The sequence below is a fragment of the Polyodon spathula genome, chromosome 5 (assembly GCF_017654505.1).
Source record: "Polyodon spathula isolate WHYD16114869_AA chromosome 5, ASM1765450v1, whole genome shotgun sequence".
NCBI classification, from domain to species: Eukaryota; Metazoa; Chordata; class Actinopteri; order Acipenseriformes; family Polyodontidae; genus Polyodon; species Polyodon spathula.
Window position 1 is genome coordinate 71,789,022 of NC_054538.1, and position 101,051 is coordinate 71,890,072.

At 36.9% G+C, this 101,051-nt stretch overlaps 3 protein-coding genes across 3 annotated transcripts; all 3 read left to right on the plus strand.

Annotated features, from left to right (window-relative positions):
- Window positions 1-34,426: 34,426 nt before the first annotated feature.
- Window positions 34,427-79,196, plus strand: LOC121316275 (prolyl endopeptidase-like). The gene is made up of 15 exons (XM_041251255.1): window positions 34,427-34,612; window positions 35,662-35,736; window positions 37,711-37,844; window positions 39,710-39,840; window positions 45,152-45,361; window positions 45,601-45,722; window positions 48,713-48,818; window positions 51,487-51,678; window positions 56,905-57,102; window positions 59,454-59,557; window positions 70,775-70,911; window positions 71,577-71,671; window positions 73,113-73,244; window positions 75,770-75,926; window positions 77,860-79,196. The coding sequence occupies exons 1-15, from the start codon at window positions 34,571-34,573 to the stop codon at window positions 78,152-78,154; spliced, it is 2,130 nt and encodes a 709-aa protein (XP_041107189.1). The 5' UTR covers window positions 34,427-34,570; the 3' UTR covers window positions 78,155-79,196.
- A 550-nt stretch (window positions 79,197-79,746) lies between these two features.
- On the plus strand, window positions 79,747-82,029 carry LOC121316277 (popeye domain-containing protein 3-like). The gene is made up of 3 exons (XM_041251257.1): window positions 79,747-80,548; window positions 80,775-80,883; window positions 81,130-82,029. The coding sequence occupies exons 1-3, from the start codon at window positions 80,046-80,048 to the stop codon at window positions 81,412-81,414; spliced, it is 897 nt and encodes a 298-aa protein (XP_041107191.1). The 5' UTR covers window positions 79,747-80,045; the 3' UTR covers window positions 81,415-82,029.
- Window positions 82,030-86,761: 4,732 nt separating this feature from the next.
- On the plus strand, window positions 86,762-95,784 carry LOC121316276 (blood vessel epicardial substance-like). Its single transcript, XM_041251256.1, has 8 exons — window positions 86,762-86,928; window positions 88,735-88,981; window positions 89,628-89,752; window positions 89,866-90,053; window positions 90,464-90,572; window positions 91,161-91,328; window positions 91,981-92,119; window positions 93,720-95,784. Exons 2-8 carry the CDS (start codon window positions 88,747-88,749, stop codon window positions 93,857-93,859), a joined length of 1,104 nt encoding a protein of 367 aa, XP_041107190.1. The 5' UTR covers window positions 86,762-86,928; window positions 88,735-88,746; the 3' UTR covers window positions 93,860-95,784.
- The last annotated feature ends 5,267 nt before the right edge of the window (window positions 95,785-101,051 follow it).

Consider the following 101,051-nt stretch of genomic DNA (forward strand, 5'->3'; position numbering starts at 1 on the left):
GAAGATTTTCAAGATTTAGTGTATGAGAATTACAGCTTGGGTGGTTTTCCCTTTGTGGTTTTAGAAACCATTTGTATTACTTTGCTTCCTAACAAAATTAAAAAAAAACAAAAAACAGTTTTGATGTTTACGAAGACACATTCATATTTAAAGGGTGTTCTGCTGTTTACACAAGTGCTATTAAAGTAGAAAATGTTTTCAATCCAACTGAAATACTTTTCACCTATGTTGTGTTGATGAGATATGTTTATTTTCAGATCTTGTAATTTAGCGTGAACAAAAAAAAATCCATCATGTCTCTCAAAAGGCACTTCTTGAACGAAGAACATAAGCACTCTACTGTACAGCTATGGCGAAATGTGTTGCATCACCCTCTATATAGAATGAATGAATTTTGCTTCATAAAGTAGAATGAAGCCTGCTGAATAATGTCATATTAAGATATTGAATTACACAACGCTTTGTAAGGCTACAAATATTATGGCTTCCGTTAGACTTTTATGATATAATTCTTTAATTACATAATGTTAAATAAAATATCAAAATTATGTTCATATAGTTTTGGCTTTTTATTATTATTTTAAAATCATTAAATTCTGGGTGACACAAAACGTTTGGTCATAGCTGTACACAATAATATTGCAGAATGCACCACGTTTTCTCATGATTATTCTTTACATTTTCCAAAATGTAGTTTTCTTTACCATATTTTTTTCTATTTTCATATTGCCAAGCTACCTGCCCCTTGAGCTCACCTGGTGCCTGGTCAGGAGGTTCTGATGTACCACAGTGAGGAGACTCAGACCATCCACCCCCCCTAATTAAAACAAGAAAACGTTAAGTAAAAGTGAAAAGCTATAGACAGCTGGATAACACAGGGAAAAATACGTTATGGTGGTGAGTAAGTAAATTAAATAATCGCTGGATTGAAACACAATTGAAAAAAATGTAGAACTAGGCAAGGTGTCAGCCACAGAACTCACTGTTGAAGGAGGGAGTTGGGCTTTTGTTTTGTTTTATGCTTCCGTGAAATTCAGTTTAAAGACCTCCAAAAGGAGATGATAATATCCTCTGACGCACACATGGAAATGAAAACAAAAGCTGTTGCACTGTCTTCCATGGTGAGATTGTTCTATGAAAATGCAGTTTTGAAGATGTAACATGGTGGATGTTACTGAACCACAGGGTGCTGTTGCCATACCCAGCTGTAATTTCCAAATGATAGCTCTTCTGTTCAGCAATCCCACATTAAACAAACCTAAGTACTGTGCTCTCTGTCTGTGCATTGTCTTTTTGTATGCAGAGACAGCTTGTAGAAAAAGTTACAGTACAATATGTGATAATGAGTGATTCCATGCTTTTCCTTATAGTCTATAAAGTATCATGTATAACATAAAACACTCAGTTTTAATATGTAGGGGTATATCCAATTAATGTTAAAGAGGCAGATCTCAATACTCACTGTTTACATAAATAGAAAAGACAGTTTGTGTATCATGGTTACAACTTCCAACAGTGCATGTGATTCGCTGTAGTGCATTTCTATCAAATGCTTAATAGTGCATGAAAATATTTCTACCTGTAAAAGTATGTAAAATTCAAGGAAGGGTCGTATTTTAACAATTTAAACAGCAACGGTATTTAGATCTGTATTTAGATTCAATCAATTGAACATGACTTATTATTATTTATTTATTTATTTATTTATTTATTTATTAGCAGATGCCCTTATCCAGGGAGACTTACAGTCATTGCAAAGTATCACATTACAAAATATCACATTATAAAGTATCACATTACAAAATATCACGTTACAGAATATCAGCACTTGTAAAGTACAGCAAAATCAGTAGAAAATCAAATCAAATTCAAATAAGAGCAAAATAAAGAATACAATAAATAATTACATTTAAGAGTGAGTTTGACTAAGAGCAGTTAAACCTACAGTAAACAATATGTGCTTATACAAGTAAAGTCCATTAAGAGCACATAGTAAGTACGATAAATGGGTAAGAACAATTTCAAATAAGAGCAATTACAACAAAATGTGAATATGAACACGTCTACCATAGTACTAAAAATACAATTTGTCAAACACTTTAATGATTAGTTTTTATCAATTTCTTATGTATCTAATACTTTTTTTATTATAATGTTTATTATATAAAGGAATGTTATACTTTTTTGTGGAAGAGCTATTGGGACAGATTTTCTCCCATGTTTTGCTCAGAACGCTACTGTTAAACCCCTTTATATCAGCAAACCTTTAATTTCTGCAAGTCATGTGTGGTCTGTGTCTACTGCAATCTAGACTCTGTCTATACTTAGTAGGGTTTAGGATCAGGGGGGCCGTGTGACAGGTATGCATTCAGTGTGCAAGTTAAGATTGTGGTGCTACTTTCTACATTTTAATGTAACAACAAGCTAGCTCCTAATTATTCTGTTAAAGATAGCTAAACCTTCACCCAATAAGCTTTCAGCTCGCATAGGTCAACCACAGCCTTGCAAGCCACAGCAGCAACATTTCTGTTATTATTATCAGCTATGTTGATTCACCAAACTGTTGTTAAATTCCCAGCACCAATGAGCACCAAGTGATGTCACTTCTGACTCAGCGATGCAGAGCACCGATGCATTTAACAACACACCCTCACATATTTGACCATATGGATGCAAGTGCGATAAAGCAAAGTTGAAAAAAGGCATATTTTCTGTAAATTATGCAGGACTGATTTTAATGATGGGACATGGGAGCAAGAATGCTGTTTGTGGTAAGCACGAGAGATCAAAAAAACACCAAAAGCCAGTGACGCTCAGGAATCCAACGCTTCAATAACATTTTGTTGCCAAAGTAAAAGCGCAGATCAAGAACGTTACATATATAGAGACCTTTACATGTTGTGACTAGTTCAGCAAATCAGTAGACATGTTCCCAAAATTTCAAATCATTCTGCAGGAAAGCCTAAAGTCACACAAACAGTGAAAGGAGTTTCTATTACAATTTCAGCATCAACTTGCTGTAGAAATTCAGATTGATTGATAACATGTGTTTCAGTAGTTTGGGACAAACACCAGTCACAAAATGTTTTAGTACAAATATGTATTGAGGAGAATGCAGAGTATGCAATTTTACAGAGAAGTATGTTATAAATATACACATTAATTTGGCATCATACCTAACTTGGTTTGAGGGCCAGCTGCCTGGCCGAGGCGTAGACCCCCAGTAAATAAAACCTACATTTCTAAAAGAGGTGGAGATGGGGAGGTGGTGGTATACGATGAAATCAAAATGCAAATGAGAGGTAAGTGAAGACAGCATTTCTAATGCTAACAATCTTAATTAGCTAATGTGTTAATTGAATGATTCAATTTGGTGACGCGGAGATTGGTGCCTGACCCTCCTCCCGAACTTTATAAACTTAATTTACATACACAGCCACCATAGTGTGTTCATTTAGAGCAGGGCTTCTCAAACTCGGTCCTGGGGACCCCCTGTGGCTGCTGTTTTTCACCAACCAAGCTCTCAATTACTTAACTAGACCCTTAATTGAAAGATAATTAGCTTAATTAGATATTTTTACTTGTTTTCAGCTCTTAAACAGTTGAAGTTCAAGTTATTTATAAAATGTTATAGCTAGCTTGAAATCTGCAACTGTTCAATAGTTGAAAACAAGTAGAAAGGTCTAATTAAGCTAATTATCAGTTCAAGGGTCTCGTTCAGTAATTGAGAGCTCAGCTGGAATGAAAACCAGCAGCCACTGGGGGTCCCCAGGACCGAGTTTGAGAAGCCCTGATTTAGAAGATAGATAATAGTTGACAATTAAATGTTACTGACAGTGGTATTTTTGATCCTCCACATACAATATGTGCAGTTTAATGAATAACTTTGCAATATTGTATATTTTGGCTTGAGGTGAATGTGCAGTACCAAACTCAGCCTTTAGGGTTGCTGTGTGATAAAAACAATAACGCTAACGTGTATACAGTACTTTGCTGTCGTGCAAAATCAACAACATTGGACCACCTGCAACTACAGTACAATAACCACAGGGCCAAGAGAGAATTTGATTGTGAAGCACATCATGATTGTTTTTCTGTTTGATATTTTTCCTTTTTAAAAGCAATTAGAAGGAGTATCATAGTCTGTCATTCTACCAAGTAATACAGTGCAATAGTTGTATGCCTTTCTCTTATGAAGGTATTCACTTCAATTCAGGCCACTATGAGTTCAGTGTACAAACACTCCTTTCTTTTGAAAACTCAACGTTGACTGGTATGGAAAGAGGTGAAGTCAGCGTGAATTGAGCATCCATTTCCAATGTTTTCCGGTGTTTATTGGACATCGATTTTATTTTTTTGTATCTTGGGTGTTTTATATATTTTTTTATCTGTTAAAACCAAAAATTGAAGCCCTAGTCCCCCTTTGCGTATAGAACTGTACAGTTTGAGGCAACATCTAGCTGCTTCATTTATACAGAAGATGTGTATATGTACATTTGAGAAAATCCTATGATTGCCACTGTTGCATGGACATGCATCCTTAGAATGGCCTTGGCCGTTATAATTCCCATTAAGTGTTGAACTGTTATTTAACTGCCAAACCCTGACTAAGCTTGAAATGGGAAGCCATAACTTACTGACATTTTATTCCATGACATAAACAAGATGCTTTCACTGGATGCTTTCATTTGTTATTCAAACCATTGTGGTCTGCAGTAATTAAGACAGGTTGGATAAGTTTCATGGGTGAGTGAAAACAATGAGCTACAGAGCTACACACGTGCTGTATCACATCTACAGTACAGTCTGCTTCAATGACATGCTACTTTACCAATGCCCTGGGCATGCTGAAATGAATAACATCAAATTCCAAATACAACGAAATTCGGTATTGGATTCAGCTTGGTAGATATATCTGTTGTTATTATTATTATAATTATTATTCTTATTATTAGTTGTAAAATAATAAGCTTTTAATTTATATATGATGTATTATTTGATTAACCAGTCGAGTACCACATTTCCAAACAGTTCATAATTCATTGTTGTAGGAAACACCATTGTCTCAAGTTCATAGAGTGGCCAACACACTTATCACACCTGATTTCTAATTCAGATGCAGTACGGAAAACGTTCTGAAAAGTGCTTTATGCTGAATTACGCTGAAGGGGTTGCCGATTTTCTAAGCATGAGATCTATACCTGTAAAAAAAATGCCATGAGAATTATTTCTTTCTTTATTGTGGAGAGTATAGAAAAGCAGGTGAGAAAAAAACATTTTGGAAACTAACTGTAATTTGTATGCTTGACTTTAATGTTGATATTTTAAGAGGTAGAGCCATTCAAATTAGGACAAATAAAAATAAACAGCTGTTGCTAATTCTCTAGGTGCCGATATTTTGTTTTGGAGCTTGACAAGCTATTTAAATCCCAGATCTTTTAAAGTGACATTTAAGCACTTTTCAGGATCTGCATTTAATTTAACTGAGTCAGTCATGTTATGGCAGCACATTCCACAAACCATCAGGAGCTTCCTGTGACATTGCCACACTGTTATTGTTGCACTGGTGTTGTGACTAGAAATTTTTACAGATTTCAGAGCTGTAGGAATAGTCATGGTGGTGTGAATAACAAAGAAACAGTATTTCACATGGAAGCCACAATGAAAAGGCTGTGAGATTCTGTGTTTATAATCACTGTGCTTTTACTAAATGAACATAACAAATGCAAGCTATTGTTCACAGCTAGTGTACCTGAGTTCAGATCGCATGTCTCAGGCAGCCGATTCTGCCATTTCAGTTCACTGTCCTCTTCCTTTGTAATTGTTGTACTCAGTAGTTTTACAGATGGAAACTTGGCCTTTAAAAGCATTCCCTTGTGTTTGCGTGCCAGCACTTGAGTGTGCATGTGACATGTTAACTTAAAGTGGTCACCGTGCATGTAGCAAAGTGAAAAATACAGCCTTTCTGTCCTGCAAACTACAATAAAGGATGCTATAAATAACATCTAAGGCTTCTAAATGTGGAAGAACTTTGTAGTGGCTTTTTGTTATGTCGCACAAAAACCATGTAGACACAAACAACTCTGCAGAAAATAATTAGTCAAACAGCAGACCCTCAACAGACCTAAAAATACAGGACAATGGTAAAGTAATGGTCAGAGTATCAATTAAAAAACTTTCCAATCTAGAAAATAGAGAATCTTCGATAATTATGTGTTACAATGCCCATTTAGAATGATACTTTTTTTTTCTTTTTTTTTTTGTTTAATGGGTATATATTTAGCATGCATTGATTTTTTTATATTTATCGTGCAAAGGTTTATTAAATCTTTCAATATTTTAGTCAATAGCTATATCTTTTTTTTAAAGTGTTTTGAGCTGGATAGCCCAAGCCCTCTTAAGATCAAGTGTCATTTTCCATTATAAAACTGATCATTTTATCAAAAGCCAATGCATCGGCACTGTTACCCTTAGTGATTTACCCTGGGAAACATATTCAGGAGTTAAAACTTGATCAATGAGAATTCCTGATAATGTTTGAAACCCCAAAAAGAAAACTTAAATCAATCTTATTTCAATGTTTGAAAGCATTCTATTCTGACAGGCTTAAGGGGCAAGTTCTGTTTAGTGGAACAGGAATTGTAAGAACAAGACAATATCCCTTGTTCACAACATCTTAACACTTTCACACACACATACTCACATATCCCCATACACTCTTCTCCAGGATGTGAAACTGGAACAATGGCTCATACATTCATGCATAATGGTAACAAACAGGAAAAAAAAAAAAAAAAAAAAGAATCCCACAAGATGGGGTTTCCCTGCAGTATGTGTCAATGATGTTAGCACTTAGGCCTTCCGAGAGAAGGAGTGGATTTTAACTTACTGGAAAACAATTGATTATTGCATAACACATCCTATGATTGTGAGCTGCACATTGTTAGTCATGCTGAATGTGAATGAACAAATCTCTGCTGGACATCTGTTTTGAGTGTTTATTACAGAGGTGCTGCAAACAACATATTGTCTCTCCCAAGTCTACCCTAACAGTTCAATTATTTGAGCACTATTCATCATCTCTGTTGAAGTTTACACCAAAAATGGTACAGAACAGAAGAAATAAATGGGTGATTTATAGTCAAAGAAATGGATACACCTGTGGAAAGGGTGGAGAGGCACGGTGGTGAGCCACTAATTGGACGTGACAATGTGTCTGCAAGGCGCTCAAGTTGTGCTGGGGGGGTACATGACAATTTGTGCTCAAGTTGTGCTGGGGGGGTACATGACAATTTGTGCTCAAGTTGTGCTGGGGGGGTACATGACAATTTGTGCTCAAGTTGTGCTGGGGGGGTACATGACAATTTGTGCTCAAGTTGTGCTGAGGGGGTACATGACAATTTGTGCTTAAGTTGTGCTGGGGGGGTACATGACAATTTGTGCTCAAGTTGTGCTGGGGGGGATACATGACAATTTGTGCTCAAGTTGTGCTGGGGGGGATACATGACAATTTGTGCTCAAGTTGTGCTGGGGGGATACATGACAATTTATGCTCAAGTTGTGCTGGGGGGATACATGACAATTTGTGCTCAAGTTGTGCTGGGGGGGTACATGACAATTTGTGCTCAAGTTGTGCTGGGGGGATACATGACAATTTGTGCTCAAGTTGTGCTGGGGGGGTACATGACAATTTGTGCTCAAGTTGTGCTGGGGGGGTACATGACAATTTGTGCTCAAGTTGTGCTGGGGGGATACATGACAATTTGTGCTCAAGTTGTGCTGGGGGGGTACATGACAATTTGTGCTCAAGTTGTGCTGGGGGGGTACATGACAATTTGTGCTCAAGTTGTGCTGGGGGGATACATGACAATTTGTGCTCAAGTTGTGCTGGGGGGGATACATGACAATTTGTGCTCAAGTTGTGCTGGGGGGGATACATGACAATTTGTGCTCAAGTTGTGCTGGGGGGGATACATGACAATTTGTGCTCAAGTTGTGCTGGGGGGGATACATGACAATTTGTGCTCAAGTTGTGCTGGGGGGGATACATGACAATTTGTGCTCAAGTTGTGCTGGGGGGATACATGACAATTTGTGCTCAAGTTGTGCTGGGGGGATACATGACAATTTGTGCTCAAGTTGTGCTGGGGGGGTACATGACAATTTGTGCTCAAGTTGTGCTGGGGGGGTACATGACAATTTGTGCTCAAGTTGTGCTGGGGGGGTACATGACAATTTATGCTCAAGTTGTGCTGGGGGGGTACATGACAATTTGTGCTCAAGTTGTGCAGGGGGGATAGGTGACAATTTGTGCTCAAGTTGTGCTGGGGGGGTACATGACAATTTATGCTCAAGTTGTGCTGGGGGGGTACATGACAATTTATGCTCAAGTTGTGCTGGGGGGGTACATGACAATTTGTGCTCAAGTTGTGCTGGGGGGGTACATGACAATTTATGCTCAAGTTGTGCTGGGGGGGTACATGACAATTTATGCTCAAGTTGTGCTGGGGGGGTACATGACAATTTGTGCTCAAGTTGTGCTGGGGGGGTACATGACAATTTGTGCTCAAGTTGTGCTGGGGGGGTACATGACAATTTGTGCTCAAGTTGTGCTGGGGGGGTACATGACAATTTGTGCTCAAGTTGTGCTGGGGGGGTACATGACAATTTGTGCTCAAGTTGTGCTGGGGGGTACATGACAATTTGTGCTCAAGTTGTGCTGGGGGGGTACATGACAATTTGTGCTTAAGTTGTGCTGAGGGGGTACATGACAATTTGTGCTCAAGTTGTGCTGGGGGGGTACATGACAATTTGTGCTCAAGTTGTGCTGGGGGGGTACATGACAATTTGTGCTCAAGTTGTGCTGGGGGGGATACATGACAATTTGTGCTCAAGTTGTGCTGGGGGGGTACATGACAATTTGTGCTCAAGTTGTGCTGGGGGGGTACATGACAATTTGTGCTCAAGTTGTGCTGGGGGGGTACATGACAATTTGTGCTCAAGTTGTGCTGGGGGGGTACATGACAATTTGTGCTCAAGTTGTGCTGGGGGGATACATGACAATTTGTGCTCAAGTTGTGCTGGGGGGGTACATGACAATTTGTGCTCAAGTTGTGCTGGGGGGATACATGACAATTTGTGCTCAAGTTGTGCTGGGGGGGTACATGACAATTTGTGCTCAAGTTGTGCTGGGGGGATACATGACAATTTGTGCTCAAGTTGTGCTGGGGGGGTACATGACAATTTGTGCTCAAGTTGTGCTGGGGGGATACATGACAATTTGTGCTCAAGTTGTGCTGGGGGGGGGTACATGACAATTTGTGCTCAAGTTGTGCTGGGGGGGTACATGACAATTTGTGCTCAAGTTGTGCTGGGGGGGATACATGACAATTTGTGCTCAAGTTGTGCTGGGGGGGTACATGACAATTTGTGCTCAAGTTGTGCTGGGGGGGTACATGACAATTTGTGCTCAAGTTGTGCTGGGGGGATACATGACAATTTGTGCTCAAGTTGTGCTGGGGGGATACATGACAATTTGTGCTCAAGTTGTGCTGGGGGGGTACATGACAATTTGTGCTCAAGTTGTGCTGGGGGGGGGATACATGACAATTTATGCTCAAGTTGTGCTGGGGGGATACATGACAATTTGTGCTCAAGTTGTGCTGGGGGGATACATGACAATTTGTGCTCAAGTTGTGCTGGGGGGATACATGACAATTTGTGCTCAAGTTGTGCTGGGGGGGTACATGACAATTTGTGCTCAAGTTGTGCTGGGGGGGTACATGACAATTTGTGCTCAAGTTGTGCTGGGGGGGTACATGACAATTTGTGCTCAAGTTGTGCTGGGGGGGTACATGACAATTTATGCTCAAGTTGTGCTGGGGGGGTACATGACAATTTGTGCTCAAGTTGTGCTGGGGGGATACATGACAATTTGTGCTCAAGTTGTGCTGGGGGGGTACATGACAATTTGTGCTCAAGTTGTGCTGGGGGGATACATGACAATTTGTGCTCAAGTTGTGCTGGGGGGATACATGACAATTTGTGCTCAAGTTGTGCTGGGGGGGTACATGACAATTTGTGCTCAAGTTGTGCTGGGGGGGTACATGACAATTTGTGCTCAAGTTGTGCTGGGGGGGATACATGACAATTTGTGCTCAAGTTGTGCTGGGGGGGTACATGACAATTTGTGCTCAAGTTGTGCTGGGGGGGTACATGACAATTTGTGCTCAAGTTGTGCTGGGGGGGTACATGACAATTTGTGCTCAAGTTGTGCTGGGGGGGTACATGACAATTTGTGCTCAAGTTGTGCTGGGGGGGTACATGACAATTTGTGCTCAAGTTGTGCTGGGGGGGTACATGACAATTTGTGCTCAAGTTGTGCTGGGGGGGTACATGACAATTTGTGCTCAAGTTGTGCTGGGGGGGTACATGACAATTTGTGCTCAAGTTGTTCTGGGGGGGTACATGACAATTTGTGCTCAAGTTTTACCGGGGGGGATACATGACAATTTGTGCTCAAGTTGTGCTGGGGGGGTACATGACAATTTATGCTCAAGTTGTGCTGGGGGGGTACATGACAATTTATGCTCAAGTTGTGCTGGGGGGGTACATGACAATTTATGCTCAAGTTGTGCTGGGGGGGGTACATGACAATTTATGGGGGGGTGGTGGGGGGGGGGTACATGACAATTTGTGCTCAAGTTGTGCTGGGGGGGGGGATGGTGGGGGGGGGGGGGTGGGGGTGGGTGGGGGGGGGGGGGGGGGGTGGGGGTGGTGGGGGGGCGGGTGTCGGCGGGGGGGGTACATGACAATTTGTGCTCAAGTTGTGCTGGGGGGGTACATGACAATTTATGCTCAAGTTGTGCTGGGGGGGTACATGACAGTTTATGCTCAAGTTGTGCTGGGGGGGTACATGACAATTTATGCTCAAGTTGTGCTGGGGGGTACATGACAATTTATGCTCAAGTTGTGCTGGGGGGGTACATGACAATTTATGCTCAAGTTGTGCTGGGGGGGTACATGACAATTTATGCTCAAGTTGTGCTGGGGGGGTACATGACAATTTGTGCTCAAGTTGTTTAGGAGGGATAGGTGACAATTTGTGCTCAAGTTGTTCTGGAGGGATACCTAACAATTCCTCAATGATAGCCACTTTTTTCAGGGACAGAACTGGAAATCTGAAGTATGTTCCAAAATGGCCCATTATAAAAGTTTAAAGAGAAAGGGACCGCTACATCTAGATAGTTATTCTGTTTCACGTGGCGCACAGGGGCACAAAAACAATTAACCGACAAAGAACGACCCACACTTTCCACCAAAAAAAACCAAACTGAAGCACTTAAAAGTACAGTTAATATTCCTTTATTATTTCATTTTTGATTAAAAAATCTTTTATATCCACCCGATTCGGAACGGAGCTGAAGACGTGTTTTGGCAGACTGCCTTTCTCCGTATCTCAAGTATAAAAGTTTAGCACAGTTTTTTTGCACAATATTTTTGCAGTTTTCCAATGCTTTTTGCAAGGTTATACTAATGCAAAGTGCTGGTGGGAATCACACATAATGCTTTGAAGCGCTGCATTTTTGCAGTTGTTTCGTTTGATATCTGATTATGTGCTCTGTGTCTAATTTGCGACTGCTTGTATTGTGAAAGAACCCCCTTCAGAACAAGATCTAAACTAAATCAATGTAGTCCACTTGATGTATTCAACTGGTAGGTTAAGTGAATTTGATCCACTTGTTTGGAGTAAAGTATCATTGCTAATCCCAATTGCAGCGTACCAAAAGTTAATCAGATCATTGGGGCCATCAGTTAAACTACATCAGGAAGAGTGTATATTTGTAATAAACATAAAATGCTTAAAACATGACATGTACGCAGAGCACAATGGGGGTGTGCACATTGTCCAATAAATGTACTTTATTTTACAGCATATGCATTGTATAAATCGGTGGATTCTCATTACCTTTTATATAACAGATAATAATAGTGTAACGTCTGTCGATGTCAAAAATGTACACAGGCTAAACCATGTGATCATGAAAATAATCTAAATAAAAGATGGGGGAAATAATTTGGTCTAATTATATTTGCACCACAGTGCACCTGAAATACTTCTTTGAATCGTTTAACACAGGGGTTTCCAAACTGTAGACTGTGGGAGCAACGGCATTCTATGTATTTTTTATATCTATAATAACGAATTGCAACAATAAAATACTAATAAAAAAAAAAAGATTCAAATTAAAAAAAAAAAAAAAATTAAAAAAAGTAGGCTAGCTCTATTCCAGTCCAGTACAGACATGAACACACCCAACAGTGTTAGCAGTTTTTTCAGCGTTTTCAATCATACATGTATGCTACAGTTTGTTAATTTTGTTGAATAATACTTTGACTATGTTTGTATTGCATAGGATGGAGTTTATTTACAAGGTTAAATAATATATTAATGCATGTTTGATAGCACATTGAAATCTGTTAGTCTGGACAATAGATTGTATTTTAGTATATTTAAATGTAAATATATTGCTATATGTGTGCAATATGTTTGAATAATACATTCACAAATTGTATCTTATGTGCATTTTACTGTACATACACCACCTTGTATCAAGATTTAAACAGAGCTGGTTATTCATCCTATAGAAACATTAAAAGCAATAGCAGTCAGTAGAATATTATTTTGATAGCACCTGCTGCTATCTGGATAATATAAATCCTTTATTTCTTTCATTAGGCAACACTGATGAATTAAATAATGGTGAATATGTGAAACTGAAGCTGGAGAAACAAGCTGGACTCTGAAAATAGCTACATGTGGAAAAAGGAAATCTAATTCTGTCCAAGCCAGGAAGAAGTGTTTGAGCTATATAAACAAATCAGGAAATCCTAGCACTTACAGCTCAGCATTTTGATTTGTTGCGTGTGTGTGGGTGTGGGGGGGGTGACACCTTATCATTTATAAACCCTTAGGTTAAACATAGCACCACTTACTGTATAATTCACAAACCAATGAAAATAAATTACTTCAGTTAGCTCTATAGGTTAGGAGTTCACAATATTTCTCAGTTATTAAAGCTTTTGTACAATCATCCTTTGGGAATATTGGATAATTAGGCCCTGCAAAATTCACGGGGGAATTAAAACAACAAGATTAGCCTGCAATGTAGTCCTAAACCTCCAGGTATCCGTGTAGCCACTCCAGCTAAACTGATCTAATGAACAATTAAAGTATCAACACATTAAATTCTGGATAATTAGAAAATACCCTCTAACTACAAGAGACAATTATGAGCATTCTAGAAACTGATGCATTTAAAGAAAAAGCTCACCTCAACACGTGCTGTTTTAGAAAGAACTGAAACACCAAAAAATCAAAAAGCATTTCTTTGAGAGATCGCACGCAGAAATATGCACCTGTCTCAACTCTCCTTGATTGCAACACATGGTAAAGGACTAGTCTGTATAATAGTTGCAGAACTAATAAATACATACCAAGCACTGGCACAAGAGTTACACAGCACAGATGCAAGTATAAACAGTGTGGTAAAACTTTCCACAGCTTATGAACAACTGACGAGCTACTGCAACCCTGATCAATGCAGAATAAAACCACATTTTATTCAACCAGCTCACAAGTTTCTAAAGGCAGAAAGGATTTTCGCCCCACAACAAGTTTGTAGTTTGGATAAAGAAACCCTCCCATTAGATTGTATTCCAGTGTTTGATGCTAACTGTAAATAAGAAATGGAGGGATACCAGCTATATGCAAAAGGAAATGATACTGGAATTTCTTTGACCAAATTTGAAAGAAATGCATAATAATTATTTCTTAATTTAGCAAGAAAGGCTACAAAATATTTGTCAGTTGTTACCAATTCTGTGAATGCTGAAAGAAGTGTTTCTTCATATGGACACATTTTCACAAACATCAATCCATGAAAGAAGACCGGCGTAGGGCCAGAAAGTGGTACGGGTACCAAAACTTGACTCGTGTAAAATCAGAAAATGGTACGCTGTCAAAAAGTGGTACGTTTGTATTTCAAGTCTTTTAATGCATGTATCAGCTTATGTACCAGTTCTTTTTTCGTGTTTCAATATATACACTGATAGTGTCATAGCCTACAGTACTATGTGAAGCAAGGAAGTATTGAATTGGCTATTGATGTATGCTTGCTTTAAATATATACATTTCAGAATCATTAGTTGTGTTCATAAGTTACTACAAACCTCAAAATTGTGTTAAAACAATATGCACATTTAAGACTGTGGAATCTACATTATTTTAAAATGTTTACATTTGTGTTCCCTCATTCAAACAGATGAATAGAATATATAATAATTGTATTAAATGAGGTGTAGATGCATGCTGCCTGTGTGTACTGTATACCAAGGACTCAGCAATGGATATGTTATGTTGGCTATAGCGAGATAATAAAGTCTGGAGATAAAAGTGTTTGTAGCATACCTATATACTTTATATAGGAATGTTAGCATGTAGACGTAAACTACGTTAATTTGTACAGTTGACCCTGGCTCTAATTGGACAAGTGTAACTTTGTGCAATGAAGTACCATACGTTTTTCATCAGGGAAATCTAGTATATTTCCTGACTCTCCTCACATGAGATTATGTCATAAACGTGACTGAGGAGAGTCATAAAAAATTGACACCAAATCAAATTAACCTCCTTCTTGACCTTTTCAGGATCCTTCACTTTATTTAGCCAAATCAACATTTTGACCGCCCGTCAGTCCAAAATACCAAAACACTACAAAAACAAACATACAATATTTCCATTACACATTCATAATATAAAGTCAAAGGTATATCAGTTGTGAGAATTATTGTAATTGTTCAAGAGTATAGTGCTAATACTGATGCATGAAATGCGTAACAAAAAAACTATACAGAATATTAGAAAGTATACTGTACTGCATCCTTATGATAAATAAACAAAACCACGAGGTTTCCGGGTCCAGTTGAGACTTGCTGGTAACTACGCGACTACATCCGTTTCCAAGAAATAGGCTCATCAAAAAAAAAAAAAAAATCATTCCAGGGACAGATAAAAGGTAATTATTATTACTTTAAATAAAAAATAAATACTAAAATAATAATATTTTTGGCAGATCATTAGTGCCCCCTCCCCTGATCTGACTTACATTTGTAAAATGTAGTTATTTTTCAGTAAAGGTAAAATAAACATCTTTGTTGATACCATCATGCAAGGGTAGAAGTCAAGAAAAATGGCATTCAACATGCATTTATTAACTAGTTAACAGAGTGCTGTAAGCGATCGGCAAAAAAAAAAAAAAAACAGTTATCGTTGTGACCTTAGTATAGCATCATAGCTTTAAAGCCTATTGCACTTAAATAATAATTATAATGATAATACTTTTAAAAAGTTATATTGGCACATTTTAAAATGAGATCTCCAGCCGTTACCGGGCTCTAATCAAGGGTACAATGAATGTGATTAACGACTGCATAAAAACACTAGGAACCAAACTGTAGATGGGCGTTTCCTTGGTTTCTGAGTTAAAATCATTTGCGCATGCCCGGGACAGGACAGTGCACAACGCACCTCTTGTAGCGCTTACAGCAAAACAGTAAAACACCGGCTTAACCAGCTGAAGATTCTTAATAGCAAAATACAACAAGAGCTATTTTTTTTTTTTCTTTCATGCAAACATAAGTAACACTTATAAACAGCCTTTTTTACATTGTATTCAAAGAGCAAAACAAAAAACAAAACTAACTATAATAATAATAATAATAATAATAATAATAATAATAATAATAATAATAAACACAAACATATGTTACAGAATCTGTCAAATGCCCAGATTCCAATACATTGTTATATTAACTATACTGTTCAGTGATCGGGTCCAGAAACAGGAAATCCATTTAAAAAATATCTCCATCTGTTGACGAATTATATCTGTGTCACCAGCCTGGTGAGTCAGATAAAGGAAATGTATTTTTTTTTTTTTTTTCAACAAATGATTTGCGTAGAATTGTAATGGAAAATTAAAACCTATAAATAATGTATTTATACTTATGAGTTTTCTGAAATAATATTGATAACACTTCCCTTAAAAACCCTGTTATACGTATTCACAGGGGTGTAAGGGGTTAAATAAACGGCAGCAGCCATATACAGCGTTTTGTTTATTAATCTGCTAATATGAGTTAGTAATAGCATGAGCAATGAAAATGTTAAAGTAATTTCATAGGGATGATTATTGCTCATTACGTGGCTCACTGTGGAGGCTTTGTCGACATCGTGTGGCTAGAGGACTAAATTGCAGGTTGCAAAAAAAAGTGAAAAACGCAAGGGCCCCATGTATAATAGAAGAATGAAAGGAATACTTTCATTACCATTGAAGTTGCTTTGCTTTATTTACTATACATTGATTCTAACCCTGTACTCGCCTTCTATTAGCAGACTTTGTGATGCTTTTCCCTTTGAAGTGAAGATTACCATATTCTGCTATTCTAGTTTATCATCAGGTGCATTAGTAAAGAGTCTGAATGAGTTGGCAGATCTATTTCTTTGCTGTTTTAGGAATCTGAGTCTTTACATACTGTATTACCTACTGTCGTTTAACTTGAAGAGTAAGTAGTGGGGTTCCGAAAAATATAGAGTTCCACGTCTCCAAGTGTTGCTACACCTGTTTCAATAACGTACCGGTCATTTTTCTTTTCATTGTTAACATCCTGACAACTTTTTTACATTTATAACGTTAAAGTCTGTTTAAAATGGGTGTTCTAGTTCTCTGATAGTGTAAAGATTATTGCCCACATTGTCAAACAGGTATCACAGCAATAACAATCCATGATGTGGTACGGAACAGAAAAGCCAGAGCACTTGTTTCTGCAGTGCTTTAGATGACAGAACTCAAACCCCAGTGTGCAGCACAAAAGGAACATCCACTAGAAAGTGTCCTGAGGGCATCACCTCATTCTTAATGGTTAGGATTAGGGTTAGGTATTGGTTAGGGTTAGGTTTTAGGGCTGGGGTTGCTTAAGGTTAGGGTTGGGGTTGGGTTAGGGTCAGGGTGGGTTGATTTTGTAGAGTTGCCGATCTCTGGAAGTGAAAGGTGGGAATACTTGGCAAATGCCCTTGAATCATCTGGTGTCCTCAGGACACTTTCTGGCAGATATTCCTTTTCGTTGCCCCCAGTGCACTACAGCGGCCATTTTGAAAAGAGCTTTGAAATACTTTAAAGCTGTAAGTGTAAAAAGTTGTCAGGATGTTAACAATGAAAATGAAAGGTACATTATTTAAACAGTTGTAGCAACACGTGGGGACGTATAACACTATATTTCTCGGAACCCCGCTACTTAATCTTTAAGATTACATTTTTTTTAAATACTATTGGGATACAACTGAAAGAATTCCTTGAAAACAGCTTCTGTGCAAATGCTGGTACTGCACTGGATTATCAAAACAGTCCTGCTCTAGCATTCCCTTTTGCTACCATTTCCCCTTGGTACAGAATCCTTCGATTTTTTATTGAGGAGCCAGTACTTTGCCACTGAAGATTTTTAAAACTATGCTGTGCTCATCCTCAACTACCCTGTTTACCATGGTTCGCGGACTAATAATGTCAGTTTGTAAAAGGCCTAGCCCTGGTACACTTGTCACAGTGTTTCTTCTAATCCCAGTTGTATAATTTGCAGTCTGCATGTAAAGGAAACAGCTGCTCCCTCTTCTAAGCATCTGACACCTGCGTACAGTAATTCAGCCAAGTGTCCCATTTTGAACTATACTGTATTTTCCGTCTATAGTTATGAGCTGCTATTGTTTCTCAGTTTTAGGATATTCATTTTCATACACAGCTGAAAAAAAGTGAGTTAATAGAATATGACCTTGTTTGTTTGGCATTGATTACACTGTGTAACAATTTTTTTTTTTTTTTTTTTGTTCCTGGGTAGTAAGTGTTATTTCCTAATTGCTTATGCCTCAAAAGTATAGAAAATGGCTATTATTCCCCACAAACTTTGCTTTTGTGACCAGGACAGTGATATTTAAAAATATCACTATTTCCAATGGGAAAACGGGCAAATGTGTGTCTTTTTGTTCACATAAAGTCAGAAAAAAACAACATATGAATCCAAATTAACATGTATTTATACTAAATACAAAAATGACTACAAAAGATTTAGAAGTGAGTAGTTTTTCGAGATTTACGATTATACTGTATTTACACTATAATCGTAAATCTCAAAAAACTACTCACTTCTAAATCTTTTGTAGTCATTTTTGTATTACTTTAGTATAAATACATTAATTTGGGTTCATATGTTGTTTCTTTCTGACTTTATGTGAATGAAAAGACACACATTTGCCCGTTTTCCCATTGTAAATAGTGATATTTTGAAATTACAAAAAGGATATTGCTGCTCTAGAAAGAGTGCAAGAAAGAGTGCAAAGAAGAGCATCCAGAATAATTGCTTGGTTTAAAAGGCATTTCATATGCAGACAGACTAAAAGAATTTAATCTTTAGTCTCGAACAAAGAAGACCATGCGGCGATCTGATTCAAGCTTTCAAAATTCTAAAAGGTACTGACAGTGTCTTCCCAGGGGACTTTTTCGACCTGAAAAAAGAAACAAGGACCAGAGGTCACAAATGGAGATTAGATAAAGTGGCATTCAGAAAAGAAAATAGGAGGCACTTTTTTACCCAGAGAATTGTGGGAGTCTGGAACCAACTCCCCAGTAATGTTGTTGAAGCTGACACCCTGGGATCCTTCAGGAAGCTGCTTTATGAGATTCTGGGATCAATAAGCTACTAACAACCAAACGAGCAAGATGGGCTGAAAGCCCTACTCTCGTTTGTAACCTTTCTTATGTTCTTAACAATCCCTGTAAACTTTTCTCTACCTTATCCTCCCTCCATGGAACCCTTCGGCACGGCTTGGTTCTCCTTCGACCTCTCCAATCGCATGTACTGGGTGTCCTGACGTGGCTCACCCTCTGCCTCTTGCCCTCTTTCGACAGCTGTCCCACAAGGCTAAGTCCTGGGACCCCTCCTGTTTTCTCTCTACACCTGCTCCATGGGTCCCCTCATCTCCTCCCATGGCTTCTCGTATCATTCCTATGCTGATGATGCCCAGATCTTCCTCTCCTTTCTCCCCTCTGACTGCTACCTGCCTCTCAGCCATCTTCTGCATGCACTCGCATCATCTCAACCTCTCCAAACATCCCCCTCTTCCTCCCCCACAGCTGATCGATCTATCTCAAAGGTGCGCAACCAAACTTTTATCACGGTCCGCACATCCAGAAAACTAGTCTAACCCTAATGTTTATAGCGGGCCGCACATTACTAAAAAATAATAATCCACCACCTGCAGATTAACTGTACCCCTGCTTCCAGAGCCCACTCCTTCTCCACCCTCGCCCCCAGTGGTGGAAGGACCTACCCATGGATATCAGGACTGCTCAGTCCCTGACCACCTTCTGGCACCTCCTCAAGATATATCTGTTCAGACAGCACCTGTAAACCTCACAACTCTCAACTATACTAGACTATATGGCACCCAGTTGTACGAGGACTTTCATCAGCTTGTACTTGCACTGAACTGCTCCATACCTTGCCATATTCTACTGCTCTTAATTATAACTATTTCCTGTATCTTTATACTTGATTTTATTCTTATAAGTATCCATATTCACACTTTTTGTATTTGCTCTTATTTGAAATCATTTTATCTGTTTATCGTACTTACTACATGTTCCTAATGGACGTATAAGCAAATATTTGACTATTAGTCAAACTTGCTCTTAAATGTACTTATTATAGTTTTTATTTTGCTCTTATTTGAATTTGATCTTATTTTCTACTGACTTTACTATACTTTATAACTGCTCTCATCTGTAATGTGATATTTTGTAATGTTATACTTTGTTCTGTGATATTTTGTAACAACTGTTAGAGGCCCTGGATAAGGGTGTATGCTTATAAATAATAATAATAATAATCTGATACCTTATAAAGGGTTCAGTCTATCTCCACATAGGAATGTTTTTTGTTTGTTTGTTTGTTTTTTGTTTATTAACAGGTAGTGTCTGATGTTTTGTCTCACCTGTCTATTTTTTACCCATTACCTAAAACTGTGGTATTAATCCAAACAGCTCCTCAGCTGAACGTTACATCCCTATATGACACATTCAAGTCAAATCGGACCTATACCATTGTGAGCTTGTCTAGACGGTGGATACTGTTTTACCTGCAAATAATCTTAAGGCAGCATAGTGTAACATTTATAATTTGATTACATACTGTAACAAAGCCATTCATTTTCCTACAACATGTTTTAAAAGAGTGTGTTGCTTCATAGCTTGTTTAACCCAAGAAAACCTCTCAAGACATATAGAAAGAAAACAAATATTTTTCTTTGGATTCTATATGCAAATATGAATCGCAGAAGCGGTTTAGACTGACGTAAGTATCTTCCCTTTTATTTATATTAAACTTATTGGTTTTGACACGGTTCTACTGAAATTATGAACTATGAAAATAAACATGAATTATGCAAGCTGTTTTCAAAGTAATTCCTAGCGGTGTTGCTGGAATAACATGAAAAAAAAAAAAAAAAACCTCGACCTAGAATTTCTAATTTAACCCCTTTCTAGAGACAAGCAGATTATTCTACATGTAAAACAGGTATTGAGATAGCGCAGTCCATGATATGACTATGGATCTGTTGACTATTTATTGTACGTTACAGACTGTGTTTTTGTGTCTTGCATGCGCAATCTTTTATGGGGTGTCATGTGTAAAAAAAAAAAAAAAAAAAAAAAAACTAAAATCTTTTTAGTTTAAAAATTTTTTCCCCAGATTTATAAATGTTGTGAAAATAAATACTTTTTTATTTTTTTAACTGTGTACATTCAGATATAATTTATAAATCTAGTTACAAGATTTAACATTTTGCTAAATGTTTAAATATTAAATTTCTAAATATTTAGATTTAAGTTAAATCTGGGAAAAAAGATATTACATAAAATAAAATATGAATGCTTTTTTTTTACACATGCCACTCAGTCATGACAGTCTTTATTGTGCAGTTAGACAACGCTTCCTCCAGTTTCACTTGACGAAAATGCTGCAAAAGCAAAGCAAACAATACCTGCTACTGTAATGTAAAACAGTTAATCATTAAACCGTTTTAGATACTGTGATGTAATTATTTTTTTAAATCTGTGATCTTTAGTTGTTTTTGTGCATTTTCATTTGCAGATGAACTGTGTCAGCCCTATCGAGCACTATATTCTACAATTTTGAATACTAACATTTTTATTTCATTTTGCTGTTGTGTCGTTAATGGGGAATTTTACTTACTGCTGCAATACATACCGGATTTTAAAGTATGTACTGTATTACAGTCCACGTGTCATCTCTTTTGGCAAGTTATATTTTCAGAATAATATAATTCTGAATTAAAATACTTCTGTTGAAAATATGGTACTGTCCCAACAAAACTAACTACAGGACATCTAAATGGAAGCCTACTTATTTTAAAACACGGTCCTTTCCGCTATATATTTTTGACATTGTATCTTTTTTTGTGTGTCCCCTGAAAAACACACAAGGGTTGGAACGGGCCAAAATGACATAATCAGATATGCCTCACACTCTTTTAACTGTCACTGAAGTCTAAAGTTGCTAGGATTGGATTTGTGAGTGCTGACTGTATTTAATTTGTTGTATGTTTGTCCTCATAGTACAGTGACACGTGCTGCTGCAGGTTACACTTGTACTTGTGTGTAGGGGTGACAGTCCCATGGCACACAAACAGGAGGAATGTGATATGTGGGGAAGTCTGAGGTGAGATTAATTTGCTTGAAAAGTAGGAAAAGCTATGGACTGTGTATTTGAAATGTCTCAGCATTTGAAAAAAAAAAAAAAAAAAAAAAGTTTGAAAATGTGTAATTGTCTATCACTCACATCATACAGATAGAAACACTTTTGCTTGTTTTAACTTGCTCCTTGGTATTCCTAATTATTTCCATTGGGTTACCTTTTTTTTAAATAAAGTTCCAAGTTGTGCAATCAGCCCCTGTGAGTTCAGTCATGCATATTTGATTTATTACTGCAAAGTAAATAAAAACCACAAAAATGCAAAACACACTGATTTGCATATTGGAAATAATCATTGTTATGACATATTTTCACCAATGCAATTAAAATACAATACTTGCATTTACTTTATCAAATAGATGCTGGTGTCTGGCCACAAGCTATGTCCCAGCTGGGAGACATTCTCTGAGAATATTAGTAAGGTTACGAATGAGAGGAGGCCCGTCAATGCTTGTCCGTTTCCCTGTGCGAAAGCTAATTGTTCCCAGCCATAACCCATACGGCTGGAGGAGGATCCCAGTAAATCATCAACATAATGAATTGGCAACCAATTCCCTACACCCTCCACTCTACGAGTGAAAAACTGCCTTCTACCCTCTGTCATGAACGTCTCCACTCAACCTCCAAATGTATCCTCGGGTCCTGGTCTCAGCGCTGCTTGAATTAGTGGCTGGGGTTGACTTTGTTGATCCCTTTTATAATTCTCAGTCACTTCTATTTTACAGGCTAAATGGGTTCAGTTCCCTCAAACTCTCCTCCTAACTCATACCCTTTATCCTTGGGAGTGTGCTGTTCTCTGAACTATTTCCAAAACCAGAATGTGAATACTAAAACTGAACACTGTACTCTCACCAGGGTATTATACAACCACATCATAACCTAGATTTCTTTGTTTATATTCTACACATTGGAGTATGTTACCAAGCATTCTGTTAGCCGATTGATTGCCTCCCCACACTGCCTGGGTGCTGACAGCGATGGCTCCTCTACATCGTCAATGTCTTTTTCTTTGTGGGCCTGTTTCAGTTCCATCCTATCCATTTAGTATTTATATCCTACATTTTTGCGGATGTCATGCAATACTTCACATTTGTTAATGCTCCAGCCGGTATCTGTTTTATTTCACAGCAGTGAAAATATTAGTTTTATTTAATTCATCATGGGCAAAAGGTTAAGAGTAATAAAAAAAAGACCTATAGATGTAACTTGCATGCCTTGACCTAAAAGTTTTTTTCCCTCAAATTTCAATAGTGCCTCCAGGCCTGGCTAGGCCCTGCAGGCCTGATGTGCACAGTGGTGTAAACTTTGCTGTATTAAGCATTAGCCGTCAATTAGTTCCAAGTGATTCTGTGATGGAAATGCCCATTAGTCCCCTGACATTTGAGTTAAACGCCTGCCTGTAGGGCGGACATTCCTCCTGTGGGTCATAGTCCATGCTTTTCTTGTATTTGTTTGACCAATAGGAGGGCATAAACTGCAAAATGTCAGCAAACCATTCAGGGGTGTACAACAACAGCACTGAAATGGTCTCTAAGGTTATAAAGTGTATTTTAGTAGTGATTGTTTAATAATGAAGCCTACATCGCAAAACAGCTTGGTAGTACAGAAGCAGGAGAATGTTTAACAAAGCAAAGCAAAGCAAATTAGTCACCGGGAGGTGTCTTGAGGGTATGTAAAAAGGTGGCTGTGAACAAAGACATAGAGGTAAGCGCCCTAAAACTAAAAAAAAAGGAAATTATTTGGGCTGTAAGTGCTTTCTCTGTCTGTTAAGCGTGGTTTTAGTCACCTTGCATTCCTTTTCTGATTAGACAGTGTTGTTGTTTGTTACATTTAACATTTTGGGGGGGTTTTTCTCTTGAAGGAGACAATTTCCAAGGAACTGAGAACTCAGAAAAAAAAGTTTTTGTTGATAGCTTCCATGTCAAAATAATTGGGCACGGCACATGTTTTACAGTTGAGATAATCCACATAATTTTTTTATTTGTCAAGAATCATAAGGTACTTTATCCCAGACACCTACCTGCATGTGTTATTTGGTGTTGTCTTTGCCCTTGCAAAATACCAATGGAAACCATGATAATGTTACCCTGAAAACAAATATTGCACAGCTTTGTTAACACATTGATTCTGATATGGTACCATGGTACTGCATGCCAGTGTGATGCTTCATAACATTGTAATACCACATGGCTCATATCAATGTAGCTGTCCTTGTGCTTCAGAACATGTGTCCAACCTAAGTATCATGATGCAGAAATATTTGCAAATCACAAATTAACATGAAAAACAAGAACAACCAAAAGATTATCAGCACAATACACTAGCACTGATAATTATAAAACTATGAGGTAAGAAAAATAAATTATTTTAAATAATTTTTTTTTTTTTTTTTTTTTAAATAAATATGCCCAATTATTTTATCCCCAAATTAGGATGTCCAATTATTTTTTCTCCTCACCACAGCAATTCCCTACACACAGCTAAGGCAATCCAAAGGTTCAGTGGGCGTCCTCTGATCCCAAAACCAAGCCAGCTTCCTCTTTTAGACCCAGGAACTTGACAGTGGGTGTCAGCGAGCTATAACCGACCTCTGGAGGAGAAAGGCCAGCCCTGCAGGTGTCCACTTTGAGCTCATTGGGTGCCTGGCCAGCAGGGTTCGCTGTAGCGTGATGAGGAGAAGCATTCCCTGCCGGTTTTGCCTCCCTAACTCAAGGGAGCACAAGAGCCAATGAGACGCTTTCTTCGGAATCCCCAGTGAAGCCCGGCGACTTTGCACCATGAAGCTGTGTTTTCACCATGTGCGCCCCTCTGGGATTTTAAACATTGTTTAGCACACCTTCAGTTCCTTTTTTAATGTTATCGAAAACTATTAAAAACATTTTAAAACTTTGTGGTAATTTAGTGATCACATCACAGGTAATACCACATATTTCTTTAAACGATAATGTTGGTTGCTACTTAAAATAAATCATGGTGTTCATCTAAGGGATTTCACAAAAGTGCAGTGTGTGTAAGTAAATATATTGGGTAAATCAACACTTCATAATAAGTAATTTGAATTCCAGTTTAACAGTTACTTCTGTGCTGTTCTACTTGAATTGATTACTTATCTGTGGCCTTTATTAATATTTGTATTTTAAGAAACAGATTAGAAAATAGAAAAATGGATGCAAGTGTTACTCGTATGAAATAAAGTGAGTGTTCTAAACACCTCAGGTTATGATACCTGTCTTTAATACTTAGAACAGGGTTATACTAACAAAGTAAAAGTCATTGTTGTTATGCATTTAACAGTGTATTAATAAATTCTGTGACTACCAATAAAATAAACACCAATACCTCCACCATTACAGTGTGTTCTACTCCAGTGCATGTAACACAACATAGCAATATAAGCATTCAAAGTTTACCATAGTAAATACATAGCAAAATGTAATACGGCATAGTAAAAACATGCTAAGACACAAGTAAGTATTGTAGAGCTGAGAGAGGATAACATATTAGAAAAAAAAAAACATGCTAAACTTTTGGTTAATGTATATAAGCATAAGAAATCTGCAAAATTACCATGCACGTTTGCTGTACTAAACTTTTATAAGGGAACTCTTTTTGGTAACAAATTACAGCTTTGGTATTTATGATTTGGTTCATTAGGACAGCTTTGGCAGTCTGAAAAGTATATAAGGCAGAACATTAAATGTAAATGCATTTCTAATTGGCACACCAAAGAAACTTAGTAACAATTACAAAATTGCCTTGTAAAAACACCCTAATTGGTTTTACACATATACAAAAAAGGACAAAAAACAAACCAAAAAACTTCAGAATATTAACAGACCATTTCTGACACTGAAAAGTCTCACTATTGTGAGTGTTTTCTGTAGAATGAGGAACAAAGCTAGTCTTTTCTGAATGATAAATATATTTAATGATGGAGCTTCCTGATGGCCGTGATAGCCTTGGGAGAGAAGGGTTAGCCAAGGGTATGATACAAAGGACACTGAGGCTTTTGTGATGACAACAGGAAAAGCTACGAAAGAGAGAGAGCTGCTGAAGGATGTAGATCAGGGAGTGGAGAGAAGACTTGAGGGAGGGGCTGCCCCGCCATTGAAATAGATGAAGACAATCTGGAAATGATTGTTGTTTCAAGAGATGACACTGATAGACCTGCAGTAGCAAATAAAGCATGCCCAGTGACCTCTGATTCTCAGAGCAACTGGGATCAGGTTTCTTCACATGTCAGTTACATCTAATAGCTATATTAAAAAGTGTGTGTGGGGGGGTGGGTGACTGGGGGGACCACCACTTATGTAGCTGATAGAGCATGTTTAAGGTATTTATCTACCGGTACATTAATAAGGGTTAATAGTTTATTTTCCATGTGTTCTACCAACTTAGTGGTGAGTTCATGAGACAGACGCTGTACTATGTGAGCAGAACACAAAACAAAATAACCCACTAACACTATTCAGGGAGGTTCAGCTTTTTCTTTTAGAGCCTGTGGAAGCTGAGTCTGTGGGTATTTTTAAGTTTAAACTTAAAACACGTTGGTATAAAATGGCATTTTTATCTTAGTGGTTTTAATGCAACATAATAGCTAGCTTTTAATGATTCTTTTTTTATTATTATTATTTGTATATTAATTATTTTGTTGTATGTGGCTTGTGATACTTCGGTATGAAAGGTGCTATATAAATAAATAAATAAATAATTTATCATGGTGTCACATAATAAGCGAATAGCGCTTAATCTTGTATAACTGGCCCAATGTGAGAAGACTGCTTTCACTCTGCTTTACCAATCTCTGCTATGCTGTACTGCCCAGAAAACATCTATAAGGGTACACACACACACATTTGTATTCCTATATTTGTGGGGACTTCTCATTGACTCTCACTATAATTTTATTTACTATTTCTACTCCAGTCAGACAAAACTCCACACAGGATGAAATTCAACAACAGACTAAATATTTTGGCACTTTTTATTTTTTGAAGGCATGCTTAGTTATTAAAAAGGTGTTTTACAAAGTGGGACGTCCCCACAGCGTCATATTTTCAGGAGTTACTATCCTTGTGGGCACAATTTCTCAAATTTTCACCTAGATTGTTAGTAATACCTGCCCATGCAAGCATGCACACATACATTCATATTCTTCTGTCAAACGTTTCCACTGTTTAAACTGTGTTATCTGGCCATGTATTTGTAAGTGTACCATTTGAATTTTAATCAAAGCTCAACAGGGAATAATAAATCAGTAGATTTACCTAGAGAATCCAACGGAAACCCAAGGTTGTTGTGAAGATGGACATAGCTTTTTGATTGGTGTGAAACAGACTTTAGATGAAAACTAGTCAGACAAACTCAAGTTAGAAACTTGAAATGCAAACCATTACTGGATTTTTATTTATTTATTTTTTATGCTTGAATATTCTTTTGGAATTTAAACTAGTTTTCCAATATTGTTTCGTTTTGAATTAACAGCAATACATCAAGTCACCTGTTAAGAAGAGAAACACTCTTCTGTATAGTAGATTGTGTGTGATTATTTCAGGTGTCATTGAGGCATTACATGCCATTGCATATGTTTTTGTTACAGTAATTTATAAATTCAGCACAGAGAATCTTCTTAAATGAATGGTAGTGAATGAATGATGATGATAGCGATTGCAAGTGCAGATGATTTATGACTGTGAATGCCGCTGAGGGCCCGTGTGAAATACAAATTTGGCCGGAGGTCTCGTTCACGGGTGCCCGACAGCTACCTGCATGAGGCTGGCTGGAATTACATGAACAGATACATGCATCCCAGTGCCGTAGATAAGAAGTGGCTGTAGCCACCTCTCCCTGAAATGACGAGGCCGCCAAACCATGAATGAATAATGAAAATTTGTATGCTCTCCACAGTGGAACTCTGCCACCTAACCCCCAAATATAGAATTTAATGAAAAACAGCAGCTGAGACACGGCCTGTCCCTCAGAGCATGACTGCACCAAGGGAGCGAGCCCAGCCTCTCAAACCCGACCACGCATCCCGCAGAACTACTAAATACGAACCAGAAGGAAAAAAAACCCAGTCTCATATTTTTTTTTTTTAGTGGGAACCTCAGGAAATCCATGACTGAGGGCAGCCCTTCCTCCAGGCTCTAAGCGGTCAACTCCCGTTTCAGCTTCCCAGCGCTTGACTGTGCAGCCGAAAGAAAAAGAAGCGAGAAGAATGAATAGTACACAGAGCTTTTATGCGCTTGCTGATGACGTATGGTTATGGGCGGATTCTCCTTCCAGAAAAACAACCAAGTTTACAATTCTGGTATATGAACCAATACAGCATACTTATTGCTCTAATACTGGAATAGTTCTCTCAGCACAAATGGGAATTATGTCATTGAATGTCAGGAGCGGCTTTGGTTTTGTTTTTTCTTCAAAATTATGATCTACAGGAAACTGGTGAAAAAAGTCGACATTTTTAACATGGTAACAAAAGGAAACCAAAAAAATTAAAAAGAAAATGGGGCACATAATTAAATAATTTACTGCATACATAAAATGACTACTGATGGTACTTCTGTACTGATGGGTATAGAGTAATAGGGCTTGCTCTATGAGGGCTTTTGAAATACTTTGATCTTGTTTTTGGATGCACCAGAAGTGTTTTATGAATTGAAGCAGATATATCTGCCCTCTCAGTTACCCCTTAATTGTGTTTGATGGTATAAATGACCATTTAAAGTCCTGTAAAAAAATTATCATTACAGCTTGTCAGCCCATGTTTCCTTAAAATATTGGTCATGTACCTTTTTTTTTTTTAACCTGGTCAAAAAATGAACGGGCGTTCCATTTGAATGAATTAACCACAACCAACATGTCACTGCAGTTCATCTTTTAGGACAAAAAATTTAAAATCGTCAGGTTGAATTTTGGAGCAAGTTCAGTATTTGTTCCCTATTTTTGTATAAAGGAATAAAATAGCATTAGCACTTAAAACTAGAAAGATGGCAAATTAGTTTATTCTACCTATTTTTTTTTTTTTAACAAATTGTTCATTAGCCAGTACATAAACGCCCGATGAAAATCGACTTTTTGAATAACATCTTTTGTACAGAGATTGTTATTTCAATCCTCCCACTGGGGGGCTGAATAGCTTTTTTGTGATTTGATAGTGACATTATGGTCAAGATTCATTTAAAGGTTTGGGGTAAAATTGTGATTTGGGGTTATGAATAGATACTCCTGGATGTGGGTGTTCCTGGAGCATTTGGCAATAAAATTAAACTGATATGAGTCCCCTTCTTTTAAATTATGTAAATTATGGCTGTATTTAGATCTGATACATCAACTGAATTGACCTTAAATAGGTTTTTAGAACTTGAAATGAAACTGTTGGCAGTAGATAGAAAAGAGGCAAACACCTTCTTCATGTATCTGGCACATTCTACAGGAGGGCCTTTGCTAAACAAGCACTGTCCTTCTGTCTACTTGTCTCTTCACCTTTACAACTTGATGGCTGTTTGCTGTTCAGAACCAAGCAGTAGCAAACACATGAAAAGGACAAGACAGGGTGATTTGTGAGGCACATGACATAAAAAAGGAACATAATAAACTTAATCAACACATTGAAGGGTCAATGGAGTGGAAAATGGACACTGGTCATGAAGTAATCAACCATATTTGTCCAGTAGTTAATGAGTAACACTGGGCACACACATTATATGAGATTTTAATTATCTTAACGGTCTTGTCACCTGGGAAACCCCCAAAAAACACACACGCACATCTTGTATTTCCTTTCAATTTTATTTAATATCTTAGTGCTTATTAACTTTTAAAGAGCTCTGCTTCACTATAAAGTGAGAATGAGATGCTTTTATCAGTGGAACTTCTATTCATACAAACAATTCTGCTTTGATTACCACTTTAAAAGCACCTCTGCAATAGCAAAGTAAGGCGTTTCAATGTCAGTGCATTGAAATGCCACTCCAGTTCATTACAAAATAGAACTGAATTACAAAAAAATATAAAATGAAGCACTCATTGTCGGTTATAAACTGCTGAAATACTGTTTGTTACATTACGTGGGTTGTTTGCAGGGGTTACTAAGTCTCTAGGGGTGTACTTCCCTGACCTCAGCTTTAAAAAATAAAATAAAAACGGTTTCACACTTTTTCCATGTTATATACTGGTATAGATAGCAGTTTATCTGATGGATCCATGACTTCTGAAACACATTTACAGCAGCACACTTTTTCACCAGCAAACCTCTGTAAAAGATACAAATGGCATAAAAGTGAAAAGTGTTTTTTTTTGGTAAATATACAAGTCACAAACACTGATGGGAGACATATAATTTTACTCACATTGGAATGTAAAACCCATCAAAAATGAGACTTACTAGACACTTAATAGCCCAAAGCAGTGCCTAGAACTGAAGAGTTCCTTTTAATTGACTTCTTTCTTATATATATATATATATATATATATATATATATATATATATATATAATTATATATATAGATATATATTATATCTATATATATATAGATATATATATATGAAATATTTTCAATGATTAATATGATGCAAGTTGTCAAACAAAAAAGTTAATGTTTAGTTGTTTGCTTTGCCTCTACGTGCAACGGTGCTTATACTGTCACATTCCCTTGTTTCTTAGTCATTATGGAGTGACCTGTGTCAGGGTCATATGTCCATATAGAACAGATTCGAGAATGCATTAAATCACTGTTTATTACAGTCTAATTGCACAAGCCTCTCAGTAATTTAGAGATACCAGTTTTAAAATGAAAACAGAGATTACGGAGAAGATTTTCTGGTATCTTAACTAAAGTATTTATCTTGTTTGGACCCACACTGCATATCCTTTTCATTTCATTCATCATGTCTGGCTGTCTTTAAAATCAGATGTTTAAATCCCCCCCCCCCCCCCCCAATAGATGTCTCAAACGTACAGTTTTCTGTCCAAGAGTCTGTCTAACCATTAACATGCCACCCTGAAACACTCTATCCCTAGTGAATGTAAGAAATATGTCAATATGTGGTACTGTTTTTATCCACTGGGAGCAGAGTGCTCCAGGGGAACAAGTTAATGGTTACACTTTGGTGTGCAAGCTGCACTGAGAAAGAAGACATGTTTGACAGCACTATGGAGGTGCAAGTGATTGCTGGTGATGAGCGCTGCACAATAAAGCAGGACGCATAAAAAACTCTTTGCAACAACAACTATGTAGAACAATCAGTCTCACTAAACCTAATGTCTGCAAAGCTGAACTACATGTGATACTGAACAGCTTCCTTTTCTTCAGGGTATCAGTTTACTCCAAATATTTTCAAGCATCAATCACAAGGCTGCTTTGCCCTGAACAATAAACTTGGAAAAACAAATAAGCACAGTGGCTGACATGCTTTCAAAGACAAATAAATGAGCTAGCATGTCAAGGTTTAGTTAGTAAAAAAAAAAAAAAAAAAAAAGGACTATAGTCACACCAAGAAAATTACAAATACAGCACCTTTTTCAGAACTACTCCATTTTCAACAACGCTAACCAGAGAATCAGTTCATTGAATGTCTTAACACCTGACTGTGCTTCTGTAGTGATGTGCGTCCAGCTTAGGTCTGCCTTTCGGACAGACCTGGCACTGAGCCACATCTTTAGTTGGCTGTTTTTAGGACAGCTGACAGTAGACTGTGCGCGTTTACACTGCAGAAAAAAGACCTGAGACGGCCCAAAGCGGTCCTAAAAACGGCCCGTGTAAACGCTTCATAAATGACAAGGGTCATGATAGTCTAGCAGTAGCACATAATTAAAAATAGATCATCAGTTTCTGTACCTCAGGTCTTTTCCCTTGCAAAACCTGATACAATTGTTTTTTTTTTTTTTATATAGGTTTTGTGTTTGTTCCCTGGTCTCTTGTGCCATCTGTGTATTTCATAATGAAAAGCTGGCTCTGTTTACTGTCCTGAGCCGAGATTTTTTTTTTTTTTTTTTTTTTTTTTTTTTAGGTAACGGGGTTTTGTTTGAAAGAAATACATGTGATCAATATCTCAGCTAAACCCTCAGAGTAATTGTGACCACACAGACAAAGTTTATTTAGGCAGTGTATGTGCAACCCCCCTTCCCCAAGTGCAATTATCAAACTGGCCCACTGTGCTGAAATTCATGAGGAATCAAAGTCCTTTAGAACATTCAGCTGAGCAAACAAAGGATGAAAAAGTGACAAAAATAAGAAAATGCTGGGAAAAAAAAACAAAAAAACAAAAGGAAATACAGCAACTCAATGTATGCTTTGAATTGTGTGGCTCTAAATGACTGCCGTAACCTTTTCTTTTAAGGATTTGGAATTAGAGATGATAAACAGTCTGAAAAGGAAGCCACCTTGTTTTACACAATAGATGTGTATCTTCATTAGTTTTAGGTCAAGGCCTTCCTGGTTATATTAAATGTTAGTCTGCTGGACTGGTAATTTATTTGAATTGAAGTGCAATTTTGGACTTTCGTTGCAGAGTTATTATTTGTATTTAATGCATTAATCTTGTTCTTTTAAATTAGTTCTTTCACGTGCCACCACTATGAGAAATGTGAAAGAGGTTCTGGGAGCAAGCATCCACCCATCTGCACAAATGGAAACCTAAATATCTTTACTACCATCTAGTGGTAGGATTTGGAACATTTCTCAAATATGATGAGGATGAGTTTTCAAAAACAAATGTAAACAAATTAAACACGAACGACAAATACTACTTATCTCTACAAAATGTCTGTTGGTTTTATAATGAATACAAATGTTTTTTTTGTTTTTTTTGTTTATTATTAAATCATTTATCAACTTTATTTAAAAAAAAAATTAAAAAAAGATTAATGGTTTGAACAGGTTATTGATGAACTCCTGATAAGGTCAACTGTGAATTGAACCTTGTTCTCACTGTGCGAAAAGGCTAGTCTATACAGGTGATAATCATGTGCAGTGAGGAGCAGTTCAGTGATTCCTAGTTTTATACCTTTACATTTATTTCATTTTTTTTTTTTTTTCTTCTGCATAATTCCTTTGGCTTTTGCACTTGCATTTAATAAATAGCCAAAAATCTAAAATACATTCCTCCTCTCATGTGGTCCAGCTTGACTTCTTTTAATAAGCTCATACTTACTGTACTGATATCCTTAACTGCATGCATAATAGATTGTCTCTGTGCTAATAGAAATGACACAATATCACTGCTTACTTTCTCATGTAAACATAATGTTGGAACTGTCTGATGTCAAGGCTATAAATACAATGTCCAATGTGTATTTCACATACACAGTATGCCTTTTCATAGGCACTCCGGTAACTTCCTTTACAGCAATTCATGATCATATACTTATAGCCATGATGTATAATATGAATTATATATGAATTATAGATGAATAATAATAATAATAATAATAATAATAATAATAATAATAATAATAATAATAATAATAATAACCTTGTGTCCTTTGTGTGGTTAAATTTCTTTAATTCAGGGTCTTGTGTCATTAGGCCTCTCTGTCATAATCTCTAATTGTACTTTTTATTCATTTTCATCTCAGAAATGTTTTAACCTTCTTAAAGCAAGGTATAAAACATTATTTTACACCAAAAAAAAAAAAAAAAAAAACACCAAACAAATTAACAGATTTGTTTATAAAGATTAGCCCTGCTGAAGAACATTCCAGTAGCTGTTGGTGAGCTGGTAACACATATTTGTTGGGTTCCTATATTGGTTTACAGTCATTAGATCTATTTAGGCGTGTATAACTTGCAGTACGATTTTAAATGTACTTTAGTTTCTTGAACCAGGTTACTGGTGGCCATATTTGCCAAAAATTGCTAGTGTACCAAGGCCTTTAACCTCATAATAAGCAAGGAAGCTTAAAAAAGCAGCTCTGACCAGGGTGAGGCAGTGCTGGTGATGGCTGCAATTTCCAAACAAGGAGTGGGTTTGTGGGCTTGTGATTTAAATCCAAAGCTACCGTATACGGTAAAGTATTGATCCAAAGCTACCGTAGGTCTCTACCCCATTACAAACTTAAAAAGTAAGTGGCACTCTCTCTCACTCAGAAATAAATAAATAATAAATAAGTTGTTGCTATACAGATAAACATGGTAAACTATATTTATGGGTGGCATTTTAACGGAACTAATATTCTTAATTGGAACAATTTTACTGCACTGCTGGTAAAGATACATGTTGAAAAATGTTAATATTAACATACAGTATTAAAATATTTTAATGCAGTTCACAGTTACCAACAAGAACACAAATTAATAAAGCACATGCAAAAAAAAAAAAAAAAAAAAAAACTTGTTAGATAATATGTGCTATGAATTTAAATACTGGTAGGCTAAGATTATGAAGCAAATCTTACCGATTTATGTGGCCCAGGCCTATGGCCTTCCATACAGTCATGCCCACGGCTAGGGTATGCGCCTGTAGCCACCAGGGGGAGGTGTTAATTTTCTACTCTCAAGTTTTATATGAAGTGCCAGCTTAGCCCACTTCTCTTCTTTTCTCGGCTCCGGTTTCTCATTCATAACGCTGCTGCCTGCTGAACATACAGTTGTCTGTCCCAGTCAATCAGATTGCTTAAGTTATTATACAATTGAAACAGTTGCATTTTGCTTCACTGGTGTACTTCAATTGTAACTGGTTGTAAACATGCACTTCCAATATCCCGAAGCCATACGTGACGAGTCTGTAGTAAGTACGACTACATTATAAATAATGGAGCTCATAGTCTGGCTGCTCCCAATTCTTCTTTGTCTGAGATTTAAAATGATCAAAATGGAATCGTACGTGACGTCTTTGTACAGATTTCGAGGGAAATGTAAAGGCTGCTAATTCTATTCGTGGTTACTGTTAGTCGTATTGAAATTATATGAGTCTCTGTCCAGACAAAATCCGTTTTTAAAAGATCTTTGACTGGCATCGCTAGTTTTTGTATACTAAAAGATTCGTTTTATTGTGCTACATTGATTATAACTTTTTTTCCAAGTTCAAGTAATGTTTACTTACCAGTATATAACCACGACTAGTGATTTAGTTCATTAGTCTGTTTTAATCTCCACGGGTTAAAAATACATTTCATTAGCTATGAGCATAGATCATCGTCTTCACTGCTTACAAAGCAGACATGTATCTTGCGTCAGGATTTGACATAGGCCCTAACTAGTCATTACCAATTACCCTATAGTTATATGCTTTTCATAAGGATCGTCATAATATCTGCAAGTCATAGACAGTAGTAATAATATATTGTTCTAGCTTATCCCATATACCTAGCAAAGAAAGGGTATTTGATTTGACCCACCTACAGTAGCGTGAGCTGTTGAGCTTTGGCAAGTCAGTCTTTTTACTATGTAATTTTATTCTTGTCAACACCTGGGCTGACAAAAAGTGCTAGATTGTTGCTAGACACAGAACTGCCTGTATTCTTGGTGTGGACCATGAGAAATTTGATAATTTGCAGACAAGGCATGTTCTAAGTTCACACCTGATACAATATATATTGGATGATGACTAAAGAGATGATTACATTTATATTTTATGATACCAAAAGGTAGAAATAGAGAACACTGATTTACTCCAAACGGTGTGTGAGTTTTCATGCTTTTGTGATCTAGTTTCTTTAATATTGTAAATTGAAAATCTAGAATGCTAGAAAGTTCTATCAGTGCATTATCATGCTGTTTATAAAGAGGCTGGAACATAAAACCCATTGCTTTTTTTTTTGTTTGGTTGTTTTGCAGGAAGATGACTACCATGGTAATAAAATTCCAGACCCATACAGTTGGCTCGAGGATCCAGACTGTGAGAAAACTGAGGTGAGTTTTCAGTGACCAGTATGATTTCATACCATCAGCAGAAATGTCAGCTTCAATGTACAGTATCTAAAAGTACTGGATTGGTTTCATAAACATAACATACCAGTGTTTTTCTATGTGCTTTATCATGATTTCCCTATTTTTTATTACACTGCTATGTTTTTACTGTGGGAAACTTTTGTAAGGGTAGTCATGGTATTTTGGCAGAAGGCTTAAGTGCGACAAACAGAGCTCATGGTAAAACTTCTCCAGTTGAGTAAGGTAAAGGAATTAATGTATCCACCACTTACCCCGCCCAGGGTTATTGCGGGCAGGCGTTTATATCAGGCAAACAGCATTTGCCATTTGCCGTTCCCATTGATTTCAATAACCAAGACATAGTTCATACCATGTTAACACAGCGTATATTTCGGGCAAACTCAGCTGTTTGGATCACGTTATATGCCATTCACATAGATTTAAATAACAAACACACTGCTTATACTGTAGTAATCACCAGGGATCCTCGAAATCCATTTGCTGTGGAAAAACACAGATTTCTTTGTTTTTGGAGATTTTTTAGTTTTACATTTTTGGGAGGGGCAAAAAACATGCAAGGCTTTTTTGTTTGTTTGATAATAACCAAATCAATACACGTACCATATATAAACAGTAACACAGGCAACTTTTCTTTAAATTTACCTAAACATACCTGTCTGATAAAACTGCTTCCGGTTTTCCAGTTCAGTTTACTTCAGTATTCAGAGTTGTTTAAGATGCTGAAAGCAATAAAAATCACCCCTAAAGATTGGTTCAACAAGTTTAGCAAAGATGAATTTCACGTCAATGGTAATGTGCTGTTTTGTACTTCATGCAGAAAGGCTATAGATTACACTCACAGGCAGACCTTGTAAAACACATGAGAAGCGCTAAACCTAAATTGAATGGAAGGAAACGTAAACAAGACAAGGCCAAAACAGCAGGGTCATCAAACACTGAAACAGACCTTTGTTTCAGATTTTGTCAGAATGTGTGATGGAATTTCTGGTAAGCGTGTAACTTCGAATTTGAAAGTGCAACCATTTTTATTTTTATTTATTTATTTAGCTGGCGCATTTTTCCAAAATGACTTACACATTGCTCTACTAATCCACCAATCAGCTGTTTTCAACTCCTTACCTTGCCATTCACGTGGGTTTCAATACAAAAGGCAGCACTTTACTGTAGTAAAAGCTTGACAGATCGATCAATCAGCTGTTTGCACCTCGTTACTGATCGATTACCCCTGTACTGTACCTTGGCTATTTAATCCCTGTACGCAGTGTCGGGTTTACAGTTTGAAAAAACAACACTGACTGCAACAGCAAGCCTGGCTGGAGAGAGAAAAGTGATGAGCTGCAGCAAGAAAATTGACCCTCTAATGTCAGCTTCCTGATAGAGAGCCAAATTGGGATTTTTTAGAAACCGTGGACAAAGTTTGCTGTCCATACTTGCAAAAAAAGACGGTCCAGATGTGTATCACAGAGTTCTTCGCTGGAAACAGTAATATAGCCTTTACCTGTACTGTGAATTTCTGCACTTGCATTACTTTTTGCACTTTTTATTACATTCATAGGTTATAGTAATTTTTTTTTATTATGTAATGAGTGTCTTAATAAAGATTTTTAACTGCATACATGCTTGTTTGTTATGATTACTGTACTGGTGATTTTGAATGTCAGGTTATTGTGTGGGAGTTTAACCCGTCCATTGCTTACTGAGGGCGAATCACGTTAACACAAACGCACCCGCTCTAAGTGGTGGTAACGTATACAGAACCATTGGAGGATGTCCCTCATTACAGAATAGGTTGAGATAGCTTTTAGATTTTAATTGAGTGTTGGATTACCTTGCCATGTCTTCCTACAGTGGGTGGGTCTTTTAGAAACACCATTAACTACTAATGTTTAGTTCTTGCATTAAAACTGATTTGTTTTTTAATTTAATGCATTTCAGGCTTTTGTGGAAGCTCAAAACAAGCTCACTGTTCCTTTTCTGGAAGGGTCCCTGGTCAGGGATCTGTTCAAAGAAAGGATGACAGAACTCTATGACTATCCTAAGTACAGCTGTCCATTTAAAAGAGGTAACAGGTATGTGGTAAATAGGGTATTGGATGAAGCTGCTTCTGAGTTTTGGCGTCAAGAACTACATTGATGTAAAAGTGCAATTGTTACACCCACTGTAGCGCAGCAAAAAAACATAATGAGCATGTGTGTGTTTTATCCTGTACTTGTGTCCTATATTTATGTCATGTCACTAAGTGTCTGCTTTATAGAGACACACCACACTTATTGTTTTGAGGTTTGGTACACTTTGTATCCTAGTATTCTCTCAGTAAAGTATGATAACCTCTGACTATATCCGACTATATAATGGGAAATTTTGTCTTTATTGGCGGTTTTGATTGGATTGCCAGTAATACTAACACCAGTTAGTGTGGCATACAGTGTGCGATCCTGCCCTCTGACAGACTGGTGGTATGCAGCACAGGTTAAAGAAACGCTGGGCAAGGGAAAGAATGTGTCGGCTGTCAAAGTGAATATGAGAATGGCAGCGAGTGATGAAGCCAATGTGTTTTAAAAAATTAAAAGCAGACCGGACATTTCCATCAGTGGATTTAGGAAATCTGGAATTTATGATGCGCTCTGAAACTCTGAGGTAGAGTAAACTACACCTGTTACTGCTACAGTATCTGTAGGACTGTTCTTTATTAGGTTAAGCAGATTTGTTATTTTTTTACAAGGGATTAATTAAGTACTGTTGCAGCTAAAATAGTTTGTCAAACTTTTTAGAGAGTCTAAGAAAATGGTGCAGATTTGCTTTGGATTGTTATTGTCGATTCATTGTAGCTACTGCTATAAAGACACCCACCACGCAGGTATCGCAACATCCCTAAACAATATGTTCAAATAAATGAGTTCTGTAACATAAAACTGAGCTGTTGTTGCTAGTCTATTAACTAGTTTTAAATTTAAACTGTTTTTGTTTCAGCTTTATTGTTAGTTTTCACACGTGGCAATACTGTCCTACAGTTACGAAATGATATTGTGAGCATTTCGCTGTGTTATTAGTGGACCATAGCTAAGTTTTAAAACTGGTAAGTGTACATAGCTAGTAATCCTTTCCAATTACTACTATCTTACAGTTAAGGGACATATAACAATAAATATTGTAACTCATTTTTAGAAGGCTTTCTTTGTTCTCAAAGTTGCTGCAGTGACATTGTAAATGCTATAACAAATTACTGTAAATGGGATACTGTTTTAACAGACTAAATTCAAAGTAAACATTGTTTGACTGTTGTTGAAATTAAAGGTAGACGTACAAAACTGGCATTTCTTTGTGAACATGCCAAGTAAAAAGACAGCAATTCAAAGTCTTATCAAGGTAGCAAATTTAATACCAGCCATAATTTCCCATTGTATGGTACTACATGCTTTTGTAGCATGTGTAAAGTTGATACACAGCTGTATTCTATGATTCTTTCAGTAAAGTCCCATTACAGGTAACAAAGACATAACTATTTTACATCATGTTTACAAAACATTTGATGATATGCTTACGTTGTTCTTCTACATTATGCCTACATGAGAATGCATTGGTTTTGTTATAAAAAAAGAAAAAAAGAAAGAAATCTTGAGTTCCAGAATCTTTCAGAGACACATAACAGTTCAAAGTTAATGGTTCGTTCTAATTATAAGACAGAGCACAAAGAATGCGGTATCTTTACTCTGGCTCCCGACTGCAGTGTAATAAAGGAAGCAGCAGTGAAAATAAGTGGCAGCATGTTTATCCAGATGTTCACCAATGACTTTAAAACGCTCAATCAGCATGCTAAGGTAAAACTTCTTAATAAGCCCTAGTCGTAACATCTCTTTAACTCAAAGATACAAATTGTATTAACAAATGGATGATGTATTTCCAGTTTCAATGATTCAATGTCATTTCCTTCCAGATACTTCCATTTCTACAACACAGGACTGCAGAACCAGAGCGTAATGTACGTGCAGAATTCCTTGGATGCGGAGGCCACAGTTTTTCTGGACCCAAATACGTTTTCAGAAGATGGCACTGTGGCATTAAGCAGTAGGTAGCATTGTGAGAGAGACACAAGGTTGGATTTTAATGTATCAGTAATTGTGCCTTTAACCTTTTTGCTGCCTTGCTAAAAAAAAAAAAAAACTAAAACGCCACCTCTCTTGCTATGCCATCGTAAAGACATTTCACACCAGATCTGTTCCGTTACTGTTATTTTTAAACGCCCATCTCATTTAATGATATGCTTTCCACATGCCATGCATCGTTCTTGTATGACAATTACAGGCATAGCGTGCAAGGCATAGACATGCTTTAAAGAGGCTGTATTGTTTTTGGAGAGGTTACACAATTTTAAGACTTCTAATTTAACAATATGTTTCTGATATGATGCCTCCTCATTGATAGATTAGGAGAGACAGAATTAGAAGATCTCTTGTCAAATTCACTGAAAAGGTTAGAGGGGGTTAATGAAGCAATTTCAAACATTAGTGAAGCAGGTGGGAATGAGTACATTTGTAAAAAATGATTTCGTCAAAAGTAATTTTGGTGGTGCGCTCCTAAATCTGTGTTTGCAATCTGAACACTGCGACTTGAGTTGAGAAATTAACAAGACTCTTGACCTGGCTATGCTGCTTAAATGAAGTGTTTTGTATTGCTTAACTTATGTTGCAAAACGTCAGTCTGATTTTGTATTTTCAGAGCTTTATTAATTGAGATTCACAAAGCATAATTTACCAAGCTTTGAAAACCAGACCCTTCTGGGCTGTGTATTGTTTACCAGAAGAGGGCAGTGCTCCCTATGTATACTGTACCGATAATGGTTTATATGCCTCGCTAATTATACTTAATGTGCAGTTATAAGATAAAAAATACAATAAACGCAATAAAGCAATAAAAAAGCTATGCTGTATACTGTAACATCTTGGTAATTATTTATTAGACATGTACACAAAGTATTTCAACCACCAGGGTTTTTTTTTTGTTTTATTTTGTTTTTTTAATGCATTGCACCCCATTTGAGATGCTTTGAGTCCTAATAAAATAATGACATTGCACACAAACAGTGATGATTTTTAACACAATGGGCTCCATTCAATCTATGTATTCAGTGGTAGGTCTAAATACTGTTCTTTTAAATCTTTAAAATAAGGGTTGGGCAATGCCTCATTTTTCACTATCGATATGTCGTTTTCCAAAAAAGCCAGTGCATTGATACACTGACGTTATGAAAGGGTAAAAAAAGAAAAAAAACACAGCAGTACATGTGGTGCTGTGGACTACTGTGTAACAAGTAACACTTTAAAAACTGTTCTGCATATTAAATTGATTACATCAGCACATGCATATACAGTAGTAATTAAAAAATATGTATACACACACACACACACACACACACACACACACACACACATGTACAGTGCATGGGGGGAGGCAGTAGCAGGGCTGGTAGGTGACGTAATCACACACAAAGACATAAGCCCGATATACGCTCCTTGCAAATGCGCTTGCCCTCCACCTGTATGTGGATTGCCTCGTCCTGTGTGATGCGCCTGTCTGCGTTAACCGAGATCAGTACAATACAAATGACTTTATTTGTGTTGATTTGTACCAGTTGAGTTTCAAAATGAAATCCAAAAAAAAAAAAGTTTTAAATCCATATCCAGTCAGAGTAACAATAAAGAGCAGTGTGTTTCTAAAACGCAGATGTGAATGACAACATTTCCCCTTTTCATCAGTGTCCAATAATTTTGTTTATATTATGAAGTAGTTCTAATAATGAAATGTGTAAAAATGGTTCAATGCATCCTGTTTAATAAATAAATAATTAAATTAGTCTCAGTATCCCATTTAGTACTGCGCCCGTCCCTGGTAGTGACTCACTAATTTGTATCAGTGCATCTTACCTGTTGACTCAGCCAAGAATTTGGACAAGTAAAACACATTCTCAAAAATCATGGTTTTAAGACCATGGATGAGGCCTGCTGGGTTTTTATTTTTTATTGTTTTTATTGAAAACTAGCAGCAATTGCAGTTACAATACATCTTCTGTACCAGCAGAACAGGGTTTTAGCTGTCAGAACAGAGTGCAGACCAGCAAACACTCTCGTTAACGCGAGGATCATCTAATACAACACGACAATTGTTATTCGGTTGATAGAGTATTTATAATTCTAGCACAACGCTCTTAATTCCTGCACGGATCCAATCCCATCAGTAAACACTCACAGGGGGCGAGGCAGGGGGGAGAAGGGGAGCTCAATTGCTTGCAGAGTCAGTGAATCAAACCTGAGGGGAGCAGTGAAGTTCTGATCTTAGTGCAAAAAATAATGACAGACTCCAAATTTCATTAAAAATATAAGTTTTTCTTTGCTTAAACCCTTTACACAAAAACGATGCACATGCTTGACTATCGATAGTTGTCAAATGGATAGCCTTACTTTAAAATATGACCCTACCTGGTTTTACCTATTTCTACTATTCTGTCATAGAGAACTAAATAAAAAATATTCCTCCCAAGTTATGTCTAAAACAGTAATCACAGGGGAAACTAAAAAGCTATTGCATTAAATAAACTACAAAAGTTTAAGCACACTTTTTTTTAATTCATCCAAAAAATAGACTAGGCAGCAACATAAATCAGTTGTTTTATACTTTTTTTGTGTATTGTTGTTTGCTCTATACCGCAAGAATTGGTTTACTGCTCTTTCTCATCTGCTGTTGACAAGCAAAGGCTGAAAACACTGCTCTGTGTGTGAGGACCCTGGAGAGCCTTTAGAGCAGATACAAAGCATGGAAGACAGGCATTGCATTTCAGTTTCTGAGGAGCTCTGCTCTGGAAAATAATCAGTGCTGTGCATCAGAATGATAATCAGTGGCTTTCTGAAATATGCTTTTCCTATCATGATTTATGGAGTACTGGTAATAGCCTGTTTTAGTCAATCAGTTAGATTTGATTGCTGCATAATCTAGTAACCAGCATGCTAGTTGTGCATGTGTTTCTACGGTTGGCTATGACGCTTGGGTGAAAGTGTATAAAAGCAAGTCCACTGTGGGTACAAACAATGTTATATACTGTATAATCCCTTCATCATTTACAGTATAAATGAACAGTAATATTACTGAGCAGGAGCATGGTGTGCTTTTAATATTAAGTTTGGTTATAAAACTTATTTGGTAGATTTTAAATGCAGGGAATGGCTCGTGTAGGCTAATTCAAAAAGCTAATTACGTGTTTTGTAACTTGGTGCATGAACTATATTTGTAATTGGCAATTTACTACTCAGTTGATCGTTGAATACAGTGATTAACAACAGTTAGCAAAATAAATAAATAAATAAATAAACAAGGTGTTAAATATGAGATGTGAGCGATTGTGAATGAGGGCCTAACAAAGGTTATCCAAGGGTGGGGGGAATGACATTTTAACCTAAATTTTTTCTGATCGCTTTGTTTGTGGTTGTGGTCCCTTACATTAGGCTGATTTTATGATCACAAAAATCAAACTGTGGTGGAAGGGACTGGTATTAATAATCATGTCAATAAATTGCAATACATGGGGTACATCCAGTAAAGGCGCTCTGCGTGGAGTGCAGGATGCTCCCTATAGCCTGGAGGTTGCTAGTTCGCGTCCAGGCTGTTCCACTGCTGACTGTGGACAGGAGTTCTCCAGGGGCGGTGCGCAATTGGCTGAATGCCGTTGCATTACATACTATATTAACTAATAATGCATTGATAAATCATGTTGTGTTATAAATTTGCAATGTGTTAAATGCTAAAAGAAAATGCTTACACATAAATAGATGAACTGAAGAAAGTCCAAAGACACCAATCATCTGACAAGTAAATATACAAATAATCATTGTAGTTTATCAGTGAGCCTCAGTTTGAAAAAAAATTAACAAACAAACAAAAATAGATAATCGCAGGTTAGAGTAGAAAGTTAAAGCACAGTAAACACATAAGCTTATGAAATTAATTTCTCATGTCTCAGCCCAGTTGTTGAAATGTATGCGGTTGGATGATGTTTTTAAATGCCGCCTACAATATGTTAAGCATTTTTCTTCTTTATTTTTTGAGGACTTAGTGTTTTAATGTTATACAATGAAATAATAAAATGTTACTGTCAATTGTTTTTAGATTACGCTTCATAAAAGGTCTACATAAATTTAAATATTTTAAAATCTTTAAAAGTTTTTTTCAGTGACTGCTGTTGAAGTTTTGGGGTGCTTCCAAACAGGAATATATTACGCTACCCACTGAGGGGCTCATGCAACTCCTTGAATAGACAGTATTTCATTTATTTGCATCATGACAGAGCCTTTCGAAAACAGCTATTTTATTTGTCTGTATTCCAGATATTGTTGTTTACTCCAACAATCAACAGAATTAGTATTTGCAGGGGAGTTTCTTTGCTCGTGTCCAGATTGAAGGTCCTGGCTGATGAGAAGTTTGCTGATTTAGCTCAGACTTGGTGCCGACTTTTGTAGGTTTGATGTTTTTGTGTTGTCCAGACCGTTGCAATTGTTACTCTGTGATTGCTCAGTCTTATTGCTTTGGCTGGCCTAGATGGCTCTTTTCGTTTTGACGTCAGCAGCTGATTAGCGGGTAGAAAGCAAATGTTCAAACAGCTTTATAATTAGTTATACAATGAAGGCACTGATGTGTGTGTCAAATGGGAAGGCTTAACTTTCAGCAGTGAAGAGTACAGTAAATAAAGACCGCTTTACACACTCGAAACGGCAGGCTAACAAAATCCCTACACTAAATATTCATAACATTCACATATGCTTTTCATTTTGAAAACATATCAGTATGATTTAACTGCAGGTACAGTGACCTACAGGGAAATGTTTCCGGAGAGCATGACCTGACTTTACTCGCGCTATGCAGGCACTAAAGTCAAACGTTTATATCATTTTTTCCCCCCTAGATTTTTTTATTTTTTATTTTGCCGGTATGCATGCTGACGTATTATAACACCCCACTTTAACAACTGTGTAGAGGAGGGGGGAATCAAGCAAGAAAGGACTTTTCTAAAATAAATAAATAAATAAACATTGATTTTCCAATACTTGAATTTTATTAAATGAAATTCAAGCACAATTCAGGATTTCAGGGACCTGTACTACATATGAAGGGAAAGCATGTGAAAGTAAAAACCAGTAAAATCCAATAGAAGTCACAGACTACAACATAAATAATGAAAAGAGAAAAGAAAATGTATGGTATATGGTACTGTGTGGTTTTATACAGTATCAAAAGTATTTGTCCACCGATATATAAATGCAAATGACACATTGTATATACGCTGTAACATTTTCAAATTTAAAAGTTGTAATTAATAATTCTTGCATTGCAGGTTATGCGTTTACAGAAGACGGGGAATACTTTGCATTTGGTGTTAGTGCTAGTGGTTCTGACTGGGTCGAAATCAAGTTTCTTCAGGTGGATGGTGCTGTGGAACTGAAGGACACCTTGGAGCGAGTTAAATTCAGTTGCATGTCCTGGACACACGATGGGAAGGGACTGTTTTACAACTGCTACCCAACACAAGATGGCAAGAGTGACGGTAAGCTGATTAGGCATAAACGTAGCTTGGGGCAGCCAGTTTTACAGCCATGTGTACCAGTGTCTGTACCATTTTCCATCGTTATTTGATTCTAAATACAAGTACTGAAAGTTGCTTATATGCTAATCGGCAAGACAACTGATTTCAAAGGGCTTGTTAGCACTCGTTGTTTTTCTTTTAATAATGTGAAAATGTAATAACTGTGCAGTTCAGTAGTATTTGACCTCTTCTTATGCTAGGCACTGAAACCTCCACCAACCTGGACCAGAAGCTGTATTATCATGTGCTCGGTACTCCCCAGTCAGAGGATATTCTCTGTGCTGAGTTTCCAGACAATCCAAAGTGGATGGGGGGAGCGGAGGTATGTGTGAACGCTTTCTACAGCATTCAAAATGACTACACTTTGAACTCTCTGGGCAGCGAGTCAAAACATTAGAAGCTTTGGCATAAAATAAATGAAGAACCAATGTAAAAGGCATTCATTCAGCATTAGTAAACGGATGAAGGTCAGGGTTCCACTACACTTATAGGACATTTGGCTGATGTAAGTGGCTGTAGTTTTTTGTAAACAAGGGCTCCGAGTGGGGTAAAAGGGCAACATTTGTCTTTTTCCTCCAGTGGCATGTATTGCTGGGCAATTCGAATTACATTTACAGCAAAATTGTTTCCTGAAATTGCAATGCGGTTGTGTTCAATTACAATTACAGCTACAATTACGCCGCAGTAATTACAATTGGAATTACGATCACGCTAAAAAGTAAGAAATGGCTACACACGTGCACACGTTTACTCTTGTTTATTCTGCCAAGCAGTAACCACAGCAAATAGACACATACTATTAACATTTTTCAAACAAATGGGGTCACTAAAAGTGGCTGAAAATACGAAAAGAATGTTCGCTCAATATAGAACACAACGGAGAATGATTCAGCTTGGAAAGAAGTGTAATTGATCAAGTATATGGGGATTACAATTACGCAAGCGTGCCAAGGTTCAACTACAGTTACAGTTACATTATAGTTACACAATGAATTCATTACAAATTGCACAACTACAATGATAATTTACCCTAGGTTGCCACCAAGACATCCCTCTAGCTTGAAGCTGCACCCTTGCATGCTTGACTGTTTTTTGTTCTTGGCTAAACTGCCATGAAATTGCACACAACATTGTAAGTGACAGCTGAGCTCAAGCAGCGCACGATTGTTGTGATGAATTTGGTCAAGCTGCATCCACAGCCAATAATGCCCGAAGTCATTTGCGATGGGTGTTAATTAAAAAAGGATTTCCAATTAAGTGAGGGAAAGTCTTAAGAATTAGCATCCTGTTTACTTCACAGCTAAAGCCTCTTCGCTCAACCCCCTCATTCATGTTTTAATGTTGCAACCTTTTATGAAGTGTTTTTTTTTTTTACATTTTATTTATTTAACCAAACTACAGTTCTGTATGTTTATTAAGCATAACATGCAGAGTATGGGATCTATTAATCCCAGTCTTGCTGTTTTAGTTTTTGAGGGCTTAATTATTTGTCATTTAAATGCATCACACTGCAGCCAAAGTGTTTTAAGAAAGACTTGAGCAGGTATGGTCTATTGGTCTTAGTACAGGAGTGTGCAATTTGTATCGCCTGACGCCCCAGACAACTTGATTTCCCATTATACTTTGCCCATCAGGCAAATAGTTTTTATTTGCTTGTCCTTTGCTCGTTCTGTTCTTAGAAAGACACTCCGAGTATATTTCTAGAGAGCCACGCAAGTTTCTGAAAACTGAATTGCGGAAGTCTAGCACCTACACACAAACATTTTAAAAATTCTTTAGTCCCACCCCTATCACTTCTGGTTGTTTATCTGTGGGGAAAAGCTGATCTTCTATTGGTTACAAAGAAATCCAGAGATTTATAGCTCACTTTTGAACCGTGAGCACCATCGCTGCCTTTATTATAAATGCTTTCCTGTTAAAAATATACTGACAGTATACATTTGTGTCTTAAACAATAACAGTCTGCATTTTTTTTATTGGTTCACATGCATACCTGTGAACCCCAGTCTGAAAGGCTTTGTCTGACCTGCCTGGCACTCGCAGCATCTGCAACCTCCAACACTGGGGCTTCAAGTTCAGCATCTGCTTCCCTCAAACCCTGTACTCTTTCATCTGTAAATTCAACAGCCATATCGGAGAGCTACGTCGTGTAAAACACATCAAGCCAGGATGATATTGCTAACCTTCTGATATTGCTAACCGCTTCAGTGGATACCCGTTGCCCCCTATCAGCCAGCCTCTCAGACTGTCATCCCACTAAAACGCAGCTGCTACCTGTGAATTAGCGAGGATAAACAAGTCATGAGTTGAGCAACGATAGATTGCAAACACATTTGTGATGTAGTTGTTTGCATCACAGATCACACGCTACTTGCACATTGACAGAGTTGGTACCCTTACGATTTACGTAGAGGTGTCTATTCTGTGTTGGTGCGTGTACCTTAGTGCTACAAGCAAACAGTGTGCTCTCTGCACGTCTCCTTCCAGGTTAGCCTGAAGCAGTTGGCAGATGTCAGTGATGGTTTGTCTGTAGAGGCGAAATTGCTGCATACATAGTGTGTCAGACAGGCTCAGGAAAGACAGATGACTTCTAAACATTTGGGGACGTTTCCTCCTCCACTCTTTGTCTGACCACGTAGAAAAATAAATAAATAAATAATAATAATAATAATGTCTTAGCAGATGCTCTTATCCAGTGCGAGCTTACAATTACAAAATCACAGCACAGAGTATCACATTATAAAATATCACATTAATCCAGTGTGCACTCCTTATTTCTTTTTTTTTTCTCTCTCACTTTGGCTGCTTCTCTGGTAGTTAAAGTATGTTTTACATTTTTGAGGTGAGGTGGGGTCACAGGGAAGCTTTTTTGTATCTTGAAGAATTTAGTGAACCCGTCAAGCTACAAGGCTAGATCTGCCCCTCTTAATCATTGATTGATTGATTGTGTTCACTGTTAAATAAAAAAAAAAATCCTACAGGTTTTACATTCTGCTTTTTTTGTGTGTGTTTTCTTGCGACGTGGAGGCAAGTAGATTTTTCTAGCAAGTTTTTTTTTTTTTTTTTTCCAAAAATTGTACACCCCTGTAGTACAATGGTTGCCTTAGTACTGACCTTTTTCACTGAGCTGGCCCTAAAACAAGGTATAACTGTAGTCTGGTTTCTTTGCTGTGACAGGCCTGATCGTGCTGCAGGATTCAGTAATGATGTGGTGGCATACTGTACAGGATGTTTTAGGCATAGTTGTGGTAACTTTCAAGAATGTCATCTAATATATTCTGCTACATTTCTTGTATTTTTATGTCTATGCAGGTTTCTGATGATGGGAGATATATCTTCCTGTCTATCCGTGAGGGATGTGATCCAGTGAACAGGCTGTGGTACTGTGATCTGCAGAAGGTGCCAGAGGGGATAAAGGGTATGTTTTTTCTAAGCAACTACAACTGGGGACCCTCACTTATTTAAATTAAAATGTGCTAACTCTGTTTATGATTTGTGAAAAAACATTTTCAGTGAAAAGTATATCTAATATCTTCAGATTTTACTTTCATTTTTTATTCCTAATTTTAGAGTGGTTGCATCAGGACGCAATAAACTTTCAAAACAAGTGAAAATCAATGCAAGACCCTCCTAAAAAACTATGCTATTAAAGTGTTTACAGCTTTACTTAAATTGCTACATTTTAAAGTGCATTAATGGAATGGAGCTGTCCAAATCCAGCACTGCAGGAGGATTTATATATTAACAAAAGTTGTAATTGTGTGGATTTAACTGCATTCATCATTTTGCTTCCTATCTTTCAACATCTTAAAGGAATATAGATCCAAAGGTTCATGTGTGACAGGGTGTCTGTCACTTGCATGGGTATGCTGCTGAGTGCGTGCAGAGACACAAAGGATTGTGTTTGTTACACCCCACAGGCGCGCAGGATTTGTTAACACAAAACGGAACAGAAAGTAAACGCAGAACCACATACAATACCAGCGATGGTAAAGTACGGGTGCAGAAATAAAAATACAAAAATAAAATACAGCACCAAAACACTACAAACAAAAGGTGCCATAAAAACGGCTAGCGCTACTCCCTTAAACAGGAGGTCCCGCTGGAATACACTTCTCTCTATATTGCAGGCTTTTTTTTGACTGAAACTGACCTCTGTTGTTACCCTGCCCCGGTATACACACGACCGCCAGTGGTTGCTGGAACGCTGACCCTGGTTGGCAGTCTCCAGTTCTCTCCAGCGGGATTCCAGACCTCCATATCGCAGAGTCTCATGGCCTTGCAACTGCCTAAACCAATCCCGGCTGGATGTTTTTAAGGAAGCGGACAGTCATATTGGATACGCCAACCTACTGGTCAGGGATTAGCAGAACCAATCTGCCATTCCCCTCAACCAAACACAGCAGGCAGAAAGTCCCAATGGAGCGCCCGCTTGCAAATTTTTTTTAATTTAAATATAATTACAAAAAGCACACACACACATTTTCATATGCAGGGGTTCCCTGCGACATCATAATATTAATATTTTCATAATATTTACATTTTTACTGGTTTAGTATAGTGTGCTATTGGTCATTTGGTGTTTCTGCCAAAATTAACTATTACAGCAAAACATGTCCGTTTGGGTGTGAGTTACACCAAAGTATGTGCATCTGCAATTTATTTGCCCCCTCAGCCACGGGTTTCACAAAATGTTACATATTAAACCGTTAATACACCACATGCTGGTGGTGTAAAGTGTCCTATTTAAAGGCAAATACTTGGAATAATAGTTTCTTTAATATACTAAAAGCTGCTGGCTTTCTATCAGTTAGGCTTGTGCCATCTCCAAAGAATGTTCTTGACATTATATATTATTTATATAAATAGCAGGACCCTGTTGCTGCATCAGAACCCCCCAACTGCAGCAACAGTTAAGTCACAAAGGGGAATATGAGATTTGATAATCAAAGAAATATCACAATTGAAAACCAGCTCCTGAGGTTAGACAAGTTAATATTTGGGGATGCACTCTTTCTCTTGAATTACCATGTACACGCAGTTGGTGTCTATCATCTAGAAATCGTCCAAAATTTGATGATGATAGCCAGTACTGAACACTCCACAGTAAAAAAGCAATTGAAAATCCTGCTTTGCTCGAATTTGGAAAGGTGACTGCTGGAGAACTGTTTTGAAGTGCTCAGGAATTCTCAAGCAGCAATTTTTATTTCCCCAAACGTTTCTAACCAAAATTAAGTACCCTGCCTAGTTTTGCATTTCAGATTGTTAAGCTACAAACAAATTACTCTTTTTTCAGGGCAGTGCCTCTACATCGATTTACTCCTATAGTGTCCAAAAAAAAAAACATGTTTTTGTGTTGGAAACCTATCTACATTTAAAAGTGCATGTAACTCTGGGGTGCATATGCAGGATAATTATCAGTCTGTTGGCCTCTTTGTGCTAATGTTGTCAGGAGATAACCATTTTCCTGACCTTGGCAGATGGTGGCAACCAGATTCTAGGAATACCATAATTGGTTTTAAAAAACTAAAATGACAACAAAAATATTACTTCTCACACATGTTGGTCATACAAATCCATATTTGAAAATATCCATTTGCACCCACTGCACTGATCATACAGGTGGGCCATTTTGAACCTCCAGCTACTCAGCTTTGAGCTTGACTCGGTATTGTTACAAAGCGCTGTCAGCGTGCAGATCGTTCTAATCGCCACGTAACGCTCTGGAGTGCTCTGCCTATTGAACGCACCCCTGTTGACACCTGTCTGGATTTATACTCAGAATGTCCTATTTAAACAGCTGAGGAAATCAATTACTCTGATTTACTCCTGTTAATATTGTCTCAGACCAGCAGTTGCCAGGACTGACTGGGATAAAATATCTTTCATTTTAACTGCTGATTTTATATACTGCCTCCCTCCCCTTTTCACTAATCCCTGGTGCTGAAGCTGTACGGTAGAAGAGGCTTCCTTTGGTGTTTTGATATGCAGCTGTTTAGATCAATTGAATAGACCTGCAATCTGGTCCTGTGTTTGGTATTGGGTGTACTTATATGTGTAACAAACAGGGCTCTGTTTTATTTCAGGAATGCTACCCTGGGTGAAGCTCATAGACAACTTTGACGCTGAGTATGAGTACATCACCAATGAGGGAACAGTCTGCACCTTTAAGACCAACTTAAACGCTCCTCGTTATCGCCTGATTAACATCAACTTTGAAGATCCAGATCCTTCGAGATGGAAAGAACTTGTGCCGGAGCATGAGAAGGATGTTATTGGTAAGATACAACATATATAAGTTGATTGGTGTTGAAACTAGAAATGCCAGGAACAGTTTATAGGTCTACTTTTAAATGTCAGTTTAGTTACATGGTTAGGTTACATACAAAGTAAATTGAGTGCTTTCTGCTTTCAGCTTGGTTTAGAAGTAATATTGATTAGCTAAAAAAACGGGGAATAACCAAGTGTGCAATCATATAACCATTGGCAACAATATGCATGTCAGGCAGTACTGTAGATGTAAAACTTACAACTGGTTTCACAGACCGATTAGTCTTACCCTGGACTACTTGATGTTAGTTTGATGTAGCGGTATGTGTACCATAAACAGAGTCATTGCAATTCACATTAAAACAAATGATTTTTTGGGAGCATCTCTATTCAAAAGGTTGTATATATAGAATACCTTTTCAAAAGAGATGCTCCAAAAAATTAAGACTTGTGTTAATCTCACTGATAGATGGGTTGAAAGATCCTCATTCTATAACTCCTCTGTGTATCTTAATAGCTAAAAATGAATTTTGGTTCTCGCTACAATAAATTATAAAAGATAAGTTCAGGCTGAACTAATTGCTCTCAAGTTTATAGTTCATCATAATTCCACTTATTAGTCTGTGGCAGATTTTAATTTTCCTGCCATGGCAGATGTTATAAGTGACTGTCAACTCATTTTTTTTTTTCATTTAGAACTGATAACGAAAATGATGATTAAAGCGAATGCATAATATCCTGTAAATTAGTGTGATTGAGGTGAATTATTTAAAGGCTGAATAGCTGATGTGGTTTAATTAATAAAGCTGATGAAAGCTGCAGGAAATACTTTACTGTACATGCAGAAACTGAAATCAGGCACCATACTGTCTCTTAGGTAATTTGGTTTTAGCAGAAATACTTTTATTGACATTTCATCAAGTGTCTGCTGAAGGATGTTCCTGGTAAAAGTAGTTAAGAAGTGATTACCTGAAATCAACTTTGTTCTGCATAAAGTCCAATATAATCATGTTTGTTTCATGCAAAAATATTTTTAAATTTTACATTTTAATCAATCAGTGTTGCACACCCCAGTAAGTGGAGCTTTTAAACATCCCTCTGTCAAAATCTAATGGTACCCTTTACTTTGATTATCGATATTGTTCAAAACGCTACCTCATGTCTCTACTACCATTTGAGGCAGTGGCTAAACTCTGCATACCGAATGTGTTGGTGACATTGACCTCCTAAAAATATATACGTTTTTAAGTTTCTTCGATATTGCCAGTATAATAGATAAAGAGAATTACATTTATTTATTTATTTATTTTTAAGTAACATGCTTACTTTCAAGATAGTTTCATCTAAACCGTTTGGATTATTCTCTGAGGAACATATTAAACATCCAGGAACAGTGCCAAATTTCAGTTCCCACTGGAATTGTATTTTGTTTAATGATGTTTGTTGCTTTTTGTACAATCTGAGATGGACCTTTTTGTACACCGTTTTGTGCACTGCCTGCTACTGCACAAATCCTAAAGAGACATAACAAATAAAGAGAACAGTCATGATTCTCGATGGGCTGAAAACAAGACAGGAAAACCTGTCGTTTTAATTAGTAAAAGATCAACAAACCCTTTGGGTGGACATTCTTATAAACCATTTTAAAAGGTAATTTTAGCTTGCATTATTATTCAATCATTCATCTACTTAACCCACTTGCCTTCAGCAGATAATCTTAACTAATTTTAAGACGTAATTTTAAAAAGTTATTTTTCAAATTATTAATCAGTCACAGATCACCACTTCTTAGATGTTTTTTGCCCTTTTCTTAGAATTCAATTTAAAAGTGTCATGCCATTTAAGATTTAAAATTGTGCCCCTGTGTTTAGAAGGTTGTTAGTTACTTAGCCTATATTACAAATATCAGTTATGTGTGGCAGTTGTTTACATGTTAAAATGTAAAATTTGGTGAAAAGGACATTCTCTTTTAAATTTTAGTTTTGCTCCCTCTGTGGCAATAAAGGTTTTGTGTCTACAATGTATACTGCTACTATTAGTAATTTGGATCAGATAAGGAGCTAATTAGAATGACTGTAGTAAGACTATAGTTTGTAGACTTGTGTTGTGTGTGTTTTGTGTTTTCTTTACAGCAAATTTTCAAAAATTTACCGTATTGCAGGTAAGGAATAATTAATATCTGAGTGGGCCCCCTCTGGCAAGGTTGTCTGCCCCCATCATACAATTGCATCTCATGCTCTTTCTTCTGAACATGCACTAAAAGGATGTACCTAAATTCACAAGCTTTACCTTATTTCTGTTTTGTTTGAAGTGTAATTAGACTGCTATTTCAGGTAGTTTTGATGGAGCAGTGTTTTGATCTTCATATTTCAAGAGCATGTGTGTTTGTACCTCCCCTCATTATGAGAAGCACAGTTGTGCACTGCTTAGAGTATGTGATGGCTTTGAAGATGGGCTGTCAAACTGAGAATTGTACTGTGACCTTTGTCAAAAAGGGACAGAGATGTTCTCATTTCTTTGCCTGGTTTGGCTGTAAAAAAAATAAATGAATAAAATTCTGTCCTTCAGGGATAAAGGTCTTAAACAGAATGAATGAAAAGGTCAGATGGTAATCTCCTTGACCTTTTTTTAAATTAAGAGTGGTACAGATGGCTGGCCCTCTTTCCTCATTCCTTTTTGTGTTACAAAGCTATTGCGATTTTCATTTCATTTTCTTTTCTCCCATAAGCCAGAACACAGATAAAGCAACCTGATTGTTCCTATTTGAAAGATAAGCACCACATTGATCTGTATTCTGCTTGCAAATGGCGATGGCTTTGTGTCTTAATGCGGGAGCCGTGAAGAAAATGAGAGTGCTAGGTGCAGTGTATGATGGTGTCTTCCAGGATATGTATTTGATAAGCTTTTGATTTTTAAGAATAAATTAGATTTATGAGGCAGTTGTGCAATACTAGCCTTGGGGTGGTTTTAAAGCCCATTATTTTATTTTTATTCTGAGAAATTTACAACAACAAAATAAAGATGGCTACTGGAATTAGTAAAATAGAAAGTATGCTAGCTTTGGCTAGTCTCCTGGTGTTGCCTGCTACATGAACCATTTGAACCACAAGGTCAAGTCTAGCTCTCTTCTCAATTTTGGCATTTGACAATAAACAATGTTGCCAGTTAAAATAAGTACATTCATAAATGTTACCACAATTATTTTTCTTTTTCAATCAGACTTTTTCAGTTGTTGCTGTAGTAGTAAGTAAAGCACCTGAAGACACTTCAAACCTGTCATAATGTTTATAGATGTCACTTGGCTCATGGCATTAAAATAAGCAGGAAAACCTAACAATTATATTACAGCAGTTCAGAAAACAAATGTCCAGCAGAGTTGTGAGAATCATATTTACAGCCTTCCGCTAACACTGTAGTTCAATGACATTATAATAACCAGGATAAAGTTTGAAACGCTGGTAAAGGTGTGTTGACTGACTCGTTGCTCTAAAACAGGTTCACTGCTGTGTATTACCTGATTGTAATTTAAGTAGAGCCCCTATTAATGTAAATGCATAAATCAATTGTTTCATTGCTAATTCTGCTTTATTTGCAAGATTTAACAAGAGGTTTGTCTCCAGACAGAATGTATTTGTGAAAAAAAGTGTGTAGTGTAGTGACCACATCCCTTGCACAGTAAAGCGATCAATATCCTTTTAAAGAATGTATACCTAAAAAAAAAGCCTTGAGCTAATTTCTTCGTCTGAAAGTATAATTCAACATGGTTCTTATTCGTTGGTGCAGACGTCATGTTGAGACGTGTGAGTGAAGTCACATGATGAATAAACTTAACTTGCAAATAGAAAAAATAATTACTCTTTAATTACTATACACTTAAATGTATATATAGAAGTGTGATATTTCTGAAGTGGTCATTTAAAAGGGAAATAAAACAGTGAAAGTGTGGCTTGTGATTTTTATTTGTGTTTACTGGAGTATTTGTACTTCTAAATAATGCAGAAAGGTTATGCTCAATTCAATTATAGACAACTGTAAAGTTCATGAGCAGCACTCGCCATAGAGGCAGAATCGTCAGACATAGGGAAATGAAAGAATCAGCCGCAAGACAGACACGAACAGCTAATCTTAATGCTTTGCAAGAATGCTCTCAAAATGAAATGCTGGAGTCTTGAGTGATATTTATGACAGTAATGTGTGAAAGTTAGTAAACTGGGTCAAAGGTTGTTGCCAGTTAATGTGAAAAATGCGCACATTTTAGCTTTAAAACATAAGAAAGATTACAAACGAGAGGAGGCCATTCGGCCTGTCTTGCTCGTTTTTGGTTGTTTGTAGCATATTGATCCCAGAATCTCATCAGGCAGCTTCTTGAAGGATCCCAGGGTGTCAGCCTCAACAATATTACTAGAGGGAACACTGCTAAGGACATTCTTTAGCAAAGGTTATTGGTTGTATCACAATGTGTGGATAAATAATAGGCTTGCTGTCTGTCTGTTCAACTGTCTGTTTGTATGACATTTTTTCATATTTCTAGAAGCTCTGAATGGACTTAGATATTATGGGTTTCACCCATTTTGATGCAAATTAGTAATGAAGAATTGGGTCCCTTAGATATTGGTATCAACTTGAGGTAGAGGCTTAAAGGACGTGTAACTAAATATATTACAATACAAATGTAACATTTTCAGGGAATTGGGCATCTTCTGCTTGAAGAAATGATGACATCGTTTTAGTGAAATACCATTAAAGGTGTCGACAGCTGATGCCCATGAATTTGATTAATACAATTTGCAGATTTATAAGCCACCACTTGTCAGCTTCTCTAAGCAAAGTGTCAGCAATGATTTGAAAATAAACTGATTCTTGTCGTGCCTCTCGGATCTTAAGGCTGTTCTATGTAGTAGTCCAAGTCCTGATTATACCCCCCCCCCCCCCCCCCCCCCCCCCCCCCCCCCCCCCCCCAATACTGCAATCGTTAATGATGCTTTCTCTGCCCGATTGCACTTTGAGATTGCATTTTTTGGAAGACAACCTAAATTAGAGCCAGATGAATTGACAGTGGAATTAGCACTAGCTTTTGTAGTTTCTAAAGTACCTCAAAGTTTCAGATGCATGGACCCTTCAGTGTAGTCAATTTGCTTACAGACTATGGTGTGACCCAGTAGTTTAAACAGATGCAAAGTCATTTATCCCAGTTTCTGTCATCTAACAATTTTTTTTCCTCTCTTTCTGTTCAGAGTTTTCCTCCTGCGTGCACTCAAAGTGCCTGTTTATATGCTTCCTTCACGATGTGAAGAACGTGTTGAAGATGTATGATTTGGAAACAGGCGCTCACCTGAAGACCTTCCCTCTGGATGTAGGCAGTATAGTGGGGTTTACCGGACGCAAAAAGGATTCTGAGATTTTCTACTACTTCACGTCTTTTCTTTTGCCAGGTGAGATTTTATAGGAATGTTTTGTGATATAAACAGTATTTTAATACCATTGCAGTTTAAGTCATTAAAAACAGACTTACATCAGATGTTAGATGCTTCTTGGTACATAAGAACTTTTTAAAATTTTATTTATTCATTCTTTAATCAGGAAGTTAACCCATTGAGACCAAAGCCTCTTTTTCAAGGGTGTCCTGGCAAGATGACCGCAGAACAGGCAGCAGTAACTACAATGTGCATTTTACAGAATCAAAAACAAATCAGTGTCTACAAGGCATACATCAGCGATTCACATAAAACACAACTTTAAAAATAAAACATCAACAGCATTCAATGAGGCATCAAAAACATTTACCAATTGTTAATTCATGATGTCTACCCTTTAAAATACACAGAACTTTAGCCATTATTCTACATTTATAAATAATATTAAATATATAAACATTTTGGCTACCAATTAGAGGCACAGTCATATCCTTAATGTTTTTTGATTTTCCATAGGCGCACTATAGCTGAAGGCCGTTTGACCAACACAAGACCTTCTCCCCATTACTTGATAATTAAGTGTAAGGCTAGATCTTAAATTATACTTGGCTATATTTGCCTGTATCATCAAACCTAGATACCCTGGTGACAAGCCTATTACAGCTTTACACACCAGTAGTCTCCAGTGAAGCTGTTTTCTATGATCTAATGAAATCCACTTTAAGAATGTAATGAACTGACAGTGTTGAGTCTGAGGATGACACCCTAATACAAATCTGGCTGCTTTATTCATTAGCCGATCCAGCCTTTATAATTATTCAACAGAGGCATTTAAGTACAAAGTTTCACCATAATCAAAGGAAAAATACAGCTCTTAATAACTCGGTTTCTACTTTTAAGCTTTTTTGCTGTCGATAAAGAAACCCAAGTTTTTGTGTTGCCTAAATTACCTAAAAGTATGTAGTATTTAGATCAGCCACTGTAGATTAAACAAATACACACCCTTCACTGATTAACCCTTTGTGTGACTAACATTAAAGGGGACGGTTTTGTTTTTTGGGCTTCATTTCATCTGTTTTATATCCATTTCATCAATCAGAGGTCTATGTGATTCTCAGTATATTGCGTGTATTTTCATATGTAAACAAAAAACGCAGAAAACACCAATCACCAGAATATGTTATTTAGATTGTTTCTAGTGCTATGGTTTTACATTTAAAATATAACAAATTAAATGTAGATCATATATAATTAATTACTAACAAACTGTACTTGCCAGTCGGTTTGGTCCCTTTTTAATATATGACTGCAGTGAAGTAGCTTTAATATTGCTAAATTTTTTGCGTATCAGTTACTAGGTACCAAGTAAATCATATGATGTAATGATTTCTAACATCTGATTGTATTCTCCTCAAAGTGTGATAGTGATTGTGCAGAGATCAGAAATAGAATAACAGTTGAGTTTGGACAAGGAATTGTGATTTTGGCATTGAAATGGCTAAATATTACTAGAGTAGGCTACATGTGGTACGCATTGAGAACTTCAGTCACACTCTTGCATCCTATTCAAGCACACGTGCAGTATGCGTCCAGTTACAAAACCATTGTTGTCAGTCATTTCAGTTTAGAACAAAGACACTGGACTCCTCACTGAAATGTCAAAAGCTATTAATCTGTTTTTGTTGGTGTTTTATAGTTGAATAGAATGGCCAATATACCATTAGGGAGAAGATATTCCTGTTACATGAGAATCTAATAGTCAAGTTACTCAACAAAAACTAAAAACCAACCTTTCCAAATATGCCTGTAGATAAGTTATTCACTGAATTCTTAATTTGCAGAGTGATAATCTGTATGCAGCTGAGGATAGTTATTTGTCAGCAGTCTCTCAAATATTCTGCTGTAGTTGAACTCTCTTGTTGCAGCTATTTCTGGGGCTGGGAGAAAAACTGTAAATTAGCTTGTTATTTCAGTGTCTGGGAAGGGATTTGGGCTGTGAAAGTGCTGTTCTAAAAATCTGCGTTTGTTTGAGTTAATGGTTTTAACGAGTTTAAAGGTGCAGTACTTCCCGAGATCTGGGTTCAGTTGAACATATGAGCCCTGTCCTGTAAGGAGAACTGTTGAATAGGCTGAATAGAGAATGTGTTTGTGTTTCTCTTCTTTTATCACGTCTCTATATGCTGCCCTCTCTGTGCCTGGTATTCAGTCATCACTGTGGTATCTGAATTCAATTCTTTGTATATTAAACCAGTATTGTTTGCTCCCTTATAACGGCTTTTTAGCATCCATTAGAGTGCCCTTCCGAATTACAGTGGTCACATAGTAGCTAGTTTTGTGTACTGACTGTTTCATCTTCCAATCTGTTCCAGCCGTCATATATCATTGTGATCTGACCAAAGAGCCTTTAGAGCCACAGGTTTTCCGGGAGGTCAGTGTGAAAGGATTTGGCCCTTCAGACTACCAGACTACTCAGGTAATCAAGCATCTTCTTGTGACTCTCTTAACAGATTGAAAATTGGTATTTTCATCACTTTTCTTTGCACTCAATCATAAATTCTGACACTGTTGAAGGCCTTAGTCAAATAATTTTTCTACTGGACTCTTCTTCTAATTTCAAAGGATGCTAGTTTTCCACAAAGAACAGATAGAAATTGTCTGGTGTAATTACAAAATTAAAGTGATTTAAAAAAAATGTAGTATTAACATTGAGAATTCCCAGCCACAGTACAGATACCCAAGTCATAAGTAGAAATAGCAAGTAACAGAAAGGCAGCTTTATTGGCTCTTACATAGTATATTTTACTTTTCCAGTGCTGATGAAAGGTATTATAGCGAAGCACTAAAATGAGGAATACGAAGCGGGTTTGCAGTTCAAAACAGCAGCTCTTTTATTAGCAGGTACAGCAGGTTCAGCAAGACAACAACCACACAAGAGCAGACAGGACTAACACTCTCACACTGCCAGCACGCAGGCTGGTCTCCTTCATACCCCACCGCCTTTATAACAGTGTGATTACCTTTGCACTAATCGGTGCTTGTTGTCAGTCCCGCTCCCCTGAATCCCCTGAATTGGCGCTGGTGCACCATAATCCAGCGTTAAGAACCAGTGTCTGCCACAAGGTAGGCGCTCCTGCACATAGAAGCACCTTTGCATCACCCAGTTCTGCAAACAGCATAAGTCCGATTGCAAGCACAGACTCCCACAAACAGCATACCCCGATTGCAAGCACAGACTCCCACAAACAGCATAGCCCAATTGCAAGCACAGACTCCCACAAACGGCATAAGTCCGATTGCAAGCACAGACTCGTACGTAACCAGAAGTTCCAGCAGCTGGCAAAGCGCCAAGCAGGGGAAAAGGTTATACGGTCTACAGCGCGGCAGTAAGTGCACCCCTGGCCCATTACAGTATTATTGGATTTTAATCGCGTCACTTCTGTGGCAATGTGGGAAACCCATTTTTCAGGGTTGTTTGGTCATTAGAGAAGTTACCACTCAAGCATTTTACTCTGTAAACGAAATGTTTTGTTTTAGAATGGGATTATTGCCTTCTAAAGCTTTCCTGTTCAATCCAAATTAACTGGAGTTAGAAATGGAGTGAAGAATTACTGGTAATTGCTTCCAGTGTGTGGTCACAAAGTGCCTGTACCCTTAAGAATGCACTGCAACAGCATGTCAAATTTAGATCATTGATGTCCTTGGTTCAGCATTCCTAGTCTATAGAGTAGTACTAAAGATTTTTTCACAAGAAGTCTTGCTCCTTTTTTTTTTTTTTTTTTTTTTTTTTTTTTTTTTTTTTTTACATACGGTTAGGACACTGATAAATGGTCTACATTTTTGTCGAAATTTATAACCAAGATTATTTTCAAAACAACTGTAAAGTCTAGTTCATGGTTACACAATAATAGCAATACTTGTGATCATTGTTGATTCGTGAACCAATAAACTGCCAGATTTATACATTGGGAAGGGAGGGGCTGCAATACGCGATTTCTGTTTGATTTTCATGAATATGGATGATGTGATTTTAAATATTTTTTGCTTATGCTCATTTCGGCATGTATTTTATAATTTGGTACTCCGTTTAAGTGGAGCAGGGATCTGAAGGAAAATCTCAGTCCAGTCATTTGTTACTCTTGTTTCAGATGTGTTCTTGTACACGTGTTGTTGATAAATGATTAATGCACCTGTTGTGCTGTGATGTCTTTCAGATTAATGGCTTTAGGCTTTGGCCATTTGTCTCCAACCTGGCAAGATTTGTGTTGAAATTGAGGCTTTAAGGGACATGACTTAAAGATATAATGTTCATACATAGATGTGTTTTTTTTTTCTGCTTGCTGTACGGTAGCAACTTATAGTTTTGACACAGAACAGGCTGTGCTCTGTAATACTATAAATCCCCTAGGGATTTTATTGAATCCTGAGCCTAATTCATAATATACTCTGTGTTATTTTGTACTTCAGTGGATAGATCCATGCACTCTGATGGGCTGAGCTAGAGGAATATAATCCCTAGTATATGCCCTTAGAATGTTTGGAACGCATCACAAAAACAAATCTACCAATATCATTCCACCAGTTTTATTTGTAACAAAATATAATTTCAAGAAAATGTAAGCTTTTTTTAATAACATGTCAATTGAAGCATTACGTCTAGTCAAAGCTTTGGAAAATAATGCGAGCGCCTTGGAGATGTCTACCATCGCTGTAAAAGTAGTTCAGAGAGGAGTACTGTCAGACAAACTTGGTATTGCCACCTCTGTGCATGTGCATGCATATTGTAGAAAATTGTTTCTGTGAAAAAGATCCAAAAAGTGTTACACTGGTTTATGGTTTTTAAGCCTGCCATGTTGACTATGTATTCGAGCAGTGATTTTTGCCACCTGACAACGTCTTTTAGTTTGATTGATGAAGCAGCTGTGGCCAAGTGCAAACCTGTCTCCAGAAGAAATCAGCAAAAGTTATTTCCAGATGAATCGGAGGAAATGAGCTCCGGCAGCAGAATGGAATAGTGCCTCTTTGGGGATGTACTTTTAGTCATTAGAGCCCTTAGCGTGGTCCACACGGATCTTCTGTGCAGATTTGCCATTAGGATACAGAAGGCAGCTCAGGCTTACTAAATCACAAGTGGCTTGCCACAAAATACAACACGAATACAGAGACGGGCTGCAATACAGGACTGTGGCATATGACTGTATTTTATTTTATTTTTTATTTTAGTGCACTTTCATCAACTGATGTCCAGTAAAAATGAACTGTCTCGGTGTCACCCAGTTATTCCACATTGCTTGACAGCCAGCCACCATTTATACAGTACCTGTTTTTAAAACTGTCTCTGAAGTAACGTGAATGCAGACCATGTCACAAGTAATTCTTTATAAAAAAAAAAGATATAAAAATATATTTTGATGCTTTGCTAGACAAGAACAGTTAAGTGAAACGTATCAATTTTGTTTTCAAGCTGAACCGAAGAGGCTTCTCTAAACAATGTCTCCATACAGTAATCAATACCCTTTTTTAATGTGCCCTATTTTTTGTATTGATTGGTCAGTAGCCTGAATATACTGAGTACAACCAGAATTGATTTGTAATTGAAGAGAGAGAACACAGAATTTGCACAGAAAGTTACAGAAAGAGGGGACGAAGAAAAGACCAGTGTTCACAGTAAATGAGTTCTCAGATTCATCATTATTACAAATGCCATTTATAAGTGAAGTACATGAGTGAATGACAAGGGGTGCTTAGGTCAGGATTGACTCTAGCGACCAATACTGCATCTGACGGTCACTTCATGCCAATGATGTTGCCCCTCACCTAGACTAAAAAAAGCACTAAATTATAAAATAAGGGGAAAAAAAATAAATAAACTGCCAGCCAAAAGCGTAGTTGTACTAGTGATGCTATCAGCAATGTGTGAAGAAGGGCATAATGCGGCTAGTTGTATATCCATAAATGCAGTGGCTTTTCTAGTCGACGTAGTGTGAATTTAGATACTGGAGCAGAACAAGCCATGGGGAACACAATGAAAAATGTACCATGGATAAGAGGGGGTACTGTCATAGCCTATGTCAACACAGTGCTGAATGAGTTGAGACTCTAATCGAAAGGTGCCTCACCTTTTCGATGCATTTGGTACATTAATTTTGCCGCCTTCAAGACCAGCACACCGCTTGTAGGAGTTGCATTGCACACATGGTTAAATGATTTAATACTTTGGGATGAAAGTGTGGTGTTCAATAGACCCATCAGTTTGTAAGTTTGGTGTTTGTAACTCTGGGGTTCTACTGTATCAAAAATCATCAGGGAGTTGAAATGGGAGACTATCACTTTATTTGCTTACACTAGCTGTAGTGCAACTGCAGTATGTTCCCAGTCAGTGATAGTGGAAGTAAAGAATATAAACTTGACAAGGGCACAGAATACATCCTTCTGAAACCCGGCAATACGTCCTATGCACCCGGGAAATGTCTAATAATAACACACACTGCTGTAATGGACATGCAGACAATTTTCAGACTCGTTTTGAATTAATGTTATCCGTTGGAAACCCTAAAGGGAAAGTCGGAAGCAGCCCAGATTTTCTATTCAAACCTAATTGGAACTTTTCATTAAGAGGTTATGCTAGACGAGTAGAATATTCAGAGGAACAAACCCCGGTGTCATGTTTGACAAATGAACCTGCACTTCATCCTGGGTGGGTTTCCTTTTTTGTTAACCCCAATACAAATTGTATTTTATTTCTTCGTTTGCCTTGCTGGTGCTGCTGCTGCTCTTCAAGGACGTTTCATCCCTCAGGCCTTCTGGACTAGGGTTGCCAGTTCTGTCGGTAAATTAATTAAATACGTTTTCCAGCTGTCAACCAGAGGTAAGGTTGACCTGAAACTGTGCCAAGGGTCAATTGCTATGGAGCGGTGTACAGTGTGCACAGGGGAGCAGGGATGTGTTAAAGGGAAGAGGACTATGTTTGATACAGGGAGGGATGTTCAGTTTTTCAGATGTCTCTTCACATCTGCTTTTCTTATCATGGTATATTTGACCACAATGGACAGAATCTTTGTTAAATACTTTCTCTGAACTGCAGTAAACCAGTTTTTTGGGGGAATACCTTCCCTGCTGTTAGTGATTTAAAGGTACCAGGTAGCAACTGACAATGCTGACTAGCAACCAGACTATAATATTTCTATAAATTATCACATTATTGCAACTTGGCCGTTACTGTAATCCATTTTATTTTATAAATATATATTTCTCCTGTTATCAAAAGGCATCATTTTGAGTCTAGAGTTCTGTAGGGGAAGGTTTTACTGTACATTCCAGTGGACTAATTAAAATGAGCTGTAGTATTGTACATTTTCATTGTAATAGTATAACCTGTTGACATTTTGATGAAATTTGAACGAATTGAACTAGTGCTTCTCTGTTTTTATACAATAGTGCCACTGCAGACAATAGAGTTCAGCTACAGTACTGTAATGGAGATGAATGGGTTCAGCTCACAGTAGATTATCTAGCTCAGGATCTTAGTTCGAAGCAAGTATAAACTAAAAGGACTAAAATCATTGTAATGGTCTAAAACTGTAAAGACACTACTCTGTGTAGTTTGTGGTTATTAAAATGCACCCTCTTTCTCGCTATTTTAAACAGAAAAAAGGTCAACGAAAATGAGGGCTGGTTACTAGGTGGTCAGAAACCTCTAGTGTCTGGAAGGTCCCACTGTAACTTTTAGGTACCTACTAGTAATGTGTAAAATGTAATAATATTGATAATTAAAACAGTTGGTTGTCTCTATACATCTGATTAACAAGCTTTGATGAGAGTTTTAGAGTTGTCATCATGGCTGAAGCGAGAGTCCTTTTTTTTTTTCATTGTTTACAATTTATATAAAAAAATAATTGTATTTCAAATGATATATTTAACTATTCATAATTTGATTTAGAAATAAAAAAACTGTAAAAAATACTTGCGCATGTCATAAATTCTGAATATAAGTATGACCTAAGGTCCTCTCAAATGCCTCTCGTTTAATTTGGACAGCAGTGCCGACTGTACTAACAGTGGCAGCCACATCCTTTTTTGTTCCCCCTTGTAACTAGAATGCAAGTGCTAGTAAATTGGCACTATGGGTCAGATGGAAGCCATGACCACACCACGATATAAAGGGGTGTCTTAAACTAAGGTAACTCTGTCGTTACTCAGCCTCCTGTTTTTGGTGCACAAGTACCCTGTTAATATTTAGCATGTCTAACAATTTGAAATGCCTAATATACACTGCAGCCTAATGAGCATAGCAACAAAAACTGTAACAACAAAACAGTTTTGCTGTATAAATGGAAAACATAATACATGACCTACCTCTTATGTTGACACAAGTAGGACAGAATTAAATGTGTATAAACATTGTTATATTTACTCAAATAAAATATAATTTGGCAGAGAAAGCATGTAGACGTAATGACTCCAATAAATGCTTTTCAAACTAGGACAGTTTGGAAGGATCAATCTTGACACTTCCTGGCACAAATTCGTCTGTATGAAGTGATACATTCATAGCTTTACACATTAAAACCCTAGTAGAGTCTAAGTATATGAACATAATTTAGATATTTTATTTGACATCATGTAATAAAATAAACTACAAAATTATATTGCAAAAGTCTGCCAGAAGCCATAATAGTACTTCAGTATTTGATGTTGAAGTTCGAAATGTCACATTATTCATTTTTTCAGGTTTTTGTTTATATGTAAAACCACAAAGCAGTGTAATTCAATATGTCAATGTAACATCATTCGTTTCTTTCGACTTTATGAAGCAAAATGTGTTAATTCTATAAGATGATGCAAAACATTTTGCCACGGCTGTGAAAAAAAAAAAAAGTTTCAGCTAATGCCTTTAACAAAGATGATTCTGTTCTGGATATGAATTGTTTATACAGCCATTCATTCATTTTATTTGTTAATTTATATATAAAAGTAGAACCTCGGAGTTACAAACTGAACGCTCTACCAAACACCACACTTTAAACAGGAAGTACACAATCACTCACCCATGAGTGCAATGCAACCACATAGGCGCTCCTATAAGCAGCATGCTGGTCACGGAGAAGGCAAAATTACTGTACCAGCAAATCTATCCAGAAAGGTGAGGCAGATCTCAAAACAAGTACAGGCAATTTTACCAGAAACATTTTAGTTTTAAACATAGCACAGGGCCCCCCCCCCAAGCCAAAGGCGACAAGCTGCACAAATGCATTTTGTTTATAACAAATCTGTGGTTTTTACAGTTCCGATTTCAAATTAAATGTAGCATTTTATTCCATTTATAGTACTGTTTTAAAAACTTTAGAACTATAACAATATGAGTATTGTATTACTGTACTGTATCCTTGTATTATTCACCAGATTGATGGTGCAGATAACAGGTGTCCACATTTAATAAAACCATTGAAAATTCAGTTTTCAGAGTTACGAACAACCTTCATTCCCAAGGTGTTCGTAACTGAGGTTCTGCATTGCATTTAGTAGCCATAGTGAATATCCTGCCTTAGTTAGGAATAAACTTAAGTACTGTATATAAACTTGTTGCTAACATACAGCTCAACAGCTTGCTATGTGTTTATAAGCAGTAGACCAGTTACAGTAATGTAGCAGACTTGCTGTCGTCATCTCTAAAATTACACAGAGATGGGCAATGCTGTTGACTATTAATACTGCATATAAAACAGTAGTTGTAGTTTGCTGCATAAGATAGGGGATTGTCTTTAAGAAACAGCTATGTAGACACCCAAGGTAAACGAGTACAAAACTTCAGTAGTAAAATAATTGGGGTCTTATTTTAATAGAACTTCAATCAGTATAGCTGGAGATAACATGCATCACCTCTTAGGTATGTTTGCCATTTTGTCATGCTTGCTTGCATGCATGGTTCCAGATAGTAAGGTTTTACACCAAAATGCAGTGAGCACAACTGAAAGGAAAAGGACAAGGAATGGTGAAGGAAGTTGTTCCACCTTTAAATGGACTACTATGGTGTATATTTGCAGAAATGCACGTCTGCTGCCACAGTATTATTGTTCCATTTGCACCAAATCCTATGTAGTCACACTTGTGCAATTTTGGTAATATTTCCTGCTTTGAAACTATTTTTAAATGTGAGCAGCATCTTGAAATTAATATGATCTTTTAATATTTATCACATCCAAAGATGAACAATATGACTGCGAGCCTATAATCAAAATCCTGAAAGGATCAGGTGCAGGCCAGCGAACCCTGTATGCTTCTAAGGGTTCAAAAGGTTAAGGGTATCAGGACACAAAGGACTCCCATCTTACTTGCCTGTCAACCTGACAAGTGCACATTGTCACCCTAAAAAAAACAGCATTTCTAAGCCCTGTAATCTACAGACCACTTAGTGGTGGAGATCAAGGGCAGGTTTTGAACCTGTAACAAAGCCCAAAGGACTGCGCTCCATACTAAGTCACCAATGCTATTAATAGTTGATGGGTGTTGGATATCCGCTGACTCTAGAGTGTCTTGGCACACCCCAATGTGATGAAATTTTTTATTTTCAGATGTGACAGCTTAAGCCATTGGAGCTGGAAAATAGTTTACACATGTTTAGATTCTAGGAAAGGCTTTTAAGGACTTTAAAAATACATGTGCTTGTGATGACATATGTTTTATAAGTGGTTTAAAAAATACAAAAAGAAAAACATAATACAAAAATAAATCTGAATGAGACTTGAGTTTTCCCAGTGGATAGGGACATTTGTTGTCATTTAAAATCAGATGGCAGCTTATTTATGGTGCCTCTGTCATTCATTTTTATCAGTGGTAAAGAAAATCAGTTCAGTGTTTTATTGACTGGTTATAGACAGTGATCCTGGGTTAAATGCAAGTTTTTCTGTACAGATAATTTGAAGTACTTTAATTTTCCAATCTTGCAAATTGTGTGAAATTCTGGAGATTTTAGATCTGTATTGCCACACGGTATTCATGCTGTGTTTTAAGGTTCATGTTATAAAAGATGCAGGAAGCAAACATATTATCGGTAACCTAGCAACTGTTGAGACCATTAGTGCTTCATTCAGTGACTTTTTTTTTTCTGCTGGAATTACAGCATCCTACCTTTCATTCAGCTAGATATTCACCTTGAGAAAATAGAGAGAAATGAACTAAAAATACACATCCTTAGAATATAGGGCGCAATATGACAGCAGTAGCAAGGGCAACTTAGCAAGCACGTCATCGTAATGATACTGTAGCTGGCTAGTGTGTACAATAAAATAAAATAAAAATTATATAATCACTTCACTCCTGTAAACGAAACAGATAACAGAAAATTACTGATTTAGTATGGTCCGGAATCTGTGTTTTTTCTGATTTTATAAGCAACCATTGGCATTTATTGTTTCTCAATTGTATGTAATTTAGTACATAGATTATGAAATGAATCTTCTGCCAGTAAACTGTACATAAACATCATTGAATGCAGTTAGATCCAATTGAGCTTGGTACTGTACTTTGATGGATTAAGTGTTTCATCCTAATCAAGTTATCTGGGGATTCCCTGAACCTGAATGTGCTACTGTATGAACTACATGTTAATCTCCAAGCAAAATGCATGCACACCCTACCATTGTGTATCAGCTTCTCGCATTGCAACCTTTTTCGATCTGTAGGTATATCCTCACATTGGCACGTTTGCATCAATATGCCACAAGTTAGGAATTCTAGTGGCACCTACACTGTCTGTATGTTTATTTTAGTGTTCGGTATCACTAAACGACGTAAATCGTAGCAGGTACTGTGTTTATGGTCAACGACATCAGAACATTTAAATTAACCTTTTTTGGTGAAAAGATATTCAGTATTGTAGATTTTCATTTTACACATTTATTTACAATACATCACTTTCACTTCATGTGCTGTTTGGTCTGATAAACAAGTAAAAGGAACACCCTGTTTTGTGTAAGCTGTCACAGGGGCACTAAAATTAGCTATGAAATGGCATTTACAACTGTGCTTGAAAGGCATTTCTTTCTCTTCTGGTCTTGTCTCTTTCACTTGACCTTAATCTCTTAGATAGGAGAGCTCTGCATTATCTCCAGTAATGAGTCAACAGCTTGGCGTACTGGCGAGATTATGCAGAAATGTGAGGCTAAAGTTAATAAGTTGTTGAAAGTTGTTGGTTTGATGGACCATAAGCAGTCACAGATCAGCATATTTATTAGATAGCAGCTCTTGTAGAGCCAGTCTGGAAAATTTTAACAGCTCCTTCTCAGAGTGCTCTGGTGGGCTTGTCAGATTTATTAAAATGCAGTCGACAACGGGAGATTCTGCTGCACATTTTGATGTTTCTGCAGGGCTTGTTGAGGCAGCTTTTCCTCTTTTTGAAATGCATGTTGCTGTAACTTGTAGCTATATTTCCGTATAGTAATGTGTTGTATTCCTGTTAGTATCACTGTAGCAATGTGATGGGTTGTGTGCTATACAGATGTGGTCAAGCTGTACTGATAGTTACATCTTGTATTCAAATTTTACAAAAAAAATACTGTACAACCCCCTTCTCCCTTATCGGTTAGAATAATATTTTAACAAAGTGGATTTGTTCTGTTTATGATTTCTTAAAAGTATAATGATTTAGTGAATCCCAATAGTTTTTAAATTAAAATGGTTAGTTGTTGCTCAATACAGCAGATTTCAACAGTACTGATGTGACTGTACTGTATTTTAAAAAAGCCCTGGATTAAGAAGATTTCCTAAATCGGTATTGCAACAAATTGTTAGTCAAGTCAAACGGTGGTCCTCATTTCACAATCCCATGTTTTACACTAAACATTTACAGTGCTCTGCATCCAGTCCGTATACTAACATCAAATCATTTTACAGAATTTCAGTTACTTGAGGATAGCAAGTGTTCAGGTGGTAGCATAGTAATACATTTACATAAGGAGAACCTAGTGACAGTTTGACAATCAAGCCTTATATGCTTTTAGTGTGTAATTATATCTACAGGCTTAAAAGCAGAGGGATTTAACTGTGCTTTCTGCTGGTCCATTTTACAGTATACACTACAATGCAATGTAGGACTGGATTATCTGGGTTTACAAACTGTAATTTATAACTAAAGTCAAACTAAAAACTAAAACTTTTATGCTAGTGCAATCTTCAATTTACTTCGAACTCTAATTCTGAATTCTGTGATTTTCAAGCTACTGGTGTCATGTTTAACTGTAATTTGTATGGGGCTGTCGTGTTGGGCCAGTACCACTGGTGGTTATGCAGTTACATTAAAAACAGACAATTCTACACAGACAATTGTACACCTAAGCAGTCACTTAACAGTCAGTTTAGTTGTAAGCAGGTTCCATTTGAGGTGTTTTTAATGTGTATGATTAGTTTTAGAACTTTTAACACGAATGACCATTCATTTTGAAAAACATGTCTAAATTAATCATTTGAAGTTTCTTTTTAGTAATTCTGAATATCTTGGATGTAAGTGTTCACTGCTTAAACATTAATAACTTGATGATTGCTTTAAAAAAACAAAAACAAATATATAAATAATCTTAAAATAAATACTCAATTCAAAGAAATGAACATTTAAAAAATATTTGGAGAGATGACAACCTATGCAGTCAACAAATTCACAATTGTTTTTTCTTAGACTTTTGTTTACCGTGTTTTTCAGGTTTTCTACCCCAGTAAAGATGGCACTCGAATACCCATGTTTATTGTCCATAAAAAGGGGCTTAAACTGGATGGCTCCCACCCTGCTTTCCTGTATGGTTACGGAGGATTCAATATATCCATTACTCCAAGTTACAGGTAAAAAACAGCAGCTTGGGTTGGCATGTTTGGCTGTGTTCGATTTTCTTAAATGCAGTTTACTAATGTGGGCTACAATGTTAAAACACATAATAGTAAGTAGGCGGGTCTAAATTGACTTGTGCACAAACTCTAGAAAGAAAATATATCTTGGATATTCACTTTTTTCAGCCAAAGTCAACCCTGTTATAACTAAGTCATGCAAGTATCATACAGAGGAATACCATAGACTGGGAACATCTGTAGTGTTGTGTTATTTTTCCTAGTGCACTAGCAGTCTGCTGGTTTGAGTGGAGTTATTTTGCCTAGTCCTCTTTTATACTAGGTATGCAGTGTTGTAAGAGTAAAAAACAGTCTGTCATGAGCATTTCTGTCAGTGTTGTTTAAAATCCTATTTTATTTATTTGTTTATTTTTAAAGATGTCCCTGGACCCTTCAGTGAATTAATTGTTCTACCTATTGTGTTATATTGTGGTTTGGAAATACATATGTGACGCAGAAAATTTGTGCTGGCATCAAAATTGACACTCAAAAGGCAGTTAGCATGCACCTGACTGTCTACCACTCAGATCTGTGCAGAATTAAATTGCTTACATACTGCATGTTTGACGGTTTCAACGTTTTTACTGGGTAGCCACCCTGAATAAATGTTTTTCTTATTTCAGCGTTTCCAGACTCATATTTGTGAGGCATCTCGGTGGTGTGTTAGCAGTTGCTAATATCAGGGGAGGCGGTGAATATGGAGAAACGTGGCATAAAGGTAACCTTTACGAAACTGTTAAGCTAAGACAAGAGAGCTGCCTGTACGTTCAGATCGCAATTCAAGCTAAAAGAAACAAATGTTTCAGTATAACCTTGTTCCCTGCTGTAAACTGATTTTCATTTTACAGTTCTTGGAAAGTACTATAAAATGCACAACTCCACCACCTAAAATGTGTTATGATTTCAGCTTTAAAAAAATAAAAAACTACCAAGAAGGTTCTACAAAAGTAAAACCACATTTAGTTTTTTACTTGTTTATATTTTGTTAATACTTTTGCTATGGCGTTTATGAAAATAAGATGATGTGCACTATACTCTGTGTTGTAAATCTTACTTCTTAAAAATGTGAATAAAAGTACATTTCAAAGAGGAATAAACTTGACACATTTTATCTTTCTACTGGCATGCATTTTTAAATATTTTTATATGAAAATCACCACCCACCACCTGGTGTCTTCCTTGTCTCCTTTTGTAGTGCAGTGAGTGGCCAGTTATCAAGAACTGTCACTAAAGGTGGTCTACTTGTAGGGAGACCCAGCACAGGCATCATATGTACATTGCACGAAGAAGAATCAAACATTTATTGGGTCCTATGAACAAAACATTATCTCCTAGAATGTTTTCTCAAAGTCTGTTTTTATTACTAAAAGAAGTCTTGATAATATGTTCTAGGCTTTTGTTAAAGAAATACATGTTGTGGGTTTATACGTACAACAAACAATTTATTTCTGGGCGAGAGAAGTGCTGAGTGAATGTGCTGTAGGAGAGTGCAGGTTGTTGGTGATACGTGGGAGTATCTATGATTTTGAATAGCATCTGATTAATGGATAATCATTGTCCTGCAGGGGGAATGACTAGCATCTTCTCAGTCTGACAGTAACTTTGTTAGGATTAAGTTAAAGGTTTAGGGTAAAATTTTGATTGAAGGTTAGGATTGGGTTTTTTATGCGTGGATGTTTCTGGAACATTTGGCCCCTGATGAATTAACAACATGTAAACACAATTACTCCTCTGCCACCCAATGCCTCTAAAAACCCTTCATTGCCGTTTTTTTCATATAAAGATGTATATTATTTTTTATATATATATAGGGATGAGCCCTATCTTTTGTTCAAAAAACAAAAGTTTGAGATTTTACCACACGTCGCCTGTCAATTAACAAAGGTAGCACTCCTTACGTTTGCACGTAGAGACATACAGCCCAAAATTTTAGCTTGATTTCAAATCTTCGTAGAAGTAATCGAATGCTCGAGCACTTTATTATATATATGTGTGTGTGTGTGTATATATATATATATATATATATATATATATTTAATATATATATATATAAAATGCCTAGATAGATTTTGCAAATTCATCTCTTATAATATCGAAACATTTAATTTACAAAGATGAAAGCGGATTAAGACTGGCACGCGTTTACTCTCTGATTTCAGCTGGCATGCTGGCCCACAAGCAAAACTGCTTCACTGACTTCCAGACTGCTGCTGAATATCTTATCAAAGAGGGCTACACATCCCCAAGCAAAATTACCATTAATGGAGGCTCCAATGGAGGACTTTTAGTGGGTATGACATTCTTTTATTTGATTTTATGCTGTTTTATTTTCTCTGTGGTAGTTTTTTTTTTTTTTTTTTTTTTTTTGATCCCATATTGTTCCCTCTGTACAATCCAAATGAAACTGAACAAATACAGCTCAGGAAAAATATCCCCATTGTCCTGCAAAGGTGAAATTTCACTGTTGGCAATCACAGTGTATCCTGCCGTTTTTATCTCTCATACTGCGTTCTGTACTTCTGTTTCTCTTACATTTGCAATATCAATACTAGTAACTGTTAAACCATGAATACAGTTTCATCTTTGTGTTTATCTCCCGTTCCGGGATCCTCAAGAAGCAGAATGACCTGGAAGTAAACAATGCTAGGTGTTTGTCATAGTTGGTTAAAACTGAAACTTCATGGAATACCAATAAACTGTCCTGGATATTCTGTTTTCAAAGACAGTCGCTGGGCTGACACTGCTACTTTAATTTCAGATTCAACTTTGGTATACTATTGAGAATGAATCAATATTTCAACAACAGTCTCCATCTATTTTAAGAAAAGGGAAATCAATAATGCAGTAACTTTTGTTGCAAGCTGTAGTTACTCCATTGTTTAATACACCAAGGTTCCAAAACAATATGTACCCAAATTCATTGCCATTAGTCCTCTTAATGGAGACCGGCCACGTGTACAAGAGATGGCTTGACATATTACATCTGTCTAGACAACTGCTTATCCGGTTGTAATGAGTCTAGGTTATGGCACGCTACTGAAAGTATCATATTCTGGGAATATATAAAGCAGCCTTTTTCTCTGTCTGTACATAGTTATTATTATTTATTTCTTAGCAGGCACCCTTATCCAGGGCAACTTACAATTGTTACAAAATATCACAGTACAAAGTATCACATTACAGAATATCACATTACAAAGTGTATACAGATAAGAACAGTTATAAAGTACAATAAAATCAGTAGCAAATAAGATACAATTTAATTAAGAGCAAACTAACAAATACAGTAAATAATTACATTTGAGAGCAAGTTTGACTAAGAGCAGTTATAGTAACAATATTTGCTTATAGAAGTAAAGTCCAGTAAGAGCATCCTAGTAAGTACGATAAATGGATGACAGTGATTTCAAATAAGAACAATTACAAAAAACATGAATACGGATACCTATAAGAGTAAAATTAAGTACAAGATACAGGAAATAATTAAGAGCAGTAGTAGAATACGGCAAGGTATGGAGCAGTTCAGTACGAGTACAAGTTGATGCAAGTACTGGTACAATTGGGTGCTCTATAGTCCAGTGTAGTCGAGAGTTGTGAGGTTTACAGATGCTGTCTGAACAGGTGTGCCTTGAGGAGGCGCCGGAAGGTGGTCAGGGACTAAGCAGTCCTGATATCCTTGGGTAGGTTCTTTCACCACTGAGGGGCAAGGGTGGAGAAGGAGTGGGTTTTGGAAGAAAGGGGGGGCGGGTACAGCTAATTGCTGTGCCGATTGGTGAAGGAGCAAGGGGGTGTAAGGAGAAATGATAACCTGGAGATAGCAGGGAGCAGAAAGAGTTTTTTTAAGATGGCGTTGGTGCAGGCCTGTTTTGAAGGCAGAGGCAGTCACCAAGGGAGCAGAGAGTTGTTGAGAAGCGAGGAAATGAAAGGGAGCAAAGCAGGGGCAGCAGCCTGTAAGACGCGAGTGGGGAGGGTGTCCAGAGCACACATGATGGGTTAATGGCTCTGCAGCAGGGAGTAAAGATCGGAGTCCGAGATGGGTGAGAAGGAGAAGGAGGGTAGAATAGTAGGGTTTGCAGAGGGTGATGGGGGAATGAGTGAGGGGTGAGTGAGGCCAGGGGGTGGGTGGGGAAGGAGGCAAGGTATTGAAGAGTTTGAGGATATCTGATTTTGGAGGAGGAGGCGGCAAAGTCATCAGCCAAGATAGAGGAAGGTGGAAGAGGGCTAAGGAGGGAAGAGAAGCTAAAGAAATTTTATGGGGATTGTTAATGGAAGACTGAAATAAGAGAGTGGTAATAGGAGCATTTAGCAGAGGTGAGTGTGGAAGAGGAGTGAGCGATAGAGATGCAAGGCAGCAAAGAGATTGTTTTTCTTCCATTTCTTTTCAGCAGAGCTCAGTTCAGTACGAGCGTAGTGAAGCACTGAGGAGAGCCAGGGTTGGGGTGAGGAGGGGTGAGGGGGCAAAGGGAGTCAAAGCAGGAGGTGAGGGAGGAGAAGAGGGTGGAGGTAGCCAAGTCTACAGAGAGTTGGGAGGAGTAGTCGATAGAGGGGAGGTGCGAGAGAGCTGTAAAGGAGAAGACCGGGGAAAGGGGGGGTGGGGGTGGCGAAGGAGTGAAGGGGAAAAAATCAAGCAGAGTGGTTAGGGTTGGAGAGGTAGATGTTGAAGTCACCTAAGGGGTGGAGGAGAGGAGAGGAGAGTGCAGTGGATAGAGGTCATGGTGTTCTTTTTAATGATGCTCATAGCTCTGATGTTTTGTTGTTACAGCTCTGGTGGAGGATGTGCATTACTAACGTTTATTTTTCTTCACTCCTCTCACAGCTGCATGTGTGAACCAGAGACCTGACTTGTTTGGTTGTGCTGTGGCTCAGGTTGGGGTCATGGATATGCTGAAGTTTCATAAATTTACTATTGGCCATGCCTGGACCACTGACTTTGGTTGCTCAGATATCAAAGAACAGTACAAATGGTTAATCAAGTAAGTAATCTGTTATGAACCAGTATGCAAAGTGCCCACTGAAAAGGTTACACTTACAGAATTTTTGTACACAAAAAGTTTGACCCTGTTAATACCTAACACGTGAACCAGTACATAAAACTACATTTGGTAATTGTTAGTACAAATCTGCAGGAAAACCAGTTTTTTTTTTTTTTAAATTTAATTTCACAACACAGTTGACGATCCTTTTTTTTGCATGTGTTTGTTGGTATGCCTGAGTTTACAGCATGATGATGCTCCTATGATGAGAAAATAGATCAACCAAAAGACCTGTCTGTGAAAATATACATGATTGCATAGCGTGGTCTGTGTCCATTAAATCGGTTTCCCTTTTATCATTTTATAAGGGGAATCTTTGAAATAGCATTCATTACAAGTATTACAACAGAGCCAGTAAAATCTGATATAACCCTAATGCGCAGAAACCAGGTTTTTAGCAAGAGATTAAGTATACTTACCATATACACGGTTACATATATAAAAACAAGTCCCAGCTGTGTTTTTAAATTAGTTTTTCATTTTGTATGAGTTATCCCCGGGTAATATGAGCCGATTTTAAATAAAAACATGCTACAAAGTTTCAGGTTCAATAACAATGAAAATGTACATTTTAGATTTTCTTGCTGTATATTATGCTAGCATTACGTGGATTACTTATTCCAGGCAATGTGAAATACAAACACTGCCCGTGCACGCATTGGGTATACAGTTAGAAGAAAGTTCTTTTGAAACCTTTCGCTATAACGTCCACCTGTTTCTTAATTACAAGACCATTGTGTGTAATTGTAATTAAAAGTATAAATCTTTTTTAATGTTTGGTTAATTAAACAATGTGTAATCTCTAAAGGTTATACCTAATGAGTTGTGTCCTATGTGGTATGATTGGAGTGGTGGGTATGATGAAATGAGCATTGTGTTGCTGTAGCTTAACCAGAGTGACCTGATGAGACTTTATTTAATTTGACTATTAAACAGGCTTTCCTACTCAATGCCAGTGCCCACTATTTGCAGTGTAATGTTTGATGTCAGATCTGTGCTTGGGAAAAGCATGATCTACAGTAAGCACGAAACACCATTCTGATTGATAGCAAGAGTGGGGCTATTTAGGCAAAGGGATATCTATATTCAATAATGCTGTGTTTATTAAGTAATGGAGAGACTGGGGATTGAGGTTGTAAAGTCATCACAGGTGGAGATGATTACTTATCCATTGGGGGGAAAGACTATCCAGTTGGAAGTCATTCAAGGCTGAGCAAGCATTCTCTGTAGTCCCTGAAACCTAATGAAGGTACACTAATAGATTACAGTGACACCCAATGCATACATATACATGCAGGTTATAACTTTTAATGCCAGGGTCTGTGCTTGATTTGAGAAACTCACACTATTAGATCTTGTTTTTGCCACTCAGGACTTTTTGAAACACAGAATGTTTTCTAGAATCAGTGCAGAAAGTCATTTGAGCCATTATCAGTTCTTTCTTAAACTAGAAATCAATGGTGAAGTGTGAATATGAGCTCTGATTCACTTAATGTCCATTAGCAATTTAAAATGAAACGTGCTTGCTTTTGCTTTGTGCCTAGGGTGGTAACAGCATGCAACTCAACATTGGTTTTAAATGAGCGTCCTAGTGAGTGCAGATCATTTGTAACTTGGACAGCAGTTTGAACCAGAAAATCGAGTACTACTGTGCCATACACATTATAAAGAATATCCAGCATCCTAGAAGACAAGCACTGACCTGGATTACTTTAGAAAGCAGCTGGTAAGAAGCTAATGGGGACCGACATAGGAAGGGTAACGACTGGAGAGAGAAGTTTTAAGAGTGCAGCCACATTTAAGAATCAATAATAAAGTTGCCTAAAATAATGTGTGATGATGATGCACTAACACAACGGCCTTTATGTTGTAGGTATTCTCCTCTTCATAATATCAAGGTGCCGGAGGAGGATGGAGTCCAGTATCCTGCCATGCTGTTGCTCACTGGAGACCACGACGACAGAGTGGTGCCACTGCACTCTTTGAAGTACATCGCAACCTTGCAGCACACTGTTGGCCGGAGTCCTAAACAGACCAACCCCTTGTTCATCCACGTTGATACTAAGTCAGGGCACGGTGCAGGGAAGCCAACCAGCAAAGTCATACAGGAGGTGGCTGACATGTTTGCCTTCATTTCAAGATGCCTTGATCTTCAGTGGATAAAATAGGAAAACTGCAGTTCATGTCTCTCGTAAACTGAAATACAATTAAGGTTATTTACTTACATTTGATAGTTTTAGATACCAATGCTTTTTAGGTTCATTAATCCAGATGTTAATCCAGGTGTTTAAAAATGGGATTGTATTCTCATGTGCTGTAGCTCATGTTGACATACTAAAACAAACAAAAGTTTTTTGTTGTTGGGTTTCTATGCGAGAAATGCTGAAAATTTGTTACATTAAATGTGGTTCTAGAGCACTGCTGTAGAAAGAACCAGTTCTTAATCTTATTGATTAGCACCAGCAGAAACGGAAATAAGAAAAAGTCGATTGCCAAACAATTCTTTAGATTCTGAAAGCATTACAGTGTCTAATTAGAGTCTGCTATTGTCTTTAATGCAGACCCAACCTTCAAACGGATCGTACAATAACTTGCATGATTCATCAGAACGTTCATAGTTACATAGCATAATGGGTTTCATAACTTGACATTCGGCAAGCCGCACAACAAAACCTAACAACAAAACTAAATTATTGGAACCTTCTACTTCAGAAAATGGACCATAAGTAGTCAACTAAAAGAATGTTTAATATATGCATTTTCAATTTAATGTGTTAAATGTAAGTATTGTTCTGCAGTAATAATATCAATGCCATGAAATACAATTGTATGTATTGTATATTTCTTTATAGACCGGTCATGTTTATTCACACATGTTTACAGTAATGGTGGTGCACTTCAACAATACAAGACCAGAGGTTCAAATTCTATGTAAAGCAGATTGATATAGAAAAAAAAAAAACATATTTATTTATCTTTAAAATATTGAGAGCATGTCACTTACTGAAAAAAAAAAACTGTATTTAAGCATTTAACAATATAACACTGCTGATTTTGTTTTCCTCAGTTGATCCTCAGCTATTTGATATCTCAATTGCTTTTTTAGTTCAAATTGAATTTCTACCTCTGGACAAACAGTAACTATGTTCACATTTACCTCTTTTAAATGCATTTCACACCAACAATAAACATTGCATACTGAACAATGAATCTTTGCTTCGAGCCCTGAACCTTTTTGAGTGTCTCATTTTTCCAATACATTGTGGTGCTTATGTATTTCATTTTTCATATATTTGGAGAAATCCTTATCCAATTTTGAGCACATTCAGTACAGAAACTGGCGATATATGGAGGAACCTGTGTGTCACTCTTCTCACATGCATGACAGTGTTCTGTTTCATGTGGCAGGCGGTGTATGTTACTAACATTCTAGTTTACAGGATGTTTGTTTTTGTTATTTCTTTAGAATGCATGCTACTGCTTAAATATAAAAATGGACAATTATACAGAACCTTTATTCTACAAAGACCAGTGATTTCATGCTGTGAGGAATTCATCCTCAAATGGATAATTTCTGGAGTGCCTGAGTTTGTCTGTTAAAGGTTTTAATATTAACAGTTGTAATGCTCTGGTCCTAAAAGTGGTGCAGTTCGGCTTTGCATTTATACCTTGCAAAAACTAGGAGGAGTAAAACTGCCTGTGTTTGGCAGATTGGTTAGACCTACACAGGAGCCATCAGTGGCTTATTAAGACTGTACCGGGCGGGCACATGGACCAAGGGGAAACCACGTTGTCAGACCAGTTCTGATGAGTCTCAGACGTATATTTGAGTATCCAAGATTAACATCTGTGCCTCACCGTAGCATGTAACGCCAGTCTCCCAAAGTCGCGTTTTACGTATTTTGCCATTTTTAACCGCACAAGTGGATTATTGTAATATATATATATATACGGGTATATTTTTAAATATATGTTTTATTATTGTTATTATTATTTATTTATTTATTTAAACTACAAAACTGAAGTGGGCTTTCACACAGCAAGTGTTTGATCAATGAAATGGAGCGAGAGGATCTATTGAGGGAGAACTTAACTTTCTCCTTGCTGAATAGTCAGCCAGTTTGTAGCGAATGGAAGCTGGATGTTCAGGATGCTGTCTACCACCTCGCTAATATTTTGTTAGTTTTAGGTTTCATGGGAGGAAGTGGCTTCTATGGTCTTCTCTACCTGTTCTTTTTCTTGTCATTGGGTTTTCTTTGCACTTCGATATGGGCTTGGATGGATGCTTGTGCTGCCGATATTTTCTCGTGGAATTTTACCCTTCTAGTGATCTGTGCGGTACAGATGGTGCACGTCGCCTACCAGCTCAGGAGTGTCACTTTTGACAGAGAATTCCAGGACCTTTATGGATGCATCTTCCAGCAACTGGGGATTCCCCTTACTGTCTATGGGGAAATAGTTTCTTGTTGCGATGGGCAGGTGACCACTTTGGAAAAAGACCACTGCTACGCAATGGAAGGCAGAACCCCTATCGAGAATCTTGCAATTCTGCTGTCAGGAAGGTGTGCTTGATTTAAAAATAAATAAAAAGTTAAACGTTAAAAAGGCATGCTTTCTGTAATTATTTAAACACATAAATAAGTACTGCTACCGTTGTGTATCGTTCATAACTCTATGCTAGATAGCATGCTTTATATTTAGTGCATAATATGCATAATATTTGGTACACGCAAGTCGCCTGTTGATGTGTTGTCATTTAACGTGACGGGTGTATTTCTGTTTTGGCAGGATCCGCGTGACAGTTAATGGGGAATTCTTACATTATATTTACCCCTATCAATTCCTGGATTCTCCCGAATGGGATTCGCTCAGACCTTCAGAAGAGGGCACTTTTCAGGTAGGCCAGCAAACGCAGTGCGCACTGACCGGTAGAGTAGTCTGTGGTGGTAATACTTAGTACATTTCTTTCAGAATAATATTCACATTTCTTTACCAAAATTGTAATTCACTGTTTTACTAAGTGTATGTGTTGTTCGAATGTTGTAATTTTGTTAAGTTATTATTATTATTATTATTATTATTATTATTATTATTATTATTATTATTATTATTTGAGTTTCTAACAGCTTTTTTCACATACCAGGTGACGTTGAGAGCAGACACAACGTGTCGTTATGTGGGCTGGAGGCGAAAGAAACTGTATTTACTCTTTGCTAAACACCGTTATATCGCCAAACTGTTTTCGGTCCTGATTGGGAATGACATAACTGAGAAACTCTTCTCGCTGAACGACAAAGTTTATGACAGAGATGGAATTCGCTATGATCTCAGATTACCCAGTTTTTGTCACGCGGCGTTGCCAGATTTAGAAAAGAACCCGACTCCGCCGGCGCTGGGCAGCCTTTCAAGAAGACAGCGGCAGAGTTAAAGAAAGTATTCAATATTGGTCGAACTTAATCTGTAATACACACCGAATTGACTGGTATACTTTTTTTTTTTTTTTTTTTAAAGCTAAGGCTAGTTTTTGTAAGTGCAGTGATTTATTAACTTTTGTAAAGGCCTACTGACAGTGATGCACAGGCATATTACACAAGTCTATTATTGCCTATTGATTTTGTGTTGTACATTTACACAAAACAAACTTGTATAACATGATGTGCTACAAACCTTATTATTTTTGTATTTATATTTTACTTTTTTTACAAATATTTTGTTAATAGCATTATTAGCAATTAACTTTTCATTTTTATGATGGTGTTCAGCTGTTTTCTTACATTCTAGCTGTGTTGTATCACCCATGTCAAGAATATGTTTTGTTTATGATGCTTTGTAATTACAAATGCATTCCTAAGAAGTAAATAATAACAAAGGCATACTACAATGAGATTCTTGTTGTCTCTAATTAATCATTAAAAGATTGGGTAACAATTTTGAGTGACATGAATAAGTCATATGCAGTTAAGGATACAGCTTTCAGGATTTTAAGATCATTCTTAACAGGTATGTTACATCTTGTTGGTGAAATCTGGGCCCATTCTGTCTTGCCTGCTTCCTTCAGCTCAGACAGATTGGATACACAATGCTTGGCTGCAGCTTTTTTCAGATCAGTCCAAAGCATTTCTAGTGGATTGAGATCTGGTGATTACAAATGCCATTTCAGAACTTCTGCTAAATCAGCCTACGAGGAGATGGTATCATTGTACTTTGTACAGTGTTTTGATACATGGCTGCATTCATTGGATCTTCAATCACATGAATGTCTCCAGTCCCTGAACGGCTAAAACACCCCCATATCGTTAACCAACTCTCATGTTTAATGAGGTTTTCTTCATTGAAAGCTTTCTTCTTTTTTCTTCAAACATATTGTGGTCCATTTTTGGAGAAAAGTTATATTTTAGTCTCATTGGGCCAGATAATTTTGTTGAAGATTGCTTCAGATTCTCATTTCCTGTTTAGAGTGCATTGTTTTGTATGTTTTTTGAGACTTGTAAAGTTACTAATAGCCTATTCACTCGCCCCGATCACTACAATTTGAAAACATGATTGTGAATGGAAATCCTGCCGTTTAAATATGCATTATTTAGGTAGTGTGGCTAGTTTATACAATAATATCAGTAATACTACATACCAGTCTTTGTATGTCTTTTTTTATTGAAGCAGGAAACTACTGAGTTGCAAAAAACATATTCAACATACATATGAAATATAAGCTCAAATGACAGTCTACATCACATCAGGGGCGTAGCTAGGAATAGATTTTTACTGAGGCAAAAATCTATTTTTTGTCCAAAAAAAAACTAAACACTGCGTATCATGTTCATGAAGCCTGAAGACTATTAGTGCAAACTGCAAAACAATGTAAGTTGCTAGCTCTTTTTACCCAGTGACCCACCTTGGATGATGTTTGAAATTTCATGACACATTTTTTTAAACAAATCTTCCAGCAAAAACACCACCAACCTAATATTCACGCTGTTAGAAATATGTGATATTAAAAATTCAAGAAGAATAGAACTTATAAATATTGATGACACTGATGCTACAACTGGAACTGATAAGATTGGTGCAGCCACTGCAGGGACTGGAAACACTGGTGCTGGCACTGCTGGCACTGGTAAGACTGGACCAGACACTGCAGGGACTGGCAAGACTGGTGCCGACACTGCTGGACTGGTAAGACTGGTGCTGACACTGCTGAGACTGATTTTTACCAGCTGCCTCAATGGGCTCTAGGCCTCTGCACACACATGCAGGGCACACCTATTGACTGTTTATTAACATGTAACTAAAAATGCTTAATTGTATATTAATTTAATACCAAAGATTGCATGTATGAATAAATTGAGCACTTTTTCACTTGTTCCTGCAGTACTACAGTGCCAAATATATAATATGCAAATGAATTCAGATGTTACAGTACTCATTATTTCTTCACAAAACCGGAAAGACAAAAAAAAAAAAAAAAGTTATATTAAAAAAAAAAAAAAGGTTTTTTTGTTTGTTTGTTTTTTTTTTTTTGTTTTTTTTTTTTAATGAAGACAGTGTTTATCCTATTAACACTGAAAAACCCACTTGAGACAACTAATTATTTTATGATCATTATGCATGTTCATTGATCAGTTTACTGTATTACGTTGCAACAGAGGCACGGTACATGTCCTGGGATTCCAACAGTATTTAAGCCCTTCTCAAGATGCGTCAACACATCAAAACTCCAATTCATTTTTCAGGTGGTATGAAAAAGAAACTCCGAGATAAACACATATTTTGGGCCAACTACAAAAGCATGAAAGTGTAAAATTAAACACAGGAACAGTGAATAAATAAACAAAAGCCTTTGCTATGCTCACAGTTTTTTTTTTTTTTTTTTGAAGAAAAACAGGGAGAAAGCTAACAAGAAAAATAGTGTTTCCCTGTCGACGAGACAGTAGATAGTCACGTGTTGATATTACATGACATTGTTATTACTAGACTGTAAAATAATGCATTACTGATTTATTTATTTTTTTTAATCTATAGACGACAGTTTCTGAAGAACTAAAGATACTGTATCACCTTGATGCTTTTACAATACTGCTAAGAACATTAATTCATCTTTTAAATTGGTATCTGTATTGAGTATTACAAAGGTTCATATCTGACCTAGTTTACTGATCTTGTCCCGAAAAACGAATTATTAATCAAGCAAGCAGAATAATGCACGAGAGAGAGAGAGAGAGAGAGAGAGAGAGAGAGAGAGAGAGAGAGAGAGAGAGAGAGAGAGAGAGGACGACCAATTCTTACTGCAAATGTTTTTTTTGTTGTTTTTTTTTAATATAATGAGAGCTCTGTTTGACACAAGTGATAGTTGTAAAGGGAAACAAAGCCAAACCAGGTACCTACAAACCAATAAGCCTGACTTCTATTATATGGAATCTTATGGAAACTATAATAACATCCAAAATGGAAAATTACCTATATGGTAAAAGAATCCTGTGAGACAGCATTGTTTTAGGAAAGGGAGATCATGTCTAAGTAACCTGCTTGACTTTTTGAGGATGCAAGATCGACAATGGATTATTGCAAAGCATATGACATGGTTTATTTAGATTTCCAGAAAGTCTGGCATAAAAGATGAATTCTCAAACTGAATGCAGTAGGGATTCAAAGAGATGCATGCACATAATTAGGGAGTGGTTAACATGTAGAAAACAGAAAGTACTGATTAGAGGAGAAACCTCAGAATGGAGCGAGGTAGCCAGTGGAGTACCACAGGGATCAATATTAGGTCCTCTGATCTTCCTAATCTACATGAATGACTTAGATTCTGCTACACAAACTTGATAAAATGTGCAGATGACACAAACATAAGAGTGGCAAACACATTTGCAGCAGCAAAGGTCATTCAGAATGATCTAGACAGCATTCAGAACTGGGCAGACACAGGACAAATGACATTTAATATAGAACAGTGTAAGATACTGCACGCAGGCAATAAAAATGTGCATTATAATTACCATAAGTTTATGCTGACTCATAAATGTCTTCATCAAGACAATGTGGGGAAGCTATAAAAAAGCCAACAAAATGCTCAGATATATAGTGAAAAGTGTTGAATTTAAATCATGGGAAGTAATGCTAAAACTTTACAATGCATTAGTAAGACCTCATCTAGAATATTGTGTTCAGTTCTGGTCACCTCGCTACAAAAAGGATATTGCTACTGTATAAAGAGTGACCAGAATTATCCCTGGTTTAAAAGACATGTCTTATGCAGAGAGGCTAAAAGGATTGAATCTATTCAGTCTTGAACAAAGAAGACTACGCGGCGATCTGATTCAAGCATTCAAAATTCTAAAAGGTACTGACACTGTCGACCCAGGGGACTTTTTCGACCAGAAAAAAGAAACAATGACCAGGGGTCACAAATGAAGATTAGATAAAAAGACATTCAGAACAGAAAATATGAGGCACTTTTTATACAGAGAATTGTGAGGGTCTGGAACCAACTCCCCAGTAATGTTATTGAAGCTGACATCCTGGGATCCTTCAAGAAGCTGCTTGATGAGATTCTGGGATCAATAAGCTACTAGCAAAGAAACAAGCAAGATGGACTGGATGGCCTCCTCTCGTTTGTAACCTTTCTTGGGTTCTTATCTTCTTATCTCTACAAAGGAACCACAAAATTGAAGTCAGCAAGTACAGCACATGTTGTCTTAAATTCTCTTGTCAAGTGTGTGTACATATCAAACCCCTTCAAGCTGTAATCATGGTAACTGAGCTTTTATGGCATAATAACAGAATGTCAGGAACTTCAGACAGACTGAGTTTTAAATAATCTCCTTACATTTAACTATTTGTGTTATAGTAATAATATTTTATAGATTTCTCTTTTAGTTTTTGGAAAATACATTAAAGGAGCATAAACCAGTGTTTAATAATCAACTTTCCTTTAATTTCTTCATTTCTGTAATGTGAATGTGGAAGTATATTGCCTGAAAATAAACAAAGTGAAAACTGACTGATCTATGCCATTCAAAAGAAGTCTTCTCAAAATATGCACAGTCCTCTATTTGTTAAACATTTTAACGTAAACACGCATTAAAAGAAAAATGACTGGGTGGCAAAATGTACTTACCCACTATTATCTCATTCCCTTGACTTCATGAGGCCCGAGGGGGTACAAACTGGTTCAGCTGAAACGTGTTTGGTGGTCAGCCCCAGTTGCCCTTGGTCAACATGACATAACTGCCAAATAATCTAACACAATTGTATTACAATTAAAGATTATATCCCTTTTTAATTGTTGAGTAAAACACTTAGAACTGAGGAGTATGAGAACTCCAGACTGCTGCTTGCAGGTAGTGTCCTATCTGACCAGCAGAGGATTGTACATGGGGAAAATATCATATCAAACCTGTAAGGGGTATCCCATTTCCCAACAGCTGGTAATTTAAAGAAATCACTTGAACATGTTTACATAATCAACAAGCTTGAATCTCAAAATGTAGCTGATTTACCTTGAGCCAAAACAGATTTCTACATTTTGCCATTAATTAGCTTCTGATAATCGTTTTTGTTTGTGGGCCTATGTATCATATCATAACAAACCAGTTTCAATCATGGACTGCAGCAGTCCATGAAATTCACCACAACCAATCAGCTGGTAGCAAAGATGAAACTACTGGTACATATCTTTGTCTCCCCCTGGTGGAACTGTTGCAACATGCAAGAACAAAGGCGGGCCAGCTGGGCGGTGCTGCCCGCTGTCTCGCACGCGTTTCTTGCCCATTTTAGTCAAAGCCTGCCAGCACAGAGAATATGAGAAGATCTCATTGAACCGAACAAGGCTGACTGGAACGGGTTTCCAGTTAGCCCACATTTTCAACTGTCACAGCTGAGCACTTGCTCTTATTGATTATATTGTTTTATTTGTTGAAATTACAAAGACTACAAGAGACGGGTAAGTGATTTTCTACCGAGGAAAGCTGCATGTTTGAGAGTCGTGATATACTATATTTGAGAAGGTCGTGGATACGCGGCTATAATTGGAACAGAAAGTTAGGAGCTGTGCTTTTTGTATTATTATTATTATTATTATATTATTATTATTATTATTATTATTATTATGGTGTGGGATTAACAAGAAATTCTTGATTTATCAGAAGAACTAAATAGTCTTGCAGGCTGTTTAACCACAGGGACGTCATCTACAAACACGGCTGTCCCCTGCAGTTATGATTGTGACGACATAATAAAATACCTGCTATAATATATATATATATATATATATATATATATATATATATATATATATATATATATATATATATATATATATATATATATATATATATATATATACATAATATAATAATAATAATAATAATAATAATATAATAATAATAATAATAATAATAATAATAATAATAATATTGTTCTGCGGATACTGTACTTGTGTTTTTTCTGTAGTAGGCTACATTTTCGTAAATAACTCCGGACTATACATTTACCAGAATATTTATAAAAACATATTACGATGTGTGTTAAATGTTTTAAGCGACCGCTGAAGTGATTGCGTTGCACAAATTCAGAGCCCATTTGTACAAGAACAGGTTCAACACTTTCTAAAAAAAAAAATTAAAAAATGTTGGGATATATGCTTCGGATATTCTAGAACTCGTTTAGGTATTAAATATGACGAAATGCTCTTTTTCATGTGTTGGACATTCTTGTCAAGTCATTACAACTGAAAAGCAAGACGCACCTAATTTGTTTAAAACAAACAAACAAAAAGTTTGCACTACAAAGTAGCGCTAGAAATTAAATTGCTTATTGCTGTTTAGATGTTAGGTGTTCTTTCCGACTATATAACAGAAACGTGGTCAAGAACGGTGCATGTAGACTGTAAATCAGTTATTGATGCTGAAAATTAAGCAAGGTAGGTCTATACTATATTTAACCCAATGTGTTGTTACTTACAATGAATATATAGACCGCCCTACTGTTCTTCTAAAGGAGTACAATAGAAAGCAAAGTCAAAAGGACTAAACGCCAGTAAGCGACATCATTTCAATAAGAGATTACCTCAGCACCTGTGAGACGCGGGCAGTGAGAAAGCAAAGGCTCTTGAGTGACGAGGAAAACATTCATCTGTACCCCCCCCCCCAAAAAAATAAGCCAATTATGTACTCCACCGTTTAAAATTAATTGTGAACAAATAAACGTGTTTGTACATTTTGTTTAAAATTATGTGTTCCAATGTTATTCTCAACATGTATTCAAAACATGTACACAAACTGTACGTATCCTGACGAGGCTGGGATTCTGTTTCGGGTTTTTGGTGATAATGACCCGAGTGAGCAGGGAAATTCTCGCTCAGTTGCTAACGCACACAATGATCACTCCAGCCAACGTTTTCGTTACTTATGTGACCAGAAACACTCGATAGAATGACAGCCTTATTATGCATATGTGGTTGTACTTTTATTATTATTATTATTATTATTATTATTATTATTATTATTATTATTATTATTATTATTATTATTATTTAAAATATATTAACTTTTTTTTAAAAAAACTTTCACCCGTTGTGCGTTTGTTTGCTTTATCTATGCTGTGGTACCTGAAAAAAAAATCTATAAACCCCAAGCAAATAACCAAAATGTCTTTACTATAAGAAACAAGGTGGCTCAGTACTAATGATATTAGAGCTAATAAGAGGTAAATAAATAGATTTAACCTTGGATTATTTCTCTTTCCGCAGGGATATTCCAGGATGGCTGCCTCTACAGAAATTACATTAGCCACAAGCCTGTATACATCAATCCCTGCTTTCACCCACAGTGTGGTGCAGGACTGGGGTCCTGAGCACAATGGAACAGTCTGTGAGGACTGGAAGGAGGTTCACCATGTGGTCTTTCATACCGCAAATGTCTGTTTTGCCATTGCGCTTATTATTCCAACTACACTAAACCTTCACATGATATTTCTACGCATCATGCTGATGATAGGTAAGTGAAAAAAGGTATTTGTTCTTCGCCTGTATATACCATTTTGAAATCTGCTTTAAAATAGTAGTGTGGTTTATGCATGTGATATATTTTGATTCTAGTAGTGTATGTAACACGTGTCAGGGGTCACTCTTGAAATCAGGACTTGAAGGATGTGCTGCATTAACAATACTTCTGTTAAGAAAGGGGAACAAGACTAAAAGGCTAAAATATGCACAAGAACACAAATTGGACTATGGGACAGTGGTCAAAGGTGCTTTGGACTGTTGATGGATGGACAACGACACTTGTGCCTTCTGCCAGTTCTGTTGTCAATTCAACACTTGTCTTCTGTCTGTTCCTTAAGGATATTATCTTCAAGTGTTGCTCATCCTTGTTAAACAACTTTTTTGAGTCTTCCAGTCGTGGTTTTGTCAATTATGGATGATGTTTCCTCTGTACTTGTTGATTATGCTTTGGACACCACACCTTGAAAATCAAGTGATGTGAGCAATTTTACTTTGAGTAAATTGTTGATACTCATAATGCATCAGAGTAGAAAAATGCAACATGTCTAAGACTTTTGCACAGCAGTGTACATAAACGCTAGAAACACAATGTGAATATCCCATGGTCTTGTAACTATGTTTTCTTTTGTTCCCAACAGGATGCTGTCTTTTCATTGCCTGGGCAACCCTCTACAGATGTGCCTTAGATATTATGATCTGGAACTCAGTGTTCCTTCTTGTCAATTTCATGCATTTTTTCTACCTTGTATACAAAAAGAGACCAGTAAGTAAATCAGCCCAGCCGTGTGAATTGCTTTTCAGTAGTTTGGTACTGGGACTGATCTTCGAAAGCACTAGGTATTCACACCTACCTTTAATGTTTTCATTTTTGTACAGATTAAAATCGATAGGGAGTTAAGTGCTGTCTACAGAAGAATGTTTGAGCCTCTTCATGTTCCTGCAGACATGTTCCAAAGACTGACAGGGCAGTTCTGCACCATCCAGACACTTAAAAAGGACCAGATGTACGCTGCAGAGAACAAGACCTCTGTCGATGGCAGACTCAGCGTTCTGCTAAAGGGAAAGTATGCACTGCTCCCAACTGAAATCACTGAAAAAATTAACTACAGTTACATTTGCTTTGTCCATCCACAACTTCGGAAACACTTACTCAATCCACCTGTTCTGAGATAAGCTACAGCTAGATTTTTAAGAGCATTTTACAAGACCAAGTAAGGCCACTGGATTGCATTAAACTCTTACTTTTAGTGGCAATACTGCAACAGCCACAAACAGGTGAATGACACAATCCAGGGTGATTCCAGTGCTGTAAAATGCTCTAAAAATCCAGCTGTGGCTTATCCTAGTGGGGTGTAGGTTGAACAAATTGACCCTTAAAAAGGTTTAAAAGCGTCTGTTAAAAAAACAAAGCTGACAGGTTTAAATTAAAATGTAACTGAGAAGAGCTGTTGTTTTTATTTCTGTGCCCTAATAGAATGAAGGTCTCATATCGCGGACATTTTCTGCACAACATTTATTGTAATGCCTTCATAGACTCTCCTGAATTCAGATCAACTCAGATGAACCGCGGTGAAAGATTCCAGGTAACAACATTAGCTGTGCAGAGAAATGTAAATATATGATTCTACTAAGTACAAAACTTTCCATTCTGTTTCAAACAAGTTCATTATTAGAAAACATACAATGCAATAAGGGTTTTCATACCAGCTGAAAGGGTTTGGACAAGAAACTGGAAGGCATTTTTTCTAACATTATTACTTTGGATAAGTTGACAATATTAGACTAATAATTTAATACTTCTTAATAAGGATACCACGACAATCTAGGGCGTACCATTTGAAGACTTGTCAATGGAAAACATGAACCTATATACTACTTCCATAAGAATGAGTTTAGGACCACTCATGTTTTGACGAGAAGAGACTGCAAGGTGTTTAAAATGTTCTGGAGGGATGCATGATCATTCTTTAAGGATTACTGTCAACAATTCGCACAGGGTTTTTTGTGTGGACACTTGCATTAAAGTCAGATTCCTTTATGTTTTTAGTGCCAAATCTAAAAAGATAATTCTTAATAGTAAAGATTTGCTGTTGCAGTCTGATGTGTGATGAAACAATGTAGGTTATTGAGAAGTTCGCTGTTCAAGATCTGTTAATAAACTGTCTCTGCAGGTCAGCGTCACAGCGGAAGAGAGCTGCAAGTTCTTGTGCTGGTCTCGAGAAAGGCTAACCTATTTTTTGGAGTCTGAACCTTTCTTAAATGAAGTGTTCAGGTATCTTATCGGCAAAGACATTACCAACAAGCTGTACTCATTAAATGATCCCACATTAAGTGATAAGGTTTGTCCTGCATTTCTAAATTAATATATAGTGATTAGGATGCTGTTCAGAGGCACTGCACTTGTGAACTCTTTATACAGCTGAACATGATGAGAGAGACTTGATATGGAAAAGCTGCACAAACATATGCATCAATCAACTCTAGGTATAACATGGTATACAAAATATTATGGGTTTTTAAAAAAATAAAAAAAATGACATACATGTCTTAGTGACATAGATTTATTTATCCTTTTTATTTTGTAAAAATGTGTTTTCAGGAATAAAAAAAGGTTGATAGTCACAAAACTGTTCTGGACTATTGGTAAAGAACCAAGTCTAGATTTATTAGCACCATCATGTGGTAGAATATTGTAATTATTCTTCTAACTGCTTCTTATTTCCCCTGAAAATTCTGATTGGTTGATGTCAATCACTCTATATTATCTGTCTAAATGATGCAACAATTAGTTTGTTGTTAGCAGTTAGTTGTTACAAGTTAATAAACTAAAAAGCACCACTTGGGAATATTCCTGAGAACCAAGCTGCTCCCAATCATAGAAAAAGTTGGATCGGAGACACCAGCTATGATGTGACAACAGCGGTACAATGAACGCAATGGACAGGTACCGTAGGTTACTTTTAATTAAAGTCTTTAAGTTGATTTTTACAGACAGCCAAAAAGTTGGACCGCCAGCCCGGCCTGTGCTCTCAGCTGTCAGTGATGCAGATGAGGAACAGCATGGCCAGCTCCAGTGAAACCGATGACGTTCTGAACCACTTCCTCCATGGGGGCTCCACGGCCACTCTGCGTAAGTACAGGCTAGACTGCAGTTCTCCACTGTCAATGCGTGTCAGCCCATGCTTCTGAGCCTAAGTAAAACCCCAGCATGGTGTATCATACGCAGCTGTGAAAGAAAATGTTGTTCCAATCTGTGTGTCGTAGCAAATTGCCTTCTGTTTTGCCAGCAATAGACTACTGTGCACTAGGTGGGGCTGGCGCTTATAAATGTAAGGACATTTTGGCTGATAAAGCCCATATTAGGTATCTATGGCAGGCAGCTGGAACAGATGAGTAGCACCAGAACTCATAGTCAAAGCAGCACTTAGAATGACAACAAATATCAGAAAGAGGCAAGGGGATAGTAAAATGATAATGACAAAATATATATCATTTGAAGCTATTAAGCATTGTATGCTGTGTGCTACCCTTAGTAGAGCTTAGTTGAGCTGTTAGTGTTTTGTAGCTGTACAAAGGGTAGTAATTTAAACATCACACAGCTCTTACGTTTTCATTTTACAAATAAGAAATAACTTGTGTTTCTGTAATTAACCCTCTCAGGTACTTCTCAGTAGTTCACACTCCTATGCATGCAACTGTAACTTCAGCGGCCCACACTGCATGCTTGTGACTTGTCGCCCTGCACCCGAAAGGGACGAGCTGTCCTGATAATGAAGCCTGTCAGAAAAGAGATATTAAATTCCATGCCTGCATATTATTTTCAGAAGAGATGTTCAATGTAATTGCTTCCACCATATTAATTAGATTCTTACTCTGTTCCGTTTCATTATTTCTCCTTAACCGTAGACTGTTGGAAGTAACAAGCCTGTTAATAATCTGCATCATTTGTAATCATTTAGACCAGAGTGGTTTAGCACAATTACAATGACAAACAATATTCACAGCTGAATTCACACTGGCATTTATATGAAGGGTGATTAGAAAGTAGGTTTACCACATCAACGCACCCTGCATTACTTTCTAATCACCCTGAAAATTAATCTAAATGTTAGGGTGTATTGTAGATTAAAATGTGTGCAGTTTGTTCTTTGTTATTTAGTAACATATCAAAGGTTTCTAATGTTAAAAATAAGGTGGTGCGCAGAGCTCAGATGGTATAATTCAGTTAGATTATAAGGTCAGTAACACTGGTGCCAAGTACCAGGTTCTTTCATGAAGGAATATCCTTTGAAAAATCAGTTTTTGTTTTTTGGCATTGGTACCACTCTTAGAGGCTCTCCAGTTATATAGTTTATTGAATGCCAAGCAATACAAACACAGCTGTTTTGAAACCAAGCAGGAAACAGAACACCTTGTTTGCTGGCATGATACTGCCCAGGATAATTTACACTTAAAGGTAAAAAAAAAATGAAATGTTTACTTTGGAAATATTTACTTTAATGAAACTAACATGTTTGAAGAAATGATCTTGTCTATTGCAACATTCGTGTGTCGATTCCTATGTAGGCCCTCTTTTGTATTTATTTTCCTACTGCGCATCTATTTTTTAATGTTTTAAACAGTATCATCTTTTTAATATTTATTCTGTCTCATAATGCTAAATGGGATGCTGAAGACTGGAGTTGTTTAATGATTCTAAAAAAAAAATGTTTTCCTATTTTTGTTTGCAGATAACACAAGGCCTTCAACCAAAATGAAGCCTATTGAAGAAACTGTTGAAGATGATGTCTTTGAACTTGCCGCCAGAGCTAAACGATCAGGCCCAAGACAAGAAGCTGGAGGGAGGACCGCAAGGACTGAAGCGGTTTAACCCAATGATGACTACAGCCCCTAGCTGCAAGAATATCACCACTTTAAATGGCTGTACCTCTTCTCTTCTCCAACTGACACCCAGAGCGTTTTGAAGTTGATCCTCTTGAAATGATGGAAAACGAATAAGAAACGGTCCTTTTCTGTGTGTTTGTGTGTTTAGTTATATAGTATTTATCTGTGTGTGTGTCTTTTTATGCTTTTACAGGACAGCGTTGTTCACACATTCCTGAAATAAACTTGCCACTAGCACATTACACCTTTTTGAATCGGTGCCAGCAGGTAAACCGAGTTCTTACTTCAACTTGTTTTTGGAACAGAAGGATATTCCTGTCACAGCACTGTAAATCAATGCCATGATAATAGGTAGGTTGTACATATTTTATTGTACAGAACATAAATACAAGGCTGGACAGCAGGAATATAAACCCTTCCCTAAAATGAACACTTCATGCCAGCGCGCACTCCTGGTTTAATAAAGTGTGGGAACAAGCTGTATACTGACAATAGTGAAATGAAGAAAGACCCGCAAGCAGCTCCCAAACCAGGCAGTTGGAGCAGGGCCTGTCAAGACCATCTGCCAGGTGCAAGTTTTGAAGCCTAAAGCTTGAGCCTGTGTTTACTGGGGAAAAAGGAAGTGCAAAGACTTTCAAAAGGCCATCCTGCACACAGTAGTTTTGAGAAGAGCATAACGCAGTGGTTCTTTGTGATTAGTCTGGATTTTTCATTCCTCAAAATCAGTCCTGGATTGTGTAGATCAAGATGAGATAGCATTGAAGACCCTTAGCTACTAGGACATAAAGTGCCCAAAACATGATTAGTAATACTTTTCCCTGGCCGCCTAACCAGAACCCTGAAACTCTCACCAAAGACATACAAGAAAACTAGGGATCCTTGCCAGGGTATCATGGTATCAGTAATGTTGAAACAGTGTGAAGAAAATTGTAGATTAACAAAATGCAGTAAGAGTTTTTCAGGAATGCACCAACAACCACTCTATTGATTAATTGTGAAAACTTCCAACTATCATGATAAAACAAAATATTGTTCTAGTGTAAATGATACCAGACCAGTGTGATGATAATGGAGTGAGAAGAGCACATAGTCTCAGTTTTTACAGAATATCACAATATTCTCTTAATTATTCACAGAAACAACCTTCGTGAAGCAGCTTTTTTTCACCCATCACTTTGTAAAAGAATGTCACGTTTGATACATTTTATTCATTAACTGGGGTCTTTTTTCTTTCTTTTTTTTTTACGGCACTGTTGAAATGCTGTTCATGATATAACTACATGTCAGTATTTAGGAAGTTTATACAGATATTCAACTGTATAGATGCAGGATTGGTGGCTGTATAGTTTTTCAAGGAAAGTCTTGTTTGACTGCTATGTTAAGAGGAAGGCTTAGCCAAATCTAAATACTGTACTCAATCAGAAATGAAGATAACCCAGATTGAATGAAAACCAGGTTAGGGGACATCATCTTCTCCACCTCCAGAGGGTTTTGAAATTGAACCGATAAAATGAGTTTTCTGTTCTTGACCTAATTCTCAAATGGGCATAAACCAATAGTAGGCTGCAAAAAAACATAATTAGAACTGGATAAAGTATTACTGGGAACACAGTGATTATTTTGTTTAATGAACAAAGCACACTTGAATAAAATAATATAAATGTCCAAATATTTCAATATAGTATCTTAGAGAATACTAGTTCATTTTCACGGTTTTACAAAGAGATTTTTTTTTAATATGTTGTGTATGTTTTTGTGACCTTTGTTCACTTTTAAATTTTTTTTTTTTTTTTTTTTTTTCACAAGGTGCCTTTATCAGATGTGAGCTATGATTCAGGCCATTGGCAAGTTTTGTATACAAGCAGCACAACATTACATGCTCAACACAAATAAAAAATATTATCAAATAGAGTTTCAATATGCTTTAATATTCATAAAACTGGACACCACCAAACATGTTTGCATTCTATTGTCATGTGAAAGTTTGTGTTAAAAACACTGACAGTGTACAGTATCACATTTATAAACAGACTCTTAGGTTTAAATTCAAAGCACGTCCAATAAAATAATTAAGTATCATAACCGTTTGCAGTTATAATGTGTCTCCCCCAGAGCCAAGCAAGTTTAAATACCATTCCCCCCCAAATCTCACAAGCAGGTGTAAATACATCAATACAGGACCAGAACTGAATAGTGCTACATTTAGAATACTAAAAGAAACCTAATAAATTCAATGGCATACAGTTGCACTTGAATTTTTTAATGATGAACATTTCTTTTAGTATTTCCTTAAGGGTGTAACTGCAGCTGCCCAACTCAGGAAGAGCAGTATAAATGTGGCAGCCTAGTTCATCGTTACTTCAGCTGACTTTGTTCACTCTTGTGCAGGAAGTTTAAATAAAAGCATTTGACTGCAAGATGCTGCAGAGGCAGTTGTGTCACTAGGAAACGTTAGGGCTTGCCAGTGATTCTGATTGAGCATTTTGAAGTTATGAATACAAAATAAATTATATCTAATCAATACATTCACTTTTTTATTATTATTATTTTTTATTTATTTTATTTTTTTATAAACAGCTAATAAGGAAGAGAAATTTGCCGAAATAAAAGGTGGATTCACTCAAATCGTGGTGCGATTTATGCGTTTTAATGATACGGAAACAAGTTTATACCATCAAGGGTAGTTAAAGACACCTATGACCTGCTATTAATAAGAATAGCTGTCAAATGATTTGGGATTACTTGCATCCACATGCTAGTTATTTTCTATAAGGCAACAAATACCCAGATGTAGCTTTACCACATTATCCAACATACACATGTACACAACACAGGCCAGCAGACCCAAACCTGGATGATTTACAGAGCATTAGTGTTTGTCTTTAGTTTATAAAGTTATCAAGCAGTCTGGTGCAATCAGAATGCTGGCCTAATCAACTTCCAAACAAATGACATCACAGGGCCTTGTAATCACCCTGCTAACAATGCAACGGGGTTTGTAGACCTCTTGCTTCACATAATAGGTGCATGGAGTGAATTTCTGCGGAGAACAAAGAGACAGACGAGTTTGTAAAATGCCAATATAATAGTTTTTATTTCAATCAAGAAAAACTTTTTAAAGACCTCATAAAATCCATGATTCACAGAAATAAAAAAAAGGCAATTTAAAATGAGGTTAGAAAATAAGTGATATGGAAAAAGTAAAATTGGTGCTTTAGTCCAGCATTGAGGCACCAATCAGGACGAGCCTACCCTCTGCAAGTTCTGTCATTTTATTTAACAAAGAAGTAAAATCACCAAAGGAAAAAACTAAAACATAAGTGAGGTATGTTAAAGTAATCAAAATTATAGCTACAAAGGGTTCCTTTGGGCTCCAGTACCAGTATTACCACAAGCAGCACTAGTCACTGGTTTAATAAGTTATTGTTGTCTTTCAAACAGTGAGTTTAAAAACATTACGTTTTAATCCATGAGGTAGCCTTCACTTTATATAGGAATTTACATTCCTGAATTAGTGGTAATATGTTCAGCTTTTTTTATTTTTTTTGCTCTCAATGTAAAAAGTTCAATAGTTATTTTGAGTAGTATTGTATTATTCACACCATGGCAGAAACATGTGATTCCTTGATAGAACCAATACATTGGATGTAAACAAATCATTTGTGGGAGGCTGGTCAGTCGTGTATACGCAAAGTAATGCCGAGCGATGATAACTGAGAACTTCGATAAAACTGCATAATAAAACATTCAAAAATTAGGTATTTATATATGCCATTTAAAATATTCCTTTAAAAAAAAAAAAAAAAAAAAAATCAGGATCTCTACCTAATAAATGCCACATGTAAGAACATTTAGCAAATATCTTCATATGCCTAATGTTGGAAACTGGATAGCATCACTTGACACAAAACACAAAAGAAAAACAAAAAATAAAAAATGGCCTCTGCATGCAAAAAACAAAACCACAAAAAATGCTTAAAGAAAGCAAAAAATGATTTCCCCGATACATCTAGGGCCAAAAATATGAAAACAAAATCACTAATATTCTCTATTTAACAGAATCCTGTTTCAAATATAGCCTGTCGACTGAAATAATTGAATTATAGTTCTGTCAAGAACAGTACTAACACATTATGAACCAAGTCATTTCCCTGCTGTGTGGCACAAGTCAATGAAACAGACATAGGCGTAAACCGTATTTCAATGACAGATTTTACAACTGATCAGTTCTTAATGCAATCACATTGTGTTTAAATTACATTTTTTGTATTCATTGTACTTTGTCCAAAAGTCAGGCTCATATCTTCAGCTCTTGTTGCTAGATAGTAAATTCACCATGCACAGCAGTGTCAGTACTGTGTACATGTTCTGCATTGTTAACAGCAGTACAAAAGGAAACCCAGTCTATCAATAAAGGGATTCAACTGAATACAAGCTCCTCGAAATGACTGCAAATATCGCACAAAAACAGTAAAAACTAATGGAAAAGTGAAACTGCAATTTGAATCTACTTAAACATTAAAGAAATGATTTTACAAATATAAAATACCGGGCCAAAACATAATTGTCATGTGCATGACATCATTAGACAGTGGACAGCCACTGTTCTTTTTATTATATTCACTCAATCATGGATTCTATCAATCCAACTGTCTGGTGGTCATTTTTTTTTTGTTGGGGGGGGGGTACCATACGTCAACTCTGTTGTAACTGATAATGAAACGCCACATCTAATGAGACTGAACAGCAGGGATGGAAATAAACCATCCCCAATCTAAACTAATAGGAGTCAGTCCACATTTTACTTGTTCAGTCACTGCGTTCTGAGTTTATATAGACAGTAGAGGCCAGTCTTGTGTATCTAAGCTCATAGGACTGCAATGAAACAGGGGTATCATTGCACTCAAAAGGGTTAATGGCTAAAACTATAAAATTTTTAAAAAGTATACAAACATTTCAGCTAGCGCCTTCTTCAGTGCAAAGCCTTTTTCTACTTGACTTAATTCACATCGAGAGCATTTTGAAAATATGAAGGGTATAAAAGGTCAACATGAATTCTGTAGACCAGTTAAAAAGCACAAGATTGATCTTCAAGTAGAACATGCTGAATACCTTGCAATCTGTCACATGGATTCATGATTTGAAACATTTGGATATACAGACTGCTTATTTTGAAACACTGAATCTTAAACACAGGAGAGGATGCACTAGAGGAGAGCCACCTGTTGGACTGGAGCAGCATGGCGGTACAGCACAGAAAGGATGAGGTAGGCTTTGCTATCAAAACAGAACTGTAAAAAAAAAAAAAAAAAAAAAAACAGCATCAAATCCTAACTTATGCAAATGTCATGTAAAACAGAACCCTGATGTTCACAAAAAGCATTCAGTACAAACTACAGCTTTTTTTAAAAAAAAATACGCAATACAAAAAAGTCATCTGATTATCATCAACGTAGGACTATGTATAACTCAGGAGGTAGTTGCTAATCAGTACATAATTTATATAGATAATAAAACACTACATCTGTTGTGTTTGTTCAGAGTACATCAACAGGTCTGCAGGAGACACTAAGAATCCCAACATTCTTGGTATATTCCCTGAGCAAAGTTCTTTCTCCGAAGATGTTACTTGAAAATGTAAATATCATACAAAAATGTAAAAGCAATATTCACATAGCGATTCATTTTGGTATGTGCTGTTAGTAACTTTTACAGTGCATTTGTAGATTGCACCATAAGGTCCACATTTTAAAATATCTCAGTGCAGAACTTCAATTGCTTGGTTGTCTTGGCCAGCCAGGGAATTCCAATTCAATTTGTTCAGACTTTATTCCTTCAATAAAGCCAAGAAACTTTGGTTTAGAATTTCAAAACGACTTGCACCTACATTGATGTATAGTTTCGTAATATTATTATACAATTACATTATATATATATCATTGTCACCGATGTCAACGCACATTAAATAACACAACAATCCTCAAACAGTGTCACTTTTCTATAGGTACAATTTCACATTCAATGTCTTCAAAGTAGATGAAAGTTCACTTTGTACAGCTTATTGATGTCATCTGTACACACGGCTAAGCTTCTTTAGTAAATGCTTGTGAAGAATTCAAGTCTACTCATACATGACTTGTGCCATATTTACTAAGGCAACACCTCTTGATCTGTTGTCAACAACAGAATTGACCTCTTTCATCTGTTGTCAACTAGACGCAGCAGTGGTCGTCGTGAACACCACATGACCTATTTAAACCAGTCTTGGACATTTGAGCAATTATCTTATCTAATTCATTGAGAGTGGGTTTACACAAAACGGTATACATATACAAGGTACATTAAAAAGAAACGATGAAAATATACTTTAAAAAACAAACACTATCCATGTTCGTAATCATGTACAACATATAACTATATTATATATATATATATATATATATATTATAATATATATATAGTATATATATATATATATATAATATATATATTTTATGAATAAAATGCGAGCATTAAATTGGGTTCCTAACTTTTATACAAATGTAGCCAACCATGATCTATAGCAAAACATTACCCATGTTTTATTATTATCATTTTTGGTAAAGTTCTCCTTTGGATTAAATGGGAGACTAATAGATTAACATGCACCTAATTCAATTAGGCACTCTAATCAAAAGCACAAATGCAGCCATGTGAAGCCTCCACTGGGGGAGCGGGTAACCCTCCTTTACCGCTGCCTTTGCACTTACAACAGTAACCAGTTCTAGATGACAAGAGGAACAAAACATTGAAGCAATTCAGATAGTACAGTTTCACAGACATCAATTTGTTCTAAAATATCCAGTAAAACAGCACTTGAGACACAGCACACAAAAGAAATTCATTTAGGAAAAGGACAAGAAAGAAATACTGAAGGCAGTGTCAGCACTGTAAACAAAACATATTACTGAGATTGGGTCAAACACTGCCATAGGACTTGTATCAGAAGAATGTTTCCCCCAAGCAGGTGTGTTCTTAAGGTTTTCCTTGGTATCTTGTTTCCTGGGGTATCGAATATCCTTTGGTTTCTGACTAGTAACAGTTTTTTTTTTGTTTGTTTGTTTTTAAGTTGTTCTTCCAACAAAGCTGATTTCCTTATCCATAAGGCAACTGATTGAACGAGTCTGAACATGTCTGGA

Bases quoted from the DNA above. Each gene is read 5' to 3' on its own strand.
- LOC121316275 (XM_041251255.1), top strand. From the start codon at position 34,571: ATGCACTTCCAATATCCCGAAGCCATACGTGACGAGTCTGTA. The intron at 34,613-35,661 runs GTAAGTACGACT...GTTGTTTTGCAG, and splicing joins CCATACGTGACGAGTCTGTA to GAAGATGACTACCATGGTAA. The intron at 71,672-73,112 runs GTAACCTTTACG...CTCTGATTTCAG, and splicing joins TGGAGAAACGTGGCATAAAG to CTGGCATGCTGGCCCACAAG.
- LOC121316277 (XM_041251257.1), top strand. From the start codon at position 80,046: ATGGAGCGAGAGGATCTATTGAGGGAGAACTTAACTTTCTCCTTGCTG. The intron at 80,549-80,774 runs GTGTGCTTGATT...CTGTTTTGGCAG, and splicing joins GCAATTCTGCTGTCAGGAAG to GATCCGCGTGACAGTTAATG. The intron at 80,884-81,129 runs GTAGGCCAGCAA...TTCACATACCAG, and splicing joins CAGAAGAGGGCACTTTTCAG to GTGACGTTGAGAGCAGACAC.
- LOC121316276 (XM_041251256.1), top strand. From the start codon at position 88,747: ATGGCTGCCTCTACAGAAATTACATTAGCCACAAGCCTGTATACATCA. The intron at 90,573-91,160 runs GTAACAACATTA...CTGTCTCTGCAG, and splicing joins ACCGCGGTGAAAGATTCCAG to GTCAGCGTCACAGCGGAAGA. The intron at 91,329-91,980 runs GTTTGTCCTGCA...TGATTTTTACAG, and splicing joins ATCCCACATTAAGTGATAAG to ACAGCCAAAAAGTTGGACCG.